Below are 144,179 nucleotides of genomic sequence, written 5' to 3'. Positions count from 1 at the left end.
GACCGAGAACTGGAAGGGGCATGGGGCGGACTGAGAACCGGAAGTTGGGTAGGGGCGGGCTGCCTTAGAGTGGTCGGAAGATGGGAGGGGCGGGGGCTTGCTGGGTCTGTATTGTCTGCACTTTTGTATGTAACAGTATTGTCTAATGTACAAATGTCATTGTTGATGTCTCTTTATATTTTTATGTGAAACTGGGATTTGAGGTTTGTCCTCATGTCCCTGTAAACTGTTTGAGCGGTAAGGTTTGGGGCCTGGCTTTGCTGCTCCTCTCCCTTGTAAAATTGCTGTCTCTTGTATGCGGCTGTAAATGTAATTGTTTGTTGTCAACTGTTTTTGTAATTTGTTTAATAAATATAATTAAATGCAGAACTGAAATCTGTGAATAGTAGTCTTACATAGGTGTCCTTCTTCTCCAACTGGGTGAGGGCCAGATAGAGGATGATGGAAATGGCATCATTTGTTGAGTGGTTTGGACAACACATGAACTGCAGGGTGTCCAATGAGGGGGGCCGCATGGTCTTAATATGCCTCATCATGACCTTTCGAAACACTTCGTGTTGACGAGTGTTAATGCAATGGGGCAGTAGTCATTGAGAATGGAGTGGCCTTGAAGTGCATTGGAACTATGGCGCAGCTCAGGGAGATGTTGAAGAAGTCCATGAGAACATCTGCCAGTACATCAGAGCAACCTCTGAGCACTCTGCCAGGGATGTTACCTGGTCCAGCAGCCTTCTGTGGGTTGACTCTGCATAGGGTTTTCCTCATGTCGTCTGTGGTAAGACACAACATTTGGTCATTGGGAGGGGGGTATGGACATCTCGCTGCTACATCATTTTTTGCCTGAAATCATACATAAAATTTGTTCAGCTCACTTGGGAGGATGCATCACCAGCACAGGCAGGCAATGCTGTTCTGTGGTTGGTGATGACCTGGATGCCCTTCCACATGCTTCTTGTATTGTCGCTGTCCTGAAGGTGGCTGTGTATTCTCTATGTGTGTGCACGCTTTGCCTCTTTAATGACCTGGGTCAGGTTCAGTAGAGTTTATCTCCCTCTACCTGTGCTTATCCTTTATGACTTCAAACACCCCTATCAAATCTCCTCTTAACCTTTTCCTTCTCAAAGAGCCTCAGCTTCTCCAACGCATGCACTTAGAGAAGTCATCCATGAAAGCATTCTGGCAATCTTTTTCTGCAGTCTTGCTAAAGTCTTTACTTCTATCCTGTGCCAGAATTATAACTCCATGTCTTTTGCAGAGTATATGGAACAGTTTCACTGATAATTTGGGCAACATATATCAATAAACAGGTTATTCGCCAGTCCAAAGTATTCATGTGGCTCACTATTTAGGCTTTCATATTATTGAGACTTTCATAATACCATTGAGCAGTTCTTTGCTGGTCAGTGTTTGGTTTCAGCAGATCAGTCAGTGAGACAATTGAACAAAAATCAAAACTTGTCTTCTGGTCTTTTAATAAAGATCGTGAATCACGTTGGGTGGGAAAATAATAAATACTGTCTGAGCCACTCTACTATCGTCAAGCTTGTCCAACAAATTTACAATCTCAAGTATAAATTTTCTTTGAAACCGTTATACTAGTCTCTTTTAGAACTTCAACCATTATAAGTGTAGAGACAGACAAATTGCTCATATTCAGTCCAACTCATGTTCTCTCCAACTAACCTACAAAAGTATTTTCTGAAAGTAATAGCACAGACCTCAGAAAGTGAACAATTCATTTTCTTTACAAAACTATGTGAGGATTCATATCCCCTGATTATTGTTTTGCATGTATTGCAATACTTAAAAATTAAATCTTAATACTTAATTGGAAGTTCAGTTTCAATGTCACCAATTTTTTTCTATATATATTTTATATTACTTACCAGACAACAAGAGGAAACATTGAAAACAGTCAGTATTATATTATGTGAAGGACAAGGATCAGTATCCTCTGCACCTGTGCTTTGGCAAGGCAGAGACAAGAGCCTATTGTAGAAACTGTTGAATGTGCTTCTCGTTTGTGTTATCAGTTCTCACATTTAGCTCTTGTTGGAGAAGGGACACAAAGTTCCAGGGTTAGGTCTGTCTAATAAGCATCCAGTGTCTCCTCAGAGAGATCAACCAGACATCCTTGGCGAATAATTAGATTATGAGGCACACTAAGAACTGATAGATTTACTGGAGAATATATTGTAGCATTCTTCCTAAATAATTTAAACATTTAGAATGCAACTTGAGCATGTTGACTATTTTAATAATGAGTCTGGTGCCTAATTATTCTAGGACAGGTGAACTGGAATTTAAAAGGGTTGGTCCATGATTTTAACTTGCTGTCTTGAGAGTCCTGGACAGTAAAAGCTTAATTTTCCCTTCTGGGGCTGGGAGAAGCATTATTGCTCCTGTAGCCTGTAGTGGATGCCTTACCACAGACCAAAATCAATACTGTTAGAATAGTCATCAGCCATTACTACTTCAACTACTCAGGCACTCAATTTCTTAACAGGCTGGCATTAATAAAACAAGCATTTTTCTCTTTTTGTCTTCTAATGTATCTCTTTGTTAGTGCCTCCTCCCTCTTCATTATGTCCATTATTTTCTCTGCATGCAGTCAAACATCTCTTTCTAAATCGCTCCCATTCTATATGCCCTGCATCCTTTTCTCCTCTTTATTTCCGTTTATCTCTCAGTCTCCTTTTCTCCCAATTTTCACTGGTATGGAGGCAGATGTGGGGGATCAACGCTCTAATAACCACTTCAAAAATATTTCAGAACAATTAGAAATGGTACAGTATCACTATGTATATTTAGTTTTGGCTCTACTCTTTAGAATTTTATCTGAAATTCCCTGCTGATCAAGATGAAAATATTTATATAAAGATGGGAAATAATGTTGAGCATAAATACATTTCTAATTAGTTACACCACTGTTTTAATAATGGCTTCCACACTTGAAAAATATTGATTCTAAGAAAGAATTCAGTAGGATGCTGTATATTAGAGTGCAAATACAAAGAAAGACCAGAAGATTGGCTGTTAGCAAAACCAAAGGCCATGATGATAAATGCAAAATGGTAACATGGATGTAAAACTAGATATCAGAAACTTGCAATGGTGACGAATCTAGAGGCAAGGGAAGCTTTGTGGACAGAACTAGCCTCCAGTATAATGTTATTAAACTGAAGAAAAAGGTCGCAGAAACTCTACTTGCAGTTAAGATTCCACAAAACTTTGAATTCCTTTGGCGAATTTTGGACAAATTGTACGATCAAAGCCAAACTGAACATTAGGCCTGTGTTTCTGTTTCTGAAGTTAAGGATCTCTTTTTTTCTCATAAACAGCCTTATTAATTTGTCTTGCCACTTTCAAAGGTTTCTGTAAGCCAACCCCCAGTCTAGGGTAGAAAAAGGTGAACCATTAGATGTTGTATACTTGAGTTTCCAAAAGGCACTTTAGTAGTGTTACGAAATGTTAAAATGCATGGAGTTTGAGGGTGGAAGTGAAGTCATATTGGCATGGATAGAGGACAGGAAGCAAACAGCCAGCATTACTTGAGCATTTTCAAGTTGGTAAGCTGTGATTAGTGGAGCACCTCAAGGAACATCGCTGTGCCCTCAACTCTATGAATAACTTAGACAAAGAGACAGAGACTGATGTCATAGTCATAGCCATAGTCATGGAGTGGAATATCATCACAGTCTGAGCAACGTGGGCTATGGTGAGATGATTAGCAGAGTTCGGCAAGACGTTTGCCAATCCCTATCTCAACATCATAGAATCATAGAGTACTTAAAAGGCCCTTTGGCCAATCGAGCATCTATTGGCAAAAATATGCTACCAACACGAGTCCCACTTTCCTGCATTAGGCCCATAGCCTTGAATGTTATGACTCTTCAAAAGCTCATCCAAAGACTTTTTAAATGTTGAAAAAGGTGTCCTGCACCTTATATCCTTTTCTCAAATGGCATGGTGACATTCTTGCTAGGCAGCGGCAAGTTCCCAATTGATGCTTATTATCACTTGTTAAATGCCTTGTTAATAGCTCAGCCCACCAGAGGTTGTAATCCTATCAAATTTACCACACAAACCAGCTGTCAGGAAAACTCAACATGGAACCAGAATGGTTTGTTGGTGGGTTTAACAACTCCTTGCTCCAAAGGACTTCCACTGTTGACATGGGGCACCAACATCTCAGATCCATGGGCATTGGCAAAGAACATGTGCCAAACTTTGTAAACACTCATGGCGCATCTCCAATCCGCTTACACATGCTTCTATACTTGGTGGTGCATCTCAGACTGCACCAGCAACTATCATTTCTGGACGCAAACCTAGCTCATGGACTGGTTCAGACTGCATCTCCAGGTGCTTTGTTTGTGGTCATGGTCCTTACTCACTCTGAGTGCCTCTGGGGGAGGCTTGAATTTCCTTTTTGGACATTGCCCCCTCAACCAGAGATACCAGACTCATATGACTACTATCTTGCTATGCCATTTAGAGCATACACAAAGCAGGAAGCTTGCCACAGTTGTTGGCTAGCTTCAGTGCAGTCAAAGAGGATAGCCTTTGCTTAAATCAAGAGCAGCTTCTGGTACTAGTCCAGTTGCTTGGAGTGGTCAGGGTCAAGATCCTCTCCTAATAATGATGGAATGAAGGAGATACAGGAATAACAGAAAATGAAACTTGGTGGCATCCCAGTTACGTTTGGTAGAGGTTGGAAAGTACCCTGAGGAAATGAGTAGGCAGTACAGGGGTTAGTGGCATCAACAGTGAGTTGTCGCACGGATTAGTGAGACTGGTAGTGTATGAGTCTTGGTGGCAGTTGGGTGCACTAGCAGAGATGGAGGGAGTGTGAGGTATTGGAGTGAGGATGGTGGCTTTTACACTGGTAGAGTGGAGCAAGTTCTTCCTAAAATATTAGGCATTCCTTCAGATGACTGAAACTGCTCCAACTGGAATTGCAACCTTGGACCAGGCTGACATAGCCTGATGTCTTGGTGTCCACTGCTGGTCCTGGAGGAAGATGAAGACCCATTGTTTACACCGCCTGACAAGCATGTTCTCCAAGTCTTTGGCTGCAAAACAGTTTCCTATGTCTGAGGCAAATGTCAGGAGTTGTGCAGGGCACCTCCAGACTGACTGTGCTTGTCCATATGCACAATGATCTTTAAATACAGGACCAGTACCAAACATCCCAGGTGAGTAGCGAGTTGTCTGGGAATAGCATGTGCAAGATGGGCCAGAATTCAGATATGATAGTTGCTACAAGGGCTGAAGAAACCATTTAGTGCAATGAACGCTAAGAAAGCTCATGGCCTTACAGCAAGAATCACTCTACTAAACTCAACACAACTCACATTTAGCCAAAAAAACTGAAAGATTCAAACCATAGATTCAGAGGGTTGGTTCTTAATGTTTGTCTGGTTAAAATATCAGTTGCATTGAGATATTTGGAGGGTTTTAGACAAGAGACCTAGCGAGATTGATCACTGTACATTACCCAAACTCACTTCACTAATGGCCTACACTACCTCTACGGTTTCCCATCCTGGAATTATTCCCAATATGTCATTCCTGGAACAACTCAACACTCATCAGATGTCCATCAAGAAGCCAGCATCCTTTTGCCCACACCATCTTTAAAATGCCACTGCGGACCCCAACAAGCATTGGCAGTCAGACACTACTCCTTATTAGGAACACAATAGTATAGTAGTCACAAAGTCACGCTGCATACAGCACATGCAAATTCATTCTCTCATGTTAGTCATTGTTTAACCACTGTACCAGGCAGTTTACCTGTCCGTTGCTGTATTCAATTTCAACACCCTCTCTAAGCCATTACCACTCTGACCCCAATGCTCACTGTTTACCAGCACCTTGTCATTGTCCATGATGGTCTGGTGCACCCAGTTCTCATCTACTGGAACTGGGTGTCAATCAGGCCCTATCAGGTTTGGTCATACACAATACAGCTAAGCTCTGTCATGTACAAAAACAGCTTCCTGCTCCTCAGAAGACTGGTCCTGTTCTCCCAGTTCTTCAGTATCTATCACATTCACTCATCACCTGTTCCAGGTGTACAGATGACACCATGAGAGGTTAATGTATTGCACTTTGTCCAGACTATACTGGAGGACTCCCCAGACTGGTCCAAGCAGTGGAATCACCTTTGAAAAGCTCATCTACCTGGTCTGCCAAGGACTTGCTCACACAGCATGGGCACAATTTGGTGCAGATGCTGCTCTGGCTGAGAGACTGACACATTACCGTATTAAGGAAGTGCCTGCTGCTTTCCAACCTCTTCCCATTCCAGACCCACATCAATCATCATTTTTCATTGCATTCAGTGAATCCACCTTCATACTTACAATGACATATGATGCAATGATCTTTGCTCATCTCTGGGCACCTTTGGAAGTTTAACAAGCAATAACTTCATTTTATTCATTGCCACCAACTTCTACATCAGTGAGATAACAATGCTAAAGTTATAAGCACCAATAGCATGGTGCAATTCACTTTTGACCAGCATTTAAAGACTCAGCTCATTCACGCTGCATTTGTTGCAAATGGGTGAAGAAATTATTGTAAATAAAATATAACTGGAGTTTACAAACCCTTGATTCATGTATTTGTGACTTCAGTATCTGAGTGTCCAGCACACATGGAACTTGTGCTTTCACCCATTAAACTGGCACGGACATAGTCCCAGCTGTTTTCCATTGCACTTCCCACTTACAGAACTGCAACTGATGGCAGGGAACACAGCTCAGGGTGGAAACCATCAGCACCAGACTCCATCTGGTCTTCAGTTACCCATTCCCGACTCCCCAGAGCACCCATGTCTCCTTTTATCATGCCATATTCTAACAGCCCATCTCCAGCCATTCTCCTTGAGGAGAAACACCACCTCAAACTTCACCTCCAGCTGTCGTCCTGTTCATCTGAACCTTCCTATACCTTCATGATGTCCATCCTTCTTCTCTATGTTGACTCTGTGGAAGCCATGCTAGTGGTTACTACCAATTATCCACCCTTCCTTAATTTACCATGTTATTCTACAAACCTATCCAGAGAGGGTTTTAGTCTTCCCTTCAACACCATTCTTGTCCCCACCTCTACACATGCCTCTGCTCTCCCACCCCCCCAATCCTGTCTCCCCAAGCCTTTTGGTAGTGATCACCCACTGCACATATATGATCATAAACATCGCTGGACATTCCCCAACAGTAATCAGTTCAGTATTTATCTGGAACAAATAATGAAAATGCTAAAGAAACTCACCACAACTGTCAACATCTTTAGATGGAGAAGCAGAGTTAGCACTGTGAGTCCAAGATGACTCTTCTTAATTTTTTGTGTTTGTTTCAATGATAGTTCCTTGTTTCCCTGTAATACAGATCTGTTCTCTCTAATTATCCTGTAAGTGGATCTGAGAGGTGTCATTGTAGTAATGTGGATACCAATGTCTGTAAATGCAACTGGTGCCCATGGACCATGTGCTGAGATGATGTTTGATGGTAAACAATATGGAGGCTTTTCACAGCCTGCACTGAGCTGAAGTCACCAGGTACCTGCTCTGACTCCCACGTTGAGATTTCTTGATATCAACTTTGATCAACGTGCTTGGTAAAATGATTGAATTTTATTGAAGTGAGTTGTCATAAATTTGGAGAGTTTTTATAGCATAGAAAGAGGCCCTTCAGCCCATTGGCTCCATGCCAGTCATCAAACATCCATTTATTCTAATCCCATTTTCCAGCACTTGGCCCACAGACTTGTATGCTGTTGCATTTCAAATGCTCATCTAAATCATTCTTAAAAATATTGTGAGTTCCAGTCTCTCCTGCCTTTCAGGAAGTGCGTTTAAGATACCCAACATTCCAGATGAAAAAATGTTTCCTCAAATCCCCTCTGGGCTCCTGCTCCTTATTTTCAAACTATGCACCCTCTATTGAACCCTCCATGTTGCTCAGAACTTTGTACACCTTTGTTTGAAGGAAAACAACCAAGCCTATCCAGTCTTTCCTTTTAGCTGGATTGCTCTAGCCTCGGCAATATATTGGTGAATCAATTCTGCACTTTGTCTAATGCAACCATATCCTTCCTAAAGTATAATGATTATAACTGCACACAGTTCTCCAGTTGTGACATGACTAACTTTATACACAGAACTACCAAATCTTCTTGGTCTTGTATTCGATGCCTTGACTAATAAAGGTAATTTCCCATATGCCTTCTTAATGACATAATCTGTCTTGCTTCCTTCAAGGAACTATGGGATTTGCACCAATTTTCCTCTGATCCTCTCTACTTCCTAATGTACTGCCTTTCAATGGGAATGCCCTATCCTTGTTAGTCCTTCCAAAATGCATCACACTTTCCAGGATTAATTTTTTTTTAACCACTTTTGGCCCAGCTGACCAGCCCGCTGAGATCATCATTTGAGAAGTTGACACTGAGATGGGATCAGCCATGACCATAGTTTGTGGAGTTGAACTGCCTACTTCAGTTGTTGGTTCTTCTATTCTTAACTTCTGAAATTTAAGGCTTACCATCACCATTTACCACACCAACAATTATTGTGTCATCTGTAAACTTACTGATCATACCTCCTACATTCATGTCTAGCTCATTAATGTACACTGCAAACAGCAGGGAACCAGCATTGAACTCTGCGCTACACTGCTCAACACAGGCTTCCAGTCACAAAAACATCCTTTTGAGCAGGCACTTTGCTTTCTGCCATGATGCCAATTTTGGATCCAATTTGCGAGATCGCCTTGGGTCCTATGGCTCTTAGCTTCTTAACCAATCTAACATGCAAGGCCTTGTCAAAATGTTATTAATCTCCATGTAGAATACATTAACTAGATCACTCACATCTAAACATCTAGTAAGCTCCTCAATTTGATCAAATTTGTCAAGCGTAGTCTCCCTCTTAAAAACTCACACTTATAGCATAGAAAGAGGTCCTTTGATATATGATTAGTGTTCGATCAGCCATGACCCTATTGAATGGTAGAGCAGGATTGAGGGGTCAAGTGGCCTACTCCTGTTCATATATATTATGATCTTATGTGCCCTTCTCTGAGGAACTTTCTAAAATAGTATCCCTCCATACTGCAGTAATTGACTCCTTGATCAATATTACAATATCAACTCTTTTACACCTTCTTACCTACCATCTTGCTGAAAGATTCTGTACTCCAGAATATTGAGCTGCCATTCTTGTCCCTCCCTCATTTATATCTCCATGAGACTTAACCAAGTACCTTCTGCCTTCCAGACTGATTTCGTTTTTCCTCTATACTCACCTGTGCATCCCCGCTACTGTTTCTCCACTCTGTACCCCATTCTCCTGTCAAATTAGTTTAAACTCCCGCCAAGAACTCGTGCAAATCACCTCCAAACCTACAAGGATGTTGGTCCAGGTGCAACCCACCGAATGTCTCCAGTTTCCACCTTCCCCACAAAGAGACCCAATATCCAGAAATTTAAAGCTCTTCTTCCTGCATCAACTCTACAGCGATGCATTCATCTAGTCACAACCTACTCCTATACTCAATTACACATGCCACTGGGAATAATTCAGAGATTATGACCTTTGAGGTCCCTCTTTTTAATTATTGACACACAACCTTTTTACTTACGTTGTTGGTACCGTGGAAACCACAACCTCTGATAGATTCTCATCCCCCTTCAGAGTGCTGCCATGCTGTGATGTATTTGATCCTAGCCGCAGAGAGGTAGGACAGCATCATGGAGTTATATCTGCAGCTGCAGAAACACCTGTTTATACCTCTCACTATTGAATCTCCTACCACTGTTGCATTTCCTCTCTTTCTCTTCCCTCCATGCCCACCTGGGCTCAGGGTTCATTTCCCAGAAGAACTGTCACTTCCATTGTTTTCCAATTAAAAAAAACTTCTCTTGATGAGTTGATCTCTGGAGCTTTCCTGAATACCTACCTCCATTTCTCTGACTGTTACCCATTTCTTCTCTGACTGAATGTCCTTAAGCTGTGAGTGACTACATCTAAAAAGCTGAAACATTGACTCTCCTGCTCCTCGGATGCGGCCTGACCTACTGTGCTTTTCCAGCACCACTCTTTTCAACTTTCATCTCCAGCATCTGGAGTCCCCACTTTCTCCTTACATCTAAAAACTATCTTCATGGATGCACTGCTGTACATTCAGAAAACACTCAAATACTAAAACTCAGTGCTGAAATTAGTCAAGTTAGAGGCATTTCCTATATATGTGGCCATCCTGACAGCCAGGGATACCTACGATTTTCCACCACTGCAGGTTGTGCAACACAAGGGATTGAGCTCCTCTGTCATGCCTTTAGTTAAAATACTCCCCATCTTAAATGTAAGTAGGAAATTATTTAAGTTTTTTTTTAATAAGGAAAAGCTAGAACTCTTAGCTCTGATGTATCCGTCTTGACTGATGATACGAAGCCAGAGGGAAATGCGAACTCTGAGGAAGAAAATTAGAAACTACTAAGAGACTTAGATAAGTTAAATGAGTGAACAACAAGACAACAGATTTAACGTAATGAGTGGAAATGTGAGGTCCAGCACATTTTCATAAGAAAAGAAAACAGCAAGATATGGAGCATGTAAGTGTTGATGACCAGAGAAACTTGAGTGTATGTGAATCCCCGATGTATAAACGACTTACGAATGCTTGTACTTACGAACATAATCCCATACAGGGTGTGCAATCTGACATATGAACATCTCCTGTACTTATGAACAGCTACTTTATATTGTCTTGCATTGTGTTCTGACTTGCATACAAATCAACTTGCAAATGAACTTGAGAACGGAACCTATTTGTAATTGTACTTGTTCAAAGAGCACAAGTAGTTAGCATGCAAGTACAACAAGCAATTAAGAAAGAAAATAGCATATTGGCTTGAGTTGCAAGGGGAGTGTACACGAGGAAAGACATCTTGTCACAATTATGTGGGTCTCTGGTGAAACCACATGTGAAAATTGTTCTCCATATTAAATAAAGGTTTTATTTGTACTGGAAGCAGCACAGTGAAGGTTCACTAGATTGGTCCCAGAATGAAAGGTTTGTCTTATGATGAGAGTCTGAGCTTTTTTTTTAGCAAACTTGGTGTTTATTTTCTAGAGTTAAGAAGATGCTAGGTAATCGTGTGTAAATTTTCACGGTTATGCAGAGGTTTTATAGAATTTTCTTCTGGCTGTGAATCTACAAAAAGGCAAAGTTTCAGGAAAAATGACCAAGCATTTAGGACCAAGACAAAGAGAAATGCTGCTATTCCAGACAGCTGTGAATGCTCCATCTTTGAAAAGACAAACAGACTTTTGGTCTCTTGCAGAATCAAGGGATTTTAGGCGCGGGTGGCAAAATGAGTTTAAGTCAAAGTTCAGCAATGATCATATTGAAAGGCAGAATCTCTATTTCTTCATCTGTCAGTAATGCATATGGTGAAAGTCTAAAACCCCAATATCAATCCTTGGAAAATGTAGCTTGTCAAAACTTACTGATCAGACTGCATTGCCTTTATCCCTACTGTCTTTCTCTTACCTCTTAACAAATGTTCAACCCATTAGATTAACACAAATCATATGCCTTCTGGAATTTTGTGTAAACAATACTGATAATCACTCTCCTATCTGATATTAAACCAAGGCTATCAAGTGGTAAAAGATAGCACGACATAGTTAGAAAAAGATTAGAGGAGTTCTCCTCAGTGGCCTGTCCATTATTTACTTCTCAACCAACCTAGCTAAAAAGTAGATTATCTGGTCAGTGTTACACTGTTGCTTCTGGGAGTTTTCCTATGTATAAAGTGACTGCTTCCCATCGCAACAGTGGTAACACCTTAAAACTATTCCATTCTGTAGTATAAGGGGTTAAGTCTGATTGTTTGATATGCTGTGATACAATGTCACATGATCTTGCTCTCTCTTGCAGCCTTCCGGCAAGATGTAGCTAAAATAAGATGTTTCTTAAAAAAAGTTAATTTACATCCACCAACTGCCCCAGTTAACTGTTATCCATGAGGTGAGAAAAAAAAGGCAGAAAATGACCTGCCAAATGCCACTTTTGTAAAAAGAATGTTATTTTTCCAAACTGTGTGTCACAACAAATTGTTAGTGTAGAATTTAAAAAACCTGTCAACAGATGTAAGATTCATGAAACAAAAGATATTAATGATGTGGAGTAGCAGTTTCAGTTCTTTCCGATTCTGAGTTTTGATTGGAACAAAATACTCTTCAGCCATAATGCAAAAAAAATTAAACCAATTGAAAGCTATAAAACTCAAGGTCATAGGAGAACTGAATGTAACTCACAAACATAAAGAGAGAAATATTACAAAATCTTGTGTCTGATTCTGAATCAGGGACTTGTGCATAGGCAAAGTGGGAAGGGGTGTAGTATAAAGGATTAGGTTTGACTGAGATGCTAATAAGATAGCCCGCATCATTATGGGAAATGAAGCAATGTCACAAGATTTTGTTTTCTCCTAAAGCCTGTTGACAAGATGAAGCCATAGTCAGATGTTTCTGAAAACAGACTTAACGTTCTTCTTACTTCAGCAGAGTCAGTAACTATTCTTTAGCTATATGAGACCAAGAATATTATACATGCTAGAAGGTCTAAGAGGATGGAAACTGACATAGCCCTTGAAGTAAATAAGGAAAGTAGGAAAGAACTTAAACAAGGAATTAGAAGGGCTAAAAGGGGTTATGAAAAGTCGTTAGCAAACAGGACTAAGGAGAATCACAAGTGTTTTTATACATATATAAAAAGCAAGAGGGTAGCCAGGGAAAGGGTTGGTCCACTCAAAAACAAAACAGGGAATCTATGAATGGAGCCAGAAGAGGTAGATGAGGTCATGAACAAATACTTTGTGTCAGTATTCACCAAAAGAACAAATTGGTGAATGATAGTCTCAGGGAAGGGAGTTGTGCATTTCTAAGCAAAGTTATTATTAAAATTGAAGTGATGTTGCGCATCTTAAAAGGTATTAAGGTAGATAAGTCCTCAGGTCCTGATGGGATCGATCCCAGAATATTGATGAAGGCCAGAGAATAAATTGCTGTAGTGTTGATAGATGTATTTGGCCATAGGTGAAGTCCCAGAGGATTAGAGAACAGCCAATGTGTTCCCAATGTTTAAGAAGGATAGTAGGGATAATCCAGGAAATTACAGACCTGTGAGCCTCACGTCGGTGGTAGGGAAATTATTGGAAAAGATTCTCAGGGACAAGATCTACACACATGTAGCAGCAAATGGATTTATTAACAATAGACAGCATTATTTGTGCAAGGGAGGTTGTGTCTCACTAACTTAATCGAGTTTATTTTTGAGGAGGTGACGAAGATGATTGATGAGGGAAAAGCAGTTGATGTTTTCTATGTGGACTTCAGTAAAGCCTTTGACAACATCCGTCATGGCAAACTGGTACAAAAGGTGAAGTCACATGGTATCAGGGTGAGCTGGTGAGATGGATATAGAACTAGCTACAGTCATAAATACAGTCATAGGAGACAGAGGGTAGTGGTGGACGGATGCTTTTCGGAATGGATGGTTGTGGCTAGTGGTGTTCCAAAGGGATCAGGACTGGGGCCTCTGCTGTTCATGATCTACATAAATGATTTGAAGGAAAACGTGGCTAGTCTAATTAGTAAGTTTGCGATGATACAAAGATTGGTGGAATTGCAGATTGTGAGGATTGTCAGAAGATACAACAGGATATAGATCAGTTGGAGACATGGGTAGAAAAATGATAGATGGAGTTTAATCTGGACAAATGTGAGGTGGTGCATTCTGGAAGGTCAAGTGTAGGTGGAAATTATACATTGAATGGCAGAACCTTTCGAAGTATTGATACGCAGAGGGATGCAGGTCCACAGATCACTGAAGATGGCAGCACTAGTAGATAAGATAGTTAAAAAGGCCTATGGAATGCTTGCCTTCATTGGAAGAGGCATGGAGTATAAGGATATGCAGGTTATTCTGCAGCTTTATAGTTAGGCCACACTTGGAATATTGTATACAGTTATGGTCACCACACTTCCAGAACAATGTGGATACTTTGGAGAGGGTGCTTTGCCAGGATGTTACCTGGTATGGGGAATTTTAGCTATGAAGAAAGGTTGGATAGACTGGGCTTGTTTTCACTGGAACACAGAATATTGATGGGTGACCTGATAAAATTTTATAAGATTGTCAATGGCATTGATAAAGTAGAAAGTATGAGGCTTTTTCTCAGGGTGAAGGGGTCAATTACTCGGGGATACAGGTTCAAGGTGTGGGGGCGAGGTGGGATGTTTAAAAGAGATGCGCGAGGCATGTTTTTCACACAAAGGGTGGTGAGTGCCTGGAACACACTGCCAAAGGAGGTAGTGGAATCAGACCCAATAGCAGCATTAAAGAAGCACCTAGATAGACACATGAATAGGAAGGGAATGTAGGGATACGGTTCCTGTAAATGAAGACAGCTTTAGTATGGAAGAACAAAAATGTGTTGGCACAGGCTTGGAGGGCCAAAGGGCCTATGCCTGTGCTGTATTGTTCTTTGTTCTTTCTTAAAGTACCTCAAAAAAATCAATAAAATGAACCAGATATGATTCAAAATAATCCATGCTATTTCCTTTAATCAACTGATACTTGTCCAAATACATAGTCAATCTGTTTTTGGTGATAGGTATTCCTGGAATGTAACAGTTCTGTAATTCTTGATTTCACATTCCTTCCTTTTTTTTTTGCAGTGGAGTAACACTTGCAAATTATCAATGCAGTTCTTGAATCCATCCTTCATTCCAAATATCTGCATTTTTGAACAAAATGTTTACAGAATTAGTGGCCTGAGGTAATCAGAAGCTTGCATATTCAAATTTCACTCTAAAGACATTGTCAAAAATCTAAGATGACAGTCGAATGGATGCTGATGGAGGGGAGTGATGCACGTTCTGAAGTACTGTCTTGTGAACAAAATGTTAACTAAGGGTTCCAGGTGGTAAAGGATTAAACCCATACCACAAGTTGAACAAGAGTAGGGGAGCTATTTATTTGCTGAAAATGTGTTGCTGGAAAAGCGCAGCAGGTCAGGCAGCATCCAAGGAGCAGGAGAATCGAGGTTTCGGGCATGAGCCCTTTTCCAGCAACACATTTTCAGCTCTGATCTCCAGCATCTGCAGTCCTCACTTTCTCCCAGAAGATTTGAGCTAGTTATTTGGCCAATATTTATTCCTTAATCAACATGACTGAAAAGCAGATTATCTGGTAAGTGTCATATTGTTACATGTGTGATTATTTTTTTGTGCTTGCTCTTGGCAACCATGCTTTTTAACAGTACTCCATTGGCTGTAAACATTTGGGATGACCTAAGGGCATGAAAAATTCTAGATCAATACAAGCCATTCTTTCAATGTTTTTGTTTGTTCAGAAAATTATATCCAAGCTTGATTTTCCCATTTTTTTTCTCCATCCTGTCACAGGGAAATAGATGGTGACATCTTGAAAAATATCCATATTACAGAGGAGGAAGTGTTGGATGTCTTGAAACATCATAAAAGTGGATAAATCCCCAGGACCTGATTAGGTGTATCCTAGAACTAGATTAGATTAGATTCCCTACAGTGTGGAAACAAGCCCTTCGGTCCAACAGGTCCACACTGACCCTCTGAAGAGTAACCCACCCAAACCCCTTTTCCCTCTGACTAATACACCTAATTGACAATTTAAGCATGGCCGATTCACCTAACCTGCACATCCTTGGACTGTGGGAGGAAACCAGAGCACCCCCACGCAGACATGGGGAGAATATGCAAACTCCACACAGACAGTCACCCGAGGTAAAAATTGAACCCGGGACCCTGGTGCTGTAAGGCAACAGTGCTAACCACTGAGCCACCAGGCCACCCAGCAGCAAGCTAGGGAAGCTAGGGAAGTGATTGCTGGGCCCCTTGCTGAGATATTTGTATAATCGATAGAGGTTGGCTAACGTGGTACCACTATTTAACAAAGATGGTAAGGACAAGACAGGGAGTTATAGACCAGTGAGCCTGATGTTGGTGGTGGTCAGATTGTTGGAGGGAATCCAGAGGGACGGGATGTACATGCATTTGGAAAGGCAAGGACTGATTAGGAATAGTCAACATGGCTTTGTACATGGGAAATCATGTCTCACAAACTTGACTGAGTTTTTTGAAGAAGTAACAAAGAGGATTGATGAGGGCAGAGCAGTGGATGTGATCTATACGGATTTAGTAAGGCATTTGAAAAGGTTTCTCGTGGGAGATTGGTTAGCAAAGTCAGATCTCATGGAATACAGGGAGAACTAGCCATTTGGATACAGAACTGGCTCAGAGGGTGGTAGTGGAGGGTTGTTTTTCAGACTGGAGGCCTGCGACTGGTAGAGTGCCACAAGGATCGGTGCTGGGTCCTCTACGTTTTGTCATTTATATAAATGATTTGGATTGAGCATTATAAGTATAGTTAGTAAGTTTGCAGATGACACCAAAATTGTAGTGGACAGCGAAGATGGTTACCTCCGATTACAATGGGATCTTGATCAAATGGGCCAATGGGCTGGGAAGTGGCATATGGAGTTTAATTTAGATAACCGTGAGGTGCTGCATTTTGGGAAAGCAAATCTTAGCAGGACTTATACACTTAACGGTAAGGTCCTAGAGAGTGTTGCTGAACAAAAAACCTTGGAGTACAGGTTCGTCGCTCTTTGAAAGTAGTGTCATAGGTAGATAGGATAGTGAAGAAGCATTTGGTATGCTTTCCTATATTGGTCAGAGTACAGGAGTTGGGAGGTCACGTTGCAGCTGTACAGGATGTTGGTTAGGCCACTGTTGGAATATTGCGTGTAATTCTGGTCTCTTTCTATTGGAAGGATGATGTGAAACTTGAAAGGGTTCAGAAAAGATTTACAAGGATGTTACCAGGATTGGAGGATTTGAGCTATAAAAAGAGGTTGGATAGACTGGGGCTGTTTTCCCTGGAGCATCGGAGGCTGACGGGTGACCTTATAAAGGTTTATAAAATCATGAGGGGCATGGATAGGATAAATGGACAAAGTCTATTCCCTGGAGTGGGGGAGTCCAGAACTAGAGGGCATGGATTTAAGGTGAGAAGGGAAAGAATATAAAAGGGACCTAAGGGGAAACTTTTTCACACATAGGGTAGTATGTGTATGGAATGAGCTGCCAGAGGAAATAGTGGAGACTAGTACAATTGAAATGTGTAAAAAGCAACTGAATGGGTATATGAATAGGAAGGGTTTGGCAGAATATGGGCCAGGTGCTGGCAGGTGGGACTAGTTTGGGTTGGATATCTTGTCCGTATGGATGATTTGAACCGAAGAGTCTGTTTCCGTGCTGTACATCTCCATGACTCTATGACACTGGTTAGACAAGGTAGTAAACAAACTTTGGCCTTTATTAATGATCTTCTTGAGTTAAATACATATGTTATTTGTGAAAGCAGTCTGGAGTGACTCATCCTTTAACTATTACCTCCTCCCATCTGGAAACAACCTTGGGTTGTATTTAGTGCTTCTCCCTAATGAATTTAAGGTGTGTGCACAAATCAAAGTTGTGCTAATCTAGGAAGGAAAGACGCTGGAACTCTAGCATATATATAAACACAATTAAGTAAATGTGGTTTCAGAAGTAACACAGGTATGATGTACAATTTTTTTTAAAAATCATTCATGGCATGCAGGCATCATTAGTTAGTTCCCATTGCCCATCCCTAATTGCTCTGCAACTGAGTGACTTTGCTGGGCCATTTCAGAAAACAGTTGACAGTGGGTGTGGAGTCACCTGACAATGGTGACAGATTTCCTTCCTTAAAGGGCATTAGTGAACCAGATGGGTTGTTATTCTGGATTAGTGGTGCTGGAAGAGCACAGCAGTTCAGGCAGCATCCAAGTAGCTTCGAAATCGACATTTCGGGCAAAAGCCCTTCATGATTCCTGATGAAGGGCTTTTGCCCGAAACATCGATTTCGAAGCTACTTGGATGCTGCCTGAACTGCTGTGCTCTTCCAGCACCACTAATCCAGAATCTGGTTTCTAGCATCTGCAGTCATTGTTTTTACCCAGAGGGTTGTTATGACAATTGACAATGTTTTCACAGTCACTATTTGACTATCTTTGAATTCCAGATTTTATTGAATTTAAGTTTCACCATCTATATGGTGGGCTTCAAACTCATGTCTCTATAACATGATTCTGGGCTATTAGCCCAGTACATTACACTACCACCATCACCCCCTAGACTATGTTGAAAGATATGGGTTAACCTTCAATCCAGCAGTCATTCACATAATTTAGACTGGCACTTAATACTGAGGCAAGATTAGAGAGGTGCTGGAAAAGCACAGCAGGTCAGGCAGCATCTGAGGAGCAGGAAAATCGATGTTCCAGGGAGGAGCCTTCTTCATACCTAACTTCCTGTATGTTAGCTATGATATGGAGATGCTGATTGTGGACTGGGGTATACAGCTGATGAAGGAGCAGCGCTCCGAAAGCTAGTGCTTCCAATTACTGTAAACCTATTGGACTATAACCTGGTGTTGTGTGATTTTTAACTTTGTACACTAGCTAACTGCTATCCATTTACCATTTCAATAAGTACATATCTTGAGAGACACAGTACTCTCATCTAAACTATGCTCTGCTGAATTAGATGAAGTCAATTACAAGTCAGCTGCTGAGTTAGTGAGGAACCAAATGAAAGCTCTTGTGCTGCAACAGGAAGCTGCAGAAATGCATGCCTCAGACAACACAATATTTTCTGTCCTTTTCAGTGCATTGATCCACACAGATTGATATAGTTGCATTGAGCTTCATTTCCATGATAGCGAAAGCAGAAACTAATATAAGTGCTCTTTCACAACAGGCATTTCAGCATTGTGAATGTTATAGCTAGAGGAAATGCTGAACTATTTTAAAAGAAACATGAAATATACAGACAGAAAGGTGCATTTGGCAATGAATAGGCTGGTACCTTTCAAGAGTTTCCCTTAAGTAGACTGTCACAAAATTCAACTTTATGTCTTCCTTATACTCAAGATGTTTTGAATGGTATCACTAAATGGAGATTTCAACTCATCTAAACAATAACACGAAATATTTCCAATCCATCAGTGGGTGTTACTCTCAGATCATTTTCTGATCTGACTTAATTATCTGTGGGCTTAGTGCTGAAGGTGAGATAATGAAGCATCAGGATTACCTTCATCTGGAGGGAACTTTAGGCACAATTCCTTGGATTAGCTACTACATCAAAAAAAAAGATTTTCATTTATATAACATTTAATGGACTAGAAATTGAAGAAGACTAGATTCAAAGCGGTCATTGCTTTCTCTCAAAAATGCTGCCAGATTTGCTGGGTTTCTCCAGCTTTTCTCCAGCTTATTGTTTGTTTCAGATTTATAGCAACTGCAATTCTTTGTGTTATTTTAGTGTAAACTTGTTGTTTCTTAAGCAGGAGCCCGTGCATGTTGCCAAGCACAGTGATGGACTTGCTGCAAGTTAAGGCACAAGCAACAGATATTTGGATGGCCTCAAATTGAGGGAGGGTGAAATGTGGGAGGCCATCAGGAGTATGCTGAAATAGTCAAGTCCAGAAGTTATGTAGACATGAATCAGGTGTGCTGAAGCAGGGGCAGAGTTGGGTGATGTTCCTGAAGTAGAAATGGGCAGTCCAGTGATGGCATGAATATGAGGTCAGAAGTTCATCTAAGGATCAAACAATGAACTAAGGTTATGAATAGATTATTTTCATCTCAGGTTGTTGTAGGGAGGATTGTATGGAAGCAAGGACTGCAAACAACAGATTCAGTCTTAATTATTTAATTAGAGGTATTTAATATCTCCTTATTCAGTACCGTGTGGAAGTATAGCCTTATCCAGATGTGAGACAAGCCATCTGATAATTTATCAACAGTGGAGGAGTCAAGAGGAAGTGTGAAATAGAACTGGCTGTCTTTAGTGTTTGCGTGAAAACTAACACTGTGCCTTTAGATGGGGACAGAGGGATAACATGTAGTTGAGAATCAAGAGGTAGCCAAGGGTGGATCCCTGGAGGACACCCAGGTGAATGCTAAAGTGGCAGACAGAGAAGTGAATAGTTAGGACTGAAACAAGATAACTATAGTCCCACACAGAGTGGAGAGGCATTGGAGGAGGATAATACAATCATTTGCGTCAAAGCTTGCAGAAAAGACTGAGAAAGATCTTATTTCACAATTAGTTAGAAAGTCATTGCAACTATTTCATATTCTGGTAGAGGTGAAAACATGATTGGAGGAATTTAAACATGGAGTTTTGGCAAAGATGGAGATGGATTTGGAGGTGGGAACACATTCAAGAACCAGGAAAGTAAAGTTGAGCAAGGGATTGCATTTTGCAAATGTGGTGGGTGAAGGTATTTTTTCAAGATTAGAGTGGTGTTGGAAAAGCACAGCAGGTCAGGGAGCATCCGAGGTGCAGGAAAGTCAACTTTTTGGGCAAAAGCCCTTCATCAAGATTCCTGATGAAGGGCTTTTGCCCAGAATGTAGATTCCTGTTTGCGCAGGTAGATAGGATAGTGAAGAAGGCGTTTGGTATGCTCTCCTTTATTGGTCAGAGTATTGAGTACAGGAGTTGGGAGGTCATGTTGCACCTGGACAGGACATTGGTTAGGCCACTGTTGGAATATTGCGTGCAATTCTGGTCTCCTTCCTATCGGAACGATGTTGTGAAACTTGAAAGGGTTCAGAAAAGATTTACAAGGATGTTGCCAGGGTTGGAGGATTTGAACTATAGGGAGAGGCTGAACAGGCTGGGGCTGTTTATTAGATTAGGTTAGTTTACATTAGATTAGATTTTAGATTAGATTACATTACAGATTAGATTAGATTACATTACAGTGTGGAAATAAGCCCTTCGGCCCAACAAGTCCACACCGACCCGCTGAAGCACAACCCACCCATACCCCTACATTTACCCCTTACCTAATACTACGGGCAATTTAGCATGGCCAATTCACCTGACCTGCACATCTTTGGATGGTGGGAGGAAACTGGAGCACCCAGAGGAAACCCACGCAGACACGGGGAGAACGTGCAAACTCCACACAGTCAGTCGCCTGAGGCGGGAATTGAACCCAGGTCTCAGGCGCTGTGAGGCAGCAGTGCTAACCTGGAGTGTCGGAGGCTGAGGGGTGACCTTACAGAGGTTTACAAAATTATGAGGGGCATGGATAGGATAAATAGGCAAAATCTTTTCCCTGGGGTCAGGGAGTCCAGAACTAGAGGGCAAAGGTTTAGGGTGAGAGAGGAAAGATATAAAAGAGACCTAAGGGGCAACTTTTTCACACAGAGGGTGGTACGTGTATGAAATGAGCTGCCAGAGGATGTGGTGGAGGCTAGTACAATTGTAACATTTAAGAGGCATTTGGATGGGTATATGAATAGGGAGGGTTTGGAGGGATATGGGCTGGGTGCTGGCAGGTGGGACTAGATTGGGTTGGGATATCTGGTCGGCATGGACAAGTTGGACCAAAGGGTCTGTTTCTATGCTGTACATCTTTATGACTCTGTTGAAGGGCTTTTGCCTGAAATGTGGATTTTTCTGCTCCTCTGATGCTGCCTGACCGGCTGTGCTTTTCCAGCACCACTCTAATCTTGACTCTAATCTCCAGGCTCTGCAGTTCCCACTGCACCTAGCTATCTTACATATCAGTTCCCATATCCCTTTTCCTATATCTATCCAATGTAATCTTAAAAGTTGACATTGTTTCTTCCTTGCTCACTAACCCTGTAGGTGAGTTTCTCTCTGTATAAAATGTTCTATGTGCTATCAATACCTTCTAATTATAGGTTTCTCAGGGGCTTCCTTGGTCAAATGTGGATATGATAGCCACCTTTTGGTCTAACTAGAAGAGTATCTTGTAGTAATCAAGATGTAATAATTATTAACATGTTAAAAGGATAGGTGGACTCATCACACTTCCTTATTGACTTTCTTCCAGGCCTCATGATATCATGACAGTGGGTGGTGCTAATGGCGCTTAATCATTTTAACTTTTTCAGGCCCAAATACAACTTAAAGAAATTTATTTTGTTCTCTGTTAAATCCTTTATACTTATCCCATTCTAAACTTCTCAACAATTGGAAAGTGTACTTCCCTATACCCTATTCAACCATTTCATACTTTAGTAAACTTCTATTACATTACTTTGTAATCTGCATAATTTTATTGAAAAATTATTCAATTCCTGCGGTCTTCCTTTAGTTTGTATTTCCTCATGCTCTGTAACATCTGGTGTTATGCCTTGTATCTTCACTGAAGCTTCTGACAGTTCTATTTTGTGAAACTTAGTAGTACACCAAATGTACTAAATGGGATTGCAATGTTATAAATTAGATCAGGATTGCCTTGAGCTTTTATATTCTATATCTTTTCTGATTCAATATCTAAAATTCCAAGTACTTATTTTGTAAATTTTTCAACACAAGGTGCTGCCTTTATTGTCTAGTACCTTTGTCCCAAATCCTTTGCTTGTCTCTCAGATAAGCCTGATTCCTATCAGATAATAATTACCATTGTTTCTTAAGCCAAATTTATCACCACACATTTAACTGATATTAATTTCTAGTCCATCCTCATCAATTACAGCTCCTTTTGGTCTTATTTTTAGTATTGTCAACAAACTTTAAAACCAATCCTTCTGGGTATATATTCATTAATTTACTTCAGAACAAAAATTACTTCACAAATATCTTTTCCAATAACTACTTCCAATGACTCTGCCCTTTACTCTTAGGGGAGTTAATCCTAGAGGAATTTTCACTTTTGCTGCTTGTGTGGCAATGTGTCAGATAGAATGAGCTTCACAACCAGCAGGTAATCTAGCCAACTAGAAGGTGAACATTAAATCCAATCTTTTCAATAGTTTTACTTCAATTCGCTTGGAGGCCTTGGCGGCTCGATGAAGTGTCCTGCTTCTAAAGGAGAAGCTCTGGCTGGCTGTCCCATTCTAGGGTGGCATGTGGCTCAGTGGTTAGCACTGCTGTCTCACACCACCAATATCCCAGATTCAATTCCAGCCTCAGGCGACTGTCTGGATGGACTTTGCATGGGTTTCCTATGGGTGCTCTCAGATAGTCCAAAGATGTGCAGGCCAGGTGAATTGGCCATGCTAAATTGCCCATAGTGCACCATAATGCTAGATGCATTAGTCAGAGGGAAATGGGTCTGAGTTGTTGTGGACTGGCCCCCCGAAGGGCCTGTTTCCATACTGTAGAGAATCTTATTCGCCATGGGAGGATGTTCAGTTGTCTCTTAATCCTTCCGATACTTCCCCACTGGGGCAAGCAAAGGCGGAAACAGCGTGCGAGTGAAGACAAAACAAACCGAGCATTATACAAACAGACACAGAGTACATATGGAGTTATCCATTTACTTCCATACCTCGGCGGTTTTACAATATGATTTATTTTTAATTATTTCATATCGCATTTCAGCTTGGATCCCTGCAAATCATAACCACACAATCTAAATTTAAATTTAATAAATGGAAAACAGAAAACATGCATTATATTTCAAGCAACACGCTGTAATGTAAATGGAATATTCTGGAAATACTGGTCCACAGAGAGAGGTCTTAACATTTCAGGTTGGTAACTTTCATCAGAACTGAAAAGTTACATATATACCAGGTTTTATGCATGTTCGAAATAGGGAAAGGGAGGAAGAAAGAACAAAGAGCGGAAATCTTTTGAAAAGTCAATAAAGATTGTGCTTCCACCATTGTTTCTGTTGGGGTGTAACACATCCTAAAGACATTCTGCATATTAAAAGTTATGACATTTCATTATTATGACATTTTAAATTTACACACAGAAAACAGCTTTATTAACCGGGTCATCGACAGCGTTTGGTACATGATAGGTTCTGTGTTGGAGATTTCTGCTCAGCGGGTAAGACCAGTTGTCCCCCCCCCCCCCCGGAATGAATGAAATGAAATGATTGAGCGACACTGCAGTGAGACTTTCCACGGTCGATTCTAGTGTCCGGCCAACTTGTGCATGAGGCGAGGAGCTGGGGCAATCGCGAGGGAAGTTTGTCCATATAAGGAATGGGGCCGGACCCACGGGGAGCAGCGGCTCGCGCGCTCCTCCTCGCGCTGCTGCTATTACACATTTGAGTGAGAAAAAGAAACGGCCAAGTGTGTGGCAGCCGGCAATACTGCCTCCCTCACTACCTACAGCCCGGGGAGAGATGTTGTTCACCACGCTGAGCTGAGCTGGCTGTAATCCGCTTTAACGGCGGCGGTGGTGAGGAGAGGGGCCGAGGCGAGGAGGATGTGAGTGCGGACCCGGGGCGGCTGCTGACTGACTCTCCGTGTGTGTGATCGGTGTGGAGGAAGTTGAGCTCCGCCCGGTTGTGACTCCTGGAGGGAGGGAGAAAGGAGGCCGCTGATCATCTCTCTTTCCCCCCCCCCAATTCCCCCTGGGGCAGAGAGGGAAGGACAGGGACGGGAGGCCCATGAACTGAGACAGGACAAAATGGCGACGGCGGGCACCGGGAGCCGGGCGGTGTTCACCGGGGACACCGGGACCGGGGGCCGCAGCAGCAGCAAGAGCTCGGAGCCGAGTGAAGAGCCCGCCTCGGCCCAGAAGCAGCTCGCCTTGTACAGGAAGCACCTCCGTAAAGTCAAGAGTGTCGACTTCGACGCCTCGGTGGAGAAGGAGCCGAGTCCGGAGCCGTGTGTGCCCCAGGCCGGAGCGGAGCAGCCCGCGCAATCCAGCGGAACTGCCGGGGCAGGAGGATATGGTTATGGGGGCTCGGCTGGGGCCATTCTTGTGGATATAGGCCCTCCGCTCAGGTAAGGAAGGCACCGCCAGACAACTTTACTCTTTGTTTGTTTGTAATAGTTTAACTGTAATGTGTAGAACAGGAACGCAAGGGTAAAGGAGTGTTAGAAGGTTTTATTTTGGGTGGGTGGAAGAGAATCTGGGCAGGAAAGGAGAGGTAAGTGAGGGGTTAGTGGCTGGGCTTGGTGCCACTATTCCCGCTGCTGGCAGAAAGACATTGAGGCTGAGTGTAAATAACCAGTGTCCTGTAGGTACATGCAACCGTAGCTGCACGTGATTTCCCCGTTACAATAAAGGTTTTAGTGTTTTGCTGGAGATCCGTCTACACAAGACTGCCTTCCTCTGCAAGCCTAATTTCCTGGACAGATTTTGAATGTGTTGTCGGTTGTTGCACTGTCATATGATCCTGTTTGATCTTGGAAGGACCAACCTTTCTTATTTATCTTCATTGGACGTGTATGTCCGTCCCGTTGAATAATATTTCTTTTGAAAGCTGACGACAGTGGTATACCTGAAGTAGACTTTATCGTGGTATGGGTAGTCTAGGATTTTGTAGCATTTTCATGGTATTATATTTTACGTCATTGTGAATGTTTTAAGGGGCAAGTGGATAATTTTTAAGTTCCAGTATGTTGTGTTTCGTAAATTTTGATAATGGGGCAACAGTTGTTTTTCCCCGTTCAACGAAACTTGTCCGCACTTAGCTTTCAGATTGCAAGTTTGATTTTTCGCCTGTGAATTTGAGCAAACTAATAGACTGTTCATAGCACGTGAACGAAGACACGCGTCTAGTCTTTCCTGGTATTTTCGGGTTTCACGCACTAGGCGTGAATTTGCCAGCTCCAAACACGGGAGTGCAGATTACATGACAGATTCCTCTAGCGTCTTGTGCATTTGAAATAAGATACTTTATTTTTAGGTGAAAGTTTCATGTACGAGTGGAGTAATGTTGTATTTATGTATTAAGTTTGTATGTTGTAATTAACCTACGCTGAGAAGGTGGGAATGTTAAATCAGCATTTTGTGGGGATATTAATTTTCTGAAGTGTTATTAGATCAGTGTTATAAATTTTTAAACCAGCAAATTCGAACGACTTTCATTTTATGTAGCGTCTGAACTGGAAAGAAAACGGCTCTAGCTGTTTGTGAAGCATGACTGCCTGAAAAAAATGGGCGGTTTGGGGGTGGGTTATGCACTATTTTACCAGCAGTGGGTTGAAGGAGGGTCGTAAAGAGAAGGTTGTAGAGGGAATTGAAATATAAACTGTTCGTATACGTGGGTGCTACATTAGTTGAGATCGGTTAGCTCAGTTGGTTGGATGGCTCATTTGCAATGCAGAGTTACGCTAACCGCACAGGCTCAGTTACTATTAAGTACCTTCCTTCTCGACCTCGCCCCTTTTGCCTGAGTCGTAGTAACCCTCGGGTTAAACCATCACCAGACATCTCTCTTTGAGAACAATCTTACTGCCCCTTGGGACTTTGGCGACTTTACCTTTTTTTTACATTATAAAAACAATTTCGAAGTGTTGCGACTGTTAATGTCGCCAGTTTCCGGGAAAATTCATGGCGAGAAAACATAAACATTCGTCTTTTGAGGTTAATGTGAATTTGTAGAGGTGAAGTGTCATTTTATTTCTAATAGCCACAGTTGAGTAATTTACTGAGTTTTCTAGCAGTGAAGCAGTCGCTGTCACTTGATAGATTTTAAAAAAAACTTTTAATGATGCAAGAATACACAATCTAAACACGTAATGGCCCTTGCATGTACTGTACATGGAGCGGTAAATTTGAATAGAATTTGCTTTGACTTTTTTTGTCAGTGTTGGTTTCATTAAATTTGTTATTGGCTTTTATCATTCCATTGTATGTTTTGAAAGTGTTCTACTTTTTTGGGGATTTTTTTTCCCCTCCAATGTTGTCTTTGCTGGACGGTGAGAGAGAGAGAGAAAACTGGATTTTGAGGTGACTTGAGTATAAAAATTAACCTTTATTTGATCTTTCGAAGTCTTTAAACTCTTGCAGAAATGTAAACGAACTTTGTTTTCAAAAAACAATGTTCTTGTTAGATGACTTGTATATAAGGAAATGGCATTTTAGTAACTTTTGTAGCATTTCCATATAGCGAGGCCTTCACTGGCTCCATGAATTTGGGACTATTGTTCTATAGCATGTTTAACAAATACTAATCTGACTTCAGTTGCTTTTGTTTCCCTGAGAATAGTGGTTCCCTTACAAAACGAGTTTCCAAGTTTTCTTTCCCCATTACTAGACACTGAAAATAAGTGTTTGTTTTGTTACTTTTTTTGGACTAATGTCTGGTGTCATGATTACCAGCCACTGGGGCACTGTACATTCGCGTAACCCCTACAGAGAACATTAAATGACAAGTTAATTAAACTTTTCGACTGGAGCCTGTGTTTTGCTCTTGAGTACTCAAACTACCAAATTTGGGATGAGTTAACTGACCCAAAACATTGATGTTCTGTCAGCTATTTGTCTACAAGTCAGAAATAATTTCAATTCTGCTGAGCTGCTCATCTTTTTTTATTACAATGTTGCTGCCAATTTGATTTATGATGCTTACATTATATTTGATCCTCAATGACGCCAATGATTAGTACAGTGCATAACTTGTAGCATATTAAAGCTTCGTTTTTACATTGCCATGCTACAGATTGAAGCACATGGTTCCTGGTTATGATCGGACGGCAGCAGTCGGTATTTGACCTGCAAGGCAAATAGTGCCTACTCTGAACTGACAATAGCAATTTGTCACATTTTTACAAAAAGTGAAAAGTTCTGTAGGTCGCCATACCACAGTGCCAATAAGTAAAAATTAAGAGTTCACCTCAAATCAATTTCAGTTCGGAGAACGTCGATTTTTTTTTCTGTAAAGCAAAAACGCTGGAAGCTGCCGCTAAAAAGACCTCCACACCTGCAGGCTGCCAAGACTGCCCCTCTGGCGCAAGGTCGGTACACCAAGAGACTACTCTTCCAGGCTGGAATGCAAGATCTCCACGCTGGGACTGGACGAGATCATCCCGTTTGGCCGCTGGAATCTTGGAAGACTTTCACGCCGGGATAAAAGCGCAGAACCTGTAAGACTCGCGACCGTCACTCCAAGATGAGGCCAGCACAACAGAAGAACACCGTGCTAGGCCTAAACCGCCACACCAGACTGGAAGCCGTAAGTTCGCTAGGACCAGGCCGGGGAAAGACTCCTTCCGCCGAGGAAGTTATAAAAGGTTTAAAAAAAAACGGAGAGAGTAGATTAGCTCCAGGCTTCTGGGCTGAAAGAACCCACAAGCTGCACCACCACCATCTTGCTTCAACTGGCACCAATACCTTCCACGTCACCGTTGATCAAAATACTGATGTTAATCTACAAATGGGAACTGCAGACAAATTGACTGACATACAACTTTTTATATGCTGATTGGGAATCCCCGAAGCAGGTGGTTAATGAGATTGATCCCATTCTGCAGTTGACAATCTGTTCACTGGTTCAACATTTTTAAAAAAAAGTTCCAGGTGAATTGGTGGTTCAATGAGGGAAAGGGTAAAAAGGATAGATCCTCTGCCACTGTTGAATTTTAAAAAAAAATATTTTGAAAATGTTACAGATGCCATATTCATACTTAAGGGTATACAAGACATGTCAGTGGAATCTGTCCTCAACTGGTTAAGTGCTGTTTTATTCTTGTGGATTCTGTGCTGTACCCTCCCAAAGTCTTGTTTTAGCCTCCAAATCAGAACATTGATTTCATGGTCATGAATACTCAAAGTTAAGGCCATATGCAACTAAAGCAGCACTTTTTTTTTAGATGTGAAGGTTGTGCAGTTTACCAGCCCACTGCCAGTTATATTTTCTGCCATCATTGATATTTTGGGGTTACAATTGAGCAAAAGAACTGAAGTAGATTACCCATATGTTTACAAGAGCAGGTCAGAGGCTGGAAACTTTGCAGTGAGTAACTTGCCTCCTGACTGTCTAAAACAATCCACATGACATGCAAGTCAGAAGGGTGATGGAGTAATCTTCTTTTACTTGGATGTCGCTACTTGTAGCAACCCTTAAGGACAAAAGTGTCAGTTTGATACTCATTCCACCACTGTATAGTTGCAGTAATATAATACTATATACAAAATGCATTATAGAAATTCATTTTAATGTACCTTCAATAACATCATCCAAACCTGCACCCCCAAATACCTTGGGCTACACTAACATGGGACCACTGCAAAAAGAGTTGCTATCCAAGATCTCCATAATCCTGACTTGCACTTATCATTGTTCCTTCACTGCCGCTGGATCAAAATTCTGGAATGCTTCCTGTCTGCTCTGTAGATATATAATATGGGCTGGCTGCTGGCAGGTGGGACTAGATTGGGTTGGGATATCTGGTCGGTATGGACGGGTTGGACCGAAGGGTCTGTTTCCATGCTCTACATCGCTGACTCTGCTTCAGTGGTTCAAGTAGGCAGCTCACCATCATGTTCTTGACGCATTTAGGATGGTTGCAGATACTGGCCTTGCCGATTTATACTATGAAAAAAATAGAAAATAAATTGATTTTGGGCAAGGTTTTTAAAGCACTCAAATTTGTGGAACAGGGTTTGCAGGGGCATTATCTGCATTACAACTGGATCTACAGTAAATGTTCAGATAGTCTTTGACACAATTTGATTTAGTCAAGTATAACCTATAGTTAGTACTGTATTCTGGTTCAGGGTTTTATTGTGTCAGTTGAACTGGCAAAGGTTTTGATTTTATTTGTAATTGCAAACTAATTTAATTGGTATTTGTAACCACCTCACTCAACACATAGTATAGAGCTCATATTTAATATGGTGCAATTTTAATATACTTATTTATTGTTCCTGGTTGTAGTGAAAGACTGAGCATGTTGCCACAAAAATGCCAATTGATTAACTTCAATGTAAGTAAGTGTAAAATTAGGAACTATGTAATGGAGTTTAGTATCAATGAGGCTGGGAAAGGATGTGTACAAAATCGATGGAGATTTGTTTTAGTACTGTGTAGGTCTATTCTCTCTACAAGAAACTAATTACAAACTATGGTGGGTTTGGCTATGATTTACCACAAACCTCCACATTTACTGTGTAATTTCTGTGGCATGAAATACATTGTTCGTTTTAAAAAAAGTCAAGAGTTGCTGGAGGAAATGATTCAGCAGTAACCTTGAGAGAAACTTTACCTTCATACTCAGTGCAAGATTAGAGTTTCTAGATTTATTGTCTTCTAACTGAGGTAAATGGAAAATAATTTACAAAACCTTCTTTTCCCAAAGCTAATATAGGAATTCAAGCACATAGCTTTTATTATGGTATTTAGTTCTGGAGGAAAACCAGGAGCATTCGAAAAGCTTTAAACAAAATAGTATTAAGTTTTCTTTTTCATGAAAATTTGGGTAGGGAACACAACTGTGTTTTACACTTGATTCATAAATGGGATCTAAAATATTATTTCTGTTCTCAGAGGATTTATTGAATGTTAATCTTTATAGGGTTTGTTTTACCTCTTGTGTATTGAATATTGAAAGATGTAATCCATGGTCAATTTGACAATCATCATTTTGTGTTTCATGTCCTATGCAGTCAAGGAATGAGGTGGATTTCAATAACTTAGCAAGAGAAATCCAGTGGGAAACAAGATGTTTCTGTGTCTTGTTGAAATTTGTGTGTAGTTATATTTTAACTTGTTGGCTACATGATTTTGGGGGAGAGAACATTCCAAATGTTTGGAAGTTTTTGTCCAGTTGCTATACTCCTCATCTAGTCAGACCTTTTTTTTTCCTGGGGTATCCCCTCTGCTGTAATTATTTTTATGTACAGGATTCCCAAGTTCCTTATTCATTTCTTTGTGGTTTAAGAAATAATTTCCAAAACCTTATCATTTCTGAAATGGTAATAGATTTTTCCTAAATACAATTGCATTTTATAGCTACCCCTCTCTTGCTTCCCTTGTTTACTTTATTTGCCTCTATTGCTGCATCATCTTATTCTCGTTCTTACTTGATGTAGCCTTAGTTCTGCTCTGGGCACTTCTACCACTAGTTGTCAAGCCATCATTTTCATGCACAGATCACACACAATATAGTTCAGTTGAGAAGACTACATGCCACTCTTTGTAGTATGATCAAGCTGCACTGACACGTAGGTGAAATTCTGTATTGAACCTAGGAGTAGAAAGGTGAGTGTGTTGGCAGAAGAGGGACACTTATGTATTTTAATAGTGGAGTAAAACACGAGATAAATCTGATTCGTTTTTGTTTTGCCACCTGGTCCAGCATATTACAAAAATTAAATCAGTTTTTCATACTGTTAGAACAATCTGAGCATTTTGACAGGAGTGCTGCTATTGAACGATTGCAGGATAAATAAAACATGATTTTCTTCATTGAAAGAAATACTGAACAGTTGGGTTTCAATGGGCCAATTTAGTTTTATAATATTTTGTCTTCCCTCACAGCCTTTTCTTGTAATGGCGAGTTTCAGGGCTGGGATTCCTTGTGGCTGCAGTCATCCATAGTATTTTGCAAAAAGGGACAAATTAGTAACGTCAATAAGTTTAAAAAGAATTGCTGGAAAAACTCCAGTCTAGCTGCATCCATGGAAAGAAAGCAAAGGTAACGCTTCAGATCCAATGACACCAGACCCACAACGTTAGCTCTACTTTCTCTCCACAGATGCTGCCAGACCTGCTGATTTTTCTTTATCTACAGCAGATTTTTTTTCCTTTGTTTGTTTCTGATTTCCAGCATCTGCACTCCTTGTTTTAAAACATTAATTGGTTGTTTTAAACTGCTAATCTCAATGTCTTAAAGTGTAAAACAGCACTCATTAACTGAGACTTGGTGTAATATTTAGGGTCAAATGTAATTTTGGTTTTCATATAGGGGAAATTGACAGTACATTTCCAACTGTATAAGATATTAAAGTCCAAACACTTGAATTTCTAGAGCCTTAACACTTCAGCTCTGGTTCTCCACCCCCCCCCCCCCCCCCCCCCCCCCCCAACCCCCACCAACCCCCACCCCAAGTTGCTAAAAGTGTGTAAATATAATGCCAGTAAGTGTTCAGGTTTTACTTAAAATATGGATAACTCCCCTACAGACCCAGAATCAAAGTTAGGCTCCTGAAGTCAACTTGAAAGAAGGGCAATATGAAATCCAATTTGGACCAGTGAAGCAGATATCTTTTCAAATGCTTTGGTCAGTTAAGTATAACAGAATTAAAACTGACAACATAATTAAGTGAAGAGAACGTCTTTTTGGCATGCTCCAATATTCTACCCTGCATGAAAACCAGTACTAAATATTGTGGGATACATTTATATCACTGGTTCAAGAGACCTTGAGACAAGAAGTTGGAAGAATAAATAGTAAAACTATATGCTACTTTTAATGTATCAATTGTATTTGGTAATCAGTCTTTACATTTTGTTGTTACATCAGTGATACATCTCCAGTACTTACAATATCTTGAACTGGACAAAAAACAAAATGTTCTAAAAAGTGAAAACTGGTTTCATCACTAAGACCTTCACCCAATGAAAAAATCCTGTTACGTAGTAAACACCATGTATGGTTTCATCAATCTATTACTGAACATAATTCTCCGGCACAGGCAGTTAGATTTCCTAGTTTTTCTTAGGATCACTTATGGTCTTCTCCTCCAATGAGACCATATTTCTGTTAACTCCACTCCAAGATCTAAAAGATCTGGGCAATGCCTTCTGCTAATAGTCATAAGTATGAAGTGCAAATTGCAACAAAAAGTGCTCTATTCTTGGTTGTGCCGTGAGTTTTTGATTTGGACTCAAAATAGTACATAAGTGATCTTTTTCATTGGCTGGAATTGGATTTTTATATTGCCTTTCCTTTGTTTTCCAAATTTGAGTAGAGGGGATGCTTTTTCTTCTGTGTCTGCAAATATATATTTGTATTTATGGATTTAGCAATATAAATAACAAATTTTGGCTTGTTTCAGGTTAGTACAAAGTGACCTAACATTGGTATAAGCCTAGGCAAATGAGTGCACGCTCTTAACAGATCCTACCTTTTAACTTAGATCCTTTTTCTTAAAAAAAACAATTTAACAGCATGCGTGCATTTTGCTAAGTGTTCCTAGCTCTAGTCATACCACAAGATTTGTTTCATGCAGTTTAGCTGCCCCTTTTGCTTTCTGTCTCTGTGTCTGTCTCTCTCTCGCTCTGTATGTATGAGTAGCGACAATAATAGAAATGCCTTGTTTCAAACTGGTGACTTTTTTTTTTCCCCTTAATGAAAAGGGCATCTTGCAAGTTATGCCGTGCTGGCATTCAACCGTTTGGGCCGTTATTTGCAAAAAGTAGCCTGATCTTTGCTAGGAAATTAACTGTGATTGCTGCTATTCTAAATAGCATCCCAGTAAATACAGGCAACCAGACCTTCCTTCTGGAAACTCGAGGCCCCAAAGGAATGGGAGAATCAGACCCAGTGGCACCACAAAGAGATTTGAATGTCTGTTTTAACTGTAGGATTATCATTTAGATGCTTCTGTAGTCTGTTGTCCTTTGGCCCTGTCTGAAAAAATATTTTAGACTGATCAACCTGGTTTGATTTTGCCACACATTTCTAATCTGCTCTAAGCATGATGCTTAAGCAATGAAAACTTCAACACCTACACATCTATCATCTGTACTAAAAAGCTATAAACAGTCAAATATTCCAGCTGTAACTAGCCTTCAAAGGAACTTGTACATTTCAAGAATTGATCTGGGGATAGCTACATTGGATTGCTCTTGAGCCATCTCTGGTTAATGATAACCACTCTTGAGAATGACACTCCTACTTCTAGATATGTCTCCAGTTCTGTTTTCTGCCTTGCATGTGGCTTGTGGTGCAGTTTAGCTAGCCCTTATTTTAAAACAAAGTCTGTCAGAAAATTAGTTTCTACAGGAAACATTTTCTAATTTTGATGTCTGAATGATGCACAAAATGTAAGTGTTGACAGAACCTCGTAATACTCAAGCTCACCTCAAAAGTACTTGAAGCAATTCAATAGATTTTCATCTGGTTCACTAACATCTTTTTTAGAGAAGGGAACCTGCCATCCTTGCATGACCCTATAGCAGAGTGGTTGGCTTAACTATCCTCTGGGCAATTACAGATGAGCAATAAGTCCATGCCTATCCAGAATAAAAATGAAACAAAAATGAAACTAAAATAAAAACTGGTTCGATTCCAGCTTCTGGTGTGTCTGTGGGTGTTTCCTCCAGGTGCTATGGTTTCTTCCCACAATCCAATGATGTGCAGGTTAGGTGAATTGGCCATGCCAAATTGCCCTTAGTGTTCAGAGGTGTGTAAGTCAGGTGCATTAATCAGGGGTAAATGTAGAGAATAGGGGAGGGGAATAAGTTTGGGAGGGATATTCTTCAGAGGGTCAGTGTGGACGCGTTGGGCCAAAGGGCCTGTTTCCACACTGTAGGGATTCTTTTTAAAAAAAAACTGTTGCTCCAAATTCTGCACCAGAATTTCAGTAATGGGTTATTCTAATACTTGTCTCTTTTGCTGGCCATTCCATCAAGGGCTGAAGGGCCTGTACTGTTCTAATGAAACAAGAGACTGGTTACAAGGTGACCTGATACTTTGTTGGGCTATGTTGTAGAGTCATCCAGGGAGCAGGCAAGTCTAGAACTGGTAAATGAGCAATGAGACAGGATTAATCATCAACCTTGTGGTAAAGAAGTCTCTGGGTGACTGACCATAACATAGATTCACTTCAAACTAAAGAGGAATTCTAAGATTGAAAAGAGAGCCTGAAGGTACAGCTAGCTTGTGAACTGGAAAACTGCAAGACCATTAAAATGTAGGAGCAGATGTAGATTATTCAGCCGGTCTAGTCTGCTGTGCCATACAGAGATCATGGGCAATCTGATAACCCTCAAGTCTGCTTTCCTGCCCTGTCCCCTTGGTTTTGATACCCATACTGATTTAAAAATCTGTCTATTTGTAGCTTTGAATATACTTAATGGTCACGGAATTTCCTCCACGTTTCAGCCTTAAATGTGAGACTCCTTTTTATTGCGAGATTGTGTACTCTCTGCTCTGCTCTGAAATGCACTCATGAGGGAAACAACCTTTTCTGTATTACCCTGTCAAGTCTCCTAAGAATCTTTTGTATGGGTTTCAGTAAGGTTGCATCTCATTCTTCATTCCAATAAGTACAGCCCCAATTCACTCAACCTCTCATGAGTCTCTACATTTAGCCCCTGCTCACCTCTCCCTCACCTTTTTTGATCATTTGTATTAATGAGCTTTGCACATAATTGGAAACATGGGTGATTTACTGATGGTTAATGGATGGGAAACAAAACCACGGGTGGTTTAGTGATGAGGAAAAAAATGTTGTGTAGGGACACTTCTGAATTTTAAAAAAAAATGTCTGTCCACACCAGGTATCAACCCAGTGAACCTTTTAAACTGTTGCAATGCACCATTGCTTGATTAGGTTACCCACGGTAGGCTATTGTGGAAAATGTCTAGTTTCCTCCTCTGATGCTACCTGACCTGTGCATTTCTAGCACCGCTCTAATCTAGACTCTGATCTCCAGAATTTGCAGTCCCCACTTTCGCCTATTGCAGAAAATACAAAGGCATGGGATTGAGGGAGATTTAGTGGTTTGGATCAGAAATTGGCTAACTAACAAAAAAGGGTGGTGGTCGATGGAAAATGTTTATCCTGGAGTTCAGTTACTAGTAGTGTACCACAAGGATCTGTTTTAGGGCCAGTGCTATTTCACATTTATAGATGACTTGGATGAAGGTGTAGAAGGATGGGTTAGTAAATTTGCGGCTGACACCTAAGGTAGGTGGAGTTGTGGATAGTGTGCAAGGATGTTACAGGTTACAGAGGGACATAGATAAGCTGCAGAACTGGGCTGAGAGATGGCAAATGGAGTTTAATGTGGAAAAGTGTGAAGTCCTACTTTGTGTGACTCCTACTTTGGTAGGAGTAACAGGAATACAGAGTACTAGGCTAATGGTAAATACGTGGTAATGTGGATGAGCAGAGAAATTCTGGTGTCCATGTGCATAGATCCTTGAAAGTTGCCACCCAAGTTTGGTAGGATTGTCAAGGTGTATGGTGTGTTAGCTTTTATCGGTGGAGGATTGAGTTTTAGAGCCATGAGGCCATGTTGTACAGTACAAAACTCTGGTGTAGCTGCACTTGGAGTGTTGCGTACAATTCTGGTCACCGTGTTATAAGAAGGATGTGAAAGCATTGGAAAGGGTACAGAGGAGATTTACCAGGATGTTGCCTAGTATGGAGGAAAAGCTGAGGTACTTGAGTGTGTTTTAATTAGAGAGAAGGTTGAGAGATTAGGCTTCAAAATAGTTTCACAGGTCAGCATAACATCAAGGGCCAAAGGGCATGTACTGTGTTGTAATGTTCTATACCAATGACTTTCCTTCGATAAGGATTCCAAAACTGTCCACCCGTATTTTAGCTGTGGTCTGACTAATGCCTTGTCTTGTTTCAGCAAAACCCCTATTCCCTTTTGATATGAAGACTGCCATTCCAGTTGTTTGCTCAAATACCCACTGAGTTTGAATGCTAGCTGTGATTCATGGATGAGGGCTCCCAAGTCTCTCCCAAAGTTTTTTTTTGTAATATCTTTCCATTTAAATAAAATTCAGCTCGTCTATTCTTCCTACTATAGCATGTAACTTTGCATTTTGCATAATATTCTGTGTGCCAAGTTTTCCCCACTCATTTAACCTATCTGTATCGTTCTGCAGATATTATCATACTCTCCATTTGCCTTTCAATTTATTTTTGTCATCTGCAAACTTAAACATTTTTGTTTTCCTCATCCAAGCTGCTAATATGTATTGTCAATAGTTGTGGGCCCAGCATTGATCCCTGGCACACCATTAGTTTCAGGTTGCCACCCTGAAAATGCCCCCACATCCCAACTCTGTCTTTATTTGTTGGCCAATCCTCAATCCATGCTAATACACTACCTCCAAAGCCGTGGGCTCTTATCTTAGGTTGTCTAATGTGTGGCATCTTGCTTAAAATCCAAATATATTATAATCCACTGCTTCCCCTTTATTTATGCTGCTTGTTACCTCCTCAGAATGCAAACTAAATTTGTCAATATGATTTTGTCTTCATGAAGATATGCTGACTCTGCTTGATTATCTTATGTATTTCTAAACGCTTTGCTGTTATGTCCTTTTTTATAATAGATTCACAGTAACAGATATTGAGGAACATAGGAACAGGAGTAGGCCTTTCAGCCCCTTGCATACTTCACCATTCAAGATCATGGCTTATCTGTAGTCTAATTCCATATACCTGCCTTTGGCCCAGATACCTTAAGAATTTATCCATCTCGACACTCGAAAGTAATTAAAGTCTGTGTCTATCTTCTGGAGAGAGTGAATGAGTAAGTCTAGTGTTACATTCAGGAGCCAGGCAGCCTAACCAAATCAGCCTTTCAACTTCTGTATTCATAACACAGTAAGATCTACACCCTTTTTAAAGGCCCCCCCCCCCCCCCCCCCAAAAACAATTGCTTCAATAGTTCCTAACCAGACTTTGAATAAGCAATTCCAAACACTAGTAATTTTATATCTTATTCAAAATCTTTACAAAACATTAGCAGAAAAAGAAATATAATGGGATCCCGATCAGATGAGCCAATAAGCCAAGGAGTGGCAGATAGTTAAATTTAGATAAATGTGAGGTGTTGCAGTTTAGAAAGGCAAATCAGAGCAGGACTTAATAGTAAGGTTCTGGGGAGTGCTTTTGAACAAAGAGACCTTGGAGTGCAGGTTCATAGTTCCTTGAAAGTGGAGTTGCAGATAGATAGGATAGTGAAGAAGGCATTTGGTATGCTTGCCTTTTATTGGTCAGTGCTTCAAGCATAGGAGTTAAGAAGTGATGTTGCAGCTGTACAGGACACGAGTTTGGCCACTTTGAGTATTACATGCAATTCTGGTCTCCGTTTTGGAAGGATGTTGTGAAATTTGAAAGGGTTCAGAAAACACTTATAAGGATGTTGCCAGGATTTGAGGGTTTGAGCTAAGGGAGAAAATGAGGAGGTGGGGCTATTTTCCCTTGAGTGTCAGAGGCTGAGGGATGACTTTATAGAGGTTTATAAAATCATGAGGGGCATGGATAGGGTAAATAGGCAGAATTTTTCCTCAGGGTGGGGGAGTCCAAAAATGGAGGGCATGAGTTTAACGTGCGAGGAAAGAGATATAAATGGGACCTAAAAGGCAACTTTTTCCCATGCAGAGGGTGTTGCGTGTATGAAATGAGTCTGGTAGAGAAAGTGATGGAGGATGGCACAATTACAACATTTAAAGGCACCTGGATAGGTGTATGAATAGGAAGGGAATCGAGGGATATGGGCCAAATGCTGGCAAATCGGACTAAATTTACGTAGGATACCTGGTCAGCATGGATGAAGCATCTGTTCCTTGCTGTATATCTCTGACTGTATGAAATTAGGTAATTCTAATTTCTATGCTTTAAACCTGAAATGTTCACACAAAAGATATACAGACAAACTCAGTTAAGGGATAAATAGCCAAATTACTTAAATTGTTTTAATATCCTTGTTTCACTGGCATAGATATGGACTCCTTTCTTGCTTTTCTGGATTTGGAGATGCCAGTGTTGGACTGGGGTGTACAAAGTTAAAAATCACACAACACCAGGTTATAGTCCAACAAGTTTATTTGGAAGCACTGGCTTTCGGAGAGCAGTGCTTGCTCTTCTGGAAACATCTATCAAAGTCCACAAGTCCATCTTCAGTTCACAATTCCCAGTTCACAGCTCCAAACCAAAATTAATAAAAGAATAATGAAGAATCCATGAGTGTCCTAACACTGGAAATTAATTATGGAAAATGAGGTGTTGAGTAGTTACTCTGTCTGGCTTCACTAGAGAAAACTTCCCAAAGATGTCCAAGTTAGGTGGATTGGTCATGCTAAATTACCCATAGTGTTCAGGCATGAGCAGGTTAGGTGTGTTAGCCATGGGAAATGCAAGGTTATAGTAATGGGTAGAAGGCTGTTCGGAGGATGGATGTGGACTCCTTGAGCCAAATGGTCTGTTTCCACACTGTAGGGATTTTATGGAAAATTCAAGGGGTGAATGGGAGAGAGGAACCCGAAACAGTTGCCATCACTGACAAAGTTGCTAGGAAAACTATTAAAACTAAAACCTGGCCAATCTTAAGCACCTATGTTGGACAAAAAAGAATCTGATGTGATGTACTTGAATTTTCAAAGGCATTTGATAAGATGCCACATCAAAGACTTTCATACAAAATAAAAACTGAGAGGAAACTGTAATACCTGGAGGAAACCTGTGCAGACGCTGGGAGAATGTCTGGAGTTTGCAAAGTAGACTCCAGGTGAAATTGAACCCATGTCCCTGATATTGATGCTGCAGTGCTAACCACTGAGCTACTGTGCCACCCTGAAATAGACTGGGTTTTGTTTTGCATGGGGAAATGGAATGTAAAGTAGGAAACTTTTTTTTTCAGTGGTACAGGGGCTTGTTAAGACCATATTTAGAGCACTGAGCGGAGTTTACATCTCCTTCATTGAAAGAAATAACTGCACTAGAAGCTATTGGAAGGTCGATTTGACTTTCCTCCTAGGGTGAGGCATATTTTGTGAAGATTTGAAAAGTCTAATCTTCGTATCTGTTAGTGTTTAGAAGAATGTAGGTAAACTTCTTGAAACATACAAGATCCTGAGGGCTATGGGGGGTGTTACTTGTATGATGGAGAATGGAGAGTAGAATGAGGAGACACAGTTTAAGAATGTGGTCTCTTTTTGTTTTAAGACTGAGGAAAAAATGTTTTGAGAGGGAAATTTGTATGTGTAACTTTGTCAGTAAATAGTGGAGAAGCTGGGTCTTGAATTTATTTAAGGTAGAGTTAGATTTTTAAGGGAGTCAAGGACTATGGGATCAGACTGAAAAGTAGAATTGATCAGAACCAGATCAGCAATGATCTGACTGAAAAGCAGAGCAGATTTAGAGGACCAAGTGGACTTCTACTGCTTTAAGGACTTCAAGCCTGAGATTGCTATGAGGAAGATTTAGTAATTATGGAATTCAAAGTGGCAAAGTACCTAGATGGGAGAATTGAAAATAGTTATGAAGAGGTGATAGGGTTTGGGGTAATGATATGTTTAGGGAGCCAAATATTGTAGTAATATTCTGGAAGTTCAAATTATTTAAAATGAATTTAATTGATTTTGGGAGCATTATGTAAGGAATGATCTCTGTGGACTGGATTATATACATGTGAGAGCTCTAGGCTCATTCTAGATAAATTAGCTAAAATGGGCCAAATGGGCTATCTCAGTAATTTGATTTAAAATTGATTTGTGATCATTTGAGCTGCAATTAGTATATTTAAACATTAATCATTTTGTTTACACAAAGAAGATGCAACTATTATCTGACCATCTGATTAGGCTGATACAAATGTTTGACGTGGTTTGCCATTCTGAAGTGTGCTCTGCTGTTTCCTTAAATCCTGTACAATGGTATCATTCTTGGTCTTCTATGGAAAGGTCAAATTTTACATTTTTAACAAAACAAAGAATGCTGTTTCACTATTTAAATTCAGCCAATAGAAACTGTCTGCAATTTCACAGATGGTTTCAGTCGGTGGAACAATGTCTAGTTGTCTGCACTATAATTGCAGACGTTATTTGCCTGTGACGTGAATCCTGGGTGGAGTTAGGGTGATACAGCAGGATAAAAAGGTATATGGGTCAGTTTACCACCACCCCCCCCCTTTGCCCCCAAGGAAATTTGAGTCTCTTCTTGATACTGTGCTGTGTAATTGCAACAAACTTCTAAATACAAACTTTTTTTTTCCCTGAGAGATGGTTGTCTCCCTAAACACAATGGGCTTTGCTTTGCTTTACTTTGGAATTGGAATGGACTTTTCACTCCTAACTTGTCCCCAACACCGGGGAAACTGAAACCAAACCACACCAAAACTAAGTTTCTGTGTGCATCTTATTCATTAGATGAAAGTAATTTTTTGAACTGGTTGAATAAAGAATTAAAATGTATTTGAGATTTTTGAATTAATTGAAATGTGTTTGTTTGTTTACGTAAAAACTTTTGAGCTGCTACTATGTAACCCTTGCTTATACAGAGCATCTCCTGAATCTGAAAGAATTAGATTAGATTAGATTACTTAGTGTGGAAACAGGCCCTTCAGCCCAACAAGTCTGCACCGACCCGCCGAAGCGCAACCCACCCAGACCCATTCCCCTACATTAACCCCTTCAGCTAACACTACAGGCATTTTTTTAGCATGGCCAATTCACCTAACCTGCACATTTTTTGGACTGTGGGAGGAAACCGGAGCACCTTGAGGAAACCCATGCAGACACTGGGAGAATGTGTAAACTCCACACAATCAGTCGCCTGAGATGCGAATTGAACCCAGGTCTCTGATGCTGTGAGGCAGCAGTGCTAACCACTTTGCCACCGTGCTGCCCATAAATTGTTATTCTGGTATCAAACAAATGAGTAATATGGCTTGTGATATTTTAAAAAATTATACTGTTGTGTTGCTGCAAAGTGATGTGTATGAACATGTATATAGGTGCATAGCATAAACCCAATCCTGTGAATATACCAAGCCCGATCAGACCAGATCTCTCTGTGGGTCATCTTGCATTAGTCACAGTGTGCTCCAGAAGTGATGTGTCTCTAATTATCACAAAGCTGGGCTTATCTTTCAGTAATATTAACCTGTTTAACTTACCACTCCCATTCCCTATGCAGTTTTATGCAGGCATAACAACTGCATCGGTGCAGACTCGTATCCCACACATTTTTCATAATTTATAGTATAATTGTAACAAAAGAAGGATTATAACCTTTTTGAATCCAGGAATTCTTGTGGAAAATTAGTGGGGAAGGGTGTGGGTCACTTTTGAATGCTGATAAGATGGTATTCTGAAATGTGAGCAAAGTGTATATGATTTTTTTAAAAGTCTACTCTTATAAAGTGCATGCAATTTTTGTAGCGTTTTGTAATTTCTATTTTGTTGATTATTAATAATAATAATTATTATTATTATCATCATCATCCCAAGTTGACAGTGCTGTGGTCCAAATTGTGTTTCGGCAAATGCTGTGATGGCAAATGTTTTAATCCTCAAATTTATCATTTTTAGAAAAGTCTTTTAAGCTGGAACTGCAAAATTGTGTATAGTATTTGGTTTTTCTATTTTAAGTTTTTGCTTTCTTTTAGAATAGATGCGTGGCATTCTGTTTGAGATGTTAGTTTTGATTTAATGCAGATCATACAAAATTACTGTATATGATGCTATAAACAGCCACTTCTAATTTTAATAAGAGATGTTTAAGCCATAATGTGTTACTTTGGAAATGTTGCTGTTGCTTAAGCAAAATGTTTAGTCTTATTTCTGTTTGCTGCCTTGGTTTGGTAGTTAGCCTGGAGTTCATCCATTAATTCATACGATAGATTTGTGTGAGCATTTAATTGCTGTTTGTCAAATCTTGCTGTGCACAAGTTGGCTTTCGTTAATTTTCCAAATTTGAACAATGACTCCTGTTAACTTTTTTTTGTATCGTGTAATTGTCGCTTATCTAGAAAACTCTATGTACAGTATTTGTCAACATAGCACTGTAATTGAAATCCAACTATTAATTTCTGGGAATGTATAAATATTCTTGTCTATACATTTTGTAATTAGTGCATGCATACTACTGTTACTTCAAAAAATCTAGCTACTGCATCTTGCGTTCTTGGTATGTTACACTCTCACTTCAGTTGTCATGCACAGAAATTCAGCAAAGTGTGACCTTGTAAGCATCAGGATTTACTAGAGAGCTAACAAGCTCCCCCTCAGTTTGAAAATGCAGAATTTAGACTCTTTCCTATGCCCCATCAAGGATCAATAACCTTTGCCTTCAGAATTAATCAAAACCAGAGCTAAGGCCAGTAATTTACCTTTTTTTTTAGAAAAGCTACATGATTTAGATTAATCTTTCCTTGAGTTCATACCCAAATTGTGTCTGCATTTATTCCTTTGAAATCCTTTATTAAACAACTCTGCCATTGTCAAAAAAACCTTTTTGTTGTTATCATCAGTAATCCAGGCATACACAAAACTGTTATTTGTTGAAGTGTCTCCCCATATCTTTTGCAACTTACTTATATTGGACAATTTCAGTTTGCATCTATATTTCTCTTGCTTCATATCCTATGGCACTACACTCCAGATTTCTGCATATCAATGGTCACCCTTTGCCCTAAGCATGCCCGTATCACCTAGTGAACTTTAGCCACAGATAAATAGTCTTCTGACTATACCCTCTACTTCACAGCCTAATTCCAGCAGCTGTATATGCCCTTTGGAACTTCATCTGCAATCTTACTCCCCCTCTCTCCTTTGTTTAAAAAAAGTATAAAATTTTAAAATGTTTGTCTCTTAAAAACCACCTCTTTAACCAATCTTTTGGTCATCTCTCTCTCTCTCTCTCTCTCTCTCTCTCTCTCTCTCTCTCTCTCTCTCTCTCTCTCTTTCTAGACTTTAAGTCAAAAGAAGAAAGGTTTAAAGTTTTAGAAGTTCCTTTACTGTGAAGTTGCTCTATAAATGCAGGGTTTTTTTGGTCACATGTTACATGATTACATATATTAACAGAATAACATTGTACTTTACAAAATACAATATTCTTGCACTTGCCAAGTTGGACTTCTGTCGTATTACCTTTTTTTAGTTGTTTGTAGTTTGGCTAGAAATAAAATTAAGAAATCTTGTTGCTTTCATACTTTTAAACTCCACATACACTGTAACTGCACTGGGTAGTTGTCATAATATTTATTTTTGACTGTAGTGGTGTGTGCCCATTTGATGGGTTAAGTGTATCCATTTTAAACACAGCTTATGTTTCCTAGTTAAATTGATCATTGATTGTGGCAATGTAGCCAAACTAAAGTTCCATCACCAATAATCAGTTGCTCTGCAATTGTGATTGTTAAAGAATTCCCTGCATGTTTTGAACTTGATATCTTAGTTTAAACAGGTGACCAAGCAACATTTTTATCCTAAAATATCAAATTAGTGACCATGTTCTTTGCTCAGAATGCATTTTACTCCTTTTAAAGCCAAGACAGTACCTGTAAAATTGGGGGAAAAAAAGTTCAGTGCTGTCTATTAATTTTCTGTGTGGTATTTGGATAAACCTTAGATTTCAGGTAGTTCTGTCTGGGTATAAGAGTTGAACTGTAAATGAATGTGTTTGATAGGAAACAGTCCATGTAGCATTATTGTAGGGTTTTTTTTTTGAAACACACAAGCACATTGCATATCTAGTTGAATTGATGCGTTTCTTTGCCCCACAGCTGTAGAGGAAGCACAAATGGATAGACTTGTTCTTTTTAAAAATACAGTAGCTTATTTTTTACAACTGAGCCACTGCTCACTGACTAACTTGCTTCTGAAACATTACAGAATTCATTGACTTTTAAAGAATTGTTTTATAGAACTTAATGAAACATTACAATTCAGCAAATACCAGGTGTACTGTTTCATTGGGTGATTGCTATTTAACTGCATTTTTTAAAAAAGTTTTGTGTTAGGATGATTTTGAGAGTGAGAAGCACACTTTTTTTTTGTGAAATTATCTTGTCTTTCCTGATTTTGGAGAAAGTGAGGACTGCAGATGCTGCAGATCAAAGCTGAAAATGTGTTGCTGGAAAAGTGCAGCAGGTCAGGCAGCATCCAAGGAGCAGGAGAATCGACGTTTTGGGCATGAGCCCTTCTTCAGGAAGGGCTCATGTCCGAAACGTTGATTCTCCTGCTCCTTGGATGCTGCCTGACCTGCGCTTTTCCAGCACACATTTTCAGTTTTCATGATTTTGATAAACTACTAAAGCATGAAACAGATTAGATTTCACATTTATGTACCAACAGGGCACTATGATTATTTAGGTATGGAGGAGAGGAGATGGGCACTAGATATTTGCTCACTTGAAAGGTCAGTACAACCACAATGAGGCAAATGACCATACCAATTCTGATTCTGCGAAAACATGGAAGTTTATTTTGAAAAATAAGCAATTCCCATTCTGAGATAACAGGAGCAGGTCATAAGGCCCTGTAAGCCTTCTCTACTATTCAACAGAATTACACCTAATTTGACATTCTTCACACCTACATTTTCCACATAACACTTGGATTCTTGATAAGTAGGGATCATCTATTTTAGCCTTAAATAGACGCAAACTGAGTCTGAGATATTCAAGTCTGAGAGAAGAAATTCCTCCTCATCTTGGTCTTATATCGGCACCCTTTTATTCTAAAACTAACCCATGAGGGGAAATATCCTCTTAGCATTTACCCTGTCAAGCCCCTTTAAAAATCTCATGTTTCCATGAAATCACCACCTCTAATTCTTTGAAACATTTAATGAATAGAGTCCCAACATGTTTAACCGTTGCTCATAAGACAGCCCTACATATCGGGCATCATTCTAGTGAACCTTCTCTGAATTGCCTCCAATCAAATTAGGAGAAAGTGAGGACTGCACATACTAGAGATCAAAGTTGAGAAAGTGGTGCTGGAGAAGCACAGCAGGTCAGACAGCATCCAAGAAGTAAGAGCATCGACGTTCTGGCAACAGCACTTAATCAGGAAATTCCCTGATGAAGGGCCTTTGCCCGAAATGTCTTTTTTCTTCCTGCACCTCCCATGCGGTGCTTTTCCAGTACCACACTCCTAGATAAAATAATACCCTTCCTTAAATAAGGTGACCAACACTGCTTTCAGTGTTCCTGATGTGGTCTCACCAGCACCTTGTAAGTTGCAATAAGATTTCCCTACTCTTCTACTTCAACCCCCTCGAAATAAGGGCCAGCATTCCATTGGCCTTCCTGATTGCTTGCTGCTGGATTAGAGGTGCTGGAAAAGCACAGCAGTTCAGGCAACATCCGAGGAGCAGTAAAATCGACGTTTCGGGCAAAAGTCCTTCATCAGGAATGCTGCACCAGTTTGCTAGCTTTGTGTTTCATGTACAAGTTGTAGCTTTTCTGCAATTTTATTCCATTTAAATACTATTCTGATCTTTGGTTTTGCCTTTCAAAATAAACAGCATGACGTTTTCAATGTTATCTACATCGTTTGCCACATTTTTGCCCATTTTCCCCAACCTAATATCTCTGCAGCAGCCTGTTTTTCCATCTATTCTTTTTTAAAAAATAGCCTGACTAACTCCAAATCATGTATCAAACAAATTTGCCAATAATCTCTGACGTCGGCAAGCATAAAAGGCGTATGATTCTGAACAACTTGCATTACTATTTTCTCCCTTCCCGGGTTACTGGAACTAGAGAGCATTGTCCTACAGAAATCGCTTGCTATCCATGGTTAAAAATAATCATTATTCAACTGTGGTGGATTATGATTGATAAAAGGGACAGACCGGAAAACTGAGTTCAATGTTTCGAAGTCTGTCGTGTCTGAAATTCTGGCCAATCTAAATTTCCTTCGAATGATTGCTGGGAATGTTGAATTGCACAAGCGAAGACCTGCTCGAATGCTCCATTACATTACAACAGGACTTCCCCCTGTTCAAGCAGCTGATTTATTGGTTGATCATGTACTATTTTGTGATGGCCTGACGTCGTTTTTTGATTAGTCGCGCTGATCTGATCACGATGTTGGCTGCCCCCTCCCGGAGAGATTAGCTGGTTCCTCTTGTGATCTAAAATATTTTAGAGCACGGATCAGGAGTTATTTAGGCTGTGAAGCACGAAAAACGATCATTCGGGCTCCGCTCTTCTGCTATTTCTGCCAACGAATGCACAGATGCGTTAAATCAGGCATGCGCACATGATTCGGATCTCGATTTCAGTGATTGTAGTATGAAGAAAAAATCAGTTCCATGGTTTTCGCGCCTCGGGCTTTTTAGTTTCTGTCAAATTTGTGGAGAATGGGGTGTGGGCGAGAGAAGATTCAACTCCAATCAAAGTCTGATTTTTTTTCTCTCTCTCTAAACATCTATCTCACCAAACAGAACTTAATTAGTCCGCCAACGTTGCCACATTTGAGCTCATCGGACTCGCACTCCCAAGGACCAATGCTAATTTTTGTGCATCCAACTGCTTGGGACATGGGATATTTAGGTTATTATGAATTATTTAAAAGTAACATCAACAATTTTGTTATTTGTTAACATTGACTTTACTGTTGGCCTAAATTAACCGTGAAAGTCAGGTCATCAAAGCTCAAGGTGATAACTAGTGTAATGCTTATTTTATATTTAAATGGAATGAAAAACTCGCATTTGCTGATCATAAAGAATTTAATCTCATGTCAATATCGAAGTCAGGGCTTTGCAAAATGGTGGTTGGCACCCAGTTGGGGTTGCGAGCTGAAATTTTGGCATTAGCCAAATACTAAAGTATTTATCAGTAAACTTGGGTAATGTTCTATGGACCCAGTTCAAATCCACCACAACAAATGGTGGCATTTAAATTCAGTAAATGTCTGTAATTAAGGGATGAATGGAAATCATGTCAGTTGTCAGGAAAAACCTATCCAAATCATTAATGTCCTTCAGGGAAGGAAATCTGCTTACCTGCCTTGCCTAAAATGTGACTCCAGACCCTCAGCAATGTAGTTACCTCTGAAATGGCCTAGCAGGCCACTCTTGTATCGATCATTACAAGCCTCTGAAAATAATTGAAACCAGACCAGACTCGGGCACTAGAATCGACAACAGCAAAATCAACTCTGACCCTGCAGAATCCTCCTTTAGAATATCTTGGAGGCTAGTGCCAAAATTTGAGAGGGCAATCTTTGCTCTGCTAGTCTGAATTCACCTGACATATTCAGAGTTTGATTTCATACCTCTCCAAACAACTTCCCAGAGAGCATCACCACTATTCCTGGATGTGTTCTGTCCCACCAAGAGGGTGGCGGCACAATGGTACACAGTCAGGAAGGAGTTGCCCTGGGAGTCATCAATATTGAATCCAGACCCCATGAATTTTCATGACATTGGGTTAAACATTGGACAAGGAAATCTGATTATCACTGTCCTTCTTCAGCTGATGACTGTGCTCCTCCATGGTGAACTACACTTAGGAAGCACCGAAGGCAGTAAGGGTGCAGAATGTACTCTAAGTGGGTGAATTTTAATGTCGACCAGAAAGAGTGGCTTAGCAGCAGCACTACAGATTAGGTTGGTCGGGTCCTAAAGGACATTGCTGCTAAACTGTCTGCAACAGGTGGTGAGGGAACCAAAAAGAGGAAAAACATAATTGGCCTCATCCTTACCAATTTGCCTGCCACAGATGCATCTGTCCATTACTGTATCGGTAAGATTGGCTGCCACACTGTCCTTGTGGAGACACAGTTTCGTTTTTACATTGGTAATTTGACTAGTGTTTCTTGGTGTCCTTGGTTTTGAGATTTGTTGTCATTTCTTCTCCATACCTGTTGCAACAGCAAGTAAAGAAAAGGCATTCTTGAAGAATTGGGGTCCCTTCAAGCAGGAGTTTCCTCGAAGTTGGAATCTTCTGATGATTTCCAATGTGTTGATATTTACGTTGCATTTCTTGAGGGAAGTTTCCAGGAAGTTTTTGATATGCATCCTTTGTTCTTCTCTTATTTGAATGCCTTCCTTGAGCTGGGTGTAGAAGATTTGTTTTGGTCATCAGAACTGTCACCCTGAGCATGTGATCAGCCAAAGGAGTTGGTTTCCGAGATCACGGTCTCAATGCTGTTGCTGTTAGCTGCTTCAAGGAATCTGTTGTTATGACTGTCCTTCTAGCAGAGAATCCATCTTAAACAGGGTTTATGGTATTTAACGGTCTTGAGATTGTGTCTATGTGTGTGTAAATAGTCCAAGTTTTTGAAAGAATGACTGACTGCCATAGCTTTCAACACACATCATGGTTGTCAAAGGCTCTCATCCCTAGGTATCTAAAAGTGTTTGCATATTGATGCAGCGATTCAACATCTCATCCAATGTCAGCCTTTAAATGAGAGGTAGCTCCCTAGCTAAGGGGCATGTTCCATGGTTGGGCGGATTTTGGTCTTTAATGGAGGGATGGACTGGAGCTTGATCAGGGAGTTTGGTAACTGCTGCAAACTCTTTTAAACAAGGCTTGAAGATTCTGTTGAGTGTGTAGCGGTGATGTTGTAATCTGCATGCTGAAGTTCCACAACCGTGGTCAGTTTTCTTCTTGAATTTCAATCAGTTGAGTTTGAAAAGCAGCAGACTCTTATTCTTTCACAATATACAATCTCGTGGCATACTCTCTACTCTGCCATTAACATCAAGCCAGGGGATTAATCTTCGCTCAATGGAGAATATAGGTGGGTATGCCAGGAGCAGCACCTAGCATACCTAAAAATGAGATGTCAACTAGTAAACTACAAAACAGGACTACTTTCATATCAAAAAACATAAACAGTAAATGATAGAGCTAAGCGATTCCACAGCCAACAGATCAGATCAAAGTTTTGCAGTCCTGCCTCGTCTGTTCATAAATGGGGGGCAATCAAACAACTTGCTGGCGGAGGTCGGTCCACAAATACCCCATCCTCCATATTGGGAGAACCCAGTGCATTAGTGCAAAAGATAAGGCTGAAGCATTTGCAATAATCTTCATCCAGAAGTGCTGAGTGAATGATCCATTTCAAGCTCCCCAGCATAACAGATGGTGGGCATTCTGCCAATTTGATTTACTCCATGTGACATCAACAAACAGTTGGAGGCACTGAATACTGCAATGGCTATAGGGCCTGATGTCATTCTGTCAATAATACTAAAAACTTGTGGTCCAAAATCTGACGCACTCCTAGTCTGACAATGCAGAAAATTGCCCAGGTGTGTCCTGATGTGCACAGATCAGGACACTCTAACCTGGCCAGTTACCACCCCATCTCATTAGTACAATGACGGAAGGTGTCATGAACAGTGCTATCATGCAGCACCTGCCCAAAAACCACCTTGTCGAAGCCCAGTTTGGGCATAGCCAGGGCTACACTGCTTCTGACCCTTCTACAAGCTTGGTTCAAAAATGACAAAAGAACTCCATTCCAGAGGTGAGGTAGGAGTCACAACACTTCATATCAAGGCTGCATTTGACAGTGTGTGGCATCAAGGAGCCTGAGCAAATGTGGCATCAAAAGGGAAGCAATCGGGTTGATGTACTTGGCACATAGGAAGATGGTTTTGGTTATTGGAGGTCAGTTACTTTGGCTCATCAGATATTCAAAAGGTATGTCAAAATGCAGAGACCTGGACAAAATTAAGGCTTAAGTTGACAAGTGACGTTCACACCAGACAGTAGCCATATCCACTACCCCATGACAGTCAGTAGTGATGCTAATACTGTCCCATTATCAACAATCTTGGAGGTTACCATTGACAAGAAACTGAGCTGGATTTGTGCTAATAAATGCAGTGGCTAGACAAGCAGGTCAGAGGCTAGGAAAGCTGCAGCGAGTAACTCCCCTCCTCTCTCTCCAAAGTCTGTCCACTATCTACAAGCAACATTCGCCTGGATGAGTTGATCTCCAAAACATTCAAGAAACTTGAATCCATCTGGGACAAAACAGCCTGCTTGATGGACCCCATATCCAAGCCCTCTACCATCAATGTTTAGTAGCAGTAGTGTGTATGAGATACAGTGCAGAAAGATCCTGAGGCAGTATTTTCCAAACCTACAACTACTGCTATCTAGAAATACCAGACTGGCAGATACATGGGGGGAACACCACCTGCAAGCTCTCCTTCCAAGCCACTCACCATCCTGACTTGGAAATATATCACTGTTCCTTCATGTTTCCTGGATCATAGTCCTAGAATTCATTTCTGTAATGGGTCTACTGAAAGCAGACAGAGCTCTGGTCAAGAAGGCAGCTCACGACTTTGCGGGCAACTAGTGATTAGCAATAAATGCTGACCAGCCTGCAGTGCCCACATCCCATGTGTGAATAGGAAAAGACAGCAATGACCTCTGCGATCCATCACCTGCTTGCACAGGTCTTCGTCCCTTGGCCCTGTCATCTGTTTACAAGGCATTCTGACAATTTTCAGGTCTTGAAGTGGGGTCGAAGTAGGACAGAGTTTGCATCATTCTGGATTAGTAGTGCTGGAAGAGCACAGCAGTTCAGGCAGCATCCAAGGAGCAGCGAAATCGACGTTTCGGGCAAAAGCCCTCTTAGGAATAAGAGGGCTTTTGCCCGAAACGTCGATTTCGCTGCTCCTTGGATGTTGCCTGAACTGCTGTGCCCTTCCAGCACCACTAATCCAGATTCTGGTTTCCAGCATCTGCAGTCATTGTTTTTACCAGAGTTTGCAACATACCTACCTAAACTAATCTGGATTCTCTTTGGGAGGGAAACATGTGAAGTCTTTGATTATTCTCCCAATAAATTGAAGTCCAGAGAAGGGATGCAACATCCACTAATTCAGTGGAGCTCTACTACACAGTGCACATGTTGGTATTGCTGGTGTAATTGCCACACGTCCTTGTCTTTGTTCAGTTTTAGAAAAAAGAAGTTCTTGCCATGTTCATACAAAATTAATTTTAAACTGTTTGGGAATTAAAATGGAATGCTCATGTTTTGGAGCCTATAGAACATGTTTTGCATTCTCTGCATGGCTGTTTCAATGATGCAGTATGTGGGCTGTTCTTCCCTAGTTATTTGCACCTCCGACTTGGAAAAAGTTGATTTGCTTATCGCATTTCTTCTATGGTACAACCTCTTACAAACACATTCTTTCTGTTTCCCTTGTTTCATCCTATAATTATGATAACAACAGCTGTATTTTTATAATCAGTAAATAGTGCTTTATGATTTTTAAAAGTCATGTTAAGCTTTAAAGACAACAGTATTCCCTATTTGTTTTACAGTGCTATTGGAAGACCTATTTTATGTCAGTTGTAGTTCTCTGAAAAAGGCAACTACATTAATGTGTGGGGTCCAAGAGAATCTGTAAAAGACTTCCAAGATATAACAATTACCTGTGTAGAATTTATAATATCAGGCTATTCAATTAATCTGTTTATACTTGTTTTATGCTCCACGAGCTTCCTCTAATTCTAAGTGCCTCTTTCCACATGGTGCTTTAATTGCCCCCTCTTTTGCTGTCGCTTTCTAGTCAACCCAAAGTGCTTTACAATCGAGTGTCTTCAATGTTGGTCACTGTCATGAGAAACATCGCAGTCAATTTGAATGCTCAGAGCAGTGTGTTAATGGCCAGATTGTGTTGGTTAGGGGATAAATGTTGACAGGAACATGAGGATCTTTTACTTGAGATTGTAGATACATATTGTCTGAATTGAAAGAAGCCACATCTAACAAAGTGGCACTCTTCTCCGTTCTATGTTGTTATCTGACATTTCTCGTTAAGGACCTGGTATGAAGCTCTGACCTTGTGACTGAGCCACAGCAAGCACTGTATGCACTTTGCTTCCCCTAACTGTTCCATGTGGTAGCAAGTTCTGGAGTCTTACCTGTCTGTATAAAAGAATTTCTTCTTATTTTCTTGGTTTGATCTGTTGGTAACAATCTTGACTTGCTTGGAAGCAGAGTTGAAGTAGAAAATCTATCGACCCCCTTCTATAATTTTAAAGATCGGTTTTTGAATCATCGTGCATTCTTCTGAAGAAGGTAACACTGCCTTTTTTTTGTGATAGTGATATCCTTTTATTTCTGCTAATATTTGGTAGGTTTTTACACTTTTTTTCAGTGCTTCAATGCCCTCTTTTAAAATGTGGAGGTGAGGATTGCATATCATACTCTGATCTAACCAATGGTACAATATGATTTCATTAGTATTTTGTGTTCTTCTAGAAATTAACTTGATACACCTTTTTTTGCGTTGTATTGGTAGTTTTTCATAATGTTTGTTCCAAGATTTTCTGCCTTTGGACTGCATGTTCATTTTTATTAAAGAAAGGCCATTTGTTCCTTTCAGTCCTACTGAATAACTACTTTGCACCTAAATAAGGATTGGTAATGCATAGGCTTGTGAACTTTGAATACTATACTTAAGATTGATCACATTGCAATGTTTGAGATGAAATTATGGATCCAGTAGTCTGTAAGAATGAAAGTTATTGTCGGCTAAAAGGCTACCCTTGAAGTATTTTTTCTCTTTGTTTAGGTAATGGAGTAGAGAGCTGCAAGCTCATTAGTTATGTATTATTTATCTGAACAGTTTGCAGGGCATTTCTGTTCAAATTAGACCTACTAATGCATTGCATGAAGCATGGGAACAAATTTGGAAACTCCGATCTAGTTTTCTTGTAGGTTTAGTATGGTTCTTTGGTGCTTCCACTTAACTTGAGAGTCTGAAGTCATGGATTATTCCATTATGGAAGCTCAGATCAGTTATTTTTCTACCTGCAACTTCACAAACATTTTAAGTTTACTTATTTTATTCCTTCCCCAATAACTATAACATTTTACTGTCTTTAACTAAATGAACAAATATTTGCTTAGATCTAAGTGGTTCAGTTGTTGGAAAGAAATTACGAAAATTATGGCTACATAATTTTCAAAACTTTCTCTTGAAATATACTCTATAAAATATCATGTTTAAAATTTCTGTTACCTCTACTCCAAGCTAGAAAATGTATCTTATTTTATACAGTAGTCCCCATGTACCTGCCGCAGAAGCCTGAAACAGTGGATAGTAATGTACCCATCCATTTAAATTTACCTTCCCGGCAGCTCCCTAGTTCCTGGTTCTGGAATGTTGCCTGTAATGTGTTCGGGCCACGGTAAACTGCAGGTAGCTGAAAGTGCAGAAACTGACTCCATAGATGCAGTGGTCGCCCTCTATTTGTTTTTGGTGCCCCTATAATAAGGAGAGATTGTGATTTCCACAGAACAATTAACAAAAAGCCATGCTAGTACTTGAACATGGGTTCAAACTTACAATAGTTGTTGGAATTTGTAGTTGTCTGAACTATATAAGATCTTGAAGGATCTTTTTTTAAGATTACTTAGTGTGGAAACAGGCCCTTCGGCCCAACAAGTCCACACCGACCCACCGAAGCGTAACCCACCCATTCCCGTACATTTACCCCTTTATCTAACACTATGGGCAATTTAGCATGGCCAATTCACCTGCCGTGCATATCTTTGGACTGTGGGAGGAAACCGGAGCACCCGGAGGAAACCCACGCAGACACGGGGAGAATGTGCAAACTCCACACAGTCACCCGAGTCGGAAATTGAACCCGGGTCTCTGGCGCTGTGAGGCAGCAGTGCTAACCATTGTGCCACCGTGCCGCCCACAAGCCTCTAGTGTGAATGTGGAAAGACCTTTTACTTTTGGAGAATCTCGAGCTAGTGGTGACTGTTTGTTTAAAACCAAGGATGTGCCTGTTTAAGGGATTAAAATCTTTGAGGGTCATGAGTCATTGGAGCCTTTTCCCTCAAGCTGTGGAAGAGGGTCTTTGTTTTTAAGGCAGAAATAGATTTATGATAAGGGAGTAAAAGATAATTGGGGTAGACAGGAACATGGAGCAAACTGATATGCCATGACCTTATTGTATGATGGAGCAGGCTTAACATGCCAAGTTCCCAGTTTCTGCGCTTAATTCATAGAGTAGTTTTTTTATTTGTCACTTCTACCATATCTAACTTTTTACAGTAAAAAAGAGACAGTGTTCCTCCAGGACCAAGGTGCGACAAACTACACGACCATACAAAGGGCAGCATAAAGTGTACAGAAGTGCAAAACACTCAAATTAGTGTAACTAAAGAATGTGTCTTTTAATAGACATTTGTTCTAGCAGCAATTCGAAGTCGTGCAAAGAATTTCAAATGGGAAAGAGTGTGATCATAATGTTAAGGAGCCTGATGGCTTGGGGGTGAAAACTGCTGCACAGGCTGAACAAACCTATATCCAGAACCTCAACCTGAGCTACAAATCTTCTCAAAACTCGCCAGAGACCGAATGCTCAGGCACCTTCTGCCAGGTGGCAGGAGGGGGAAGAGTTTGATTGAGGGGTGTCTGGGGTCTTCCACAATACTCTTGGCCTTTCTGAATCAGTGTGTGGTGTAAATGTCTATAATGGAAGGGAGAAAAACCCCAAGCAGCGATGTAACAGCTCAGGATACCCTCAATGAACTCCCTGTAGAATGTGGTGATGATGGGGGATGGAAGGTGGGGCTTTCCTCAGTTTCTGTAGAAAGTAGAGATGCTACTGGACTTTCTTCGCTATGGAGCTTGTGTTTGTATCATATTTGTAATCCTTGCATCTGATGACTATGGCAACTATCATTAATTGTTTCAAAACCCATCAGTGTCTCTTTAGATATGAAAAATGTGCCGTCGAATATAAAAGTTGGCAAGTTATGTTACTGTTCCAGTATAAAACTTCAGGCCACATTTGGAATATTTCATGTGGTTCTGTTTGCAATACTACCAGAAGGATGTGGGTACTTTTGGAGAGGGTGGAGAAAAGGTTTACCAGGGTGTTGCTTGGCCTGAAGGGTGTCCGTTATGAAAAGTTGGATAAACCTGGATTGTTTTCACTGGAAAGACCGAGGCTGAGGGGTAATCTGATAAAGGTCTACAAAATTGAGGCATAGATAGGGTGGATAGTCAGAGGCTGTTTTCTAGGGTGGCACGGTCAACTACAGGAATCACAAGTTCAAAGTGAGAGGGGAAAAGTTTCGGGAAGAAGTGCAGGGAAAATCTTTCACAGGGCGGTAGGTGCCTGGATCATACTGCCAGCGCAGATGGTGGAAGGAGGCATCTCAGCAACATTTTAAGTTGTATTTGCACACGAATGGGAGGCAAACAGAGGGGCAGAAGACACGCATGGGCAATAAGTGGCAGGTGTAAATGAGGATTCAGAATTGATGCAGGCTTGGTGGGCTGAAGGGTCTGTTCTTGCATTGTATTGTATTGTCCTGTCACCTGGTCTGCGTATGTGACTTGAGATGCAAAACTTTTGTGGTTGACTCTTACCTGCTCTGAAAAGGCTTTGCAAGCCACTTAATTCAAAGGTAGCTGGGGGTGGATAACAAATATTTGCCTTACCAGTGATTACCATAACCCACAAAAGACTAAAGGAAATACAAAGCTACAGAATACTTCAATGGTTAAATAGGAAATAGAGCCACTTGTAGAATAAAAGCATCAGATTTTCTGTTCTAGCCACTATCTAATATTTGTTTTTGAATGGTCTCTCTGAAAATGCTTTAGCATGCAAGCATTGAACTGAGTATGGCAATTTGACTAATTTGCAGATTAATTGATTTTTTTTTAAGCACTACTTGTTGATATAAAAAGTCTGATTCGAGGGAAGGTAATAAATCCAAACCCTTATGTAGTTGGCATTTCACAGCTTATGCACACCAACATCGTTTAGCCTTTAACAGATTAATCTACCGAGACAAGTTTAAAAGTAAGTTTAGGGTAAGAAAGGAAACGGTAAATTAAAGGTTCAGAATTTTCTTGCAAGTTTTGATTCATCTTTTTAAAATATATGGTGTTTCAGTCTAACAAAAACTGATGCAGTAGAGTACTACATTCATCTCTGGCTGGGTCTGAATCAAGCATAAAATAGTTGGGGGAAATGTGGATATTTGACTAAATACATTTTTAAGCCAAATAAACTAAATTTGGATACTTTCAACCAAATGTGAAACCACATACAAAACTGCACATGAATAGGCCAGTCAAGTAGACTTTGAGTGTGCACCTGGGACTACTGGTACCAATTGTAAAGAGGAGACTTAATTTCCTGTACTAAAATGCCTAAAACATAGTTGTTAGAGAATGTACTCTGCAATGGTGAAGCTCTCACTTGCCAGGAACTGTTTCAGTTCAGTTTTTCTAAATTCTGTGCAACTGCTGATTGGCTTAATTTACTTTATTAACACTGTTTCAGTGCCCAATATGTTTAGTTGAAGGTCTTTTGGGCAAGCTCTGGACAAAGAATTAACAATCTTATTTGAGTTCTGTAGATATTTTATGCTGATATGAGATTTCAGCGACTTTAAAGAGCAGAAAGTATACTTTCAGAACAATAACCTGAACAGGCCAAATAATCAGTTTAGTGCAACTGAGTACACCTTTCAGGATTTCTTTTGTACTTGCCCTCATTTGCAACAGAAATGTATAAGCTGTGTATTTATGATTGGTTGACCATAAACAATTTTGGAATTAGGGTGAAGAAGCAATTTAAAAAGTGACAAAATTTGACATGTGAGTTTACTTTGGACCAGATGCATATCAAGTTAACAACTCTCCTGCAATCTTCTTTTATGTTCTAGTATTCTGCATTCACAACTGGAATTTTCGTGTATTCAGACACACTACAAAGAAACATTTCTACAATGTTTTGTGTGCTTTATATTTTTTGCCTGTAACCCATATCAAGGTATATGCTGTCGTGGGGTTCATCAAGTTAATTGATAAAACAGCTAAGTCTGGTTGCTAAAGAGTCGTTTGCTAGTATTTTATATACATTAGCTGCAAGTTAAAATATTTCTGCCGAGAGCAGGCTACTGACTAGACAATTTCAATTGAAACAACCTAGTTTATTTCTTGTGTGTTTACTGTTTTAAACTTGTTGCACAGCCTTGTGGCTTTTTTATATCTTTTCTGGCCTTTTTTTTTAAATAATGGGGAAAGCCCAAACAGTTGTAACAAAGTTGGTATGAATGGTACTGACAAATCTCTATCATAGAATCATTGAATTTTACAGTACACAAGGAGGCCATTTGACCCCAATGTGTCAGTACCAGTTCCTGAAAGAGCTACCCATTTAGCCCCGATCTCCAGCTCCAACTCTGTAGCCCTCTAAATTAATCACTTTCAATATATATCCTGCTCTCTTCTGGAACCTTGTATGAAATCAGCCTCTGCCACTTTTTCCCAGGTGGCGCATTCCAAATCCTGTCAACTCGGTAAAGAGGTTTCTCCTCCTCTCTCTCCTGGCTCTTTTGCTGCCGGTATTGAAATTGTGACCCCCTAGTTAGGACATACCAACTAGTAGAAACAGGATATTCTTCTTGACCCTATAAATTGTTCATAATTTTCAACGCTTCAGTAAGCTCTCGTCTTAATCTTCTGTTCCAAAGAAAGTAAGCTCAATTTCTCTAAACATTCCTTTATTTAAATTTCCTTTGCCCTGGTATCATTCTAGTAAATCTTCATTGCACTCTGTCCAGGTCTTTAACATCCATTTTTAAATAAGGTGCCCAGAACTGAACACAATACTCTGAATTTGGTCTGCACTTCTATATTTAGAGGTGCCACATCACCCCTCTTTTTTTTTTAATATACTGTAGGTCTATATTTATAAACCCAAGTTCCTATAAGTCACCTTTAACTGTTTCAACTTGCCTGGCCACCTTCAGAAAATTATGCACATGAGTCCAGAGGACTGTCTGCTCCTGGACTCATCCCAAAGTTGTACCAGTGACCCTATATAGTATTGTGTTTCTGCTGCCAAAACTAATTTTCTCATGTTTCTCTGCATTGAAATTCATCTGCACTGTCTGCCAATTTAGCCAACTTGTCAATGTCCCCTGAAGTCATTCAGCGCCATTCTCACAATTCACTTTTCTGTTTACCAAGTTGAGATATTGTTCTCAATACCCATTTATGAATCAGAAAAAGCAGGATTCCACCACCGATTGCTGGGGAGTGCCACTTTCAGCACATCCTCTATTTCTAATCCTTTTTAGCCAACCTCCGATCCATGCTGCCAAGCATCTATCCATTCCAAACATTTCTAATTTGCTAACCAACTTGCCATGTGTCACTCTATTGAATTTTTTCTCAAAGTCCAAATATACAACACCCACAGCATTTCCTCATCCAATGCTTTTGTCACCTTGTCAAAGAGCTTAGTCAAATTTGTCAGACGTGATCTGCCCTTGATAAAGCTATATTGATATTTAGTTATCTTATCCTGTATGATGGCCTCCATCAGTTTTCCCACTGTTGCCAAGAAGTTGACAGACCTGTAGCTTGCTTGGTTATCCTTTTATCCTATTCTTAAACGACTGTCACATTTACAATCCTCCAGGTCTAACCCTGTATTCAGAGGTGCCTGGAAAATTTGTCAACAGCTCACTTTACTACTTTTAAGGAAGGTAATGAGTAAACTTTATAACAAATAAATCTCTAATGAGTAAGATTCCCAAAAAGTCCAAAATATGCTGTTTGATCAGTAACTTCAGCTAATCTCTTGATGAAAATTGGATTTTGCTATTAAAAATGCTTCACTGGTATTTGATTCCTTTTTATTGTTAGTTTGACACCTCTTGTGTTTGGTTTGAGCTGAATTCTGTAAATCAAACTGACAACTTTTACAGATATAACATTGCTTAGTGTAATTTTTTTCCTGTATAACTTTTGAAGTAAAATAAATATTCCATTGGACAGTGGTACCACCTTGGAGTGTTTTTAGTTTTGGGCATTTTAATCATAGCAGTAAGCTGCTTACTATCAAGGCTTTGTAATGGCTCCTCGGTAAGACGTTTTAATTCATTAATCGTAAAATTGACTATTATCCTCCAAGTTTGTCGTGGAGGAACAACAATTTTGAAATCCAAAGTTTAAATTTCACTTGCATGCTATATTACTGAAGGGAGGAATTTTGCTATCCTCCTCCCCTTATTTTCAAATAAACACGAAAGATTAGTTACCTCCTAATTTTGACAATTCAAACTCACGATATGCTGTGATGGCTCATAGTTATGTCTCCAATCCTAAATCTTAACTGTATTTTAAAGACTATATGCCAAAAATTGCATTTGAGTCTAATTCTAGGAATTTTAAATGTTTCAAAGGAGGCAAATGGGAATGAACATAAAATTGGCAGAAGTGTTTATTTGTTGTTTGCATTAAAAGGTGAGTTTTTGAAATGATATCAAGGATTTAAATGCTGTTTGACAACTAAGATTTGGTTGAACTGATCAAGTAACGTGATTGACTTGTGAAACTTGTTAAAAAAGGATTAAGTACAGAGATGAATTGATTCTTGACCATTCTTGCAGCATTCCTTTGAGGAAATATACATCTCTCTTTTGATCCAGGTCCTTAACGTTTTATTGGAGTTGTAACTTAAGTCTTCAATTTCTGAACATTTCATGAATGTTTGCATATAAAGTTATGCAATCATTCTATCCACACATGATAATGAGGTCTCTTCTTGCTATTGGGATAGTTTATAAAGCAGGACCACTTGCAGTAACCAATCAGTGATGGGAGTGTAAACCACTGTCAGATGTGTGAATGCATTCCAGCATGAATTCTCTTAACTGCACTGTTCCAATATGCTTGTCTATGTAAACTACAAGAACGTGTTTTTCTTCAGATTGTGTTTGCAGATTTTTTTTGCTGGTTCTTTTGCAATTTCAGTTTTGGAATTTCAGTTCTGCAATCCTGTCCATTGGTGACCAGGGATTGCAAGTAACGTATCAAAAGTTGAAAATTAGATTATTTTCTTCCATTTTAGCTGACTTTCTGAAAATCCTATCCCCAAGTGCAAACCCCCATGTGAATATCATAATATTAGCTTCTTGGCATCTTGCCAAAGTGTGAATTTAAATCAACAATTCACTGGTGCCCATTCGCTTAGAGGAGGTGGTTTGCAGTGAATTGTTTGTTAATAAGCACAAAAGTTTCACTCAAATCAATCAATATAGAATAGCTGGATTCTTGAGTTTGCTGGGTTTTTAAAACTGTTTATAGTATTCTGAAATTAGCTGCGGTTTCTGAAAGTTTGTACGTGGAAATCCACTAGTTGCTAGTGACCTTAAACTTTTCACAGGATGTATTATTTAGATTTTCCAGACTGCTTTAAACAGAAAATCTTTGAAATGATAAGAATAACAACAATTAATTTCACTATTAAAAAAACTTGTCAAATTATTCAATGGTTGAATGTTTTTGCTATACTAATTTAATTACTGCTAAGTACACTCTGGCACTGTAAAGCTAATTTTGTTGAAGTGTCAAATTTCTCCATTGTAAACTTTATTTTTAACTTCTGACTTAATCAAAAGATAATCATTATTTTCCAATACTTGTCCATTTTTAGGATAAAATAGCACGTGTGTTGCATCTGTTGGCTCTGTTGCCCCAACATATGGTTAGGTCAGTTAGCTGGATTGCTGGTTTGTGATACAGAGTAATGGGTCTGGGTTCAATTCCCATGCTGGCTGAGGCAAACATGAAGGATTCTCCTTCTCAACTTAGCCTGTTGCCTGAGGCATCGTGACCTTGTCATTAAACTACCAACGGTTAGTTGTGTCTCTAAAGAGAGCAGCCCTATGGTCTGGTAAGTTGCAACTTTTGCAACTATTGCAACTTTACCTTGCCTGCTAGTTCTTGTATGAGATACACTCTCCTCTTGACTTTTTTGGTTTTATTTTTCTAGAGGTTTTCCTGGTAAGTTAATGTAAGATTAAGAATGATTGATTGATTGGTTCTAATATATTTTTGTCAGGGTTGGGGTCCGAACTTGTCTGCCTGGTCAGCAAGTTGTTTCAGGTGGAACATTGAAGTGTCTTAGTCTTTCAGCAGCATACTACACTCGGTTGTAGGTGCGGGATAAGCCTTCAAAGGGTCTTTCTGGAAATTGGCTTCAATATTTGAGATCACAGGTAGGACCTGCTTGGAGTAGTTGTAGCCTTTGCAAAAACTTTTGGGATGTGGCCATTTTAGCAGGATCTTCAGTTAGTGTAAATAGGGCAAGGGGGTAATGCTGGGTCACCCAGTGGATTTCTAGCTGGATAATGGCTCTTGCAAAGTACCTTTTTTGATTTAGTTCTTGTGCCAACGATATTACAAACAGCTCTGGTAGCTACTTGCTGATGTTTTACAGGAGCCTGGTTGCTGTTAGTGTGCTGTCCATTTCTTTGTAAGTAAGGAATTGTGTTCTGTATATATGCAACAAGCTTTAGAGAATAGATCAGGGCACAGATTAGACCATGTTCATGAAAGTTATCTGTAAACTTGCAAGGGCATGAGAAAAATCTTTTCTTTTGTTTAAACCTATGCCTTGATGATTTAAGCATATTCATGGGTTTCTTTTATCACTAATTTTACACGTTTAAAAATGACATATTACTATAAAAATAGGCTTTGGGAACAACTATTAGTTGAAAATGACAAAGCCGTACAAACTTTGAGACTGAGCTCCTGCCTGTTTCCTTTCACCACCCTCTCCCAAAAGGAAAACAAATTGAGCATTTAAAGTTGTGATCCATATTTGGGCAAATTTATAGTATACCGCACCCACAGTTGCACAGCTTTACAGACTTACAGGAAGTGACCAGGATGAAAGAAAATTCTTGTGCTGAAGGCTTTAAGATTACTTTGGCTTTTCTACGGTGCAAATTCTGATATTGCGATCAACAATCAATTGTTGTTCATTGGTTATATTTCTCATACTTCTTGCTTTTCACTTAGCTGAGTAAATATGCTGTATTAGGACATTATTTAATTGTTCAACTGCCAAAGATGATGCATGAAGTAAACTGATAACTTGTAAAAGAAAGTATTTTTTCTGTTCTGCATCTAGCACATGATATGTGTGGGCTAGTTTGCTGGGTTCTGATTAACCTGTCTATGATATCGCCTGTATTACCACAAAGTCTGTGGACCTTTTGCTACTTCATGTCCACAGCTAAAAGTTCTTTTCTTTAATTTAATAGGTTAGATTGAACAAATGTTGTAATTGTAGTAGTTAAGTTTCTGTCTCTCTTCTCTTCCTTTCTCTATCCCCCCCCCACCCACCAAAATCCCTAGCAATTCTCTGGAGTCTAGGTATTCTTTGCAAACAGACCGACAATATGCATTTTGTTTCCAAGAAGTACACAATTGCAAGATTGGGGTGAAATTAGATCTCACTTCAATAGTTTTCCCAACAGTGGTGTTTAAGTGTCAAAGATTCAACAGTTTCGACTACTTTGTCGAGTTGTTGTGACTGAATCAACTGTCACTAGTTTTTTCTAACATTTGCTTTTGAACCTCCTTTCATATGAACTAGAAGGTGCAATGTAGCAACAGTTTTGTCCAGGCCAATGCCAGCCTAACAGCATAAACTTAATTTCTTCTATGCAATATTCCTTGGCCATACAGCACAAATTACTACATTGGTACTGCCTGGGTTATCACTTTCCCTTTTTTTAAAAAAAAAGGGGATGAAAACACTATTATTAGCTTGAGTATTCATTATATTCTACGGCCAAGTAGGACCCCGCATTAATTTATGTAATGCCTTGTTTGTGCTGAAATGGAGCAAATGTCTTCTTGGAAGTGGCACCATGTCTGAATCAACATTTATTGAAAGCATTTGGCTGGCTTTGCTTGTGTATTAGTGAATGCACCTAAAAGAAGCCCATTGGATATCTTCAAAAATGGAATAGGAGTTTACTAATGTAGGTTGAGCCTATTTCTGAACTTTGATTCCACCTCCATGAGGAACTTAGGTTGCTGCATTTCAGAAAGCAGTAATTAATACCTTTTTTCAATTTTGCAGTGTGATCTGTAGACTGATATGGCTATGATTAGTGTGGGGCATTTGGAAAGTTCACGTGACGTGACTTATATTGACAAACCTCATTCATTAAACTGTTGTTAATATTTCAACAGTTGTAGGGTTGGTGCTGTCTTACTGACTGCAGTGTCACTTTAATATAGACCATAGAACAGTTACAGTGCAGAACAGGCCCTTCGGCGCTCGATGTTGCGCCGACTGAGTGTAATCTAAGCCCACCCCCCTACACTATCTCATCATCATCCATCTGTTTATCCAAGGATTGTTTAAATGCCCCCAATGTGGCTAGGGCTACTTAATGGTTGTCACATGGTTGCCTTTTGATTTTAATTCCGCTTGGATGTGCCTTAGTCATTTTAAATGTTAATTTTCATTTTTTCTCTCTCTCTCTCTCTCTCTCTCTCTCTCTCTCTCTCTCTCTCTCTCTCTCTCTCTCTCTCTCTCTCTCTCTCAAGTATTCTAGATATTATTACTTGTGAATGAAACCTGTCCCAATTATGATTTTTTAAAAAATAATCAATCTGCATGTAATTTTCAGGTTTAAAGATTTTTTTTCTGGTCACCATGCCTCTCTCTAGGCAAATATATCACAGGCTAATCTGTACTCGTTATGTAGTTTGAGCACCAGCCTGCATGAGAGCAGCTCCAACGCTACTCAGAAGCTCGGCACCAACTAGGGCAAAGCCCATTTTATTGAATCTGACACTGTATCCACTCTTTCCACCACCCAAGCTCAGTAGCAGTGTCTACTATCTACAAGACGGACTGTAGAAATTTGTCAAAGGTTGTTTGCATCTTCCAAAGTCATGGCCCATCTAGAAGGATGAGGGCAGCAGATGCATGTGAACACCACCACCTGCAAGTTTCCCTCCAAGTCACTTTCACTATCCTGACTTGGGAATATATTGCCATTCTTTTGCTGTCCCTGGATACAAATCCTCTGGAATGTTCTCCCTAATGATATTGAAGGTCCACCTGCAGCACATTGATTCAAGAAGGCAGCTCACCACCACCTTCTTGAGGGCAACAAGGGCTGGCAATAAAAATGCTGGTCAACCAGTGACCTCCACGTCCCACAAGAAAATTCTTCTAAAAGATCAGACACCGCTAGTTAGCTTACCAGGTTGCGTGATTTATTTTAAAATGTGGCTTTCAAAGCTCTTTGGAATATTACTACTCAAAATGAGTTCAGTTGATACCCTGAATGGTCTTTTTGTATGAAGCCATCTAACTTATCTAATGTCCAATTCTCTAATTTTTTTTTTGTGTAAATACCATTATATTTTATAACCTTTCGCTTTGGTTAGAAGCAGTTGTTCATATATAATTTGCAACTTCTCACCAGTTGCACTCATTTCCAAATAAAGTTAGGGCTGGAATTTGGCTTGCATCATTCTGAAAATGTGTTCTAGCATTGCAGTTCAACCTCTTGAGTTGATAATTATTGGCTCAATGAATCTTCAGACTTCTCAATATTTTCCCTAATTGAATTGGCTCCAACTCCTCCTTTTCCATCTCCGAGGTGCTGTTATCAGCATGCACTTCCAGTAAATTTGTAATGCAAAAGGGTTTGCACCTGAGGGGAAGAATCAGGCTAATTGCACATAGCAGAAATTTCCCGTGGCAGTAAAACTTGGAAATGCTTTCTTAAATACCTTTTTTTCTGAAGATGGCATCAGTACATTTGTTTACCTTTTTCAGTGCTGCAACTGTTATGATAAATGGAGCTTATGTCACTTTTACTAAGAACATTCCGATGCATTTGCATTTACAAGAAGTGTTCAGATTAATCAACCCTCAAGTTTCTTAATTTAACTGTATTTACTTTTATTCATTGTCACTGGGTTAAAATCCTAGAATCTCCAACAAAAGACAAGTTCACTGCTACCTTCGCTGGTAATTGGGAATGGAAAAGAAATTTGTCTTATCAAAACAATCCTGTGACCAAATACTTTTTAGAAAATAGTGGTGTGGAATCATGCGAAGTAGGTAATATCCTATACAAGAAATGCAATTTTGGAAGTCAAATGTGCTCCCTATAATTTTAGACTAATTAGGTAGGGAGCTGTAGAGAGCGTGTCACATTTTTTGAGGAATTCTGCAACCAGTTGATATTGGTATTTGTAGGTGTATATTGCAAACTGTTCAGTCTTTTGGCTTTGTCAAGGACAAATTGTCATAAATCCATATAGCATCTGCAAATTTCTAAGGAATACACACCCGGTTTTTCTTACAAATCATTATAGAAGATACTTCTAAGAGTATAGTGAAAGCTATCAATCTATCAAATATCAAACAACAGTGTGACTATATTTAATAGCTTTATAAACCAATCCTCATTCTTGAGATATTGGCATACTGCTGAGAGAACTTTGTCCTTGTTTTGGAAGCTAATTTTAAATTTCAGAATTAATAGGTAAGTTTTGTTCCAGTGACGTTAGAGAACGTAGCACAGCAAAAGAATGGGCCCTTCAGTCCATGATGTGCTGAACATGATGCCAACTTAAACTAATGCCCTCTGCCTTTGGTCCAAATCCCTCCATTCCTTGTGTATTCATGTGAAGTGCAATGCTCCAGTTAAATGAAGATGACTAGTCATGTTAAGCATATCAATGAAATCTTCTACAATTTTGACACAACTGATATGTGGGTTACCAAAACTGAGAAAATTAGAATTAGATTTCATTGTCAAGTATACACAAGTACTGGGATACAGGAGGCTCTTAAGAGCCCATGTTGTTTATGGGCAAGATATTGGCATGGATAGAGGATTGGCTGACTGGCAGAAGGCAGAACATGGAAATAAAGGGGCCTTACTCAGAAAGGCAAATGGTAACTTCTGGAGTTTCGCCACACTCCGTTTTTAAGTATTATTCATTTAATGATCTGGATAAGGAACTGAGGGCATTGTCACTGTTTGCAGAAGACACAAAGATATGTGGAGGGACAGCATGGAAAAATGGGGAAGTTGTAGAAGGGATTGGGAAAAGAAGTGGCAGATGAATACACTGTGGGCAAATCTGAGTTTATGCACTTTGGTAGAAAATACTGTCTCTATTCTTCATAAATGGTAAGGGCTTCAGAAATCTGAAGCTCAAAGGGATTTGGAAGTACTAGTTTAAGATTCTCTATAGGTTAAAATGCAAGTTCAATTGGCAGTTAAGAAGGCAAATGCAATGTTAGCATTAATTTCAAGAGGGCTAGAGTTATGAGAGCAGTGTACTGCTGAGGCTGCATAAGGCTATGGTCAGATTGCATTTGGGATATTGTGGTCAGTTTTTGAGCCCTGTATCTAAGGATGTATACATGCTGGTATTGGAGAGGGTCTGGGGAGGTTTACAAGAATGATCCTGGTGATGAAGAGCTTGTATAAGGAGTGGTTCAGGATTGTGGGTCTCGACTAGATATAATTTAGAAGGATAAGAGGATATCTGATTGATTCTGACAAATATAGGAAGGTCTGGATAGAGTGGATGTGGAGAAAATCTTTCAACTAGTAGGAACGACTAGAATCTGAGGACACCGTCTTAGTGAAGGGACAATTGTTTAGACAACTGTTGAGATGTGGAATTTCTTCAGCCAGAGGGTAATTATTCTGTGGAACTTATTTGCTGCCGTGGGCTATGGAAGCCAAGTCATTGAGTATATTTTGGACAAATAGGCTCTTGATTAGTAGAGATTGAGGGTGGTGCATTTATAGAACAAGCTGCCAGAGGAAATGGTAGAGGTGAGTAAAATTACATTTTTAATTGACTTTTCTCACTTCACCTTTGTGAGGTGATCAACTTCAGGGTGTCTGAGGTAAGATTTCTTCCTGGCGGTGGCAATGGAGGGAGATGACTGACGCAGCATGGAGGAAAAGGTGAGAGAGCAAGCCCAGCGCAGAGGAGACTGGTCAGTCTGGGGTGACGGTGAGTGCATGGAGACAGCGAGCCTAAATGGGGGAGAATGAGCCCAGCGTGGCATTGATAGAGGCCCCCCAGCTTTTATGGTGATGGCGAGAGCAGGCAGCCCAAGGTGTCTCAGCATCTGTGGTGGCAGCAAGCTCAGTGTGGAGAAAATCAAACCCTTCTGGGGAGTGCAAGCCCAGGATGGCTAAGTTCTTAAGGACTGTAATGTTGAACATTTTTATTTTTTATTTTTCTACTTTGTAGCTAAGATGGTGCTCATAATGGCAGTCATGATTTGGAGATGCTGGTGTTGGACTGTACAAAGTTTAAAAATCTCTCAACACCAGATTATTGTCCGGTAGGTTTATTTGGAAGCCCTAGCTTTCAGAGCGCTGCTCCTTCAGGTGGTTGTGGAGTATAAGATCGTAGGACACAGAATTTATTGTAAAAGTTTAAAGTGTGATGTAACTGAAACTATATATTGAAAAAGACCTTTTTAGAATGAACCTGTTGGTTTTAGTTCTTTCATATATAAATCACAAACTTTTTTAAAAGTTACATTCTCAGGCTAACTTTAACAATTGGTGTCATGTCAGCCCAGATAATGCATTGAAGGTGTGAGGTGTCCTGTGTGAGACTGGTCTGTGCCATGATGTTCAGACTGATTCTAATCTAAAAAAGGGATTTACAGAATCTTACTTGGATTCATGCACTTTTTGAGCAAAGTAAAATGTAATTCTGCAAGTACAAATTCATCCCACAAATGTGTGTGGGGGAGGGGGTGTGGTTATGAGTGTCTGTGAAGTGTGTGTGTGTGTGTGTGTGTGTGTGTGTGTGTGACCGTATGAGTGAGTGCCTACAGGTGACCCAACTGCGCTTTACGCAGACGAACACTTTCAGGCAGACACTCATACCCCTCCACTACATGCATGCGTGCCCATCTGCATGCACGCACATAAGTTTGTGGGGTCAATTTGTACTTGCAGAATTACATTTTACTTTGCTCAAAAACTGCACGAATCCATGTAAGATTCTGTCAATCCATTTTTAAAAATTAGAATCAGTCTGAACGTTCTCACACAGGGCACCTCACACCTTCAGTGCGTTATCTGGGCTGACCTGACACCAATTATTAAAGCTCACTTGAGAATGTAACTTTAAAAAAGTTTTGCGATTTATATATGAAAGAACTGAAACCAACATGTTCATTCTAAAAGGTGAGAGACTTAACAAACAATCCAGGTTTGTTTCAACATATAATGTTAGTTGCTTCACACTAAAACGTTTGTTTATAAATTGTCTTAGGATCTTAAACTCCACAATCACCTGATGAAGGGGCAGCGCTCTGAAAGCTACTGCTTCCAGATAGACCTGTTGCTTCATAATGGTGACATTGTATACTTTTCACTGTACTTCTGTATCCATGTATTGGAATACACCTGACACTATAAAATCTTAATTGTACCACTTCTCCTTCTTTAATACAAAATGGTAGAAGATTACTAATTGTTGAATGCTAATAAGTATTGGAATAAGGCACATGGTTATAGATCGTGAAGGTACAGTGGTGATGCTGGTAGAGGGATGAAAGACTATTGATAATTGAGATTGGATTTGCATAATGCTTCAGAGGTTGTGGCTAACAATGTGTGCCAAAATAACTAATGATTTACTGTACAAATTCTGTTGTTCTTACCTTTTAATCTGTTTTATGTAGAGCATCTTTGAATGATTTAAGTAACCTGAATTTGCTGTAAAGGTAATAGCATTTTTATATGGTCCAGTATTCACATTTGTATAGTATAGTCAGAGTATCACCATCAATAATATGTAATCAATATGGACATGGTGTCCAGAGATTTTCCTCCTTTATGTGATTTATGTGCAGTTCAGATGTTCATGTTTAAACATCCTTATGTCACTTTCCTTCTGAATGGGGGAACACTGTCCACTGTCCAGGTATGGTTCCATGGAAATCCAGCCCAGCACTTGCTGTTATCTGTAAGCTTTAATCTGTCCTTTGTGATTCACTGCATAGTGAGCAAGAGCCGAAGTGTCTTTTCCCCTATTGAGCCTGGATCACTAGCCAATTGAAGTAATTTAACTCTTGTCCTGGCTGAGGCCAATAATGTTTCATGCTCTTCATGCAGAATCTTTGTTACTGTAACACAAGGTGGGGATTGAGCCTGAGAACTCCTTGGGAGATACAGATATGGAATCCATGCTATTGAAATTATTCTACACTGTATTTCAGCTATTAGCCAATTGAGCCATAATTGTGCACTCATCAGAACTCAGCAATTTTTTTTGAAGCATTCTGTACTGTTGCATTTCTCCTGCCTTACTGATATTCTGTGGGAGTAACAGTGCAACACCCATCCTAAGAATGCATCATTTGCCATTGAACTCCACTCTTGTTAGTCTTTAAACAGGCACATCTATCAATTTTGGCAACAGAAGCAAATAATGAAATACCATAATAGTCCACCCAGAATAGGAAATATATTCCATATACAAGATTATTCTTCTCACCTTCTCTGTTTGTAGGCATATCATTGTTACAGCTTGGTGAACAATTACCAAAGTGCAAATGATTTATTATTGATGTGGCAAGGAGTCTGTGCTTATATTATTAATACATAGTAATATACTTGATCCAGTTAAGGATTTATGAAATAGCACTCTAGAATTTCATTGTTTGGCAAGAAACAAAGATGGGAAAATCTTGTTATTGATGCATTTTGTAAATATTTGGTTAACAGTTAACAGCTAACCTTTTTTCATTATAGCAGTGTTGCACTACTTAAAAAAAAACTTTTTTATGCCTCTTAGCCTCAATTTCTTTTTACCTTATGCTATGTAATTGGATAATAAAGTTTACTTCTGGTCCACCAAAAGCATGACGTTCCACCGAAGCAATTGTGTTCATTCTGAATAAAGAACAGCTCCTGTCCCCAGTTTTGTTTATCCTATGTTTGCCCTTGCATGATGCTTTTGGATTGTAAAATAACTGAACTTTCAATAACTGATCTTTTGGTCAGTGCACTCATTCAATTAGGTATTAATCTTGCATCTCCCCATCCGTAACAGGACAAAGAGCCCATGTAGGCATTTATAATTTTACAGTAGTACTGCGAAGAGTTTGATCAAATCCTTTTTATTATTTATGTATCAGTTGCTTTCATGTTACCTCTCCATATTTGTATTTAACTGGTTTATTTTGCATTTAAAAGTTATTGACTGACTTTGACTGCAGCTGAAGCATTGCTTTCAGACATTTGTTTTTTCAGACATTCTGATAATCCTGTCTTATGGCAATTTTAGACTCCAGAACCACTCATTTGAAATGCATTAATGTCATAGAAGCATGTGTGATACTTTTATAAACCCACCTCACCTTTTGGATTTGCTCCTTATTGAAACTGAAAGTTGGCTCATGGGATGGGAGATGAACCATGTCTAGGTGAAGGAAAATGAACTAACACATATGCCATGATAGTAGTATTATTTTTAAAAACAGTGAATAATCTTTGTTTGATATTTCCTTTTCGTATCTTTTTTTCCAGTCGTGACCTTGAAAATAAGGAGACACTCAGGGGCTTACCAAAAATGGATGACCGTCCAGAGGAGCGTATGATCAGGGAAAAGCTGAAGGTGACGTGCATGCCAGCTTGGAAACATGAATGGCTAGAAAGAAGGAACAGGCGAGGACCTGTAGTAAGTACAACTAGGAATCCTCTTAAAAATATGTTCTGGGCTGAAGTCTGAGCTTATGACATATACAAATGCATGTCCACTTTTATAAAAATTCTTGCATACTTATAAGCGCAAAAGTGCAAGTGATAAAGTTGAGAGTACCTTGAGACTTGGCTTGAGGCGAGAATTAATTCTGACAGACATGCTTACACTCAACTGTAATGTGGGAGTGTCTGGTATTCACTTCTGAGGGATAGACTTATTCAGCAGAAATAGTTGAAGATGCTGAAGCTTGCCAGTGTTACAGTAGGGATATAAAATGTCTTTTGATCTGGGATAGCAGGAGGTGGCAACTGAATTTGGCAGAACTCGGTCAAGTATGAACTCTGGCTCATGTTATTTAGGAGAAAACCTGTGTCTAGCAGCACTGGTTTGAGATTTTAGAAGAATTGCAAACATTAAAAGTAGTGTTTTCTGAGTGGTTCTTGAATGCATAACTATGTCATTGCTCTTTCACACAAAAATTGAGATTTATACTTTAGGTGCAGTTCATAAGTTTTTTTTTCAAACCATGATTAGCCAACTATGGGAAGGCTAATTTAATAGTATTAGTGTATCCTGAGGACGTTAGTACTTGCACATACTTAGATCGCACAGTCTAAATTCAAATCTGACCAATCTAGTCAAAATAATCAAAACAAAGCTTGGATTTGGGGAAAGGCTAAATTAGCTCATGCATTATTCGTATCATTACTCGTTTTGATTTCACATTGTTTAAACCTTTATTTTGGACATAAATTTCATTTAATGAAAGCTAAAGTAATAGGGAACAAAGTTTTCGGAAAATGATCAAAGTTAAAAATCACGCAATACCAGGTTATAGTCCAACAGGTTATTTGGAAGCACTAGCTTTCAGAGTGTGCTCCTTCATCAGGTGGTTGAAGGAGAATTGCTCCGAAAGCTAGTACTTCCAAATAAACCTGTTGGACTATAACCTAGTGTTGTGATTTTTAACTTTGTACATCCCAGTTCAACACTGGCACCTCCAAATCATGGAAAATTCAGTCACTATGCTTCTATAACAACTTACTGCATTTCAAGTGATACTCCACTTGAAAAAAACATAATCACAGTGCCATCTGCAGACATAACAAGTTCTGAGTTTCATTGAAGTAGGGACACTGAAATTAAAATGCAGAAGGTATTGATTATCTAATGCCCCTTGTGTATGTAAATACTTTAGGGCCTGGATTAGCAGGTATGCTCAATGATGAAAGTTAGTGTCTAGTGAATACTTGTTTTTTTTAACAGGAACAAAGTCTTTGTTCTGTGTTAACGATTCAGAGGTACTGATTTGCATTTTAATAGCATGGGGGTGGGTGGGTGGGGGGACGGGGGTGCTGTACTATGCTGTAATTTTCTATGTTCTATGATTGAGAGAAGGGCAGGACTGGCAGCTCAATGTTCCAGGGTATAAACGTTTAATGTATAAAAAAATGAGGGAGTTGGTTTTTTGCCTTTTTTGTTCTAATCAACTTCTTCAGAAATGTTATTACACACCACCTGGAGCAGATGGGACGTGAATCGGGGCTCCTGGTGTGGGAATTGTTTGACTGATGAAGGAGCATGCCACAACTGCACTAAGCGCATATCTTGGAGGGCTCATCCAGCAAAGCCATATGGGTAGAACTTGGGAATAGGAAAGGTATAGTCGCTATGATGAGGTTGTACTATAGTCCTCTCTGTGTAAATTACCACAAGTTACTTGAGGTTTTCAGTATCACACGTCCCAATAGCCAATGGCAAATAGAGAAACAAATATCGAAGTAGTTCATGATGTAAAAACAATAGGGTTGTTGTAGTGTATGATTTTAACTTCCCCCATTATTGAGCTGGGGCCCCCTTAGTTCTAGGGGCTTAGATGGGACAGAATTTGTTAGGTGCATTCAGGACTTTATTAAAAATAGTTTGCAGTTAGTCTGATTTAGAGAAAGGGTCATATCAGGAATGAGCCTGGCCGAGTGTTTGAGGTTTCAGTGAGGGTGCATTTTGGGAAGAGTGATCTTAGTTCCTTTTAGTTTTAAAATAGTTATGGGTAAGGATAAGATAGTTGTTGTGTGAAAGTATGAAATTGGGGAAAGTCTAATTATAACCGAATTAGGCAAGAACTGGAGAAAATAGATTGGGGACAGCTATTTGATGGAAATCTACATGTGGGAATCTTTTAAAGGCCAGTTGATCAAAGGTCACAAACCGCATGTTCCTGTGAGGATGAAAGATAGGGATTCAGAAACCTTGGATGGTGACCAATTGTTGAAAGATTTTTTCAAAAAGGGAAAGGAAGCATATGTAAGGTTTAGGAAATTGAAATCAGGCAAGACCCTTGAGGAATATATAGGAAGCGGAGAATAATTTAAACAAGGAGTTAGGAGGGCTATAAGGCAGTGTCCTTGGCACGTAGGTGATGGTGTATGCCATGTGACTACTCACATTTTATTTTGTAAATGTCTTCACCTACTTCATCAATGATCTTCCCTTCATCATAAGATCATATCTGGAGATGTTCACCAATGATCACCATTTGCGACTACTCAGATACTGAAGCAGTACATGTTCAAATGAACAAGATCTGGACAGTATCCAGGGTTGGGCTGAGAAGTGTAAAGTGACATTCACAGTACACAATTACTAGACAATGACCATTTCCAATAAGAGATTACCTAACCACTGGCCCTTGACATTCAATGCGTTGCCATCACTGAATCACCCACTATCAACATCCTGGGGGTTACCATTGACCAGCATTTCAATTGCACTCACCACATAAATACAGTGGCTACGAGAGCAGGTCAGAGGCTAGGTTTACTGTGATAATACTCCCCACTTGCCTCTGACTGTAGCTTCGACAATACTGAAGAAGCTTGACACCATCCAAGACGAAGAGTCCACTTGATTGGCACCACGGCTGCTGTTCTGTACCACTTACAAGATGCACTGCAGCAATTCATCAAAGATCCTTAGACAACACCTTCCAAACCCACACTATTTCCATCTTGAAGGACAAGGTCAGCAGACTATAGGAACACCATCACTTGATAAAGTTCCCCATGGTAGGCTGATGGAGAACGTGAAGTCGCATGGGATCCAAGGTGTACGAGCTATATGGATAGAGAACTGGCTGGGCAGCAGGTAACACTAGTAGTGGAAAGGATTTCTCAAAATGGAGAACCACGACCAGTGGTGTTCTTCAGGGATCCATGGTGGAACCACTGTTTGTGATATGTAAATGATCTGGAGGAAGATCTAGGTGGGTCTGATTAGCAAGTTTGCAGATGGCGCTAAGATTTGTGGAGTAGCAGATAGTGAAGGGGACTGTTAGCTAATGCAGCAGGTATAGAAAGTTTGGAGAGTTGGGCAGAGCAATAGCAGATGGAATTCAATCAGGGCAAATGGGAGGTGATGCATTTTGAAAGATCCAATTCAAGAGCAAACTATATATGCTAAATGGAAAAGTGGTGGGGAAAATTGATCTAGATTAGATTAGATTACTTAGTGTGGAAACAGGCCCTTCGGCCCAACAAGTCCACACTGACCTTCCGAAGCGCAACCCACCCAGACCCATTCCCCTACATTTTACCCCTTCACCTAACACTATGGGCAATTTAGTGTGGCCAATTCACCTAACTTGCACACTTTTGGATTGTGGGAGGAGAGATGTGGGTGTTCAGGTCCTTTGTACCCTAAAGGTGGCAATGCAGGTCAATAGAGTGGTCAAAAAGGCATATGACATATTTTCCTTCAGGAGAAGGGGTATTGAGTACAAGAGTTGGCAGGTCATGTTACAATTGGATCAGACTTTTGGTTTTGCCACATTCTGAATACTGCGTACAGTTCTGGTCACCACATGACCAAAAGGATGTGGATACTTTGGAAAGGGTGCAGAGGTGGTTCACCAGAATCATGTCTGGTATGGAAGGTGCTAGCTATGAAGAGAAGTTGAGTAGATTAGAATTGTTTTCATTAGAGAGATGGACTTTGGGGGTGACCTGATTTGAGGCCTACAGAATCATGAGAGGTATAGATAGGGTGGATAACGAGAAGCTTTTTCCCCAGAGTGGGGGACTCCATTTCTAGGGGCCTCAAGTTTAAGGGAGATATATGTGGAACATTCTTTATGCAGAGGGTGGTGGGTGCCCGGAATGTGTTGCCAGCGGAGATGGTAGAGATGGGCACAATAGTGTCATTTAAGATGTATCTAGACAGATACATGAATGGGCAGAGAGCAGAGGGATACAGATCCTTAGAAAATAGATGACAGGTTTAGATAGAGGATCTGGATCAGTACAGACTTGGAGGGCCGAAGGTTCCTGTGCTGTAGCTTTCCTTGTAAAGTCCCTTGCAGTCTACACACTATTGTGACTTGATGCAGTCCCATCATTATTGTTGTCTCAAAATCCTGGAGTTCCCTCCCCGTAACATTGGGGGCTACCTACTGCACGTGGCATGCAGTGGCTCACCAGTGCTTTCTCAAGGGCAACTAGGGGCATGCAATAAAATGCTGACCAGCCAGTGACACGCACTTCCCATGAAAGAATTTTTCAAAAAAAGCTCATGACTTTGCCTACTAAAAGCTGCCAGAAGTTTCAACTAGTATTTGAAAGGTTTAACTTTTAAAGACCTCTCGATTGCAGTAAATTTGCAATGCATTAATGATGGTCCTTTTCTACCTACTTTGTAGGTTGTGAAACCAATTCCAGTGAAAGCAGATGGACTGGAGTTAGGCACTCAAGCATCTGATTGTCAGGCAGATGTGATTGTCTCATCGCAAATACAGCGAGGAAGGCGCAGTCCTTCCCCTGGTAGTTCGTCTTCTGCCACGTCATCGTCATCTTCCTCAAAAACAGCTGCAAAGTCTGAATCACCTGGTGTAAGAAGGAAAAGGGCATCACCAGTACCTGTAAGTGCAAGAAGTAAGATTTTCTATCTTCTCCAATTACTGTGGGAAAAATCTGAGTTCATAAATTAAGTGTACAGGGTCTAGCAATAGTTGGAATGAGCTGAACTTTTAAATGTTGGTCAATTAATTAATCATAAATCAATATATTTTGAAGTTAACCCAAGAACGTTTAATATTAATTAGCATGTTTGGTATAAATATGATTTGGAGATGTTGGTGTTGGACTGGGGTGTACAAAGTTTAAAAAATCTCAACACCAGGTTATAGTCCAACAGGTTTAATTGGAAGCACACTAGCTTTCGGAGCGATGCTCCTTCACCTTCTCTATCACCTGATGAAGGAGCGTCGCTCTGAAAGCTAGTGTGCTTCCAATTAAACCTGTTGGACTATAACTTAGTGTTGTGTGATTTTTAACTTGGTATAAATAGGTTAGCATGCCATGTTCCAGGAAAGATGTGTCATAGAGAGTGGTAGTCATACAGCATAGAAACAGTCCCTTAGCCCACAATGTCTGTACTGAACAACAGACACCAGGTTACACTAATCTCACTTACTTGAAATTGGTTCATAGCCTACTGTGTTCTTGCATCAATGAAATGAAGAACAAATCCAGGTCAATGAAATGAAGAACAAATCTATAGAAATTAAACTTAATTGAAACGAACAGGATTCCATCTTTCAATTAATCAGCCATGTTGGAAAATAGCAGCCCTACCATATTAATGGAAATTTTAATTAATGGAAATTTTCAAAACTGTTCAATGCATATAATGATGATGTGATTGTAGTACCAACAGTTAACACCTTTTGAAACTGAAATTGCAGCTCCAAGTGCAGTATATAGCAGTATAGCATATATAGTGTTGAAACAGACCATTCAGTCCTACTGGTTCACTGGTATTTGGGCTGTACAAAAAAAAGTCTTCTGTCCTAATTCATTTAATTCTTTAATGAAAAGAAATGTCCAGCTCAGCAAGCAAACCCATATCCAGAACCTCAACCTGAGCTACAAATCTTCGCAAAGCTCACTAATGTATACTTCTGTTCCTTTCTGCATTGTACCTGTTAGATTTGTGCATTTAAGAAAGGCTAGTTGCTTTCATGTGAAATCATTTGAGGAAGCAGCAAATTCCATCCAATAATTTTCTCTTGAAGAATTGTATTTTATCCACAACTATCTTGTATTTATGACCCTGAGGTTTTGGACTCCTCTTCATTCGCCCTCCCCTTTCTCTTTGAACAAGTTGTAATTATGTCTTAACAATCTTTTCTGGTTATTGTAACCTTTTTAGATCTGATACAGTATGCAATTATGTGGTATGTTTATCTAACTAGCCCTCAATTTAACACTAACAAAGTACTGATATGATTCTGGTGAATCCAGTGTTTTAAGTTTGTTTGTCCTTTACATGTACAAAGTTTCAGCCTAAATGTGTTGTTCTGTTTCTCTTTCGATGATTTCTCATTTTCTTGAAAAACTATTGATTTCAACTAGAATTTCAGTCCTGAGGAGTCCGAGAACCACACTCTACCTCCGTGTAGTTATAATTAGAGTCAGGGTGGGAAATTTAAATTTAAACTGTTCTATCAAGTATGAAACTTTTTATTGTTCTTAACACCTAGCCCATGGACAAAATTTGAGGACGCAGGCAAGGTCTGGCATTCTGACCAACATTTAACCATCATCCAACACCACTTCTTAAAGAAAAAAGTAGTCACTTTCTTAAATATCTTTTGAATCTTGCTGTTTACAAATTGGCAGCTAATTTGCCAATTTTAATAATTTCCCTTCAGAAGCAATTAATTGGATATGAAGTACTTTGAAGTGTCTGTAGGATGTAGAAGTGCTATTTAAATAAGTGAATTTATTTTATTGGAAAGCGATGTGTTTAGAATCATTTCAACCAGTTGTATAAACTTCAACCTTACTGCTGTTGTTTTTCACACCAACTCAAGGGTTGGTTGGATTTGAACCTTCGTTTCTAATTAAATTTGAGTAGGTTTCATATTGTTAATTAGTTGTTAGTTACCACACGCACTTAAAATGTATTTCACATTTTCGGAGCAGCACATGAAAAAGGATAGAATTGGAGTAGTAAGAATTGGAGGTCATCTGATTTTGGAACAGTCAAGGAGCTCTTATATAAAATTCATTTGTTAAATATGACGCAGGCCTTATTCTGTTCGACTGCTAAACCCTGCTTCGTGTATAACTAATTTGTCACGTGTGTTTAGGTTGCAAGTAATTGCGATCTGGGTTTATAAATAGGGAAGAATTTGCATTTCTCCTTCCTTTCTAATATCATAAATAATGTAGCTAGGTTGATTTATTTGTTTAAGATGATTGATGAAATACCCTAACTTTGTAGTTTCAGAGTGGACGTGTGACTCCTCCAAGGAGAGCTCCCTCACCAGATGGGTTCTCTCCTTACAGCCCTGAGGAAACTAACCGAAGAGTCAACAAAGTAATGCGAGCACGACTGTACTTGCTGCAGCAAATAGGTCCAAACTCCTTCCTCATTGGGGGAGATGTTCCTGATAACAAGTACAGAGTGTTCATTGGCCCTCAGGTCAGTTAGATAGCTATGTGTCATGTTCTGTGTTAAAACCATTTTTCTTTGAAGAAAGAAATCTGCAAGGCAATACACTGGATTCTCTCTTGTATTCTATAATAAATACATATTGTAGTTTAGATGCCTTGACAAAGATGTTTTCTAATAAGACTTTGACAAATGAATGGATAATAATCAAGTTACAATGATGACATTAAGAATATATAAACCTGTTCAGAAATGCAATACATTTTCTTGTCAATTACCATTCATAACCTGTTAATCAAAGGGAAAAATGTTGCAACGATTCTGAGGTTGACATTTCTTTCTATTTTTGTCCCCATAATTTGGGCAACTCCTTGAATCATTTTTATAGTAGTTACATAATTTGTTTTGTATGCCACTTAAATTTTTAAGAGAATAGGTTATGGAATAAATAGCATTTTCTTTTCCTCACTTCTTTCCCTTTGACAGTTTTCAAGCAAAATGTAGTCTCCTGTTTTGAGGTTGGTTGAATAGGAGCACTTTTACTCGAGCCAAGTTTGTTTAGCCATCAAGTTTGGTTCCTTTTAAGTTGTGACAATTTTAGTTGTTCATTAAGTAGATAATGTAACACTTGCAGTGTACTTTGGTGGACAAGTATATATCAGGCACTAGTCCATAGGAAGGATGTTGTTCCCTTAATTTGCATGTTCGGCAACAACATTAAGGGATATGGTCAAATATTGAGTGCCTGTACACTCAAAATTGACTTGGTATCAGTAACAATCAATTTGTCATTTTGTATTCATGGGTGTTGTCATCTTGCTGCTTTTTGCATTGGTAAACATTTTGGGGGATGAAAGGAACTAATGTGGGAAGGGAAGGAGTTACATAAGGTGCGAATGCAAGTTCCTGGCACCTCTGTATGATTTTGAGAACCAATGGTCTACCTACTGTCACAGCTTTCCTGATGGCCATTTACTGGTGTGAATCTTTCCCTGGCACTTGCCACCTTATCTTCTAACAACCAAGTTACTGAAGTTTGCTTTTCAAATCAGGTTCCCTTGTCCATTTTAGCTAAATTGAAGAGATGCTCTGAAAATTCACAGTTACCAAGGTTGTTGTCAATTTGAATAAGGTGTGATTGACATCTGTGGTGGATTCCACTACTTTCAAACACATTGAAATTATGTTTACTGAGTAAAATGTGTTTTACTCTTAGGTGTCTTTGGTCTACTGTCTATTAAGATTATGTTTGTATCTTTTATAGACCTGCAGTTGTGGGCGCGGAACATTCTGCATTCATGTTCTGTTTGTTATGCTGCGAGTCTTCCAATTAGAGCCTTCTGATTCATTGCTGTGGCGAAAGACATTAAAAAACTTTGAGGTGAGCAGAACAAAAAAAAAACTTATTCCTCACCTTTTTTGAGGATTTGTGAATTTGAAATCTTGAAGATGTGCTTAAAGGGGGAGGCAAAGGAAAATGCAATTATATAGCACCTTCCAAAGCACTTCATTCAGCAAAGTACTTTGCAAGGACTTGAAGTGTAAGAAACACATTTGCTAACTTCACAAGGTGCTTAAAGAACAATAAATGATTGGATAATTTGTTTTTAATTTGGTAATGACAGTTGAATAAATGTTATGGTGCAAGAAAGTAGTTCCCTGGGATTATTTACATTCCCCTGATAGATGAGGCTTTGGTTAAACATATCAACTGACAGATAGCAATATATATATTTGCTATTCACAAAGATGACCAGAAATAGAAATGGGAATAATCTATTCAGCCTCTTCTGCCTGCTCTGCTGTTCAGCATGATTGTGACTAATTTTCTGCCTTAGCTCTGTCTATCCTGGCTTTAAATATGCTTAATTGTGAAGCACTAAAAACTCTCTGGTGCAGAGAATTCCAAAGAGTCAGGAGAAAAGTAGAAGTATCTGATATGTTTAAGAAAATATTATTTCCAAAGAGTTAAGCATCTCCAACCTAGTTTGTTTAGTGTGAAGACATGGAAGGAAGTGAGAAAATGTCAAAATGTTTGAGTTTTGTTTTTGGTTCTGAAAGGAATGTGAAACGCTAAATAAATACCAGAGAAAAATGTGGAACAACAGAAAATTGATAAATATTAATAAAAGTAAATTATTCAGTTTTGATGAGAATTGAACTTAATTAATTTCCAGATACTGATACTTCATATTCTAGAATGCTAAGGGAGATTAGTGATTGGAAGAGTAGGGGCGAAGTGACCTAGATTTTGCAAAATTCAATTCTCTTGCTCTTGCTCTTGCTCTTGTTCTCTTCCTCCTATATCCCACACTCCCAATCATACGGTCACGTGGGGACGTTTGCAGATTACTGCATAATGTTCAGTGCCATTTGTGGTTCCTCAGATACTGAAGCAGTTTGTGTCGAAAAACAGAGGCCCAGAGACATTTGGGCTTTGGGCTAGCAAGTGGCAAGTAACATTCATGTCATTTAAGTTATCATTGCCAATCAGTTAGTGCAACTATCACCCCTTGACCATATCGGCATAACAGTCACTGAATTCACCCACTATCAGCATCCCTGGGGGTTAACGTTGGTCAAAAGCTGAACTGGACCAGTCACACACACACTGTGGCGACAACAGCAGATTAAAGACAAAAAAAAACTGCCGATGCTGGAAGCGAGGAATTCTGCACCGGTGCCCCCTTCCTGTCTTCCCAGTTCCCGTGCACAAGTCAGAAGTGTGGTGAAATACTTCTCACTTGCTTGAAAGGGTGCAGCTCCAGCAACACTCAAGCCTGATACCGCTCAGGGCAAAGCCTACTTGATTAGCATCCCAAACACCATCTTCAGCATTGACCTCTTCCACCATTCACACAATGGTATACCCTGCATACCATTTACAAGATGAGCACTGCATTAACTCTAAGGCTTCATCAGCAGTAACTTCCAAATTTTCCACTTCCATAATCTAGAAAGTGAAGGCAGCACCTCCACAGATAAGCCATAACCTACATAGGCCACCCTGACTTGTAATACATCACGGTTCCTTCACCGCTGGGTCAAAATCCTGGACGACTCCTCTTATCGGTATTTTGGGAATCTTTTTTCCCTTGCAGGATATACCTCGACAAATTTCCATATTATTGGGTGTTGCCAGTGTTTGTAATGTTCTGAAACTCTGCAACTCAAATGCTACTGTCCACTAAGCTGGTGCCTGCTAAAAGATAGTTGCACCACAGACAGCAATTAAGTAATTTAAAGTGTAAAGTTTTGGACCTGAAGAAAAATAGATTTGAGTTGTGTGTGAGATAGGTATGCTCTATGAGTCTTAGACAAATACATCATGAATCTACCATCAAAGATATATATGTTGGATGTGTAATTTGAATAGAGGCTTCTATGATTGAAGATGGTAACAGGATCTGTACATGGAGGAGGAGTGAGCATTGACAAATAGACAGATTTGAGGGTCATTTTTAATTAACAGCCTTTGCTCATGACAGTGGTAGCTTTTTCAGAAGCTTTGTATTTATAAAACAGAATTATCAGAGCAAGGATGTCAAATGCTTGCAAGTTGTGTTAAGTAACTCGCCACTTGTCTCCCTAAGTGTGTCCACCATCTACAAGGCACAAGTCAGGAGTCTGATGGAAAATTCACCATTTGCCTGTAAGAGTCCAGCTCCAACTATAGTCAAAGCACGACATTGTTAAGGACAAGGCAACCTGCTTGACATTGACATCCCATCTGTCACCTTCAATATTCACTCCTTTTGTCATTGACACTCAGTGGCAGCAGTGTAAATCATCTACAAAATGCAGTGCATTGATTCACTAAGGCTCCTTTGACAACACCTTCCAAACCTATGACCTCTATTGCCTAGAAGAACAAGAGCAGCAGACATGGGGAATAGCACCATCTGCAAGTTCCCCTTGAAACTTGCCTGGCTCTGAACTATATTACTACGCTTCACAGTTGGGTCAAATTCCTGGAATTCCCTTCCTAACAGCAGCGACTGAACTTCCTCCCCACAGACTGCTGCAGTTCAATAAGGCTCAGTGGTCAGCACTGCTGCCTCACAACACCAGGGCCCAGGTTCAATTCCAGCCTCAGGTGACAATCTGTGTGGAGTTTGCACATTATACCTGTGCCTGCAGGTGTTCTGGTCTCCTCCCACAGTCCAAAGATGTGTAAGTTAGATGGATTGGCCATGCTTAGTTGGCCATAATGTCCAGGGCTGTGTAGGTTTGGTGGATTAGCTGTGAGAAATGCAGGGTTAGAAGAATGGTGTGAGATTGGAGGGAGTGTTGGGGGTGGGGGGGGAGGGAGTCTTTGGACAGTCAGTGTGGTGTGGACCTGTTGGGTCGAATGGCCTGTTTCCTCACACTAGGGATTCTATCTATCTAAGGCAGTTTACCACCACCTCTATGGCAGTTTAGATATTTATCAGTGCTGGCTTAGCCAACAATGTTAAACATCCCATGAACAAATACTTTTTAAAAATACAACAGTGATAGATTTTTGTATAAAATATTGGTTGTGTGCTTTTTGAATTTAGAAATTAACGTATTCTTTTTTTTTCAAAAGGTGGAGAGCCTTTTTCAGAAATATCACAGCAGACGCAGTTCACGTATCAAAGCTCCTTCACGCAACACCATCCAAAAATTTGTCTCTCGTATGTCTAACTCTCACACTTCTGCTTCATCCAGTACTTCTACATCCAGTGCAGAACATAGGTAAGTTTTCAGGATGATTAAACTTCTGAATTGGCAAAATGGCAAACAGATCCAGTGAGCTAGGAGCAATTTGGAAAGAAAGAATTTGTATCTAAAGCTGCTTTGAGAATTTCAGGATATAGTAAACTGTTTTAATTACTGAACAACTAACTTTTTAATGTGTAACTGCTTTTGTGGCCTAGGAAATATGGCAACCATTTTGCACCCTAATATAGTACATTATGATAATGACCGAATCATATCTTTGTTCTACAATGATAATTGAGGGATAAATGTTTAATAGGGCACAAGGAGAGATCCCCTTAAATAAAATATTGCCAAGGATCCTTTGCGACTTTAAAGAACAGACATGACTTGGCTTAGTGTTCCAACTCAAAGGTAGCACCTTTTGGTGACTTTTAAATCCAAACACAAAGTTGATAACCACTGATAACTGGTAAGTAGTTCACTTGTACAGCCTTCAACTAGTCAATTAGACCAATACGCAAGTTCAAAAATTAAAGGACAATCCTATCCAATGCAAAAGGAGTCCTTTAGTTGTCTTTGGGGTGTAACGTTTCAACCTGAAACTAGTGTTAATTAGCCGATTTCTTGGATGCTGTTAGTCCTAATGAACATTGATATGGAGGTGCCGGTGTTGCATTTGTTGATCTCTTCCTGAGATAGTGGTAGGTTTTGATGGGTGCCTGGATTGCTTTTTCTAACTGGATACTACTCAGTAGAGCAGGGACCAAGTGTGCAAATAACCAGCAAAAAGAGTCAAGGAGAGAGGAAAAAAATCAAGAAACAAAATTAACTGCTTTTAAATGCACATAATATTTGGAAGAAAGTAAACCAACATTGGCACAAACAGATGTTAATGGATGTGATCTTCCAGCTGTTACAGTGACAAGATCAAAGTTTGGAACTAAATATTTAGTGTTGTGTGAATTCAAAGTAAGGTAGGAAGGAAAGATTGGTGCGATTGCTTTCAGTAGGAGATGAAATAAGTATTAGAACAAGAGATGATCTTGTATCAAATTAAGCAAAATCCCTGTGGGTGGACGGAAGAAGTAAGGGTGCTAAACACTGGTGGGAGTAGTCTATAGGCTCTGCTAACATAATGTAATTTCAATGAACTCCTGTCTGATGTGATCCTCAACACCAACTCCACCTTCCTACTTTTTCTCCCCATATATCTTGATTCCCTTCCTAATTTTAAAAATCTATCTTTGCCATAACAATACTTCCCAACCCACTCTCTATAGTTCTGTACAGTAAAATAATTCCACGTATGCACTACCTTCAAGAAATGTCTCCTTGTTTGACCTGAATGGGTGACTTCTTACTCAAGATTCTGGTTTCTGATCCTAGACTCCTCCACAAAGAATAGGTACAGAGAAGTTAATTTTCTATCAAGCCCTCTAAGAATCTTGTATGTGTCAATGATGTCTCCTGTTCTGCACTCCAATGAGTATAAACCCAACTTACTTGACCTCTCATGCTAACAAGCCAGTGAACTTTCTGTGCTCTGTCTTCTATACCATCATATCTCCATTTGATATCGGAGAGCAAAACTGTTCAAAGTATTCTAGGTGTGACCTAACTAGTGCCTAGGGGAGCCTGTGGACTACTCCCACCAGTGTGTTGCACCCTTACTACTTATCTCCTCCCAAAGGATTCTACATAATTTGATCCAAGATAGTTTCTTGTCATCAAACCTACTGTACAGTTTTACTAAAATCTCTTTATCTAGATATTCATTCCCTTTGAAATGAAGGCCCTTTTGCAGTACCTGTTGAACTTAGATGCTAGTTTTTTAAAAATTTGTGCATGAGGACTCCCAAATTCTACTGTGCTGAAGTGTTCTGCATTCTCTATTTAAACTATGTTAAGTTCTTCAACTATTCCAGCCAAAGTGCATGAATTCGCATTTTCCCCTATTACATTCTATCTGCCAAGTTTTTCCCACTCATTAATCCGTCAGTGTCCCTCTGTAGACTCACCACACCCCATCTGTCATCCACAAAACTGGTAGCAGGGCATTAATTTTGCCCATTTGTTTACTATATAATGTAAGTGTGGTCTCCTTCCTTATAGCAGTGGCACTCCATTCCCTTTATCCTATCTGTTTTCAATTTAACCAATTCTCTCTTCTTTTCAATATCCTACTCTCAACGCCATGGTCTCAAGTCACTTTATGTGTAGTAAACGAATACTGTCTGGATATCTAAACATACTGCATTTGGATAAGAACATGGATGATGATGGGATAGTGTAGGGGAACGAGCTGAGAATAGTTCATAGGTTGGCACAACATCGAGGGCCGATGGGCCTGTTCTGTGCTGTATTGTTCTATGTTTTGTTTACTGGTTTCCTGCTATTAGCACCTCAGCATGTTCGAATAAATTTGCTGGGCATAACTTCCTATTCATGAAGACCTGATTCAGCTTGGTTTTTTTTTATTATGCATTTCTAAATGCTCTATTATTACATCCCTTATAATAGCCTGTTAACATCTGTCGTTGAGAAAATGTTAAGCCATCTGGCTAACTTTTATTTGACTCCCTCCCTTTTTGAGTAAGGGTAAGGGTGTAACATTGACAGTTTTCTAATCCTCTAGGATTTTGCATAATATAAGAATTCTTGGAAGATCAGTGTGTTCAGTATCTCCATAGCTTCCTCCTTTCATATTGTCAGTTACATCCCAACAGATCCAGGGGATGTATCAGCCTTTAACTCCATTGCTTTCTCCAGTGATTAGTTCTGTTTATTTGCCTGACCCATTAGCTGCTTGACTTAGTGTTTTTGGAATGCTGTTATTGTCTTTGACTGTAAAGACTAATTGCAAAGTATTTATTCAACTGCTTTGCCCTTTATAGGTCCTCATTAGCATTTCCCAACCTCATTCCCTTATAACTGTAATTTCCTTTAGACATCCCTCTTCCTTTGTATACATTTAAGAAGGTCCTGCTCTTTTTTTTAAAATTGCTTGCTAGTTTACTGTCAGTTTATTTTCTTCTAGGAGAAAGTGAGGACTGCAGATGCTGGAGACCAGAGCTGAAAAAGGTGTTGCTGGAAAAGCGCAGCAGGTCAGGCAGCATCCAAGGAGCAGGAGAATCGACATTTCGGGCATAAGCCCTTCTTCCTGAAGGGCTTATGCCCGAAACGTCGATTCTCCTGCTCCTTGGATGCTGCCTGACCTGCTGCGCTTTTCCAGCAACACCTTTTTCAGTTTATTTTCTCCCTCTATTTTCATGGTTATCTTTTTGGCTGCTTTTAATAAATATTTTTATTGAAAAACGATCTTAGGTTTTTTACAAAATTACAAAACCAGTACAAAATAGTGAGACCACTGTACAATATAATAGCATTTTTTTATTGGCTTTTAAAACTTTCTTAGTTTCTTTTCTTTCAATTTGATGCAATCCTTCACTTACTTGGTTAATAATGATTCTTTTATTTCATTCCTAGCTTTCTCCTTCCTCAATGTATGTCTTGTTGAGTTATCAGTTATTTTCTTAAATATTTGCCATTGTTCCTCAACTATCTTTGACACTGAAGTTCTTTTCCCAGTCTGCTCTACTAATTTTGCCTTCATTCCTTTGTAATTACCATCATTTAAGTTTAGCAGAGTTGTTTTGACCCCAGTTTTCGACTGTCAAACTGAGTGCTAAATCCTACCATGTTATAGTCACTCTTTTCTTAGGGAAATTTTACTAAGGCCATCTGTTAAACCAGCTTCATTACATACTATCAGATTCAAACTGACTTGATCCCTGGTTGAATCTATAACATATTGTTCTAGGAAATGGCCCTGAATTCTTTTTGACTACTTCTGCTAATTTGATTTTCCAAATCAAAGTGAAGATTAAAATTGCCCTTGATTTATGTGCTGTATTTTTACATTCTTCATTATGTCTTGTTTTATTCTTGTATCCTCCAGAGCAACTGTTGTTATGGGGCCAATGGACTACTTACACCATTGTTGTCTTTCCCCTTGATATTCTCTTACTCTGATCACTTTTGGTCCCCTTATTTAAGGAAAAAGCTTTTGTGGCACAGTGGTAGTGTTCCTGTCTCTAGGTCAGCAGGTCCACAATCCCTGCTCCAATGGTGTGCCATACCATGTCTGATCAGGTTGATAAACAAATGTAAAGATTCACTAGATTGATCTTGTTTCTGGAGGGATTTTTGCAGAAGTTCAAAAGGTTGGGCCTGTACTCATAAAGTTTAGAAGAATGAGAGGTGATCTGATTCAAACGTGAAAGTTTCTTCGTGAACTTAATAGGGTAGATGTGAAGAAATTGTTTTCCCCTTGTGGGAAAGTTTGGAGCCAGAGGGCATAACTCAGAATAAGGGAGGAAACAATGAAGATTAATTTACGAAATATAATTCCTGGATGATTATAACCCCTCCCCTCTTGAATTTCTTTCTCCTCAATTTAGATTAGAGATGCTTGAGGAATCCAGCATTTATTTTAAGTTTATGAAATATTTTTCCTTCCATAAGATGGATGTAAACAAATATTAAATAATGAAGTTTTTTTAAACTGATGGTTAGAGTGTGGAGTGTGCTACTGCATGATATAGTGAAGCAAATAGCACAGATGTATTTAAAGGATAGATAGGCACATGAGGGAGAAAGGATGAAGGATAGTGTACTCGTAGAGTAAGTATTGGCAGAGACTTGTTGGACTGGCCATGGCTTGTTCTGAACTCTAAATTTTAGGTAATCTGATCATAAGTATGACTTTTGGATGAACTATCTCTCTCCAAACAGATGTTCGTTTAATCTGTAAACCAGAGCTTTGTTAATTTCGTTCCTCCGTATTTGGAGGATCACTAATTATTAGCCTCTGCCAAGCCCAAGTTGAATGGATATTCAAACTCATGAGCTGCAAATGGCAGTGTTTGAAGACCAACTCCTTTCTGTGCTCATTTACATGTTTTTATGGACTTGGGCATGTAGAGGTGGGTTTTCTTAATTTTATTGCATTAATGTATTAATGTCTGCAGATTGTGAACTATCCATATTAATAAAAGTGTTGATTTTTGTAACTGCTCCTTGAGATTGTGTTGTGTACTTAAATGACTTACTTTGAAAAAGATGTAGACATTTCCGAACCACATGAAGCTTAACACAAGATTGTTTTGCTCTTTTAGCTTAAAAGATGAAGAAGAACAAATGTGTCCTATTTGTCTACTGGATATGCTTGATGAGGAAAGCTTGACTGTGTGTGAAGAAGGCTGTAGGAATAAACTTCACCATCACTGCATGTCAATCTGTAAGTTTTCAGGGATTTTCACTTTTTTATGTTCTGCTGATTTTTTTTTCGTCATTAAAGCTTCCAGGTTCTCATTGTCCATGACTGAACTATTTTGCTGCACTAGTAAATCATGGACTTGTTACTATAAACAGGTTATTTTTGAAGCTGGGGCTATTTATTCTGGGAAACCAGGTGGATTAGTTGAAACTTTTTATTTCACTCCTTTGTGTCCAATCATTATTTCTATTTATAAAAGTCCATAATTTTAATATTTTGTCACTTAAACTTTTGTTACCTTTCATTACCCTTAATCAATTTGGTTTTGGTTTTGGTTGCTTGTTTTTAGTCAACAACTTTTGGCCCTTTGACTTTTGATACATGCCTGACATTGATAACTGATCTGGAAGACCCTTGCACATTTTATTTGAAGTGAGAATGGTGCAAAACTCTTCTTCGCCTATTTAATTTTGTGCAGAGTCTATGCTTATCAACAGCATTGATCACTTCCCAGAGACCAGCTTTATCAATTTATGTACCTAGAAGAAAACCTAGCAGAGATTTAAGGGCCTGAATTGTTTTCATAATGGCATTCTTCATTCTTTATGGGATATGGGTGTCATTTGAAAAAGCCAACATGTGTTGCCCAGCCTTAATTGCCTTTGAGTTGTTGGCTTGCTATGCATCCCAGAGAGAAGTTGAGTCAGTCGCATTACTGTGGATCTGGAGTATGTTTAAGCCACATCAGGTAAGGATGATAGATTCCTTTTCCTAAAGGATATTAGTGAACAAAGTGGGTTTTGAGTGAGTACTCAAATTACTGGATGTGTGCTTGACGACACACTTCACCCTCAGCAGCCAAAAATCTAAACAAATCAATCGGACACCTGAGCTCACCCATCTCCAGACTCCTAGCAGAAGCAGTGATGCAAAGACTAGAGCAAACAGCCCTCCCACAAATCCGACCCAAACTTTAGATCAGATACATGGACGACACTTCTGTAATAATTAACAGACCAGATTATCAACATCATGCTCACAGGGACCAAATCTACAAGAGACAAGGAAATTAACAACCAAGTCCCATTCCTAGATGTGATTGTAGAAAAACACAGAATGGGAAATGCACAACAAAAGTACAGAAAACTACACACAGATCAGATCCTGAATTATAATAGCAGCCACCCAAGCACACGAGAAGTTGCATTAGGACCCTTCTCAAAAAGGCTACAATACACAGCAGCACTCCCAATCTGCAAAGTGAGGAAGAACAACACCTTTACAAAGTGTTTGCCAAGAACAGATAACTTCATCCACAGATGACTGGCAGACAGACAATGCGACAAGGACATGCTATGATCCAACACACTAACCACTTTACCTTTTTTATATATTTAAAAAAAAAAATGCCTTGGAACTGAGAGTCAGGCCTGTCTGACCACTCTGATTCATAACAGCACATAAACTGACAGCCAAATTCAGACAACTTGCCAGAACAAAATACCTTATACCCATCATATGCAGGCCAAACCTGGTGTACAAGATTCCATGTGGGGGCAACATGAAGCACTGTCTATAGGACAAACAGGCAGACAACTACCGATCTGCATTAATGAACGCCCAACTCACCACTAAACGCCATGACCAGCTGTCCCTAGTAGCTATGCACCGGGCGACAAGTGCCACAAATTTGAGACAACACAACAATAAAAGGACAAACCAAACACAGGACAGCCAGAGAATTTCTAGAAGTATGGCGCACTCGTACAGAATCATTGACCTCAACCACAAGTACCGACTATTGTAATGATCAATCTGGACTGGCAACTGGAAGCAGCAGGAATGAGACCAAATACATTTCAATCAACACAGTACAGCACGGAGTATGTCACCTAGAAAGGGAACAAAACATGTGCAAACCAACTTCCCAACTTGGCAAACATACCCACAACAACTACAATGTCTTAAAACTTAAAGACATAGTTGTCCAGAATCCGAAAACAACAAAATGAGATTGTTACCTATTGGAACATTTTTTAAAGAAAGCTTGATGTTTCAGTTATCTTCAGCAATGTTCTAAATAAGTCAAAAGACTATTATCTAAGAGCAGAATTAGGTGTTCAGCCTATTTGAGCCTGATCCACCGTAGAGTCATACAGCACGGAAACAGGCCCTTCAGCCCAACTTGTCCATGCCGACCAAACTGAGTTCCATTTGACTGCATTTGGCCCTCAACCCTTTCTACCCATGTATCTGTCCAACTGTCTTTTAAATACTGTAATTGCACCAGCCTCTACAACTTCCTCTGACAGTTCGGACTATATATGAACCACCAGGCTAACATGTTTCTCAAGCCCAATCGCTCCTCATCCTGTAACCTTTGATCCCCTTACTAATCAAGAACATAGATTCTGTCTAAAATACACTCATACGCTCTGACTTGGCTTCTACTTCTGGATGAAAAAATGCTTCCTCATCTCAGTTGTAAAGGTTCATCCCTTCATCCTCCGTCTGCGCCCTTGGGTCCTAGTTTTTCCTACTGATGGAGACATGATCTCCACATCCACTCTTTTCTCCAACCTCTGTGTTCTGTTAGTTTCAATCGGATCACCCCTCATCCTTCTAAATGCTATCAAGTACAGACCCAGAGACCTCAACTGCTCCTCCATGTTAGAAGCCCTTCGTTCCTAGAATCATTCTTGTAGACCAACTCTGGACCCCCTCAACTCATTCTTCTGAGATATGGGACCCAGAACACACTCAGTATTCCCAGTCTGGTCTGACCAGAGTCTTATGCAGCCTCAGCAGTACATCTCTGGTCTTGTATTCTAGCTCTCTTGAAATGAATGCTAACATTGCTTTTCTAACTGCCAACTGACCCAGCATGTTAATTGTAACATAGTGCTGAACCAGGGCTTCCAAGTTCCTCATAATTCAGATTTCTGAAACCTTTCCCCATTTAGAAAATAAACATGTAGACGATTCTTCCTAACAAAATACAGAACCTCACATTTTCCCACATTGTATTCCATCTGTCACTTCTTTACTCACTCTCCTCACTGTCCAAGTCATTCTGCAGCTGCACCACTTCCTCAAAACTACCTGTCCTTGCACCTATATTTGTGTCATCTGTAAACTTAGCAACAATGCCTTCAGTTCCTGCATCCAGATTGTTAATATATAACATGAATAGTTGTGGTTACACCCCTGCAAAAATCCGCTATCATCAGCTGCTGACCTGAAAAAGACCTTGTTATACCCACAGGCTGCCTTCTGCCAATCAGCCAATTCTCTGTCGTACCTTATCCTTAACACCATAGGCTCTATAGCCACCTCTGCAGCATTTTGTCAAAGTCCCTTGGAAATCCAAATTAATCATGTGCACTGGCTCTCCTTTGTCTAACTTGCTGATATCTCCTCAAACAATTCTAATTGGTTTGTCAAGTATGACCTCCCCTTGATGAAGCCATGCTGACTCAGACCTATATTTTGCTATACACTTCAAAAGTACTTCACAATCTCATCTTTAATAATGGTCTCTCAAATCTTACCGACAACTGAGGTCAGGCTAATTGATGTACAGTTTCCTGTCTTCTGCCTTCCTCCCCTCTTAACAGAATAGCTAATTTAACACCCCTTTATCAGCTGGAGCTCTCCCGAAGTCCAGCAATTTCTGAAAGATCAAAATGTTTCTACAGCTTCCTTAGCTATCTCCTTCAAAACTTTGTGTTGTAGTCCACCTGGTCCAGATGATTATCCACTTTCAGATTTCTCCCCCAGCACCTTTTCCTTAGCTGTGGCCACTACACTCACCTCTGCCCCTGATTTTTGAAGCTCTGGAAGGCTGCTCGTGTCTTCCAATGTGAAGACCGATGCAAATAATCCATTCAGTTCCTCTGCTTTTTTTTTTGTTCCCCATTATTACTTCCTTAGCCTCATTTTCCAGTAGTCCAATATCCACTCTTGGCTTTTTCTAAAATAGCTCTTGCAATCTTCTTTTATATTACTGTCATCTCTCCTGCTTATTACTTTTTGCTTTCTTAAGCTTTTTTTCCTCCACAGATGCTGTCAGAGCACTTTGATTTCATTTCAGAATTCCAGATTCACTGAGTTTTGTTTTTGTTTTATGTTCAGCAGTGTATTCAGTTATATTGGATTTTATTCTAGGGGCTGAAGAATGTAGAAGGAACCGTGAGACCCTGATCTGTCCTCTTTGTAGAGCCAAATGGAAGTCCCGAGAACTGCACAGGTAAGAAAACTGCTTTATGTAATAAAGGTTTAAACTACTATGGTTATGAAATGTTGCATTTTTCACTTTAAATCTTCGAATGGATATTGTAAATTTACAGTTGATATCTGGATTATTCCTGGTGCTACAAGCTAGTGAAGGTAGGAATAGGAGGATAGAACACATGAACGCATGGCTGAGGAGCTGGTGTATGGGAGAAGGATTCACATTTTTGGATCATTGGAATCTCTTTTGGGGTAAAAGTAACCTGTACAAGAAGGACAGATTGCACCTAAGCTGGAAAAGAACTAATATACTGGCAGGGAGATTTGCTGGAACTGCTCAGGAGGATTGAAACTAGTAAAGTGGGGAGTGGGATCCAGGTAGATGGTGAGGAAAGAGATCGACCTGAGACTACTTCACTTGAGAAGAGAAGCAAGTCAAACAGTCAGGGTAGGTAGGGACAAAGCCGAGAACAAGGTAGGACTGATTAATTAAACTGCATTCATTTCTATGCAAGGGGCCTAACCAGAAGGCAGATGAACTCAGGACATGGTTAGGAACATGAGATTGGGATATCATGGCAATTACAGAAACATGGCTCAGGGATGGACAGGACTGGCAGCTTAATGTTCCAGAATACAAATGCCACAGGAAGGATAGAAAGGGAGGCAAGAAAGGAGGGGGAGTGATGTTTTTGATAAGGGATAGCATTACAGCTGTACTGAGAGAGGATATTTCTGGAAATACATCCAGAGAAGTTATTTGGTGGAACTGAGAAAAAAGAAGGGGATGATCACCTTATTGGGATTGTATTATAGACCCCTAATAGTCAGAAGGAAATTGAGAAACACATTTGTACGGAAATCTCTTATCTGTAAGAATAATAAGGGGGTTATGGTAGGGGATTTTAACTTTCCAAACATAGACTGGGACTGCTATAGTGTTAAGGGTTTACGTGGAGAGGAATTCAAGTGTATATAAGAAAATTTTCTGATTCAGTAGTGGATGTACCTACCAGAGAAGGTGCAAAACTTGACCTACTCTTGGGAAATAGTGGGCGGCACGGTGGCACAGTGGTTAGCACTGCTGCCTCACAGCGCCAGAGACCCAGGTTCAATTCCCGCCTCAGGCGACTGACTGTGTGGAGTTTGCACGTCCTCCCCGTGTCTGCGTGGGTTTCCTCCGGGTGCTCCCGTTTCCTCCCACAGTCCAAAGATGTGCAGGTCAGGTAAATTGGCCATGCTAAAATTGCCGTAGTGCTAGGTAGGGGGTAAATGTAGGGGTATGGGTGGGTTGCGCTTCGGCGGGGCGGTGTGGACTTGTTGGGCCGAAGGGCCTGTTTCCACACTGTAAGTAATCTAATCTAATCTGATAAATAACGCAGGGCAGGTTACTGTGTCAGTGGGGGAGCACTTTGGGGCCAGTGACCATAATTCTATTTGTTTTAAAATCGTAATGGAAAAGGATAGACCAGATCTAAAAGTTGAAGTTCTAAATTGGAGGAAGCCAATTTTGACGGAATTAGGCAAGAACTTTCAAAAGCTGATTGGGGGCAAATGTTTGCAGGTAAAGGACAGCTGGAAAATGGGAAGCCTTCAGAAATGAGATAATGAAAGTCCAGAGGAAGTATGGTCCTCGTAAGGTGAAAAGAAAGGCTGGTAGGTATAGGGAATGCTGGATGACTAAAGAAAAGAATGAAGCATATGTCTGGTATAGATAGGATAGATCGAGTGAATCCTTAGAATACAAAGGTAGTAGGAGTATACTTGAGAGGAATCAGGAGGGCAAAAAGGGGACATGAGGTGGCTTTGGCAAATAGAGTTAAGGAGAATCCAAAGGGTTTTTACAAATACATTAATGGACAAAAGGGTACATAGGGAGAGAATAGGGCCCCTCAAAGATCAGCAAGGCAGCCTTTGTGTGGAGCCGCAGAAAAGGGGGGAGATACTAAACGAGTATTTTGCATTGGTATTTACTGTGGAAAAGGACATGGAAGATATAGAATGTATGGAAATAGTTGGTAGCATCTTGAAAAATGTCCATATTACAGAGGAGGAAGTGCTGGATGTCTTGAAACGCATAAAAGTGGGTAAGTCCCTAAGACCTGATCAGGTGTACCCTCTAACCCTGTGGGAAGTGATTGCTGGGCCTCCTGCTGAGATATTTGTATCATCAATAGACAGAGGTGAAGTGCCGGAAGACTGGAGGTTGGCTAATGTGGTGCCACTGTTTAAGCCAGAGAACTATAGACCAGTGAGCCTGACATCGGTGGTGGGTAAGTTGTTGGAGATAATCCTGAGGGACAGGATGTACATGTATTTGGAATGGCGAGGACTGATTAGGGTTAGTCAACCTGGCTTTGTACGTGGGAAATCATGATTGAGTTTCTTGAAGAAGTAACAAAGAGGATTGATGAGGGCAGAGCGGTAGATGTGATCTATATGGACTTCAGTAAGGTGTTCGACAAGGTTCCCCATGGGAGACTGGTTAGCAAGGTAAGATTAGATTACAGTGTGGAAACAGGCCCTTAGGCCCAACCAGTCCAGACTGACTCTCTGAAGAGTAACCCACCCAGACCCATTTCTCTGACTAATGCACCTAACAGTATGGGCAATTTAGCATGGCTAATTCACCTGACCTGCACAGCTTTGGACTGTGGGATGAAACCGGAGGAAACCTACGCAGACACAGGGAGAATGTCTGTGTGGAGTCTGCACAGTTGCCCAAGGCTGGAATTGAAGCTGGGACCCTGGTGCTGTGAGGCAGCAGTGCTAACCACTGAGCCACCGTGCCGCCCAAGATCTCCCAATACAAGGAGAACTAGCCATTTCAGTACAGAACTGGCTCAAAGGCAGAAGACCGAGGGTAGTGCGTGGAGAGTTGTTTTTCAGACTGGAGGCCTGTGACCAGTGGAGTGCCACAAGGATCGATGCTGGGTCCACTACTTTTTGTCACTTATGTTCACATCCAAATCATTTACATAAGAGGTATAGTTAGTAGGTTTGCAGATGACACCAAAATTGGAAGTGTAGTGGACAGCAAAGAAGGCTACCTTAGATTACAACGGGATCTTGATCAGATGGGCCAATGGACTGAAGTGGCAGATAGAGTTTAATTTAGATAAGCGTGCTGCATTTTGGTAAAGCAAATCTTAGTGGGATTTGTACTCTTAATGGTAAGGTCTTAGGGAGTGCTGCTGAACAAAGAGACCTTGGAGTGCAGATTCATAGCTCCTTGAAAGTGGAGTTGCAGGTAAATAGGATAGTGAAGAAGGTATGCTTTCCTTTACTGGTCAGAGTATTGAGTACAGGAGTTGGGAGGTCATGTTGCAGCTGTACAGAACATTGGTTAGGCCACTGTTTGAATATTGTGTGCATTTCTGATCTTCCTATCGGAAAGATGTTGTGAAACTTGAAAGGGTTCAGAAAAGATTTACAAGGATGTTGCCATTGGAGGATTTGAGCTACAGGGAGAGGCTGAACAGGCTGGGGCTGTTTTCTCTGGAACAGTTGGAGGCTGAGGTAATAGAGGTTTACAAAATCATGGATAGGATAAATAGACCTATTCTTTTCCCTGGAGTTGGGGGAAGTCCAAAACTAGAGGGCGTAGGTTTAGGGTGAGAGGGGAAAGATTATAAAAGGGACCTAAGGGGCAAACTTATTTTTCATGCAGAGGGTGGTACATGTGTGGAATGAGCTGCCAGAGGAAGTGGTGTGGGCTCGTGCAATTGCAACATTTAAAAGGCATCTGATAGGTAAATGAATAGGAAGGGGTATGGGCCGGGTGCTGGCAAGTGGGACTAGATTGGGTTGGGATATCTGGTTGGCATCGACGAGTTGGACCGGGAGGGTCTATTTCCATGCTGTGCATCTCTATGACTCTAATAGGTTATATTCAGTGAAAATCTGTTCATGGTGTTGTTGAGGTCTAAGAATGCTCCAGATTCCCATACAACATTGCATGAAAGTCCTTCCTGTTCTGTTCTAGATATTTACTGCTAAAAACATTTGCTGCATCTTTCAACTGTTGCCAAAAATTTAGAACATTAGCCTTGTCAGGGTACAGAAAAGGATTCTTATTAACTTGATGCCAGTCACCACTTTACTATTTTATTTAAGGCTAAAGGTGATATATCTATGTTTGTCAGAATTTTTACATGGCTGTTGGTATCTTGAAGATGCATATTAATTGTCTAAAATCTGAAATCATGGTGTTTAACTAATCCATCAAGTATGACCAGTTATTACAAATGAGTTTCATAATTCTTAATCAACTAATTAAACAAATGCACAGCACTACAAAAACATTTCTTCCTCCCAGTGGTTTAACTGTAGCTGTCCCACATTTTGAATTAAATCGTTTTTGCAATCTTGGGATTTTAACTAAATATTAGTACTGTAACAGGGCTTTTGAAGATTTGATTTCCTTTGATTTCATGAACTGCAAAATTGGAGCTTGTGCACTTAGAAACTATTTCCTCAACTAAGGATTTCAATAAAATCTTAATTCATTCCGTGCTTTCTTCATTGTATTTCATAATGCCATTTTATACGTTTTCCTTTTAAAAGCCATGAATCTCAAAGTTCAGTGCATAATCAGACTCAGTCACTGGAAATAGATCCACAAAGACGGCAGCAGGATAGCAACTTCAATCTGCGTCATTATGGAGTTCAACAAATTCCACAAGGTTATAAAGAGTTGGCAGAACCCTGGATTCAGGTAAGGGCTTTTGAAACTTGAAATTGTTTTGCACAAGGGCAGTTATTGCTTGTGTTGGAAACCTCAAATGAAAATTAATCCTATGTACTACTGTGAATTTTTAAAACTTCATCTTTTGGTACCTTATCACTGAAATTATTCAACAAAGTGGTGAACTGCTTATCAATAATACGTTTGCCATGTACAGTTTTCAGTTGACATTACTTTTCAACAGATGAATTATTTTCTTTATTCAAATGTGTCTTGTTTAAAAATGGAAGCAATTTCAAACTGCATGCTTGATCTATTGCTGTAATTCTGTTTTTTTTTTATTTAGGTATTTGGAATGGAACTGGTCAGTTGTCTCTTTTCTCGGAACTGGAATGTACGAGAGATGGCATTAAGGCGACTTTCACATGATGTTAGTGGAGCCCTGTTGTTGGCAAATGGTGAGATTCGTACTGGAAGTTCCTGCAGTAGTGGAAGTGACACTGGATCTAGTAGTCTTCCAGGAGCCAATGGATCATCTCCAACTGATCTCCCAGGAGACGTGGTGGTGGAGTCATGTTGCAGTGTACTCTCTATGGTTTGTGCTGATCCAGTCTACAAAGTATACGTTGCTGCTTTGGTAAGATGCAAATAATTTCATACCTAAAATGCAATAGAATGTTGGTTATACAAAATGTTCAATCTTTAAGTTGTTGAACCTGGGCAACAATTTAATGGAACATAGAGCAGCATAGTACAGGCCCTTCAGTTCTCAGTGTTGTACCAACCTTTTATCCTATTGTAAGATCAAACTAAACTACATACCCTTTATTTTACTATCACCCAAGTGCCTATTCAGAAATTGCTTAAATGTTGCTAATGTATCTGACTCTACTACAACTGCTGGCAGTGCAAACCACACCCACCACCCTGCGTAAAGAACCTACCTCTTACATCTCCCCAAACCTTCCTCCAATCACCTTTTAAAGTTAGGCCTCCTCATGATAGCCATTTCCACCCTGCGAACACGTCTCTGGCTATCCACTCTATCTATGCCTCTCATTTACCTTCTACATCGCTATCAAGTAACCTCTCATCCTCCTTTGCTCCAGTGAGGCTCCCTCAACCTCTCTTCATAAGAAATGCCCTCCAGTCCAGCCAGCATCCTGGTAAACCTCCTCTGTGCACTCCCTAATGCTTCCACATCCTTCCCTCTAATGAGGCAACAGAACTGAACACAGTATTCCAAGTATGGTCTAACCAGGGCTTTATAGATCTGCTGTATAACATCGGTGCTCTGAAACTGAATTCCCCCCGCTAATGAAAGGCAACACACCATATACAGCCTTAACAACCCTTTCAACTTGGGTGGCAACTTTGAGGGATCTGTGGATGTGGATCCCAAGATCCCTCTGTTTCTCCACACTGTCAAGAATCCTGCCTTTAACCCTGTAATTTGCATTCAAATTTGACCCTCCAAAATGAATCACTTCACACTTTTTTCCAGGTTGAACTCCTCTTGCCACTTCTCAGCCCAGCTCTGTATCCTGTCAATGTCCCATTGCAACCAACAATAGCCCTCTACACTATCATAACTCCAATCTTTGTGTCATCGGCAAACTTACTAACCCACCCTTCCATTTCCTTGGCCAAGTCATTTATAAAAATCACAAAGAGAGGTCCCAAAACAGATCCCTGAGGAGCACCACCAGTCACCTGAGCTCCAGGCTGAATACTTTCATAGAATCCCTATAATTTAGATACAGGTCATTTAGCCCAACGAGTCTGCATCGACCCTCCAGAGTAACCCACCCAGAACCATTTCCCTGCTCTATTATTAGACAATAGACAATAGATGCAGGAGTAGGCCATTCTGCCCTTCGAGCCTGCACCGCCATTCAATATGATCATGGCTGATCATTCCTAATCAGTATCCTGTTCCAGCCTTATCTCCATACCCCTTGACTCCACTATCTTTAAGAGCTCTATCCAATTCTTTCTTAAATGAATCCAGAGACTGGGCCTCCACTGCCCTCTGGGCAGTAAATTCTACATTTACCCCTAATGAATGCACCTTGCTTACATATCCCTAAACAATGTGGGCAATTTAGCACAGCCAATTCACCAAACCTGCACATATTTGGATTGTGGGAGGAAACCAAGCACTTGAAGGAAACCCACACGGATGCTGGGAGAATGTGCAAACTCCACACAGGCAGTTGCCCGAGGCTGGAATCGAACCCAGATCCCTGGCACGGTGAGGCAGCAGTGCTAACTACTGAGCCACCCTGCCTGTATTTGCTGCCACCCTGTGTTTTCTATGGGACAGCCAATTTCTGTATCCAGGCAGCCAAATCTCCCTGTATTCCATGCCTCCTTACTTTCTGAATGTGCCTATCATGGGGAGCCTTATCAAATGCCTTGCCAAACTCCATATACATATCCACTGCTCTGCCTTCTTCAATGTGTTTTGTCGTCATCTCAAAGAATTCAATGAAGCTTGAGGCATGACCTGACCGTCTCAAAGCCACGCTGACTATCTCTAATCAAGCCGTGTTTTTCCAAGTGATCATAAATCCAGTCTCTCAGGATCCTCTCCAATAATCTGTCCACTAACGACATAAGACTGACTGGTCTCTAATTCCCAGGTTATCCCTATTTCAAATCAAACAAATCTGCAGTTTGATTGCACAGTGTGCTCAATTGGGCTAGATTATTCAAATTAACTGAAAAATCTAAATGGATGCAGATGAAGTGTACTGCAATTAAAATTACTCCCCCCTTGATGTTTGGTGACCAATTTGAAGTTATATGCTTATTGTAATTTCATTAATTTTCTGACTGGTAGGAAGGGGGGCATTATGTCACCCATTTTTGGTATTTTGAATTTAATTTTTGTGTAGTTTGTTTATTTAGCAAAGCAATAATTAATGATGAGAATTGTTTAACGTAAACAGGCAGAAATTTAACTTGTTCCTGTGACATTTGTTTTTAGTCTCCGTTTACTCAAGGCATTTTTGCTTTAATGTTAATTAGGTTAATGTCTGTTTTAGAATAACGTTTTTCAAATGCAGAGTGTGTTTTAGTTTCTGGATTGTTCCCCTTTTGTCAGCCTTTTTTTAACATGCTCCATTTCTTTATTTGATTTTTATTTTCCTGTTACAAAACCATTGTGTATATCAAAATCTTATGTTTTATGGTTCATTTCATTACTTTGTTTTCACTTATGCCCTTACTATATTGAATTTAACCTTTCACAATTGTTCACTTTTTAATTGTGGTGCATTTCCATTTATCAAGTATTCGGATTTGCTAAAAATAGAAAAACTTTAGTTATGTAGTAAGCCTACAAGACAGAAGCACAAGTAGGCAATTCAGCCCTTCCAATCTGCTCTGCCATTGTGCGATCATGACTGATCAGAAATCCTCAACTCCATTTTCCTGTCTTTTTCCCATGTCTCTCGATTCCCTTACTGATTTAAAAACTTCTCTAGCTCAACTTGAATATACTTTAATGACTCAGCCCTGATGGCAGTATGTGATAAAGAATTCTAGAAGTTCATTCTCCTCCAAGAGAAGAAATTCCTTATCTCTGCCTTAAATGGGTGACACCTTTATTTCTGAAATAATGTCCTCTGGTCCTAGACTGCCCAACAAAGGGAAGCAATTTTTCTGCATTCAAACTGCAAAGACCCTGAAGAATCTTGGATGTTTCACTAAGATCACCCCTTAGTCGTCTAAACTCCAAGGAATGCATGCCTAACCTACTCTACCTCTCCTCGTAAGACAGTCCCTCCATTCTCAATATCAACCATGTGAACCTTCTCTGGACTGTTGCATAGAAATGTAGAAGATAGCCACAGGAGTCGACCACTTGATTCCTGGAACCTGTTCAAAATGATCATAGCTAATCATCAAGCTCATACCCTAATCCTGCCATCTCCCACATCCCTTAATTCCTTTAGGTTCAAGCTATATTTACCTCCTTGAAAACACATACTATACTGTTTTGGTGTCAGCTACTTCCTGAGGGAGTGAATTCCACAGGGTCACCACTCACTGGATGAAAAAAATTCTCCTCTTTATAGGTTCTAAAAGGTGTAACCCTTATCCTTGAACTATGACCCCTGGTTCTGGACTCTCCAGAATCAGGAATATCCATCCTGCATGTAATTCGTCTAGCCTTGTTAGAATTTTAAAGGTTTCTGTCAGATTCCCCCCATTCTTAACCCCAGTTAAGAATGCAATCCTAACCAACTGGATTGCTCCTCATAGGTCATTCCTGCCATCCCAGGAATCAATTTAGTAAACCTTCGAGGCATTCCTTCTCTACTAAGAACGTCCTTCTTTGATATGGAGACCAAAATGCACACAATATTCCAGGCATAGACTTATAAATGTCATGTGTAAGTGCACTAAGGTATTTCTGTTCCTGTACTCCAATCCTGTCAACATGAGGACCAACGTGTAGTTTGCCGCCTTTATCGCCTGCTGCACCTGTGTATTTGCTTTCAGTAACTTTTGAACAAGAATACCCATGTCTTGAACATTCCTCTCCCTCAGTTTACATCCATTCAAATAATAATCTGCCTTCCTGTTTTTGAAAAAGTGGATAACCTCACACATCTCTAAGTTTATATTAAATCTGCCTTGCATTTGCCTACTCTCCCCCTGCCTGTCTAAATCACATCGCTAATGTCTGCATTGTCCTCACAGCTCACCCTTCCACCCAACTTTGTCTCTTGCAAATTTTGAGGTGATGCATTTATTCCCCTCATCTAAATCTATAACATAACATTATGGACCAGTGCCCCCATCCACCTTCAAAACATGTCAAGAAGATAGGCGAGCGAGAGTACTGCAAATGCTGGACTTTAGAGTCGAGAGTGTGCTGCTGGAAAAGCACAGCAGGTCAGGCAGCATCTGAGGAGCAGGAAAGTTGATGTTTTGGGCAAAGGCCCTTCATCAGGAATGAGGCTGGGAGCTTCAGGAGTGGCGAGATAAATGGGAAGGGGTTTGAGGCTGGGGGCGAAGGTAGCTGAGTACAATAGGTGGGGGGTAAAGGTGGTAGGTTGGAAAGTAAGATGGACAGATGGGACAAGTCATGAGGATGGTGCTGAGCTGGAAGGTTGGAACTGGGGTAAGGTGGGGGGGAAGGAAAATGAGGAAACTGATGTAATCCACATTGATGCCATGGGGTTGGAGGGTCCTGAGGCGGAAGATGAGGCATTCTTCAGCCAGGGGAGTTGGGTGGTAAGGGAGTTGCGATAGAGGAGGCCCAGGTCCTGCATGTGCTCAGCAGGGTGGGAGGGGTACACTCTGATAATATCTGGAAGGAATCTTTTGCTAACAGTAGAACCTCTTTCATGTCAGTCGAGTAAAATGTAAAGTTGCCTTGGGTCTGCACTGTCATTAGAGAGACAACTGGTAGTGGTTTAATATGAGGATCTTATGCCTCCGACAAGGGGAAGCATTGACAGAACTTAGTAGCTGTAGCATTATCTTTCAGATGCTGTAATAGATTAAATCCAGACCCTATCTACCTACTTCATAGATCCACGTGAGCAAAGCTGACATTCTCTTGACTGTAGTAACAATCATTAAGATACCAACAACGTGCACTGTCTCAGCCCCATGCTTAAGGATTGGCTGGCCTTGAGGGGGCCCAGAGGAGGTTTAGTAGATCATTCCAGGGATAAAGGGCTTGATATGAGGTAAAGTTGCGGAATCTGGGTTTCTACTCAGTGGCGTTTAGAAGGACGAGCAGGGGGATCGCATTGAAATTTAGGAACCTGGATAGAATGGACATGAAAAAGATCTTTCCTCTAGTAGGAAAGATTAGAGGCCAAGCCTCAGAGTAAAATGATAATCCTTAAGAACTGAGATGAGGAATTTCTTGATCCAATGGGTGGTAAATCTGTGGAACATATTCCAGAGAAGGCTGTGGAGGTCAAGTCATTGAGTGTATCTAAGATGGAGTTTTTTTATTAGTAAGTGGGTCAAGTGTTATGGAGAGAATGGGGTTGAGAAACATATCAGCCATGATCTAATGTCAAACCAGACTCTGTGGTCTGAATGGCCTAATTTTGCTCCTGAACGTTATGGTCTTCTGGTCATTATAGAAGAGTCACACTTTAGTAACTCTTCTTGTTTGAAAAGTTGATCAAAGTTAGCTTTAACAGGAAGTTTCTGATGTCTCAGTCTTTAAATTGATTCAGGATGGCACTGGAGCATTAGGGCTGCATGTGAGAACTCTGAGGCAGCAGCAGACACAGCACCTTGTGGTGACTGAAGGCAGCGGTAGCAGCGGCAACAGGGAGACCCTCCCTCCTGGCATTTGGAGATCGCAACGGCAGCAAAACTCCTTCAGCGATCAGAGGCAGTGGTGGGGATTTTTCAAGACAGTGGTGCTGTCAAGGTAACATTTCAGAGGAGGGTGGCTGCACCAGGACTCTTGCCAAGATGGCAACTCTGGTCAGGTGTTGGAGCCAGGGGCTTCTGGTTACAATAGAGCCAGAGTGGGAACCCCTGGCATTTGAGGTGGTGACAGTGTGAAACAGAGCTGTGACAGTGAGCATCACAGATGGTGGCAGCAGTGGAGCTGGAGACTCCTGGCCACAGTGTAAATGTGGGTCTAGCACGGGACATGGCATTAGTGGTGGTGTTGATGAGGTGGGCCCAGCAGCGAAGCGATGGTGCCTACAGAGTGGCAACTGCAATGGTGATGGGGACGGCAAGGCAGTAGAGATGGGGTGGTGGCACTTTCAGTTATATCTTTTATCCTTTATTCAAAATACCACTGGATTGTGGCAACATCCATTACTATCAATTTTGTTTGGAGAATCCTCTCCATCTCCAACAAGCTTGTTAAACAGTTTCCCTTTTGTAAATCTATGCTGGTTATGTCTAATCAGATTATTATTCTTCAAATATCCATTTATCACATCCTTCATAAAATGTAACATTTTCCCTAACATTGATGTAAGGCTAGAAGTTCTATAATTCACGCTTTTCTGTCTCGCCCCTTAATGGGTGACATTTTGTAGCTTCAGTTTGCAGGAATCATTTCAGAATTGGTAGAATTTGGGAAGGTCATTACCAATGCATCTATGTCTATATTGCTGCCATCTACGACATCTTGGAATGTTGAATATCTAGCCCAAGGAACTTATCAACTTTCTGTCCATTAATTTCTCCAGTCCAACTTCTTGTGAACCTTACCACTTCCTTGAATGCCTCATTCTCCCTAGTCGTTTGGGCCCCTAATTCTGAGTGATTTCTTATATCTTCGTCAGTAATCATTTGGCTTCTCTGCCTCTTCCTCATGTGTAAGTTCTCCTGATTGTAATGAGCCCCTGTTAATTTTGGTCAAAAGATTTTGTTTTCTTTTTATGTGCCTTTAGAAGCTGTAACAGTCCATGATTTTTTGGATTTGCATTTGTATTACTGAACATTTTGCCTTTCGTTATGTATCACAGGCAAATTCATGAACATGAGACACTGACTGTCATCATTTTGTAAAGTCCACTATTAATTAACTGCTTGAATGTTGTATTTGCTGTTATAATGCTATGCTTCAGTGGATGATGACACCAGAAAGCAATTGTCATGTATTTTTTTTAAAAAGTTTCAGTCATTTGTTGATTCTCAAAATGAGTTAGTGTGGAATTGTTATTTTTCAGGAAAATTTAGATTTTCAATTCCAGTGCATTCTGGGGAATGGAAATCTGATAATACTTTGATCAGTGTACAAATTTTACCTGTGGTTTATTCTAGTTAACGTATATGACACTGCAGGTCACAGTGCCTTCTGTGTCGTGGATTTGGAGGTTAGAAACCTTCACGTGGACAGTGTCTGTGTTGGCACATTGGAAACTTTTTTTAAAAACATTTTAACTATTGATACAGTTGTCTGGTGCAAGGTTTCTTTGGTGCCAGACTTTTAGTTTCACATGAACTACAGGACAACGTTGTAACACTCAATTTAAGAATCTACTACTAAACGTGAGCAGTTTGTTTTTTACATTGATACTAGTTCATTTGTAATTTCAACAAGTCTTCATTTCAGTTGCTGCCCCTAAGCGGCTTGGCACATTTGTTGCCACAGTTCAATGTGCAACAGGCAAGCATTCTTTGCGTTTAAAGGATGGTGCACTTGGATCACATGATTAAAAACTATTTTTCTGTTGAGAATCTGAAGAACTGGCAAACCTATTTTTGGTATAAGGATAGATCGTCGGAACAGTGGAAGTATTGTTTGGATTTCCAAGGCATTAACTACGGTTCCATATGATAGGTGGTTATTATCATGAGATAGATAATTGGACCAGCTTCAGATAATATGCCTGCAAAAATAGGTCAGAGGTTGAATTTTAAGTTTATTTTGAAGAAAAGTAATCAGATTCAATGTTAATTTTGTTTCTCTGCCCAGACATTGCTTGAGAAACTCAATTTATTTGAAATTGGATACAATGGAGTAAGCAGTTTCACCCCTTGATTATCCAAGACCCTTCAACCACTATGTGGCACAAATCCAAAAGTATTCCTAGCTTATGTGGATAAATACAGTCCCAACAGCAGTTGAGAAGCCAATGCCATCAGAACAAAGAAGACAGCATAATTGTCTGACTCAGCAGTTGCTCTTCTGCTCGTGAGGCATAAGACTTTTCTTCCTTGGCTATGTCTAATGTTCATAGTTATATGACCTCCAATGGATGGAAAAAGTTAAACTCTTCTTACCTTTTTGAAGACCCGACGTCACAGCAATGATATTGCTCTGTAAAATTTTTAGGATATCTGTTCATCAGATTTGCAATAGGATGTGAAGGTATCTTGGAGTGTTGTAGCAGAGTGTTTACATGTTAACGTCTCTATAGTCTTTCGGCTCCTGTGCCATTTTTCTGATGAAACCTTTGTCACAGCTTCAAGGACCTTCAATGGTTGAGCCAAATTGCTTTTGCCCTTCATCTTTTGCAATTCCTTTCATTTTAGTACTTCCTACAGGTTGCTTCATGGCACTCTTCTCTGGATCACTGCTTGGGACCATCACATTCCTGTGCCGTGTCACAAGTGTCTTCTTGAACCATGATGAAACTGCCACCTGACTCCAGTAGCCTTGTGTTCCCTCTGGAAGAAAAGAACGGTTATTAGAGTCTCTCTAAAATGTTTAATTTACAACACATGGTGGAAAAACTTGGGTTAAATGACTGTTAAGGTGCAGAAGACAATGTGATTTGTTGGATATAATCTGCTTTGTTATTCCTCTTGCTTCCTTGACTTTGAGTGCTGTTCACACCTGTTCATTTTAGAATGGCAACAACACTAGATAGTTTTTCTTCAATACCTGATCATTTATGCCCATTATCAACTTAACAAGTACTGTCTACTCATGTTGGTCTGAGGGTATTTTCTCTAGCAAGATGGTCAGTTCTGAAGACATTTAGGTGATATCCTGGGAAATGGCATGTGAGGCCAAAGATCGATCACTATTTGAGCTATGTCTTCAGCAAATTGTAATCTATGTGCCATGAGGTGGATTACAATTAGTTGTAGCATCTCTTCAACCAGATTTGTAAAAATCCCATTTTAATGGCCTGTTGTCCAAATGTAATTAAGTAAATTTCTGACTATTTACCGCATATGTTTTATACAATTCTTTACTGAAAGCTTTTGAATATGAGGCAGAGATATAGTCCAAGAGGTGGTCACATCATAGCAAATGGGTGACCACCAGGCAGCCCAAGAGAAACAGGTAGTGTAGGAGTACCCAGAGTTTCTGGGTATTTGTGAAGGTGATAAATCCTTGAAATAGAGCAAGGGTCAAGCCAATACCACCACAGCTGTACAGGAGGGTAGGAAGAAGACTAAAAGGTCAGTACTGATAGGGAATTCTTTAGGGGAGCAGACAAGTGTTTCTTTTGGTTCTTGATATGGCTCCAAGATGGTATGTTGCCTTCCTGGTGCAAGGGTCAGGGATGTCACAGAATAGTTTTGAGGTCTCTTTTTACAAACGGGTGAACAGCCAGGGGTCACAGTTGGAATTATTACTACCAATTCTGCAAACAGAGTTTAGGGGGTTAGATGAAAGATTGGTAAGCACGACTAGCCTGGGTGAAGATGGTACCTGTTCAAGTCAGACAGGTTGCATGTGGAACAGAACTAGGATTGAATTCCTTGAAGATGGTTTTTGCTGGTGCTGATGAGGGTTTAAACTAATTCAGCAGGAGTGTTGAAACAGAATATTACACAGTACTATCATTGTGAAATGTTGGGACAGGTGGAAAGTATTGGCATATCTAATAAGTTTATAGGTCGGGTCAGAGAAAGGGAGAAAGTAATTATGTCTAAATTGAGATTAACCTGCATTTATATGAATGTACTGAGTATAGGAATAAGATTGGGAAATGCACATGTTGCCTCATGAGCTTATTTTGTGGCAATAACAGCCCTGGCTTAAAGGTTAACAGATCTGGGTGTTGATTACTCCTGATTAAAAAGTGTTGAGAAAAGATAGCAAAGATATAAATGTAAAGTGTTTTGGTTAAGGAGGGTATTGCAGTGCTGGGGAAAGGGGATGCTTCATGGTAAAGGACAGAATCGATTTGGCTTTGTCACAAAGCTAGTCCCTTTTTTCCCTAAAAACTTTACTCAAGAATACTCTGCTCTTGATTTTTTTTCAGAGGGGTAATAAACCAGGCTGGGCTCTGATTAGTCTGGTTTGGTACAGAGATTAAAAAGTATTAAGAAGCCTTTTTGTTTCTATGTAAACAAAAGTGGTCATCATTTAGAGGTGACCTGTATATAGGAGGAGGAATGGTCAGCTTTGTAGCTGAGCTGAGCAGTTTAGTTCAGTCCAGAACTGAGAGTTCAACAGTGAGCTGTGTAGAAACTCTCTTTCTTCTGCCCTTCTAACTTCACCCTGTAAGCATCTGAACCTTTTTTGTGCTATGTTTTAAAGGGGTTTGCTTATTGGGGCTGTTGTGTATATTCGGGACAGCATACTTAAGTCTAGTTTGGATAGACTGAGTTCTGTAGGGGTTCTTTATTCTATTCTTCGTGCTTAATTGTGTAATTTTGTAAATAATTTTTTTTCTGGTTTTTATACCTGATATCCTCATTAACTTAATCTGGGTAATTTTCACTGTACACTTAAACAAATTGCAAAGTTATGGTCTGGGCTGTCTGCTTAAGAATGTTTTGAGTGAATGGCTTAGTCTGTAACAGCTTCCTAAGTTTTTAAAAAAAGAGCTGATTAGGAGCCAAATAGGGGATTTATTCTTGCAAGAGACATGACCTGAGGTCTGCAACTGTCTTTATTTCTGAGGCAGATGTTGCCCAGGCCGTCATGACTGAGGAGGTAACTGGTTTAATTGATGTGAATGAAGTAGTCAATAATCTGCTACTACTTAAATTTTGAATAGGTATCCTGAGCTGATTAGGTGTGTATAAGTATATTAAAGGATATGAGAGGTGAATTGCAGAGGCACTGGCAATAATCTTTCAACCTTCCTTTTCATCTGGTGGTGGTGACAGTGTCTTGGAGAATTACAAATATCACAACCTCTTTTTCGGAAGAGTGTAAAGTTCGGTCTAGCAATTGGTCAATTTAACTTCAGCAATGGTCAGATGTCTGAAAATGTTTATTTGAGACGGAGTTAAAAATCATATGGGAAAATATGGATTAACATTATGGATGTGAATTTAAGGAAAATCTGTGTCTAATGTTATGGACCAGGCCAGAGTCCCCCCTCAATATTTTAAGAAGGTAGACTAGACCCTAACATCGTATTTTAAAGGCAGATGTGAAGTGAGTGTTCCAGGTATGATGCAACTGGTCAAACCACTCTGCTTTAAGCAAAACCAGAATTTATTTAAACACTGCAGTTAAAACACCAACAAAAGCAGAATTTAAAATAACTTTAACTATTGGAAAACCTAACCGGCCTGATACAGCAACTTTAACTGATTTAACTGTTCCAATATAACTCATAAACACAACCCTTAGCAAAAAGGTAAATGGAAACACAGATTCTTAGACAGGAAGGAACAGCATCCAGAGAGAAATTTCAGAAGAAAGTCAGATGAGCTTGTGACTGCTACTGCAAAAAGAAACAAACTAGAAAAAATCTGAACTGGGAGAACTGGCCACACCCCTTGCATTATTAAAGTAGATGCCTCAGCACCTCTGCCATTATGACCTCTTTACCAAAGAACCAAGGATAAAATAACTTTAAGTGACAACATCGTTCACACTAAGTTAGACTGCTTTTTTGAAGAGGTAAGAGGATTGATGAAGGGAAGGCTGATGTGTTATGCATGGACTTCAAAAAGTTGCTCAATATGATTTGAGGTAAGTTTTTTTTTATAAGTCGTGGAATAAAAAGGGCAGTAATAACTTGGATAGAAAATTGGCTGAGGGATAAAAATCAGAATCAATAGGTATTTTTAAGGCTGGAAAAAAGTTTGAAGTGGTATTGGGGTCCTTGCTTTTCCAGGTACATGTATATCTTCACAGTTGCTGCCAGACCTGCTTTAGTTTCTCCAGCGTTTCCTGTTTTTACACAACCTTGAAAGTGTCCTGTAATCATAACCCTCAAGGGTTGCCTGTGCACTTCAAAGATGGTACCCTGACTATTCAGTAAAAAGTGCACTGTGAACAGATCTGCTGTTGCCTGCTCTAATCTCCTTCTGGACTCCAGAACCTGATTTCAGGGGAGATCACTGGTCATTTTACATAAACACATGCTTCTGAGAACTGTACATGCGTGGACTCTTGCACATCCCTGTTTCCACGTGTATAACCGGAAATGCTAGTATTGGTGGTGGGACAAGATTACAGACTTCATGGCTTTTTTTAACCATAGAAATGCTGTCTATTGAGATGAAAATCTAGTCGGAGTCTAGTTGTAGTACCAATTTACCATCCCATTGAGATCGGTTTAATTTTACAATAATATCTGTAGTTTTACCATTTGTGCTCGTCTGATCAAAATTACTGTAAATTTGAGCCAATCTGCAAACAACTTTCATTTCATGAAACAAACAGTAGGAAAGCAGGATGGGTATTTGCAGTTCTGTTATAAAAATTTGCAGTTCTGATTAAAATTTGAATCTGTGCCAATGTTGTGACAGTGCTTTTCAATCGATAATGTGCCAATCAATTTGGAGAAATTATTTGCCTATTTACATTCCATTCTGTAGGCATTTAAGCAATACCGAAACTAAATACTAGCTTCGCTGCCTAATTCAGACACTCAATGGATGTATCTGAAATGATTGTTTTTTAGTTTTGCATCAGCCTGACTTCTGTTTCTCAATTTTAAATGGTTTGGCCTTCTTTTGGTCTATCACCGTAGAACCAAAGATGGAATATGTATTTCCTTTACTGTAACATTACCCATTCTACTTCATTAAATTGTGTGTTGCATGTAATTGATATGGTTGGTGTTGGACTACATAACTATCCATTTGATTTTAAGCACTTGTGCCATCTGTTGCTGTTGGTAAATGCAAGGAAATTGGGGCATCAGTGCTAAAGTTCTAACTGCCGTGTTTTGCTGATAGGTAAACCTGGTTATTCAGTGTTTTACATCTTTGTAAGATAAGCTTATTGTATCAATGCTGATTCCTTGATAGACAAAAGTAGTACTTCAATGTTCAAAGGTCTGTTTCTAATACAGCTGTCTTAAACTGAGGGGAAAAAAGGGTGTAATGGTGACATAAATTTGAAATATTGTAGTTTTGGATTTTTTAAAAATTATATTAATGAGGTAAACATGAATCTCGTGCCAAAAATAATTGATTAATCAGTTTTTTGCATCAACATAGATTTTAATTTAATTTACATTGATAAATATTCACTTACCATTTTGCAAATGTATATACAGAATTTTTAGGAAACAGAATTGAACAGTAAAATATTTTTCAAAACAAATGGGTTAGGCCAGTATTTATCACTTTTCTTTTGGATATTTCTTTAAGGTTATTCAGTAACATAATAACAAACCTTAACCAACTATTTTTGAAAAATATCCCCACTGAACAGGTTGTTGCTGTTTATTTATACTTAGATACATTTTTCATGTTAATACATTTTATTTCCCATTTCTTATTAGAAAACCTTACGAGCCATGTTGGTGTACACACCTTGTCATGCAGTAGCAGAAAGGTCACGACTTCAACGACTTCTCAGGCCAGTAGTTGAAACTATATTGGTCAAATGTGCAGATGCTAACAGGTAACTGAATTTTGAACAAAAATGGCAGTTTTAAAATTCAGACATATTTGAAATACAGTGCATATACAGTAAATATTTGATATTTATATTTAATTCTGAATTGCAGATTAAATATCCTCTTAAGAGATCATTAAGCAGTTGAACTTGTTAATGGAAGCCCATGAACTAAAAACTGATTACAATGTTTTAATTACTAGTGGCTACTGATAAGGTCAGGTGAAGTAAATACATCTGTTTGGAGAATTTGGCTGCATTTGACAATAAGCATACATTATCTTTGGAGTGATTTATAATGAACTGGTTCATTGCATTTATGCTAGACGAGAGATCCTGTTAAATGGGGCAAATTGAGCATGGCTTTATTGGATTTGAATAAATTTTTCTCTGGCCTCATTTTAATTTTTGGGTGAGTCCTTTTCTCATTATGTCTAATTACCTTAGGCGATGTAGTTACATAATATTGCCATCTGTATTTGTGTTGAAACACTCTAGTAGAATATCATTCTTCAGCATTCTCCATTTTGTCTCCATTAAACAGTGGCTCAGTGGTTAGCACTGCTGCGCCTCAGCGCCAGGGACCCAGGTTCAATTCCAGCCTCTGGCAACTGTGTGGACGTTTTCCCCATGTCGTCTTGGGTTTCCTCTGGGTGCTCTGGTGCCCCCCCCCCCCCCCCCCCCCCCCACAATCCAAAGATGTACAAATTAGTTGGATTAGCAGTGGAAAATGCAGGGTTACAGGGATAGGTTTGGGTCTGTATGAGATGCTCTTTGGAGAGTTGGTGTGGACTCAATGGGCTGAATGGTCTGTTTCCACACTCTGGAGATTCTATCATCTTAAATATATAGTAACAACACATAGGGAAAGCATTGATTTCCTAGGTGCTATCTTTAGTTTTAACCTTTCAGATAGTATTGGTAATTTTCTAAAATGAAAATTTTCCTAATTTTTCCCTCAGATTTTATTTCTTAGTTCTGTTCTGTGTTTGAAATAATCAAAATTTACCTTTAAGTGCAACAATGTTGAAGGCACCTGTACCTTTCCTAATTATTGTTTCGAGTCTGGTGTGATTCCTTTTCAAAATGCTCCAACAAAGTCATATCAAACTCTATCTTAACTTTTTGGTTCTGTGTCCAAGGATGCAACCAGATCTGTTGAGTTTCTCCACACCCTGTCTCTTTATTTCAGATCTTTAGCATCCACAGATTTTGCTTATATTGATAGACCTTTATTTGAAAGTTTTGAAATTTGTCTACTGTGGTAGTCAGGATGGTATGTTTCAGGAGACAGTTACATCCCTTAAATTAATTTATCTTAAATTTGGTCTCTGGTAGGGACAGGCGGGTGTGACTACCAAGGGAAGGGGTCGGAAGGTAGTGCTGAAGGAGCCTCAGGCCAAGAGTTTGTCAATAGTGTTTAGATTCTTGTCTCCTATGTTGATGAGAGTGGGAGCTTTAGGGCGAATGTGCCAACTGATCTTAGTATTGTGGTACAGGGAGTTATTCGAGGAGAGTGGGCCGAAGAAAAATGCAGTTGTAATCAGGGATAGTACAGGCAGGGCAATAAACACACTTCTCTGTGGCCAGGGTCGGGAGTCCCAAAGGCTGTATTGCCTGCCTGGTGTCAGGGTTCAGGATATCTCCTCCTGTTTGGCTGCAGAGGAACTTGGGAGTGGCAGGGAAAAGATCCAGTTTTCATGGTTCACAATACAGGTAGAAAGAGGAAAGAAGTTCTGGTGACAGAATATAAGTAACTAAGGATTAAATTGAAAAGGAGAACAAGCACATCATAACCTAAGAAATAGGAGCAGGAGTAGGCCATCTGACCCCTCGAGCCTACTCCACCATTCAATCATGGCTGAATGTTTTTCATGGACTCAGCTCCACTTGCCCATCTGCTCACCATAACCCTTGATTCCTTTACTGTTCAAAGTTCAGTCTATCTTTGCCTTAAAACCATTCAGTGAGATAGCTTCATTTGTTTTTCTGGGCAGGGGATTGCACAGATTGACAACCCTTTGGGAGAAGTTGCTCCTCACTCAGTCCTAAATCTGCTACCCCTTATTTTGAGGCTATGTCCCCTAGTTCTGGTTTCACTTCAAGTGGAAATGACCACCTTGCTCCCTTGCTTCTTTCTTATCTATTCTCTTCATAATTTTATATATTTCTGTAAGATCCCCACGCGTTCTTCTAAATTCAGTAAGTATGATCCCAGTTTACTCAATCTCTTCTCATAAACCAACCATCTCAACTCCAGAATCAAGCTAATGAACCTACTGTGCATCCACTCCAGTGCCAGTCCATCCTTTCTCAAGTAAGGATACCAAAACTGTACACAGTACTACCAGGTGTGGCCTCCAGCACCCTATACATCTGTAGCCTAACCTCCCTGTTTTTGAAACTCTGTCCATTTGGCAAGGAAAGACTATATTCCATTTCCTGCATTAATTACCTGCAAACCAACTTTGTGATTCATGCACAAGGACACCCAGGTGTCTCTGCACAGCAGAATTCTGCAACTTTTTACCATTTTATGTAATCCATTTTGCTGTTATTCCTACCAAAATAGATGATCTTGCATTTACCAACATTGTACTTCCTTGCCCACTCACTTAGAGTCAGAGATGTACAGCATGGAAACAGACCTTTTGGTCCAGCTCGTCCATGCTGACCAGATATTCTAGACTAATCTAGTCTTATTTGCTAGCACTTGGTTTATAGCCCTCTAAACCCTTCCTATTCATATACCCATGTCTTTTAGATGTTGTAATTGTACCAGCCTCCACCACATCCTCTGGAAGCTCTTTCCATACATACACCACCCTCTGTGTGAAAAGGTTGCCCTTTAGGGCCCTTTAAAATTTTATTCCCTTAAGTCCTCTAGTTCTGGTCTCACCCACGATAGGGAAAAATACTTTATCTATTTACCCTATCCACGCCCCTCATGACCTTATAAATCTCTATAAGGTCGCCCCTCAGCCTCTGACACTCCAGGGAAAACAGCTCCAGTCTATTCAGCTGTTCACTCCAACCTATCTATATCCAGCTTCAGACTTTCAGAGAGTAATTATTTAGATAACTGTCTGAGCCACAAGTATATAGGAATGGGGTCAACTAAATTAGAGGTAAACGTGGCTAGATCGGTGTGGGAGAAAAAGGTTCAAATTCATGGGACACTGGCATTAGTACTGGGAAAGAGGGAGCTGTTCAATTGGATGGGTTCCACCTGAATCACTCTGGGACCAGAGAGCTGACTAGGGTTGTGGCTAGGGATTTAAATGACATAGTGTAAGTAGGTTCAGTTGCACAGAAAATTATGAAAAAAGTTAATGCAGGAGGGGGTGTGGTGAACAGAACTCAGCAGAAGTTAAAGTTTCCAGAACAAGTGATCGAACAGAGTATGGAAAACGTCATGAATCCAACTTTGCACCTCGTAGATAAGGGGACAACTATGGTTGGGGGGGGGGGGGGGGGTGGGGGAGGGAAATGTGGTGGGAGGTGGTAATCAAAACAATGGCATGTAGAACATGGTAAATGAACTTGTAGCACAGAATAATGGGTATGATATGGGTACCACAGAGATGTAGCTGCAAGGGGATCAGGTGTGAGAACGAAATATCCAAGGATGCATATTCTATTGAAAGGACAGGCAAATGGGCAGAGGGTTGTTAATTAGAAATGGAACTAAATCTGTAGCACAGTGGTAGAGTTGAAAGGTGTAGAATCTGTGTGAGTAGAGTTGAGGAATTGCAAAAGAAAAAGACTCTGAAAGGTATGTACGTGTCTCCTAGCAGTAGTTAGTATATGGGGAAGAAAATTAATTAGGAGATAAAAAAACGTATGTAAGCAAGGCATTATTACAGTAATCATGGGGGAATCGATATGGACTCTGCTAATCGATTTGGTAGTGGATCTCCAGAATTTGTAGAATGCCAAGACTTTTTTCTTTTTTGGAGCAGCTTGTGGTAGAGCCCACTAGGAATGGGAAAGTCTAGATTTGGTGAGGTGTAATGAGGCAGACTCTGTTACAGAGCTTAAGGTGAAGCTGGAATCAGATTTAACTATTGCAATTGAGTAAAGGTAACTAAAAAGATAAGGAAATAGCAGGAGAACTTAATAAGTACTTTGCATCAGTCTTCACAGTGGAAGACATGAGTAATATCCCAACAATTAAAGGGAGTCAGGGGGCTGAGTTGAGTATGGTTGCCATTACAAAAGAGATAGTGCTAGAAAAGCTAAAAGGCCTTAAAATTGATAAGTCTCCTGGCCCTGATGGGCTACATCCTAGAGTTCTGAGGGAGGTGGCTGAGGAAATAGCGGAGGCGTTGGTTGAGATCTTTCAAAAGTCACTGGAGTCGGGGAAAGTCCCGGATGATTGGAAGATCACTGTTGTAACCCCCTTGTTCAAGAAAGGATCAAGACAAAAGATGGAAAATTATGGGCCAATTAGCCTAACCTCAGTTGTTGGTAAAATTCTAGAATCCATCATTTAAGGATGAGGTTTCTAAATTCTTGGAAGAGCAGGGTCGGATTAGAGCAAGTCAACATGGATTTAGTAAGGGGAGGTTGTGCCTGACAAACTTGTTGGAGTTCTTCAAGAGGTGACAAGTAGGTTAGACCAGGGAAACCCAGTGGATGTGGTTTACCTAGACTTCCAAAAGGCCTTCGATAAGGTGCAACACGGGAGGCTGCTGAACAAGGTGAGGGCTCATGGTGTTCGAGGTGAGCTACTGGTATAGATTGGGGATTGGCTGTCTAACAGAAGGCAGAGAGTTGGGATAAAAGGTTCTTTTTCAGAATGGCAGCCGGTGACAAGCGGTGTCCCGCAGGGTTCAGTGTTGGGGCCGCAGCTGTTCACATTATATATAAATGATCTGGATGAAGGGACTGGGGGCATTCTAGCGAAGTTTGCCAATGATACAAAGTTAGGTGGACAGGCAGGTAGTACTGAGGAAGTGGAGAGGCTGCAGAAGGATCTAGACAGTTTGGAAGAACGGTCCCGGAAATGGCTGATGGAATTCAATGTGAGCAAATGTGAGGTCTTACACTTTGGAAAAAAGAATACAAGCATGGACTACTTTCTAAACAGTGAGAAAATTCGTAAAGCCAAAGTACAGAGGGATCTGGGAGTGCTAGTTGAGGATTCTCTAAAGATAAACATGCAGGTTGAGTCCGTGATTAAGAAAGCGAATGCAATGTTGTCAATTATCTCAAGAGGGTTGGAATATAAAAGCACCGTTGTGCTACTGAGACTTTATAAAGCTCTGGTTAGGCCCCATTTGGTGTACTGTGTCCAGTTTTGGTTCCCACACCTCAGGAAGGACATACTGGCACTGGAGCATGTCCAGCGAAGATTCACACGGATGATCCCTGGAATGGTAGGTCTAACATATGAGGAGTGGCTGAGGATCCTGGGATTGTATTCATTGGAGTTTAGAAGGGGAGATCTAATAGAAACTTACAAGATAATACATGGCTTGGAGAGGATGGACGCTAGGAAATTGTTTCTGTTAGGCGAGGAGACTAGGACCTGTGGACACAGCCTTAGAATTAGAGGGGGGTAAATTCAGAACAGAAATGCGGAGACGCTTCAGCCAGAGAGTGGTGGGCCTGTGGAATTCATTGCCGCAGAGTCCAGTGGAGGCTGGGATGTCTTCAAGGCAGAGATTGATAAATTTTTGATGTCACAAGGAATTGAGGGCTACGGGGAGAATGTGGGTAAGTGGAGTTGACACGCCCATCAGCCATGATTGAATGGCGGAGTGGACTCGATGGGCCGAATGGCCTGCCTTCCGCTCCTATGTCTTATGGAGGAGCTGGTCAAAGTTGGTTGGAAGGGGAGTCTAGCAGGGAAGATGAAACCTCCTAGGCTGAGGGTGAGGCAACCTTGGCTAACAAGGGATGTCAGGGACAGCATAAAAGCAAAAGCAAAAGAAAAAGCATACAATATGGTGAAGATTAGGAAACCTTTTAAAAACCTGCAGAGGTTAACTAAAAAGGCAATAATGGGGTAGAAGATGAAATGAGGGTAAGCTAGTAAGTAATATAAAAGATGATCACAAAAGGTTTTTCAGTATCTAAAAGGTAAGGGAGAGGCCAGAGTTGACATTGGAGCACTAGAAAATGGGCTGGAGAAGAAGTAATGGGGAACAAAGAAATAGAAGAGGATCTGAGTAGATACATTGCATCAGTTTTCACAGTGGAAGGCATGAACACAATACCGGAACTTCAAAAGAGTTGGGGCAGAGAGATGAGACCAGTGGCCGTGATGATGAAGGAGAGGGTGCTGGGTGAGCTGAAAATTCTGAAGGCAGATAAATCACCTAGACCAAATGGACTAAACCCAAAGTGGAGATTAGATTAGATTCCCTACAGAGTGGAAACAGGCCTTTTGGCCCAACAAGGTCACACTGACCTCCATAGAGTATCCCACCCAGACCCATTCCCTATATTTACCCCTACCTAATGCACCTAACACGCCCGTTCTGAAGGAGATCACTGAGCTGATTGTAGAAGCATTAGTAGTGATTTTTCAAGAACCATTGGAAAAAGGGTGCATCTCAAGGGACAGGAAAATGGCTAATGTAACATCCTTGTTTAAGAAGATGGAGGGAAAATGCAGGAAACTATAGGCCGGTTATTCTGGCCTCTGTCCCTGGTAAGATTTTCAAGTCCATTATTAAGGATGAGATTGCAGAGTATTCAAAAGCGCATGGTAATCTAGGGCTGAGTCAGTGTGGCTTTGTGAAAGGGAGGTCTTGCCTGACAAATCTGGTTGAAATATTTAAGGAGGGAAGACGTAAGTTAGACAAAGGGGAGCAAGTGGACAGTAATCTATTTGGATTTCCAGAAAGCCTTTGATAGGCAAGTTGTGAAATAAGTTTGGAGTCTGTGATGTTAGGGGCAAAGAAATGGCATGTTCAGAGGATTAGCTGACTGGAAGAAGGCAGATAGTGGGAATAAAGGAGTATTTTTCAGGGTGCTCTGCAGGTGTCAGTGTTGGGACCACAACTTTTCACCTTATAAGTTTTAACAATCTGGACAAAGGAACAGTTGGTGTTGCGGAAGTGGGGAGACTGCAGAAGGATCGGGCCAAGCTAGGAGAGTAGGCAAAAAGTGGAATATGGAATACAGTGTGGGAAAGAGTGAGGTTATGCACTTTGATAGTTTGTGACTCTATTCTTCCTATCTTCTAAATTAGGAAGGTCTTTGGAAATCTGAAGTACAGGACTATCTTAAGGTTAATATGCAAGTTCAGTTGGCAGTTAGAAAGGCATAGGCAATGTTAGCATTAATTTCAAAAGGACTAAAATACAACAGCAGAGAAATACTGCTGAGGGTATTTAAGTTGGACCACACTTGGAGTACAGGGGAACCTTGATTATCTGAACGAGATGGATGTGCATTATTTTGTTTAGATAATCGATCATTTGGTTAATCGATTTAAATGCCTTTCCTCTGGGTGTCGGGGTTGTTAAAGTCTGCTCCCTGTTCGGGAGACTGCTGCAGCACACAGCGTGTGAGACACCACCCCAGCTTGGGGGCTGAATTTATATCCTTTATATACCCTCTGCAACATTACAGATGATCAAACCTCTCTGAAGGCTTATCTTCTGTTTTAAAGTTCCTATTTGGTTGGCATGGTTGTACTTGCTTTTTTTTTCAAGCAAGCTTCTGCATCTTTTTAGTTAATGTCTGTGTGTGCAAAACTAACAACTGACTGGTCCTTTAAAATGTATTCTTTAAATGTGTGCATTCAAACAGCCTTGTAGAATGTCTTCCTCTCGGACAACTTCAAAGCCTTCTTGTTTTGGAGCTTTTTTCATCTATGCCATTCAAAGTGACTTTTAATCTGCCCTGACTAATTTGGAGACAACTCAAATACACTGCTGTACCTACAGACCTTTTTCCTGTAAATAACCTGCTTTTCTTTCCTCTCTCCTAAACTTATGGATGTTTCTCTTTCTACAATAAGTTTTTTTTTTTCTCCTCTCTCTTTTACATCATGGGGCAGTCCATTGCTTGGCAAGAGCTCACTTTTTTTCTTTTTGTTTTCTAAAGCACTGAACTATTCCAAGATGCTTTTAATGTAAACTACATAAGTATTAAATAATTGATAATGTTAGGAGGAAAAACAATATTATACATACAACTTCATTTATCTTTTTATGCATTTGATTTTTCAGTCGTACAAGCCAACTTTCTGTTTCGACACTGTTGGAATTGTGCAAAGGCCAGTCAGGAGAGCTTGCTGTGAGCAGAGAAATTCTTAAATCAGGCAAGATACAGTTGGTATTAATATTTACTTGTGTATTTTATGCTGCACCTTTTATGTAAGCATCTTGTTAAGAAAATTCATTTCTCTCAAGCTGCCTGTTTTACCTGTTCTCATTCATTGATGTCCTTTGGGAAAGAAAACTGCCATCTGAGGTCTGTATTTTCCAGGTAACTCCTTTCTCCTATTATAGTGACATTCCCACATATCAAATATTTGAGAAAATTATAACCAACGCACCACTAATTCTAAATAGACTAGGTGTGGAAATCTCACTGTTATGAGAAAGGAATTGCTTGGAAACTGCAGACCTCCAATTCCAGTAGTCTCTCGATCACTAATGGTAAACTGTCATCAGGAACTGAATGAGCATTGGAATTGTCAGGAAAAGGGTCATCTCTGAATCTGGCGAAATCCTGGGAAAATTAAACCAACCTGGTGGTCAGGGAAGTGTTAGGATATTGTCCAAATGAACCTCCACTCTGACAAGATTCACATCAGAAATTTTTCTGAAAACTAAAAGGCTGTAGTTTTGAATGTGTCGTTATGTCCTGGCTTAATAATTTGTTGGAAGGTAGAAGACAGGAGGAATAATGGTAATGTACCCTGATTGACATGGCGGTAATAATTAGTTTTCACCAGAAGTCTGCTTATATTGAAAGTGATGATAGGTTAGGAGTCATAATGATTTGTGTAGGCAGCACTGAGAATTTTTAAAAGAACGTAAGTTGAATGATTCGGCAAGACTAGCAAGTGGAGTTCAGGATTGGCAACTCTGCAGGCATCCACTTGGATCCAATGAGATTAATTGGATTTTTTTCCTAATAGCAAATAATTAACAAGTATGGTATTAAAATGCAATTTTGAAAACCATGTATGCACAGATGAAAAAAGCAATCCAAATGGCAAATTGCATTTTGCTTTTGTTTTTAGAATGCAAAGTCATGCTTCTGACATACTGGTGGCACGATGGCTCAGTGGTTAGCACTGCTGCCTCACAGCGCCAGGAACTCTGGATTGATTCCAGCCTCGGGCGACTGTCTGTGTGGAGTTTGCACATTCTCCCTGTGTCTGCGTGGGTTTCCTCCGGGTGCTCCAGCTTCCTCCCACAGTCCAAAGATGTGAAGGCTAGGTGAATTGGTAATGCTAAATAGCCCATAGAGCTAGATGCATTAGTCAGGGGAATGGGTCTGGGTGGGTTACTCTTCGGAGGGTCGGTGTGGACAGGTTGGGCCGAAGGGCCTGTTTCCACGCTTTTTTTAAAAAAGTATAAGCCTTGGTGGGGTAAAGTAAAATATTAATTGCAATAGACCGTGGCTTCAAGAGTTATGAGAATAGTAACCTTGTTTTTAATTGTGAGTGTTGACTTAATTGAGGTGTTTAAACTCCGAGGCATTTGAAAGGATTAGATGGTTTGTTTTCTGGTATGGAAAATCTAGAGCAAGGGACGCAATCTTAAAATTAGAGTTGAACCACTTAGGAGTTAAGTTGAGCACTTACTCGCATTATGGGTAGTAGAAATCTGGAGCTCGCTTTGCCCACAGAAGATAATAGGGTTCATTTGAAAGTTTTGAGATTACAATCATTAGATGATTATTAGATATAGTATCAAGTAAATGGGAGTGAAGTATAGATCATCTATGATTAAACTTGAATGTTGGAACAAATTCAGATGGTCTGGATTAGTGGTACTGGAAAAGCATAGCAGTTCAGGCAGCATCTGAGGAGCAGTAAAATCGACGTTTTGGGTAAAAGCCCTACATTTCCTGATGAAGAGCTTTTGCCCGAAACGTCGATTTTACTGCTCCTCGGATGCTGCCTGAACTGCTGTGCTTTTCCAGCACCACTAATTCAGAGTCTGGTTTCCAGCATCTGCAGTCATTGTTTTTATCAAGTTCAGATGGTCGAGTTATCTACTATTGCTAATTAGCAAATGTAATGGAGAGACGTGAGTGAGAACTGACATTTTTCATGCTATTGTAGTCAATGCTGCTGTGTGGTGATTTTTTTTCTCCATTCATAATTATTAATTGTACTGATTTGTAATATCCTTAACTTCTACATCTAGCAAGCATAGGTTAATATTCTGTAGAGGTCTTGGTATAAAATTCAATCCTAAATATTACACTTGTTTCTTCCTCCCTGCAGCATCCATTGGAGTTGGAGGTGTTGACTATGTCTTAAGCTGTATACTGGGCACCTCAACAGAATCTACTAATTGGCAGGCTTTGCTTGGTCGTCTGTGTCTCATCGATAGACTTTTACTGGAATTTCCAGCCGAATTCTACCCTCACATTGTTTCTAATAGTGAGGATCCAGTTCAAACAGAACTTGTGCTAGAAAGGTAAAGGTATTTCCTCCTCATTGCTACCAAGTTGTGTAGGCAATGTATCATTATATATGTATCATTTTGATAATTTTAGGATATTTAAGTTTTAAAATTAGAAGAATATTTGTCACATACTCACAAGTAGTGAAAAGTTTACAAAGTCACTGCTTATGATACCATCTTAGGTACAAAATCTTAGGAATAAATTGGAAGAATAAGAAAGTATAAAGTTCAGAATGGTAGTCCCCCTAAGCAGAGAAGTCTGAACAGATGAGTCTGCGCTGGCCACCACTGAGCCAGGCCTGACCGCCACTTGGTATCGGGCCCCTCCGCCAACTTCACCATCGGGCTGGGCCTTCTCACCTCAGGCATTGCCATTACTTCCCGAGGATGGGAATTAAGAAGGAAGAACAAAAAATCTTAAAAATAAGTAAGTGAAATGGATGGAGCAGACGAGATCTGGCTCAGGAGCCCTATTTGACTGCCGCCTTGGATCTTAAAAGTTTTCCACAGCTGCCCCTGGATTCTACTCAACTAAGCAATGTATCATTATTTTGTTTGTTTTATAAATGTGTATAAGTTTTGAGTTCATCACCTAGGGAGATAATTTTCAGTAGTGTTGCACATGAATTTTGCTGATTTTAAGTGTAACTGCTAACATTGTTAATTCTGAGGAATTATAACTAGCTACCCTGTAAGAAAACATTAGGCATTCCTGTGAGCCAAATATTAGTCCTCAATACTAGTTTTTGGTTGAAAGGGAAGAGTCATATTAGGTATATTAACACTTCTTATTTAATTGGGGGCTTGAGCAAGAAACTGTGATCTAGTCCTTTTTAACAAGTTTTTGACAGCTGAGAACTTACTCTCCAAAATAGCCTTTAGTACAGTGATATGCTCCTCTTATCAGATGTGGGAGTTTCAGGAGAAATTAAGGATTACTGAGGATTATATCTGCAATAAATGTCGTTGGTTGCAAATCCTGTCAGATCGAATGGATTGATTGGAGCGACAGTTAGAGGCAGTGAGGAATTTACAAAAACAAGGGGTGTGATAAATGTGGGAGGTGATGGACTTTTAGGGGAATGTAGCATTCTAGTATCAAGATTGGCTCTCTTGTAATGAGGGGTACATCAGGTTCCATGTGATCGATTGTGTTAGGGGACTCTAGTCAGGGGCACAGACAGATATTTCTGTGGCCAGCAGCAGAAAATCAGAATGTTGTGTTGTCTCCCTGGTGCCAGGATTAAGGAAGTCTCGGGAGAAAGTGAGGACTGCAAATGCTGGAAATCAGAGTTGAGTGTGCAGTGCTGGAAACGCACGGCAGCCGAGGAACAGGTGAATCAATGTTTTGGGCATAAGCCCTTCATCAGGAATGAGGCTTGTGTGTCGGTGCTGAGAGATAAATGGGGGAGGCGGGGTTGGGGGAGGTAGCTGGGAAAGTGATAGGTGGATGAAGGTGAGGAAGGAGGTGATAGGTCAGAGGAGGCAGTGATGGACGGGTCCAAAGAGCAGTGCTGATTGGAGGCTTGGGACTGAGGTAGTATTGGAGGAGGGGAAATTAGGACGCTGTTGAAATCCACATTTATCCCATGTGGTTACAGGCCCCAAGGTGGAATGACGTGTTCCTCCTCCCAGGCGTCGGGTGATAATGGTTTGGTGGTGGAGGAGGCCCAGGACCTGCATGTCCTTGACTGAGTGGGAGGGGGATTTGAAGTGTTCAGCCATGGGGCAATGGGGTTGGCGGATGTGGGTGTCCCACAGATGTTCTCTGAAACCACCCACAAGAAGGTGTCCTGTCTCCCAGATGTGGAGGAGACCACATAGAGTGCAACGGATGGCGTGGATGACATTAGTAGAGGTACAGGTGAATTTCTGACTGTTGTGGAAAGATCCCTTTTGGGCCTTGGACAGAGGTAAGGGGAGTGGTGTGGGCGCAGGTTTTGCACTGCTGTCATCCTAAAAGAAATGCCTTCCAAGTGGATTTTCCTCTGAAAGTTTTTAGAACAGCACTCTCTTTCTAATGCAGAGGAGGTTTTCTTACCCATTTTCAAAGTTTGAACATTACATATTTAAAATATGACTTAGAAGCTTCTTTCCACGTTTAGCTCTCATGTGGATTGTAAAAACTACTTTTCTTATGATATTCTGTTTTTTTTTTCTAGATACAAGAAGCTACTGTCACTTTTGAATTTTGCACTGCAGTCTATTGACAACTCCCATTCAATGGTTGGGAAAATGTCCCGGAGAGTCTTCCTTAGCGCTGCCCGCATGGTTGCAAGAGTTCCTCATGTTTTTGTGAAACTTATACACATGCTGAGTGTAACCAGCTCAACCCATTACATGCGTATGCGTCGGCGTTTGATTGCTATAGCAGAGGAAATGGACATTCTTGATGCCATTCAATCAGCGATAGAGGATGAACAAACTGTGGGTGAAAGACATAATTTCATAGAGCCTTCAGCTCCGCAGAATTCACCATATACTACAGAAAACAATTCCCCAGTGAACACTGTGAAGTTATCTGGAAGAGCACGAAAAAGTACGTTAAGTCCTGATCATGATACTAAATCTTCTATAGGAGCAGATGAGAAGGGAGAGGCAGTGCAAGATATTTCCTCCACAAGACTTGCGACTGCAGTACCCTGTGAACAACCAAAGACAGCCATTCAAGCACGTCCCAGGCCACTGAGTCAGTGTGTCAGTTCATGTTCATCAATGACATCATTAAATCATTCCCAGCTTTCCTTCCCATTTTTGCCTTCCCTGTCATCACCTTCATCCTCACCGCCCTCCTCATCATCAAATCCTTTAGCTGGACAAACTGCTAATGATGGTTCCAAACTTCGACCTCAGGGTTTTGTTCCTAGCAAATTTGCAATGGCTTCTCCAAAAGCACAAAGAAAGTTTTCTCTTCAGATTCAAAACAACTGTTCTAAAGATGTCACTGGAGGTAAAGAGACTGAAAAGCTGTCTCCCGTTTTCACTCAGGCAGTGCCTCCTGCATCCAGTCAGATCCACAGACCAAAACCATCGCGGCCATGCCTGAATGAAATTGGAAAGTTTACAGGTGACTTGAGCAGAAGCTGTATGATGCTTGAACTAAAAGATCTTGAGCTTAGTGACCATTGTGGTAGCAATCCAGTTATTCCAAGTGATGAAACTGTATTCACTCCTGTGGAGGATACTTGTCGCCTCGATACTTCAGCAGAACTGAATTCTAGTATGGAAGATCTGCTTGAAGCGTCAATGCCTACATGTGAGAGTACAGTTACATTTAAATCTGAAGTTGCTGTGCTCTCTCCGGAGAGGACAGAGACTGACTGTACCTACAATGATGATGTTAATCAGAATCAGAAGTGCAAAGAGAAAATGGAAGCAGAGGAGGAGGAAGCATTAGCTGTTGTCTTAGCTATGTCAGCATCCCAGGATGCACTACCTGCTATTCCTCAGCTGCAGGTTCAGAATGGAGAGGATGTCATTCTCATTCAGTTGGATGTAAGTGTTTTTCATTCCTCCAAAAATATATTTCTAATTCCCATCCTTGTCTGAAGAACTACGTGTATTTCAGTATACTCGTGCATGGCAGTCTTTGCAAAATGAAAAGATGGATGGCACATGCTGTTAAAATCCATTTGGAAAGTTTCTATTCTTAACGTAATGAGAGGCCAGTTACATGACTTTTTTTTTATAAAATTTCTTCTACCCCCACCCCCAAGAGTATTTGAGAGAAACCTACTTGTACAGAATTATTGCTTACAGCACAGAAAGTGTCCATTTTGCACATTTTGTCCATGTCAGCTCTCAGCAAGAGCAACTTGCAACAGGGGAGATGGTGTAGTGATAAGTTATCGAGAAGTTCAGGGCAGTGTACTGAAATGATAAGTTCAAATTCCACCATGACAACAGATGGAAATTACATTTAATTCACCATCTAGAAATTTTGTTTGTTTACTTGCGTGGTATATTTACTATTTCTATGATCTGTATATACCATTCTAAAGAACATTTTGAGAAAAAAAATCAATATTTTGCCAAATTTCCCCAAAGAAACTAAGCAATGAGCCCACATAAACTGCATCTTTTGAGATGCAAAAGTAAAGCTCCTCTGAAGTGGGATGCTATTCTTAGCTAATTGGAGAATATGGCCTGTTTGTTGTTTTCTTCCACAAATGCTTAAAAAAATGTTAATGCTCATATAAGGGACAAATGATGTTTTATAAACGAGGTAAATAAGAACATGCAAAATAAAAATAGCACTGGAAAGCCTCAGCAGATCATCAGTGGAGGACAGAATTTGTGCTTTGAAGTTGTTGAAAGCATTGTTGAGTCCTGAAGGTTGTAAAACAGAAAATGGGATGCTGCTCCCCCAGCTTGCACTGGGCACTGCTGGTGCACTACAGCACACCTAGGACAGAAATGTTAGCAAGCGAGCCCGATGCAGCAGGCAACTGGAAAGTTAGGATTATTCTTGTACACATACGTTCCACAGAGTGATTGTCCAATCAGTATTTAGTCTTCCCAATGTAGGAGAGATGTGCATGTAGTAGACTAGATTCAAAGAATCACAAGTAAATAGCTGCTTCACCTTGATGGATTTGGATCTCAGACAATGAGGATGAAGGAGGTGCAACATTATATGCCTTTGGAGAATGAAGGGGAAAGTTGGAAATTCATTAAAATAAATTAAACATTTAAGTATACAAGTGATTATAATGCATTGTTAAATATAGGTCTCCTGAATATACTGAATGAAAATGATCAGTCTGTTGCACACTCTGTTTTGTATTAAAGTTAGACCAAAAAACATGGGAGCAGAAGTAGGCCATGCAGCGTGCTCCACCATTTTATCAGATCATGGCTGGTCTAATAATCCTCAACTCCACATTCTTGCCTTTTATCCCCAGAATGCTTGATTCCTTTAACGATTAAGAATATGCCTCTTAGTCTTGAATATACTTATTCTAATCTCCACAACCCTGTGTGGTAAATAATTCCACAGATTCACTCCGAAAATAGGAATTCCTCCTTATCTCTGTCCTGAAGCTCTTTCTTAATATTATGCCCTCTGGACCTAGATTCTCCGACAAGGGAGAGCAAGTTTTCTGTGTCTCCCCTGTCAAGTCCCTGAAGAATTTTGCTTCAATAAAGTCACCTCTTATTCTTCTGAGCTCCAATAAGTACAGGTACAACCTAGTGAATCTTCCCTGGACTACCTTCAATGTTAGTACAGGTAGACAACCCTTTGTCCGAAATCCGAAGGTTTACGCGTGAAATTTTTTTCCTCATTAACCCAACTCCACACCCACTCGATGTATGTCACTCAGATGTGATGTGAGGGGGCTATACTCTTTGGTTGTATACACAAATCTAATTTCTTTAAAGCATTTATCATTTATTCTCCTTGAAAGCATAGAAGTATATAAAATTGAGAGACCTGGACAAGGTGGGAATCTCAAATACCAGGGCGCATAGGTTTAAGGTGAGAGGAGGAAAGCTTTTTTTTAACACATGGTATTTGGTGTTTGGAATGCATTGCCAGGGAGGTGGTAGAAGCAGATACAATAGCAATATTTAAAATGCATTTAGACAGACATGACCAGTCAATTACTAGGGAAAAAAGGGATTCCGATCACGTGCAGTCAGAAGACATGAAAAATCTCACCCCACTGTTAAAACCCACCGTATTGGTATTCTTCTCTCTCGTACAATAACCTTTCCTCTTGCAATTTTGTTGTTCTGAGGGCAGGTGACTGAGCTGTCACTTGAGGAGCACTTTGGGGCCAGTGACCATAATTCTGTTTGTTTTAAAATAGTGACGGAAAAGGATAGACCAGATCTAAAAGTTGAAGTTCTAAATTGGAGAAAGGGCAATTTTGACAGTATTGGGCAAGAACTTTCAAAAGCTGATTGGAGGCAGATGTTTGCAGGTAAAGGGATGGCTGGAAAATGGGAAGCCTTCAGAAATGAGATATCAAGAATCCAGAGAAAGTATATCCCTGTCAGGGTGAAAGGGAAGGCTGATAACTATAGGGAATGCTGGATGACTAAAGAAATTGAGGCTTTGGTTAAAAAAAATAAGGAATCATATGTCAGGTACAGACAGGATAGATCGAGTGAATCCTTAGAGTATAAAGAAAGTAGGAGTATACTTAAGGAAATCAGGAGGGCAAAACAGGGACATGAGATAGCTTTGGCAAATAGAATTAAGGAGAATCCAAAGGGTTTTTACAAATATATTAAGGACAAAAGGGTGAGTAGGGAGAGAATAGGGCCCCTCAAAGATCAGCAAGGTGGCCTTTGTGTGGAGCCACAGAAAATGGGGGAGATACTAAATGAATATTTTGCATCAGTATTTACTGTGGAAAAGGATATGGAAGATATAGACTGTAGGGAAATAGATGGTGACGTCTTGCAAAATGTCCAGATTACAGAGGAGGAAGTGCTGGATGTCTTGAAACGGTTAAAGGCGGATAAATCCCCAGGACCTGATCAGGTGTACCCGAGAACTCTGCGGGAAGCTAGAGAAGTGATTGCTGTGCCTCTTGCTGAGATATTTGTATCATCAATAGTCACAGGTGAGGAGTGGGAAGACTGGAAGTTAGCAAACGTGGTGCCACTGTTTAAGAAGGGTGGTAAGGACAAACCAGGGAACTATAGACCAGTGAGCCTGACCTCAGTGGTGGGCAAGTTGTTGGAAGGAATCGTGAGGGACAGGATGTACATGTATTTGGAAAGGCAAGGAGTGATTAGGGAGAGTCAACATGGCTTTGTGCGAGGGAAAACATGTCTCTCAAACTTGATTGAGTTTTTTGAAGAAGTAACAAAGAAGATTGATGAGGGCAGAGCAGTAGATGTGATCTATATGGACTTCAGGAAGGCGTTCGACAAGGTTCCCCATGGGAGACTGATTAGCAAGGTTAGATCTCATGGAATACAGGGAGAACTAGCCATTTGGATACAGAACTGGCTCCAAGGTAGAAGACAGAGGGTGGTGGTGGTAGAGGGTTGTTTTTCAGATGGGAGGCCTGTGACCAGTGGATTGCCACAAGGATCGGTACTGGGACCTCTACCTTTTGTCATTTACATAAATGATTTGGATGCGAGCATAAGCGGAACAGTTAGTAAGTTTGCAGATGACACCAAATTTGGAGATGTAGTGGATAGCGAACAGGGTTACCTCAGATTACAACAGGATCTGGACCAGATGGTCCAATGGGCTGAGAAGTTGCAGGTAGAGTTTAATTCAGATAAATGCGAGGTGCTGCATTTTGGGAAAGCAAATCTTAGCAGGACTTATACACTTAATGGTCAGGTCCTAGGGAGTGTTGTTGAACAAAGAGACCTTGGAGTGCAGGTTCATACTCCTTGAAAGTGGAGTTGCAGGTAGATAGGACAGTGAAGAAGGCGTTTGGTATGCTTTCCTTTATTGGTCAGAGTATTGAGTATAGGAGTTGGGAGGTCATGTTGCGGCTGTACAGGACATTAGTTAGACCACTGTTGGAATATTGCATGCAATTCTGGTCTCCTTCCTATCGGAAAGATGTTGTGAAACTTGAAAGGGTTCAGAAAAGATTTACGAGGATGTTGCCAGGGTTGGAGGATCTGAGCTACAGGGAGAGGCTGAACAGGCTGCGGTTGCTTTCCCTGGAGCATCGGAGGCTGAGGGGTGACCTTATAGAGGTTTACAAAATTATGAGGGGCATGGATAGGATAAATAGGCAAAGTCTTTTCCCTGGGGTCAGGGAGTCCAGAACTAGAGGGCATAGGTTTAGGGTGAGGGGGGTAGGATATAAAAGAGACCTAAGGGGCAATTGTTTCACGCAGAGGGTGATAAGTGTATGGAATGAGCTGTCAGAGGATGTGGTGGAGGCTGGTACAATTGCAACATTTAAGAAGCATTTGGATGGGTATATGAATAGGAAGGGTTTGGAGGGATATGGGCCGTGTGCTGGCAGGTGGGACTAGATTGGGTTGGGATATCTGATCAGCATGGACTGGTTGGACCGAAGGGTCTGTTTCCATGCTGTACATCTCTATGACTTCTCCTCTTGGGTTTTTCAACTGTCCTTTAGTCCCATCATTCATGGCTACAGGAGTAGCTGTCGTAGTCTCATGATTCATAATTTTCTGTTTAAATACTTCTGCCTGTCTCCTTCAAAAACATTCAGTTAAATGTTTTTGAAGTTTCTAGAATGCAAAGTAAAACCTGTTACAGGTTAGTATTGGAGCACTTGCACTTTTTCCTTGTGCTCAAACAACCATGTACTGCTCTCCATATTTATTTTGCCCTCAGTAAAGCTTTTGAAATTTGTTTTTGTTCTTCAAAATAATTTGAAGAAAAACTAGATGGAATGTAGTTAAAAAATGAAGCGAATAATACAGCCCTACTTGATTCATGGTGGGAAACTGGATGCAACATGTTTGATGCTCATAGAGTCTAGCTGCGAGTAGAAATATCATGCCCAAGCCCAAATGTTTGGAAAATGTTGAGATTTGCATGTAAACAACTGAAAGAGAGTATTAATATATGCAAAAGATTATTCATTATTTGAATTTAATTTGTTGTATGTTTATTCATTTTAACTAAACTATTACTTTTGGGCATTTAAAGTATCAATATTGTAGTAAGGCAAAACTGGCTTTTTCATAACTTAATGCTTCCCTCTTTTAAAAAACCTGCAGCTAAATTGTGCAAACAAAATGAAATATATACTTGCCTCTAAACTGTTAACTCTATCTTGTGTTATATATTTAACATTGAAAATACTTATCTACGGTAGTAAGAAGTAGTATTATACATACTTTTTATCTGACCTGCATACTCTGAAATAGATCTCTTTTTGGAGGACTCTATGGTGCAGTAGTAGTTACCTTTTGGGCCAGAAGATCCAAGTTCGAGTCTCACCTGCTCCACTGATGTGTTCGAACAACATGTTTGAACAATTGATTGAAAATATAGAAACTAAATCTGTATGTAGATTTCTGGCAAATCTTAAACTGTCATGTTACTTGACTTTACCATTGAATTGGAGGAAAAAGTGAGGACTGCAGATGCTGGAGATCAGAGCTGAAAATGTGTTGCTGGAAAAGCGCAGCAGGTCAGGCAGCATCCAAGGAACAGGAGAATTGACGTTTCGGGCTGATGCTGCCTGACCTGCGCTTTTCCAGCAACACATTTTCAGCTCTGATCTCCAGCATCTGCAGTCCTCACTTTCTCCTCGAAGATTTTAACTCTCTGCGAATCTTCTTACAAGGATGCTAATTCCTGAAGAAGGGCTGATGCCCGAAACGTCGATTCTCCTGTTCCTTGGATGCTGCCTGACCTGCGCTTTTCCAGCAACACATTTTTACAATTGAATGTTCTGTTATCAAAAATGTGACTAAAAATTGTTCAAAACTTCTTTTCTAATGGAAAATGTTGAGTAATGATTCCTTCCATGATGATCAAAATGATTGTAGACATTACAAAAGTTTCTGAAATTTGTAAAATCTGATTTGGAAATGGCATAAACTATACACTAAAGTGGCATATGTTTATAATGGTTTCACTTGCAGACACCGGAAACTCTACCTGGACATACCAAAGCAAAACTTGCTTACAGAGAGAGTGTAGAATGGTTCAAAGGTCAACAAATAGGCCTTGGGGCGTTTTCTTCATGTTATCAGGCACAAGATGTGGGAACAGGAACATTAATGGCCGTGAAACAGGTAACTTCCAGATGTTCTGGCTGTGCCTACATTTTTCTGGAAGGAGAACTTTACCTTAAAACAAGCTATGCTCAAAATGAGGTAGGCAGAAGTGAGGACTGCAGATGCAGGAAACCAGAGTTTAAATCAGAACTGCTGAAGGGCTTTTGCCTGAAACATCGATTTTCCTGCTCCTCAGATACTGCCTGACCTGTGCTTTTCCAGCACCACTCAGATCTAAACTATCTTCAAAATGAGCTAATTTTTAACTATTTTAAATGAAACATTTTATTCTTACCATTTGCAATGTTAGGAACTTCAGTAATTTTCATTATTTTTAATAGCATTTTAATTTCCATTTAATCAACTTGAATCACAATTCACTATTGTCCATATGTATCTCAAGATATTCTAATGCTAATCTTTTTGTGAAATGATAGATTCGCTGTAGCATTGACTTGTTATGAGGAAAACATGGTATTTTATAATAAAAGCATATACGACAGGGCTCTTTTTTTTTAAACACACTCATCACCTCTCCTGAGTTTAGAAACAAGTTTCAAGTTATTCCATTAGTGAACACGAAGCTGTCACTTTCCAAAAGTCGCTGACACCTCTCGGAAATTCTGCTTCATTACCTCCAATCTTGTAATTCCTCAATCCAAATATCTATCTACTGCTTCCTGTTCAAGATCCAGTAACATAGTTGGTCTAACAGATCTAGCATTTCAGCCTAATGAAGCTGATTTTGTCCAACATTGATTTTTTTTTTCCCCTCTTCCTGCCTGCATTTCAGAGTCTCCAAGTTCACAGCTTTCAAACATTTATTGGCCCTAATCATTGTCTTTCGTATATGGATGGCCAGCCAGTCCATCCAACACTAGGCAGACATGATGGCCCTCTACTTTTACCTTGAACAGAGGTCCAATCAGTCACTATCCACTAGCTACCTCCTCAAGGCAGGCTGAACTGAAATTTGATAGATGTTTTCGATATCATGGTCAGTAGTTAAGTAGAAACTGTTTCTGCTCAAATTGATTGAGAACTTGTGGGAAAAAAAACTTTTTTTCTCAGTGAGTAGTTAGGGTATGGATTGCACTGTATGGAAATGTGATGGAATCAGGTTCAGTAAAAGCATTGCCAAACTTTTGCCTTTTCACTGTAACCTTGACATTTAACACATTATCTTGGAAACAGACATCCAGTTAGGAAAATTAGTCTCCCAAACCATAACAATTCAGAGATTCTGACTCTTCTGTGATTCTGCAAACATGTTCTCAAACTAAGGATCTCTTTGACCCCATCACTTTCTCCAAATCAATGCTACCATTAGGGCTGCTGTTGATCTTGGCCTTAGTGATTTCTGCCTTTTTGTGGCATAGGTAGAACATTTTTTCTTCCCATCCTACTCTGGTCCTTTTTCTTGGTTCTGTTTCTGGTACACTGATGACTATATAAGTGCTGTTACTACCTCCTCACCCCACACTAGAAAGTGTAGTTGTTCTGATTCCAATTTCTTCCCCACCTCTCTGACTGTTCCCTTCTCCTCCTCCACTTCTCTATCTCAGTAGATTCCCATTTCTGTAGGTAAGCTGTCATTCAGCATCCATGATAACATCAGAGATTCCCACAGCTAACTGATGTGCAGTTGCAATTCCTTTCACTCTGTTTACTGAGCACTCTGTTCCATTCTCCCAGTTTCTGTTTCTGTCACATCTGACTGCGCCATCTTCCGCACCAGTGCTTCTGAAATGTTCTCCTTCCATTTAATCTGGGATTTGCTTCTGCCATGTTTGACAGGGCTTTTCATTTCCTTCATCTTCCATCATTTCCAGCATGATGCTACCAGCAAACACATCTTTCACACACTCCCTCCAGACTCCTCTCACCTTCAGGAAATGTTCTGGAAATACTGTACTCAGTACCATCCTTACTTGTTCTGGTCTTCCTATGATACCTTACAGTGAGAATGCAGAAACTGCAAGACCTGTTCTGTTAATCTCATACTTTCCCATGTCTCCAAACATTACTTCCAGGTAAATCTACAATTTACTGTACTGTCAATTAGTATGAAACTTGTGATGCAGTATTTGCATCTGTACTTGGGGAGACAGAATATTCTGCAAAACAGTCCCACAATCAGTCTGCAAGCATGACTTTGTGCAGTTGCCTATCTTCTTAATTTTCCACTTTACTCCACATTTTATTTTCTGTTCTCTGCCCCCTTTGTTTCAGGAAAGCTCGCTGCCAGCTCCAGTAGCAGCATCTTTTTTTTAATTCCCCTTGGTACTTTCAAATCTTCTGCATGTGAAATTTCACATAATCACTGTCCTCATTTGTTCAGAGAGCAGCAGCTGGTCATGATTCTCCTTTTCCCTTTTTGCAGCTCCATGAAAAAAGTCTTTGTTCTCCCACTACCAAAATTATTTATTTGCCTTGTAATAATGTTCCTTTTATCCCTTTTTAAAATGTCTCCTTCCTTTCTTTATCACAGAAGTTTCACTTTGTTTCCTACCTGTGTACACCTATCAAACATGTTACACAAACTTATTTCAATTTTGATCAAAAAGCATCTACTTAATATTTTAACTGTTTATCCCTTTTTAGATGCTGTCTGACCTGCTTAGTGTTTCTAACAGTTTGATTAATCTTGGCATTTCCAGTATTTTGCTTTCTTATTCCGTTTGTTCTACTTGTGACTTACCAAGCTACTATTTTGAAGATTGCCTCAATGTTATTTGTGTTCCTTTTGGAACAATATTCATATCTATTAGGTAGAATTGTTTTGCTGGATCTTTCTGATGAGTACATGACCATAACTTTTTTATTTGTTTTGAACAGACTGAAATATCTTGATACTCTTTACCACCAATTTGTGTAGTTTTTTTTTTGGTTTCTGTATGTAGAGGTTTTGTGAGTGAGTAAGTAGTGACAAAACTTTCCTTTTGCTCTTGAAGGAATTTCAGTATCTACACTTAAATTCCCTTCTCTCCAAACTCTCTTTCTCTTTGACATTGCATTCATTGAAGCAACTTTCTTCAGTGCTATTAGTTTAGTGCTCATTGGTGCTGATATTTGTGGTTGTACGACCAACCTCTCCAAATAAAGAATGCATTTCACAATAGGTCTTCCTTAATACAATGTAGAGAAAATATCTGAGATTTTTAAGACTTCTTTTAGATTTTGCATGTTTCGTTGGGTGCCAATACAGTAACTCAGATGTTGAGAGTGTGGTGCTAGAAGAGCAAAGCAGGTCAGGCAGCCTGCGAGGAGCAGGAGAATTGACATTTCTGGCAAAAACCTGCTTCATCAGGAAAGGGCTTTTGCCTGAAATGTCAATTCTTCTGCTCCTTGGATGCTACCTGACCTGCTGTGCTTTTACAGCAGCACATCTTCTTGACTCTGATCTCCTGCATCTGCAGTCCTCACTTTCTCCCAGTAACTCAGATGTGTCTGGTTGATCGAGTGTGTGCTTACATTCATATACTGCTTTTTATGTCAGCCATTGAAGCATTTTAAGTTGTCGTCATTGTTGTAATGTAGGACTAAACAATTTAATTTTGTCACTTCAGGATTGGAAATTTATTTTTCTAACTTTGCAAACAGGTGACCTATGTCAGGAACACATCTACTGAGCAAGAAGAAGTGGTACAAACCTTACGTGAGGAAATCCGGATGATGAGCCACCTTAACCATCCAAATATAATTCGGATGTTAGGTGCCACCTGTGAGAAGAGTAACTACAATCTATTTGTTGAATGGATGGCGGGTAAGAACAACCGTTTTTTTAAGTCATATTATCTGTAGTTTTATTTTCCTAGCTGGCAAGATTCTAACTGCTACCTTTGGAACATTGCTATTGTGCTTCCATTTGGAAAGAATCAAAGCATAAACAGCAAAAAGTCCGGCTTTCTATGTCTGAATTGTTTGCAATTGTTTGTAATGTTGAATTTGTATTTTTTTTAGATCATCTAATTGTTCCATAAATCCAGAATGCATTGTAAAACAGATCATGGTGTGTTGATCTGTGTTATCGGATTCCTGTTTTAAGTTTTCAAAGGCAACTAAAATTGGTTTAAAGGCATAAGGCTTTTAAAAAAAAATCTGACCTGGGGTTGTCATTTTGTTGCTCATCTAATGACTCCTGCTGGAGTAATGTACTTGACAAACAACCAACAATGACATGCAGAATTTTTGTATGTAGTGAGCTCCTGTGATTGGAATGTAGTGTCTGAAAAGCTGTTGGAAACGCATTCAATTTACAAAATAGGTAGTATTCAGAAAAGGAAAATGTAATATTGTGCTAAGGGCACTGTAGGGGAGGTGGACTGATTGGATGACTTTCACAGAGGTGGACTGAATGGCCTCCCATCATTCTCTGTTTCTATAATTTTGAGTCCATTGTTTTACTATGGTTCATGAATAAGTTACAAATATTTTTATATAACTTGGAATGTCTAGGTCTTTTAACGGCAGGAAATTCTGTAACTCGTGGAATTTTCTGGATATTTTCACCTAGCTAGACTTAATGAAATACTTCAATTTTGCGATTAAACAAACTGGGAGATGTTTCAAAATCTTCTGTAACGTTTTATTTTTAGGTGGATCTGTTTCCCATTTGTTGAACAAGTATGGCGCTTTCAAAGAACAAGTTATTATTAATTACAATGAGCAGCTGCTGCGTGGCCTAGCTTATCTCCATGAGAACCAAATTATCCACCGGGATATCAAAGGTAATAATGCCTTGGCCATAGCTAAATACAATAGGCTAAAAGACCAATAGATGACTTGAGTGAAGGTCCTGCTGTGAGCAACCATGCTTTGTGGTACTGTCACAGTAGAGTAGGGCCATGATCTTTCTATTAACCTTTTGAAATAGAAGCCTTTTAAAAGAGAACAAAACAATATCCAACAATATGCTTGCACTTTAAGAATACATGTCTCCCTGCAGTTGCCAAGGAATTGGGTCTGTTTGGAATGTGTATGTTGCATTCAAAGAAAATGTTCGGCGTTGTAACTAGGGAAACATATTTGCTCACTTTCCTCGTTACTATACTAACTTCCAGTATTTGGTTTTCTAGGTGCCAATTTGCTAATAGACAGTACAGGACAACGACTGAGAATAGCAGATTTTGGAGCTGCAGCCAGGTTGGCATCTAAAGGGACAGGGGCAGGTGAATTTCAAGGGCAGCTGTTGGGCACTATTGCATTCATGGCACCTGAAGTAAGTTTACGTGTTGTAAACTTTTAATTGTACGTTATATTCATTGTAGTACTTTTTGCTGTTTATCCCCAGTCATTCACATTAGTAATCTATTGAAACTGGATATTAGAATTTGACCTTGCATACAGGAATGGTTTAAATATAACAGTAACCTGTATCGATTTGGACAAAGCGCAAGGCTTGCATCCAGCAACTTTTCTTGCACAAGTGGTAAATGCTTTCTCCCAAAATCATCCATTTTTACAGATTCCAAGATGACATTGCGGGAACCTTTGCATATTTTAAGTTTTGGAAAATTGTGGAATGTGTCCTTATTTGAAGGTCAAATTGTTTTCGATTTAGCAGATGGACATATCCTCCATATTTCATATATCTTTCTTTTCACCCTTGATCTATCCTGAATGTGCTTCTGCCATGTACCACTTGCTCCCTGGGCAGATTGTAATTTCTGAAAGAAAATGCCTGCAAATAATTTCTAATAGTTTGCAAAACCACCAAATACAAAAATAATTGAATTGGAATGGGAATTCCCGGTGTAAACCCATTCTGCAATATCCCATATCATACATTGTAAGTGATTTAGAATTTGTTTCAAGCATATAATTTGAGTTGAAGATTAGCAACTCATTCTTCCTTCATCAAGAATGCAGTGTTATGAATTCTTTGTGATACAAGTTTTTCATGTTCAGCTTTCCTAATCCTTTTCTTTAGATGCTTATAGAAGTCAGTCCTGATACAGCTAATCAAATTGCACATTGATTCTAATTATTTTTTTCCAGGTGCTACGAGGCCAACAATATGGCCGAAGCTGTGATGTGTGGAGTGTTGGTTGCGTTATTATAGAGATGGCCTGTGCCAAACCTCCTTGGAATGCAGAGAAGCATTCTAATCACCTTGCCCTAATATTTAAGGTTGGTAAATTTATGGAAAGTTTTCTAGGCATTTGGCATGGTGGTACAGTGGCTATCATTGCTGCCTACAGCACCAGGGACCTAGGTTTGATTCCAGCTTCTGGGGACTGTGTGGAGTTGCATGTTCTCTGGTTTCCTCCCACAGTCCAAAGATGTGTAGGTTAGGTTGATTGGCCAGGCAAAATTAGCCCATAGTGTCCAGGGATGTGATGACTAGATGGGTTAACCATTCTAAATGTGAGGTTACGGCTTTAGGGTGGGATGCTCTTCAAAAGGTTGGTACAGACTTGTTGGGCCGAACACCCTCTGTCTGCACTGTAGGGATTTTATGCATTAGAGACTGTACATATGTTGCAATAGTATGTTTTAAGTATGAAAATTGTTAATACATCAAACTATTGTTACATACCCACAATATGTGCTTCTCTCTGACAATTTAAACTGTGTAAAACATTGTTGACAAGCTTTAAAAAATGCTGAAATTGAGAATTATGCCTTTTAAGATTCTTAAATTTGTACAAATTCCTGCACTTGCTGGCAATTATAGTTCAGTACTGATTTTGGTACATTAATATTAATACATTTGCAAAAGATGTTAAGGAAACTGACGATCCGTCAATTTCAAATTATTTTGAGTAATGCTACTGGCAACAATTTCTAAATATTGTATCTGTCCTCAAAATTCAATAGATTGCCAGTGCAACAAGTGCCCCGACAATTCCAAACCATTTAACCCCTGCATTGCGTGACGTGGCTCTCCGCTGTCTGGAACTTCAGCCCCAGGACAGACCCCCATCAAGAGAGCTTCTGAAACATCCAGTCTTCCGAACGTGGTAATGGATACAATTACAATAAAAGCTGTGCAAGACAAAACTACTGAAACAAAGAAAATGCCCAGGTGTTGTCATGCAGTGCACTGTAGAGCTGTATAAATGGGAGAACTGGCCTTGGATTTAAAATAAAAACAGCAAAGGCCAAAAGGAGCCTGTGTCTCAGTAAACGATTGTCAACATGTAGGCAAAATAGTACGAAAATGTCTTGTTCTTGCATGTAAAGGTTGTGCCTTCTTGATTTGTCACTAGTGCCCTGAAATACACTTGGGTCTTCCAGTTACAAAGTATGGGGCAGTTTGAAAGGACGTTCTTCTGTCAGTGCACTTTTTCAGCAAATACTAGTGGCAGAGGGGCTCCTTTTGAGTTTTTGCAGTTTTTAAACTGCCACTGGTTCCAGTCTAACGTAAAGTGTAAGAATATATTGAAAGCACCAGATTCTTCCCTCTTTTTTTTTTCCCCCCTCATATTTCATATTTAAGAAATGATTCTGAAAAAGTGTTCTCTGGATTTAATACAGAGATGTTTTGGGGGTTCATGTTCCACTTTGGATACAGTTGGCAAAATGTGTGAAAATTGCGCTAGTTTTCCAAAGTTTCCACTCTGTTTATTTGCATAAGCAGCACAATTGGGCCACGTTCTTCAGAAAAAAATGCATTTCAAAAAAAATCCTTGTGATATTCTGATGGAGTTTTATTAATACAGCTGAAAATGGGTTTATCAAAAAAATTCACAATCTTTTGAGTAAATTGGTTTTCAATCACTGAAAATGACTTTTAACAACTATACAAAGCCAGTTTACATTTGGTGTACTTAGGTGAGCTTTTTAGTAAATTAAATATTTCTAAGGTTTAAAACTTTATGAAGATACCCATTAGTGCCCTTGCACCAAAAGAGAGCTTCATTTTAAGGGCAAAAGTGAGCATAAAATGCAGAAACTTGCTGCAGTAATTAATTGAGCCAACATGGATGGTTAATTTTGCAGACCAGGCTGACTTCCAGCATTGTTTTATAAATTACCTCAAAAGGTTATGGAAACTCTATTTTCATTTAAGATTCCTCGATCTTTTGTGCTGGTTTAGTTGACTTTTTTTTCTTGACTAATTGCACTGGGAAAACCAATGACGCGGAAGCTGTACTCTTTAACATGTTCAATGGTCCACTCAAGTACTTGATTATAAGGATTTTACTGTGGAAAACAGTGAAGTTAGAATATCATCCAAGTTGATTGGACAACTTACTACAAAGATGCCTGCTGTATTTTTGTCCACTTTCAATGAACGGGTCATTTTACTAGCTATTGTAATTGAAAGGAATTTTGTGTATCCACTTAATGGCTTAAATTGTTTTAATATTCAGGGAAGGGTAAATTGCGAAACCTATTTTCAAAATGTATTTGTAAAACTTTTGTTATAATTCAGTTGTTCTGAGTTACAAAGTTAATGAATACTTTTTTATAGTTTGAAGATATGTACTATTTCTTATAAAATGCTGAACAGATTACCTTTACATTTCCAGTATGACACCATTACTGTGCCTGTTACAAGACTTGTAGGGTAGTGCCTGTTATTTAAATCTGTCCCTCAGTTCTGGTTTACTAATGTTGAGCAGCAACCATGCCAGAAAGCACCTGCTGTGGTTTCATTTGTGCTACTGTCTTTTGAAGCCTTCTATTCAATTTTAAAACATAAACATTTTTATTCAGTTGAATTTTACTTTTGTTTGCTGCTGTAAAATTCTGGAATCTTTGTGAGAAAGTCTTATTGTCTTTACCTTTTAACAAAACAAATAGAACAGCAAAAATGTTATATTCAAAGCTTCGTTTGCAGTTATCCTTCAGCAAAAGGTTTAACTCATTTACCATATTTCTTAGAACACTGTTTCATTTTTTGAACAGTAACCTACAGTCACCAATTTGGATAGATGTGACTTAATAAATATTCTGAGAAACATTTACTTGAAATACAAGCATGTTTCAAAATTACATGCAAGACTGATAGATTTATTAGTGTTCACATCACCTCTGCCTCTTTAAATTGAGAGGGGAATTTAAGTTTAAATTAGACATTACTTTAATGACTATTCCTGAAATGTGAACTTTAGGTTAAACTCTCTTCCTGATTTATGGTATTAGAATGTAATATTTTCATGTTGAGACAAGTTTTTTTTTAAAGGACATGCATGTTGCTATATGTGATATACGACATTGGATTGAAGCAAATGAGCAAAAAAAGTTTGCACCAACTAATATATATTTTTTAAGTGACAAGACAAATCGACTGACCTATTCATATGCCAAGTCTAGATTTCAGATTCATACTTGTTAATACTGAAGGAAAACAATATTTGCTTTGACTTTATTTGGTTAAATCTTAGTACTTTGTGTTTTGTGAATTGGTTAACTGTAAAAGCTTACATCCTTTTAGACATTTTAGTTTGGGAATTTTAACTCTTCCAGCAATAAATCTGCTTGTCTTTACAGGTTTTTAATATTTGTTATTTTCATTCTAACTGTGGCAAGTCTAGTAAATTAAAATGTCAAATTAATATACATGAAAATGGGGTTTCTGTCCCCATGTTCAGTTTTTTTTTGAAAAACTGTTATAATGTGAACCCTCAAATTGGGTGTTAATTTTTTTAAAGAATGTTTTAATATTGTATCACATTCCTCATTGGTTAAAAGGTGCTGTTATTGCTTGAAGAGTTAAAGATGTACAGAGATGTTTGTAGCATACTTCATAGCAGTGACTCGTTAATTTATTGACAACCTGGAATCGCATTTTGTGGTCCTTTTCATGTCAATAAGTTTTTTTTTTGAACAAGTGTTTTTCCTTGAGCTTTAAATGATGCACTCTTGCCATTTATACTGGAAATGTTTTTGTCAAATTTTCACTTTCTGACAAAAGCATTAAACTGATGAACCTTGGCTAATCAGTATTACTTTGTAGATCTCAGCATCTGCTTGTTTAATAAGCTGATGCTTTTTATTATCAAGTTGCATTTTAATTGGGGTTGTTTGCATTGCCCTCAGCTTGCTGATAATTGTGATGTATTTTGTGTAACTTTTTATTTTATGCATATGTGATGTAATATTCTTTGGATCAGAGCTGGACTGAAAATGTAATGTAATTATTTGTGCTGTTCTTATTATGTTATTTGGTACTTCTTAAATTGTAAATAACGTCTACTGCTGTTTTATTCCAGTTTCTACTACCTCAGGTGTCCTATAGTTTTCTTCTACCAAAGTACACTTTCACAATGAAACTATATTTGCTATGTGACTGTAATTTCTAAAACTTCCAGGGCTTAAGGGCTAACTTCTATTAGCACCTTACTGTGCAAGCAATTTTTTTTAAGAAAAAGAAAATCTCTGGGGTTAAAAGATTGGTTAATTGTATCCTTTGTAATTTTAAATATATCAAATATTTTAATTATTGAAATTTTTACCCCATTTTGAAACATTTTATAGGATAATTTGGACCTATTTCGGTGTTTTTGTCTTTCTAGTAAATAAAAAAGGTTTTTTGGAACAATTTATGATTGTCGTTTTTCCTTTCACACAGTGATCTTGTATGTTCAGTATATGAAAACTAACATCCAGAATAAATGGCATAAACAATGAAACTTCTACATTGTTATGTTAGTCCTAATAGTTGATGTATAAATTAAATTGATTTTGGTGCTTGAAAGTTTGATGTCATTAACTGCAGATATGGGGACATTCTTAAACTGCATTTGTTCCAAAAATGCATTAAAACAGATCATCTGAAGGTAATTACTTCTCAGAAGTTATACTTCACTCATTGTCTTTTCTTTAAAAACTAATCACACTGACTCTTGGCAGATACACTGAAGTGCATCAGAGTTGAAATCTGAGCAAAAACAAAGTGTTTTTTTCTGAAAATAAGCACATCAATAAATCTAATCCTAAATCATCTTGATATCGCTAATTGTACTAGCTATTGTTTTATACAGTATGCCTCTCTTTCTTAGATGTTACTATAGGTTGTCATCCATTAATAATGTTGTACATATAATTGTTTTTCAGAGTCATACAGCATGAAAACAGACCCTTTTAACCAATGAGTCCATACTGACAGTCATCCCTAACTAAACTAGCCCCACTTGCCCATGTTTGGCCCACCTCCCTCCAAATGTTTCCTATTCATGCACTAATCCAAATGTCTTTTAAATGTTGTAACTGTACTTGCATCCACCGCTTCCACTGGATGTTTATTTCACACATGGTCCACTCTGTGTATATTTTTTTTTAAAAAGTCCCTCTTCTTTTTAAAATTCTTTCCTCTCTCGCCTTTAAAACAATGCCCTCTAGTGTTGAAATTCCCTACCCAAGGGAAAAGACACCTACCAATCATCTATACCCCTTATGATTTTATAAACTTCTGTAAGATCACTGCTCAAATTAATTCACTCCGGTGAAAAAAGTCCTGGACTATCCAGCCTCTGCTTATAACTCAACTTCTCCAACCCCAGCAATGTCCTGGTAAGTCTCTTCTGAACACTTTCCATCTTAATATCATTCCTAAAACGGTGACCAGAACTGAAAACCGTATTCCAGAAGAGGCCTCAAAGTCCTGTACAACCTCAAACATGATGTCTATACTCAAAGGTCTGGGCAATGAAGGCAAGCATGCTTACACGCCGCCTTAACTATCCTGTCTATATGTGAATTATTAACCTAAACCCCTAGGTGTCTCTGTTCAACAGCACTACCAAGACCCTATTTTAATTGTATAAGTCCTATCATTGTTTCACCAAACACAGTACCTCACAATTATCCAAATTAAACTCAATCCGGAGGCCATTGATCAAGATCTTTGTAATTTTCAGTAACCTTCGCTGTCAACTATACCACCAATTTTGGTGTCAGCCGTGAAGTTACTAACCATGTTTGGTTAGTAATATCAATATTTATAAACATCAATATTTATTTCCCTACACTATTTAGATTCCATTTCTTTCTGTACAGTAAAAACTGGTGTAAAATATTTATTGTATATCTCCTATGTTCTCATCTAAATAATTTATATAATTGACAGACAAAAGTGGACCCAGCACCAATCCCTGCAGTAACAGGCCTCCATTCTGAAAAACAACCTTTGACTTAACAGCAGTGATGGTCAATCTTGTGATCTAACTTTACTAATTAGTCTACTATTCGGAACTTTGTCAAAGACTTTACTAAAGTACAAGTAAATGAAGACTATCACTCTGTTCTCA

The 144,179-nt window shown here is 39.8% G+C and overlaps 1 protein-coding gene across 1 annotated transcript; it reads left to right on the top strand.

Moving 5' to 3' along the window:
* Nucleotides 1-24,126: 24,126 nt before the first annotated feature.
* map3k1 (mitogen-activated protein kinase kinase kinase 1, E3 ubiquitin protein ligase) lies at nucleotides 24,127-142,291 on the top strand. Its single transcript, XM_072571299.1, has 20 exons — nucleotides 24,127-24,888; nucleotides 70,939-71,089; nucleotides 75,807-76,025; nucleotides 78,395-78,595; nucleotides 79,830-79,946; nucleotides 83,136-83,284; nucleotides 88,429-88,550; nucleotides 92,697-92,778; nucleotides 97,329-97,479; nucleotides 97,796-98,086; nucleotides 111,561-111,682; nucleotides 119,866-119,957; nucleotides 122,103-122,298; nucleotides 124,449-125,781; nucleotides 131,842-131,994; nucleotides 135,580-135,742; nucleotides 136,575-136,706; nucleotides 137,055-137,197; nucleotides 137,977-138,108; nucleotides 138,799-142,291. The coding sequence occupies exons 1-20, from the start codon at nucleotides 24,569-24,571 to the stop codon at nucleotides 138,943-138,945; spliced, it is 4,416 nt and encodes a 1,471-aa protein (XP_072427400.1). The 5' UTR covers nucleotides 24,127-24,568; the 3' UTR covers nucleotides 138,946-142,291.
* Nucleotides 142,292-144,179: the final 1,888 nt, after the last annotated feature.

The sequence above is a fragment of the Chiloscyllium punctatum genome, chromosome 1 (assembly GCF_047496795.1).
Source record: "Chiloscyllium punctatum isolate Juve2018m chromosome 1, sChiPun1.3, whole genome shotgun sequence".
Classification (NCBI taxonomy): Eukaryota; Metazoa; Chordata; class Chondrichthyes; order Orectolobiformes; family Hemiscylliidae; genus Chiloscyllium; species Chiloscyllium punctatum.
The sequence above is the reverse complement of the archived record's forward strand: the minus strand, read 5'-3'. Positions and strand labels throughout refer to the sequence as shown.

What these genes read in the sequence shown, in the direction of transcription:
- map3k1 (XM_072571299.1), top strand. Translation starts at nt 24,569, where the DNA reads ATGGCGACGGCGGGCACCGGGAGCCGGGCGGTGTTCACCGGGGACACC. An exon ending in GGAACAGGCGAGGACCTGTA is followed by an intron (nt 71,090 to 75,806) that starts GTAAGTACAACT and finishes CCTACTTTGTAG; the next exon opens with GTTGTGAAACCAATTCCAGT. An exon ending in CCATCACTGCATGTCAATCT is followed by an intron (nt 88,551 to 92,696) that starts GTAAGTTTTCAG and finishes ATTTTATTCTAG; the next exon opens with GGGCTGAAGAATGTAGAAGG.